Source organism: Prionailurus viverrinus, chromosome C1 (assembly GCF_022837055.1).
Source record: "Prionailurus viverrinus isolate Anna chromosome C1, UM_Priviv_1.0, whole genome shotgun sequence".
NCBI lineage: Eukaryota > Metazoa > Chordata > Mammalia > Carnivora > Felidae > Prionailurus > Prionailurus viverrinus.
Window position 1 is genome coordinate 120149804 of NC_062568.1, and position 141398 is coordinate 120291201.

A 141398-nucleotide genomic window follows, 5' to 3' on the forward strand; every position below is an offset into this window, starting at 1 on the left:
TCCCTGGGAGTTTCCAACCCCAAAATGGCTCAGGCTTGCGCAGTGGTGCCAAATATGGCACACAGATTATTCTGAGCAACTCACAGCCTGGTCTTACACAAATAGTGAAGTAGAAGTGGAGAAGTGGATAATTCTGGTGTTCTCTTTCTTCGTGCCTGTCCTCCCTACCGTCATTGATTGAGTGAGTCACTCATTGATTCATTGATTCAAACTGTTACAGAGCGCGGGACACTGGTAGGTTCAGGCTATACACAGGGACCATGTGAGCTGTGGCCTGGGGAGTTTGCGGCCTGGAGGGAATTTGTCTGTCAGCCAGGAACACAAAGTGCAGGGGGTCTAGTTGATGGAAGGAAGGCCAGGGAAGCTAGGAGGAGGGGGAGGAGGCCGGGAAAAAAGGAGTTTGGTCTGGGAAACATCTGCAAGACAGTGTTTCATCTGATCTGAGCAAGGGGGATCCTTCTGCCGGATTCCTGCTAAGGTGTCGGTTGTTAATTAAAGAAAGTGCTAGCCGCCGACAGCGTTAAAGTGTGGCCCTTCCTTTTGACAACCGTATTTGTTTTCGTTGCCTGCTGCCCGGGAAGCGTGTGGCATTGGCATCAAGTCGACCTGGGTTCAAAACCTGACTGCCCATCGCTGTCTCTAACTTGGAGCAAGTCATTTGGTTTCTGGAATCTTCACTTGGTATAAACCGGAGAGTATCTTCTTTACCCCAAAGGGTTGTTGTATGGATTAAATGGGATGGCACATAGAAAGGGCTTAGCTCAGAGCTGGAACTGCACAGGTGCTCAGTAATGTGGTTTTGACCTCAGAAAATTAAACAAGCATTAATATGATCCAATTCTATCTCCGGGTGTGTTCAGAGGAAATGAAAGGAGACTCTCAAAGAAATGTTTGTACACCCGTTATTCACAATAGCCCCAAACCGGAAGCAACCCAGGTTGGATGAATGGATAAACAAAATGTGATACACACACACACACACACACACACACACACACACTGGACATTAGGCTTAGCCAATCACAAAGGGACAAATACTGCATGATTCCACTTATATGAGGCACCTAGAGTAGTTACATTCATAGAGCCAGACAGCAGAATGGTGGCTCCCAGGGGCTGGGAGGAGAGGAGAATGGGGAGTTGGTGTTTCGTGGGCCGAGTTTCATTTTGGGGTAATGGGAAAGTTCTGGAGATGGACGGTGGTGACAGTTGTACAATAATGTGAATGTACTTTGGTGGGGGGAAGGGCAGAGGGACAGAGGGAGAGAGAGAGTCCCAAGTAGGCTCTATGCTCAGCACGGAGCCGACTCGGGGCTCAATCCCACCACCCTGGAATCATGACCTGAGCTGAAATCAAGAGTCAGGTGCTTGGCCGACTGAGCCACCCAGGGGCGCCAACAATGTAGATGTACTTAATGCCATCAAACTCTACAGTTAAAAATAGAAAATGTTGTTATGTATATTCTATCACAATAAAAAATGTTGCTTTTACTCTCTTTCTCCAGCAGTGGAGCCTCTACAGACTTCTCTCTTCTTCATAAGGGACGTGGACAACCGCAAGCTTGGTGTGACACTTCTAAAAGGTCACCCCCCCTGAGCTTGTTGCCTCATTATCAACGGATCCTGCCCAGACTCCCAGAGAGGGCGATTGATTAATCAATGTTCTGTCGAGGCCAAAGAGTCTGTACATCAGGCTGTTTGGAAGGAAGCTGGCTGTAGACTGGAGTCAGGCAGAGGGAGGAGAGGCCGAGGAACATTCACCGAGTGTCCACCGTGGGCTGGGAAAAGTGCTCAGCAGTTGCCAGGCATACGAATGACAAGCTTCTGCCCTCAAGGAATTCACAAGGAACTTCTCCCCTTATGGCCAGCCGGCCATCCCCCACTGTGGAGATGGCAAGGAGGGGAAAGGGGAAATGATACACTTTTGCAATTGTCTCTCTGGACTCAGGACCCAGAGAGTTTTCTAGGGCCCCCAGAAGACCTGGCTCCTGAGGCTAGCCCTGCTTACTGACCTTCAACACAAAAGTGCCTCTGTGTCCAGACCTGGAGGAACAGTCAGGGTTGTCTGGTGGGATCGTCACAGTGCTGAGGTTGGTAAGAGCCCAGGTCATGGGCAGAAAGGAAGGGAAACCTATCTGGGTTTCCTGCTTCCTGCAGCCCCTGGGCGGGGGTGGGGGTGCAGGAGGGCCAGGATTTGCTTCTGCTAGCATTCTCTGGGGATCACATGGCCCAAAAGTTAGGGAATCTTTATGGGGACCCCCCCAAATAGTTTAGGGTCCTGAAAAGAAGCTCTCATATTTCCAACATCCCCCCACTAGCCTCAGGCATATGGCAGATAGGGATCCCACTGCAGAGGGTGCTTGGCAGTTCAAACATGAGGTCCCAAGTCCAAGGAAGTGTTTTAACTCATTCAACAAACACCTATCAAGCCCCTACTTACTACCAGGCATGTTAATAATTCAGGCTATGCTCTTAAACTGGACAGGAGATAGAGGTCTAAGTGTAATTTCTAAAAAGTTGAAAGTATAAGTCTCCTACAGATACAGAATAAACGTGTCAAAGATTTTCTTTAACTCATCCATTAATGAGGTGACCAATAAAATACGCTGGTTCAAAGAGCCTTTAAGGAACTGGATTTAAAGGGAAGACACACCGGTGCACCTGGGTGGCTCAGTTGGCTGAGCGTCTGACTTCGGCCCAGGTTATGATCTCAAAGTCTGTGACTTTGAGCCCCGCGTCGGGCTCTGTGCTGACAGCTCAGAGCCTGGAGCTGCTTCGGATTCTGTGTCTCCCTCTCTCTCTGCCCCGCCCCGCTCACGTTCTGTCTCTCTGTCTTTCAAAAATAAATGGATGTTAAAAAAAAAAATTCAAAGGGAAGACACATCAAAATAAATTTCTTTGTAAGTTGGAGACAAATCTGGTAAGTGTCCTGGAGAGCAATTAAACGGGTTATCTCTCCTACCAGCCAGAAATCATTTGACTCTCTACCGGACGGTGAACTGGTCTTCTAGAGCATGCCATCCAATAGATATACACTGGGAACCATGCGTGTGATTCAAATTTTTTTAGTAGTCACGTTAAAAAGTAAAAATGAACAGGTGAAATCAATGTTAATAATACATTTTATTGGGGTGCCTGGGTGGCTCGGTCAGTTGAGCATCCGACTCTTGATTTCAGCTCAGGTCAGGATCTCAAGGTTGTGGGATTGAGCCCCGTGTGGGGCTCTGTGCTGAGCATGAAACCTACTTAAGATTCTCCCTCTCTCTCTCTGTCTCTCTCTCTCCTTCTGATCCTCTCCCTTGCTCACACACGCTCGCTCTCTCTCTCTCTAAAATAAAAAAAAAATTAATTAATAATATACTTTATTTAACCCAACAGGTCCAAAATACTGTCATTTTAACATGTGGCATTAGCACTTAACACGTTAAGTGCTCAAAAGCTCTATGTTGATAGCACAGTTTTAGAGAATTAAATAAGCTTTGTGTTGGTCTGTTAAACAAAGCTTCACTATGACAGGGCAGGAGTATGCAGTCATCCTTTTGACCTTATCTAAATTTTGGATAATTTAAATTTTCCCTAATATAGTTAATATCCTAACATCTACATAGGTTCCTTGGCCCAATTAGCAGAAGTACAGGAAAGGTGAGTCCAAACTAGGACTCTTAACACAGTTTGTGCAGGGGTGTGTGGGTGGCTCAGTCAGTTAAGCGTGGGACTCTTGATTTCGGCTCGGGTCACCATCTTGCGTTTCGAGAGATCGAGCCGCGGGTGGGGCCTGTACCGTCAGCGTGGAGCCTGCTTGGGATTCTCTCTCTCTCCCTCTTTGCCCTTCCCCAGATCATGCTCTCTCTGAAAATACATAAACTTAAAAAAAAAAAGTTTTGTGCAAGGCATTCAGGTAAATACCGAGTGCAAACAAACGCTCTTGTAAAGGTGTATCGGGGGCTGTGCGGGGAGAAAATTCTGCTGGTGGGATGGGTGGATCAGGAAAGACTTCCCAAGAGATGAGTAGTTTTCACAAGGTAGACCAAGTGGGGGCTGCTTCGAGCAACCTGCTAAAGCAGGACAGTGCAGAAGTTCAAAGAACACTCCTCCTTGAATGTGTGGGGAGGGAGGGACAGGAAATGAGGGTTGATGGGCCAGACGGTCAAGGGTCTTGGGCATCTCACCTCTACCCAACAGGGAGCCATAGAAGGGTTTTCAGAAAGGGAAGGACATGGTCAGACTTGTCTATTAGGAAGACCCTTCAAACAGCTGTTAGCCGTGTGGCTGGTGGAATTTTCCAATTCTTTCCCCTCTCGTTACCCCAGTGGTGAATGGGGATGAAGTCTGCGTCAAGGTTGGTAGCTAAAAATATTTCCTAGGCATCAAATTACAGATGTGATGCCCAAATCCAGAGTGAAGAAGGCACTGGCCAAGTGGGCAAGGTGGCTTCTGAGGTCAGAACAGAGTAAAGATTCCTTCTGGGACCTGTGGAGGGGCTGCAGGTGGCTTTTGTGGATTAGTGACTTAGTAGCCAGTACCCTGGCAGCCTTTGGGGCCAAGTGAGTACAAAGTAAGAGAAATCTCAGCTTGGCATTCACTCAGCCACTGGCCAAGCGAGGCAGGCCAGGACACAGCTTTGGGCTGTGTTTATCCCCATCATCTGGATAGAGATAAGGGCTGCCTTTGATTTCTCTTGCCCTTTACATCTGAGAAGCTCAGAGTACTTCATGGGCATTCTTGAAGATGCTGGTCTCTCACTCTGGCAAGAGGAGGGTCAGACAAGGGCACGGAGAGCTGGAACGGGCACAAATGGTGCCAAGAACCAGGAAGAACTCCTGAATTTTCTTGAGACACCCTCTTTGGTCCCCCAGCTCATCAATGTCAGGGAAGAGGAAGCTAACCTGTGTTACTTCTAGTTCTATCTGAAGTGCACAGAACAAGCCACTTTGGGCCAAGAGCCTGTGGCCCCAAGGAAGGTGAGAGGTAGCGTAGGGAAGGAGAGATTTCAGGATGGCTTGGTAATCAGTGTCTGTGTTGGTGGTGTGTGCAGTGAGGGTGGGCGCCGAGGGGTCCTCGGTCAGCTTCCTTACAACTGATGTGTCTCTAAGTGGCCCATCCGCCAGCTGGCTGTGTTCCGAATATCCCACATGGGTGCGGTTGCCTTCCCGCCACGGTTGAGACCTTCTGCTGACGAAGACCTCCTCTCTTCCGTCCTCCACCAGAGCTAACCCTCCTGCCCCGGCACCTCCTGGAAAGGCTGTAGGATGACCTGGGCTCTTTCTCTCCGGTTTAGGTCTCCCCAATAATCCTCTAGTAGAGTCTACCTGCTCAATTTGGGAAGGTTCCTTAGTGTTCATCCAGGAAAGAAGGGGGAGAGGGAGGAAGTTAAGCTTTACGAATGAAATGTCAGGTACTATGCTAAAGCAGTAAGAATGCAGGATCTTAATCGAGCCTTTGGGGGAACCTGCTAAGATGGGCAGTATTATCCCCAATTTTGTAAGCGCTGTAGCTCAGCAGGCAAGTTGTCAAAGATAGCACAGCCAGCGGTAGATGCAAGGCTAGAGCTCCGGTTCTCCAGAGCTGTCCACGGTCAGTCCCAAGTAGAGCTGATCTAACTCTAGAGAGATCTGTGATGGAGCAAAAACCCCAGAGTGACGGCTGGCTAAAAGGAGCCACCAGGGGCCACCTGGCTCCACCTGTTTTCACAGTCTGTGCTGGCCCAGCCTCTAACTTTCAGACTAATCGTTCTTCACATTGGCGGGAAGTGGGCACAGCAAGTCTGATGAAAGATTCGAATCCTGCCTGTAGAATATAACATACAAACAACATTGGCTGCAACTTCGGGGGGCGCACGCACCCTGAGAGTCCAGAAATGGTCTTTGAGACTCAGGAAGTCTGCATAGGAGCCTAGGTGGGGAAGAGAGCCAGGGTTTGGAAGGGTGGAGGAAGACAGAAACAGTGCTATGGGGGCAGGGCGGAAGCAGAGAGGTGGCCACTGACGGCCAGGGAAGGGGTCCCTGGGCTGAGCATCAGGTGCACGGGGCACCTCCCAGGGTGAAGTGTGTTGGCATCAAGTGAGGTCACCAGAAGGCATCATGGAGCCCTGGGGGTGCTGAGGGGGGCAGGGTCCCCCAGGCCAGTCCTGGCCCATTCCAGAACTGGGTTTTGTTCTACAAACGGATTCAGGAACACAACTCAGAGTTCTAAACCTCCATTTGGCAAGCGGATTAAGATTTCTCCCCCTGGGGCGCCTGGATGGCTTAGTTGGTTGAGCGTCCGACTTCAGCCTAGGTCATGATCTCACGGTTCAGGAGTTGGAGCCCTGCATCGGGCTCTGTGCTGACAGCTCAGAGCCTGGAGCTGCTTCGGATTCTGTGTCTCCCTCTCTCTCTGCTCGTCCCCCGCTCACACTCTGTCTCTCTCTCAAAAGTAAGTAATAAACATAAAAAAAGATTAAAAAAAAAAAAAGATTTCTTCCCCTGAAGCCAGAAGTGTCCACAATGACAATAAAAACCCAGAGTGGTCTTGGTCTCAGAGTAACCCAAACCTTCCATCCGCCAAGCAAGGGTGGGGTGGCGTCAGGCTAACCCAGCCGCCAAGGCAGCCTGTTAAAAATAATGCTTACGTAAAGAAAACACCCCCAGAAAAAGAATCCCGAGTAATCTGGGCGGGCTGGAATAAACGCCTCCTGTTCGGACCTACCTCTGAGATGAAATGATCTATTTCTTCCTTGAACTGCTCCCCCAGTTCTGTTCATTCACGTGCTTGCTCAGCAGACACCCAAACAGTGTTTTGGGTTTGCCCAGCTGTTCTATTTCCAGCCTGTTGAGTTCATTTTAGGTTCCACGGTCGGGATTGGTCCCTCCTCCTTCTCCCTCCTCCCTTTCCCGGTCCTCCTCTTCCCGCATTTTCTCACTCCTCCCGCCCCACTTCCCTTCCGACTCCTCCGTCTCCCACCCGTCCTCCCTGCCTCTCTCCCCCACCCCCCTCCAGGATCCCTGCTCTCTGTCTCTCCTCTAGTGCTTTCTCCCACGTCCCTACTCTTCAGCTCCTATGCCCCAGAGCTCACGGGTGTGTGTAGACAAGCCCTGGGAGAGAGGAGGACTGCAAGGTGGGGTGCAGGTGGTAGCCCTGGCAGCAGGCAGCTTGGCGGGCTTTTCACGGTCAAGTACACAGGTATCACACAGGTGCTTCACGGCCACCAGGAGGGAAATGGCCTCACCAGCCGGTCACCTCGAGAGCATCCATGCCCCGGGGCCCTGCATCATGCTTGGACACTGCCTCCGTCCTGTCATCCCCCTAGTGAATGGCCCTAGCAAAGATTTCGGGAAAAGGGTTTCTAGTGCTTTCTGTTGTGGAAGTCACACCTGCCAAGCCCTATTCCCCTGACTGTGTCTCTACAACACGGCGGATGTGCACAGAGCACCATTCGCCTGCCTGAGCCTGGCTAGCTGTTTCACCTATTTCACCTCTCTTTGCTCCTCCTGGCAAAAAAAAAAAAAAAAAAAAAGGCACAAGCAGCAAAGCCAGTGGCAGCTAAAATTCTGGGTGTGGGCAGTTAATCGATGACAGGAGAGGGGCCAGTGCCACGGGGCCAGCTGCAGCCTGTAGAGCCATGGGTCAGGGGCATGGGGGTGGGGCAGACTCAGGCTGCATGGGTTCAGCTCAAAATCGGGATGTGAAATCTGTCTGTGAGATTGCTGTCGGGCTGATCTCCGTGCCTTGGTTCCTTATCTGTCACATGGAAGTGATTAAAAGAGCTCTTACCTCCTAGGTTTGTTCTGAAGATGAATCCGCACAGAAGGCTTAGGACAATGCTTGGCCTGTCAGGCGCTCAATGTGAGCTATTACTATTTCCAGAAGCACCAGCTCTCCTCTTCTGGAGGAACACCCCAGCCCCTGAGGAAAGGTCAGAGGAATGATAACCTTTCACCTCAGGTAGTGCTCCAGGGGTTCCAGAAGACCCGTCTACCCACTTCCTCATTTAACCTTCATACCTCCTGTGGATGAAGGCAGGGGAGGTTTAATTCCCATTTCACAGACGTGGAAACTGAGGCCAAGCAATGTCATGGGACTGGGCCAGGCTCCTATGGAAACGACCCTCTCCAGCTTCTGTCTCTATGGCCCACTCGGGCAGCGGGGATTTTACCCACATTGGTGCCCAGAGAGTTGGAGAGGGCAGGAGGCTCATAAAAGAACACTGGTGAAGACTGAGAACGTGGAATATGGAGAAGGGAAGAACCTGGGACACGAGCCCTTGGCTGGTCCACGGAGACTCCAGGGACGGTCTGAAGCCATTAGCACCAGGAGAGAAAGGCCCGCTGGCCGGCCAGAGCCTGGGAAGCTGAGGGGAGTGGGGGGCTGTGGATGGGGGCACTGCTGGCAATGGGGGGGCGCTGGGCTGGCACACAGTGGTGGGTGGTAGAGGGAGGGGCCCAGCATCCCAGGGAACTGTTCTGGACAGATTCTGAGACCAGACATGGGCTAGAATGACAAGTGTGAATGGCAGAAGTCAGGAGTGAGCGGCTAGCTCATTCCCTGTCTACTCATTCATTCCTCCATTCATTCATTCATCATTGAGCTCCTGAGCACCGAGCAGGAGCTGGAGATAAAAGTGTTAATAAGTGAGTAAATAGTAAGTCCCCATAAACAAGTAAATAAGCAACAGGCTATCCCTGTGCTAAGTACTACACTAGAGAGGCGTACCAGGTACCGTGAGGGTATAAAGGAAGAGTCCAGGGAAGGTTCTCACCGGAGGTGACAGGTGAGCGGGCCTTGAGGGACGTATAAGTCCCTTGAGGGATGTATTAGTGTTTGCCAGGCAGGGGACTCAATACTGGAATATGGAAGGGGGTCCAAAATATGGAAGGGGGTCTTCGAGACAGAGGCAACTCCTATCACATATCACTTTTGATTTCCCTTTCGCGCTCCATTTTCTTTTAGTAATCAAAGCAAAGCCAAAATTCCTTGTAGAACTCTGGCCTCTACCTTGACTCACACAAGGAGCTCCTGCTTTCTCTCTCCTCTGGTCAAAACAAACAAACAAAATACCTACCCTCCCTAGAGTTCTCTGGTGTGAGGACTTCCAATAATAGAGAACAAGCTCTTACTCCATAAGCTGAGAGGAGGTCTAGTAATCCTATGTCCTGGGAAATGAAATATACATGGACCCTGATTTATACTACCGTGTGGATGACTGGCACAAGATACTTTTCTCTGCATATATTAGAACATGAAGAGAGGGTGGAGAGACTAGAAGGACCTGGGAAATGTGCGGGTGTTTGAGGTGCAGTAAGGGTGCAGCGTATTTAGTGAGGATAGACACAAACTCAAGAAGAGACATGGAGGGTTCTAGAAACCAATTTTCCAGTTCCGTCCAGGGAAATGCAGCTGGTCACAGTGCAGCACACTATGTCCAGAGGGAGAGTGCTGCCATTGGAGCCTTCTCACACACCCCCTACCCTCACCATCCCACCCCCCCCCCAGGCTCTCTGGGAGCTGGTTGCCACCTGGGGGGGGGGGGGGAAGGAAGGTCCTGAGAGAAATGAGGTCCCTAATGGATCTGCCAGGAGTACAAACAGTATCGTTCCCTCAGGGGGAGGAGGCAGTCCTGAGGCATGAGGCTAGACGCAGCTGGGGTGCTGGGAAGGAAACTGGTTCTGACTCCTATTCCTATAGTGCCCCCCTGGTCCACTGAGACGACAGCACAAGCTGGCCACCAGGCTGACCATGTATTGGCCTGGGAAGGGGGAGGGTCCTGGGGGAGCTTCTCGGTGCCGGTAGTGGAAGCCGTGGCAAAACTCCGCTCTCCATAGCAACTTGGCAGCCGCCACCGCAGGGAGGGCCACCATGGCAACAGCCGGGCCAGGAGCCGCTCTTCTGGGGGCACTGGGCCTCCTGGGATCACCCCTGGTCTTCCCGAGGGCCAGGTGCCTGGGCCTGGGCCAGGCGGGACACTGAGGGTATGGGGAAAAGTCTGTTTTTGTTTGTTGCCCCCCTCCTTTTTTTTTTTTTTTTTTTTTTGGTTTATTTATTTTTGAGAGACAGAGAGAGAGAGAATATGAGTGGGGAGGCGCAGAGAGAGAGAATCCCAAGCAGACTCCACGCTGTGTGCAGAGCCTGACTTGGGACTTGAACTCACAAACCATGAGATCATGACCGGAGCCCAAGTCAGGAGTCAGACACTTAACCGACTGAGCCACCCAGGCTCCCCTCCCTTGTTTGTTTGATTTGAACATTTGATCACGGATATTGAATTTTAAGTGACTGTCCTTGGACCTGGCGCCTAAAGGTGAGAAACCGTGGGGGGAGGTGGTGAGTGGCTCTCTAGGGAGATAAAGAACAGAGTTGCCCATGGTTAAGGAATCCCAGGCTTTGGTCCCTACAGAGGTCCCCTCAGGGGTAGTGACACCCCAGTGGCCCCAGGCTCTGTCAGCTGAGGGCTCAGGATGACCCGGGAGGAGCCCCGCTGTCCCACCCAGAGGCCTGAGCTGGGCCAGGAGGCTCCGAGTTCCAGAAAAAGTGCATATGGGTGAGGGGGACTGGCTTGAGGGCCATGCTGGGCCAGGCAACTTGTTTTTTGTCCCTCTTTCCCACCCCCCAACCCCCCAGCCTTGTCTTTTGCCTCCTCCCATCTGCCTTTTCCCCAGAGCACTTACCCCACAGGGCTCAGCCCTGAGGGGAGCCAGGGTGAATGAGCTCCCTCAGGTGGCTCACCGGTTGGGGAGGGGGTTTGACAAGTTCCTGAAGTTCCGAAGTTCTGGAAGGAAGAGCAGGAAGAGCTAGGAGAACTCCCCTCTCCGCCTCCCTCTCTCTCAGTCCTCATTATTCTGACAGTTTCTCAGGCAGGAAATGCATAATGTAAAGAGAAGAGCTTTCACGTTACTCCCCAAGGACTCCCAGGAATGCCCTAGAAGTGAGGTGCAGAAGCCAGCTGGAGACAGCTTGGAGGAAAAACATAGGACGCAGTTCAGCGGCTGCTTATGGCACGGCCATGTCTGCCCATTCATTCATTCATAAACTATTTACTGAGCCCCTAGCACTGTGCGAGGCCCCAGGTACTTACAGGGAGGCAGGCAAGGGGCAAATACATGGTCACGAAGCATGCTAAGCACCCCGAAGAAAATGAGCCCGCTGCAGTGATAGAAAACAACACGGGGCACTGGAGGGGGCCACCAGGGAAGTGACATTTAAAGCCACACCAGAGGGGTGAGGCAAAGGGGTCAGGTGAGGTGGGCACAGTGTTCCATTAAAGGTGGAAGAGACGCCGTGTGTAACAAAGGTTCGGGGGCTGAGGGAAGAGGGGTGTGGGGGGGCACGGACAGAGGCAGGGAGGGGTCTGAGGAGGCACAGGGCCGTGAGGGCCCCCCTTTACCTTGACAGAGTTTAGATTTTACTCAAAGTACAGTGGGAATCCAGCCGCTGTGGGTTGAAGATGGGTTAACGTGATCTAGTGTCCATTTTCAGAAGGCCTGTCTGGCTGCTGGGAGGACACTGGGGTGTAGACAGGCAGCTGGGGCCCAGTGAGGAAGGGGTGAGAGATGGAAGGCTTGCGAGGCATATTTCAGAACTAGGAATGACAGCATTGAGGTGGGCTGGAATGAGGGTGGGAGAGGTTATTATGTGTGTATTTAGTCTACCGGTCTTTTGGCCTAGCTCCCCCATTAGAATGTCAGCTCCATGAGGGCAGGGGTCCCACTGATTGGGTCACTGTTGGTTCCCCAGGATGCAGTATGGGCATTTGATAAAGATTTAACGTGAGTGAGTGAGTGAGTGAGTTAAGGTATGAGAGGGAGGGGTTAACGATGACACCCTGGTTTTTGCTCAGTCTCAGTGTGGATGGTGGTAGCACATGGACGGGGAGAGGAGGACAGGGAGGGAGAACCGTGAAATCAGAGTCCAATGTCAGGGGAGCGTGGGGGTGCTTTTGAGGGGCTGAGCAGGCAGGGTGAGTGGGTGTGGAGAGCAGGGAGGGGAGGGGGTCGTGCTCTCTGGTCACTGATGTACATGCAACATGGAAAGCAGTGCCTGGAATAGAGAAAAAGTTTAATATATGTTTGTTGGATGAATGAATGAATGAACAAATGAATGAAGTTGAGAGGAGAGTTCTGGGGCTGGACCTACAAACATGGCTGTCACCAGCTTCTGGAAGGCGTTTATGACTATAGGAGTGGGTGAGATCACCTAGCAAAGTGGGTGTAGAGAGAGAAAGGAAGGGACCTCCTCAGGCCAACCCTAGTCCCCACACCGGAAATTGCTGATTTACGAAGCAGGGAGCCTAGCTTAGCAAAAGCAGAGCCTGGCCGTTCTGGGAGACTCTTATGGAATAGCCCTAAAGACAGGTAAATATGGTGACTTGGGGGTGGGGGTGCAGGCTGGCCCCTCAGCCCTGTGAGAAACGGAGAAGCTTCCAGCACCAACAGCAGAAGGCCTCTGACCCCTCTGACCTGGAGCCACAGCTCTCCTGGCTCCCTCTCCTCAGCCCGTGATGCTATGGCCAGGCCCAGGTGAGGTTCCCCGGGAGAAAGCAGCTCCGAGCATCCCTGGCAGCCCTTGTGGCCCCTAGAGCAAACCATGCTGTCCGGGGCTGAGGTGTGGTGACCACGGCCCCAGGTGACTGGGCCAGCTCACGTGCCACCTGTCGTGTTGATCCCACAAAGGCCTGGAGCCGGGCAATGAGGGCAGGTGCTCACGGTGATAATGCTGTCAGGGCCCGGGAGGCTGCAGGGGCGGGTACTGGCCACACATCGCAGGGTATCAACCCAAGTGAGGGTATCAACCGAGTCATTGAACCAGATGCACCACAGATGCCAGTCTCAGCCCTGGCATACACCCAGGATTGGCTGGAAAGAGGCAGACAGGGAGTCTAGCAGGGAGTTCCCCTCCAGAGCGAAGGACTTTGAGGAAAATCATGCCAGGAAAAGAGCTTATCTGGGTCCTGTTAGGAAGACCCGGGCTCCAGACCAGCCTCCACCGCTGAGTAGCTGCGTGGCCCCCTGTCAGTCAGAACGTGTGAGAACCGGAAGAGGTCTTCTAATTCAACCTTCCATGCCGGGCGGAAGTTCTTCCCACAAACCCTGGCACGTGACCACCCAATGTCTCTCCGGACATTTCCAGGGACAGGAACCTCGTACCCACAAGGCGGTCATTCCTATTCGGCAGTTCTGTCAGAAAGGTCTTTTACCAAAGGCCTAGAAGGACCCAACGCTAGATGTTAATAGTGTGGCCTCCAGGGAGGAGCGTAGGACTGAGGGAGGATGACAGGGCCTTCCTTCCCTGTTGATTTGGTATGGGATGCTTTCAACACCATGTGGGGAATTTGTAATAGCAGGAAAACAAAAAGCCAGGTTCTTCTTTATTTGACCCCGATCTGTCCTCCTAACATTTCCACCTACTGGTCCCAGGTCTGCTCTCCGGGATCAGAAGATAAGCTAAACCCACTTCCCCTCAGATGCCTTCAAATACTGAAGATGGGGGTCCCTTTTCTTCTGCAGGCTGAGCTGCTCCTGCTATAACTTGGTCTCCAGACCCGTCCCAATCCCAGTCACTCCCTTCAGACAATAAAACTCAGTGGGTTGCAGAGGAAAGAATCAAGAATTCCATGAGTTGGGGGTTATGCTAATTAACAACGGCCCCTTTTCTGTGGGGGGTGGGGTCAGGCACTACCAGGGCACCCACTTGCCCAATTCCAATTGAGGTGAATGAAATGAAAACCATTAAAAGCAAAAATCCCTGCCCTGGGGCTGATGACTTAGAAGCCCCATTCCATTTACAAGGCAGGAAAGCACTGGACTCTTGGAGTCAGACTAGTTGGGTTCAAATCCCAGCTTGGCCCCTTTTTGGCTGGGTGACCCAACATGGCTGTCCTGCAGTTTTCTCTGTGAAACAAGAATAATGATGACACCAGTCTCGAAATGGGTTTTTAAGAGCATTAGATGTATTGCCCGGCACTCAATAAATGTTAGCTGTTTGGCATTATGACCCCCCACTCTCTCTGCCTGCTTCACAAGAAGATGAGGGCTTTACCGAAATGACGCTAATTCATAGCACTTATTTGAAAGGTGAAGCCAGAAACCAAACTGGGGTGGGTTACTGGAGGGAAGTTGCTCCACAACGCTCCTCCTCCCTCCCCCCCCAATATTTGTAAGCAATGATCATGTGCCCAGGGTTTTACAGGCACTGCTCACTGGGTTCTCCCAACAGCTCCATGAGGTAGGTGCCATCAATACTCCCATTCAACGGGTGAGGAAATAAAGATTCACACGGGTTAAGTAGGTTAAGTGACTTGCCCCAGGTCCCACAACTAGGAAGTCATGGAGCCAGGACTCCAAGCTGAGTGTGAGTGTGTCTGACTCCCAAAGTTGGTCTTGGACACCGGTGTCCTGTTCTTTGAACCAGCCCCCTCGTTTGGGCTCAGCCCCTGCTTTTTTGAGGAAGCCACGGCTTTCCTTTCCTGACAGCCCTGCCCGCTGTTCCTGTGAGGTGAAGCGGACGGGTAGTCTGTTCTCGCTGAACTCTACGCCCCTCTCCCCTCCAGAAGTCTGCACCAGCGTGTCACCGGGGACCCTGCATCTCCTTGGGTCCCCTGAGGGCCACCCTGGCCTCTGGTACCCCGGGGCTGTTTGCTGGTTCTTGGCCCCTGACCGTGAAACGGTTCCACACTCATCTACAAAAAACAAAACAAAACAAAAACCCCCAGCCATCTTGGACGTGGGCTCCGATGCGTAATATCGTTATGGAGCCAGAAGTACATCCCATCCCATTATGGCCTGGCCAAGCTTCTCTGAGGCCAGCCTGGCTGCAAATGGCTTTCTCCGGCCTGGAAAGGGGGGGCAGGGGCGCAGGCCCTGCTTGCCCTCCGCGGCCGGGCGAGATCTTATCTTTAATTGACAACTGGCAGCCTGCCATTGCTTTGCCTCGGCCGGCTCAGGCTCCAAGCCCGATTTTCTCTTGTGCCTCAAGAGCAGGCTTCCTCTCACTTCTTCTGTCCCCTCTGCCTTCCTCACCCCCTGCCCCCTGTTATGCGCTTGTCCTTTCTTGGCGTGACTGAACACGGCGAACTCAGAAGTCTGTGGGGAAAAGCCTGAGAGCTCCGGAAAGGGGTGAGGAGGGAACGAACACTTGCTGTGGGCATCTTCTCTACGTCATAGGCACACCGAGGGCACTGGGCCCGGTCCTTACACGCGCGGTCTTTGAAACCCAAACTGGGCTGTTGTGATCCCCTTTCTACAGAATGGCAAACTGAGGTTGGCTGAGCTGTTCCCAAGTCACCCAGCTAGTAAGTGGCTTTGAACTGAGGCCCTACGACCCTAGTTTATGCCTAGAGTAAGAGGGTGAGGCGAACAAACATGTGCCCAGAGCTGGCTGCGTGATTTACGGAGCCCGGTGCAAAAATGAACACGCAGGGCCCCTTCTTCCATCATTTCAAGACGGTGGCGGCTGAGCATGAAGGTGTGGGGCCATTTGGAATGAGCGCACAAGGCAGCACAGCTGGGAGCCAGCCCTGCGTGTGCCTCCATGTGACCGAGCAGGGAAACAACAGTGAGGGGCACGTGTCCCCATCCCTTACCCAGGATTCATTTATTCCCCATCGCTAAGTGGTCCCGGATGTGCCACCTGTCCCTTGCCGGCCTCAGTTCGTCAGCCATCCAGTCATCGCAATGACTCTGGCATCCCCAGGGCCTTGGCCCACATAGCACTGGTGCAATTCCAGGGAAGGTGGCGGTGGGGGGGGGGGGGGGGTCCTGCACAAGCAAGCAGGAATACAGGGGTACGCCTTCCAAACACATCTCTTCCGCGTCACGGAGGGGGTCAGATGGCGGTGGTGGGGACCAGAACACTGCCTGGGAGCCGGGGGTCCCCGGTCAGCCCTCTTTCACGACCCCGGGCAAGACTGTCCTTCTCTGGGCATTCGTGCCTAGCTCTAAACGCAGGGGTTGGCAGGCATCGGTGATTCCGGGTGGGGAAAGGGCTAGGATCGGAGTGTGTTGCATGTCTCAGGTGTTGGGGTGGAAGCCCGGGGAGGTCCCCACAGACACAGAGCCAGAAAGGAGAGGCGGACGCAGTCACTAGAGGCGGGAGCAGCAGGACGCTCCAGATGTCTTTATTGGGGCTCGAGCACAGCACGACAGTGGAAGGCGCGCAGACAGGGCGGCAGGGCCCAGCCTAGGCATGCCTCAGACACACACACACACACACACACACACACACACACACACACACACGAGGGGACAGCTTTACAAAAGGACTGACCAACGCCAGGGAGGGGCAGGGCGGGTGGGACTGCGGTGAGAGGGCCGCGGGAGGGGCAGAGGCCAAGGTTGAAGGGGTCACCTGGCCTCTGCTATTGCACGCGTCCTCTGGCCACCGGCCAGGAAGTACAGTATTGCAACTGGTCTCCGCTTGCCCGAGGCTTCCCCTTCTCAGACCCCTGAGCCAGAGGGGCAGACAGACCCCTTCCCTGCCCGTCTGCCCAGCAGCATCTTTGAAAACAAATGGACGGAGGAGACAGAACAAAAACCCCAAAATAAAAAAAGACAAAACGCCCCCTCGGTCCAGGACACAGGTAAGGTGGAGGAGGAGTCGAAGAAGCTCCAGAGGAAGTCCCCTGGAAGTCCCCCAAAACTGGGGCGTGGGGTGGGAGGTAGAACCCCAATCTGGGGTGGGGTGGGGCCAGTGGAGCAGTGACCCCGGGGGGCAACCGGGCCTTCCCCACAGACCACCGGCCACAGGGGAAGGAAACAACCCCGAGGGGCCAAGTCTGGCCTGCCTGCCCCCCCCCCCCCCCCCCCCCCCGCCCTTGGGACTGGCAGAGCCCAGACGCTCTTTCTTGGGACATTCCACACACGTGTTCAGCAGAAACAAGGAGTCAGTGAAGAAGAGGGGGGCCTGGGGGCGGGGCCTGGGCCTGGGGAGACACAGCCTAACAGAGAAGACAGACCACCAGTAGCACGTGCACCACACACGAGTATAGTACGTACGAATATAGATACTATATGTGCATATATATCTCTTCGGTGTACAACAGAACAGAACATCAGACCCAGATGGCTCTGGGCCTGGAGGGTCACATGGGAGGTTTTCCATCAGTCCTGTGCAAACAAGGGTCTCTGAGTCTTTCCCAGCGAAAGATTCTTGCCAGGGTTCCAGAGTTTCCCTAAGCCTTTGGCTTTCTGTCTGTCTGCCTGCCTCTCTCATGTTGGTGCCGCTTAAGAGAGGGTGAGGACTTCAGCCTGGGCATAGCTGGGCGAGAGGGCGTCTTGGCAGGTCTCTGTGTTTAAAGAGCACAGGTGTGAGACACTGGGACGCACGCTTTCGGCTCAACATTGCCGTCTGGGGGGGCAAGGAGTTCAGCAAAAGAAAGGGAGAAACAAAGAATGAGATGTTAGAAGGAAGCCAGCTGCTGACCCACAGCCTGTGGGCTAAGGACTAGGCCAGGAGCAGAGCTGGAAGGCATGGGGACCCCGGGCTAAGAGGCCAGGAAGAGCAAGGATGGGTCAGCGAATGGGGTGAGCCCCTTCATCACCCCTCTGCCTACCCAGCACTAGGCCAAGGTGACTCGTAGGCCATGTTACAGCTTATCTCCATACCTGCTCACGTAACGAGCTCCAGGAATCACAAGCCCTCAGGTCTTCAAAACCCCAGTGCTGTGGGCAGAGGGATCACAGCCCTACATGCTGGCACGGAGGGAGTGGGGGACGTTCCTGGTGTGGCCTGGAGTCCAACCTGGGCGGCCCACCCCCGCATAGCTCCACCTGCCACCTACCACCTGGGCCCACTCCATTGTCCCCGGGGTGGAGGGACGGGGGTGGCTGGTGAAGAAGGTGCCTGAGTGTGCTGCCCTGTCGTGCCCGGCCACAGTTCCTCAATCTGGCAGGAACAGAGTTCTAGCAGTTGGAGGGTGGATGCCGAAGGGGAGGGTCAGGGAGGATGTACGTGTCCATCTCAGAAGAGAAGGCCAGAAAGGAGCATCTTATTGAGAAACCCAACCCTTCTCAGTGAGCCCTTCTCGGCAGCTCAGCCTCAGCCTGGAATGTCAGTGGCCTGGGTCTTCCCTTCCCCTACCCTCCCAGCAGGGGCACAGGCAGGGCGGGCAAGGAGGCTGCTGTGGGGGCAGGGATTTGGGGGTGATACTCTCTGACCAGGGCAGGGGAGGCCCTCCTCTCCCAGGAAGCTCTGTGACAGGGTAGTCTGGGCCCAAGGGGGTGACTCCTGGAGCCCCAGCCCTCGGGCTGGTACTCAGTCTCCCCTCTGACTCCTGGCCTACACTGAACAGACATCTTCCACCTCTGGTTCCAGCTCACAGCTCTTCCCAGAAGCCCTGGGGGCTGACAAATGCCTCTAAGTTTGTCAGCAGGCCTGGTACAAACTCGTAAGGTGAACAACTCCTACCCCGGCTGCTTCCCTGCTCTGTGGGGGAGGGGGTGGGCCCCAGCTGTGAGGGAAAGGCTTCTAGAAGACAAAGTAATGGGTACAGGTCCAAGTCTACACCCAACGTGAAGCCAACTGTGCTCTCAGATTACAGGTGGAAGGGAGAGCCTTCCCCTAAGGAAGGAGGCCCAAGGTCTGGACAGGCTGAGGCCCACGTAGGCAGCTGCGTTCCTAGGCAGGGCCCCGTGTACAGTGGGTCTCTGCAAACTCCAGGACTCACTTTGCCCCTTCCCAGGGCCCTGGGAGGTCCAGAGGTCCTGAGAGGTAGCAGCCTACTCAGCCGTCCTGTTAGCTAGGTCCTCTGTTTCCCCTACGGAAGCCAGAGAACCAGGGGGGACAGGTGGGAGCCCATCTCCCAAGGCGCCAGGGGCTCCAGCTTGGCACTCCTGCATCATGTCGCCCAGGGACATCTGTGCCCACCGGAGGGGTGCCATGAGCATGCCCATCCCTGTGGGAGGGAGGAGAGGGAAGGAGGAGGTGGGTACCGTGGAAACTTGGGCTCCTGACAACTTGAGGGCTGCCACAGAAATAGCCAACTCAGTTCCCCAAACCAGAAAGGCAAGTCAGAGGAGAAAATAGCTGTGGCGTCCAGGCTAAACTGGACACCTAGCTCACCACATCCCCATCAGACTCAGGACCCCCGGGCAAGGAGCCCTGCGGGGCCGGGACCGAATCCGTCCTCACGAAGGAAAAGCAGCTGGGCTCTCAGATTCAGCGACGAGACGGTGCCTAATGTCTCCATCCTGCTCCACGGGGCTTCCCAGCCCCAGTCACTGAAAGGGGCCTGTCCAGGCCACATGGATGCCGCTGTATTTTCTCATCTCTTAGCGGGACATTTCATTCTGAGAACAAGCGGGAGACAGGCCCCACAGGCCACAGCAGGGCTGGGGTATGCCAGTACCCATCGTGAACACACTTTTCCGGAAGGGACATTCGTGTGTCTGCCCAAGGCTGAAGACAGACGGCATGGAAATGGGGGTGCTCCGGGCACAGGTTTTTCACAACAGCCAACCTCATGAAATGGTCTGACCTTTCTGCCCAGTGCACCTTCCGGGGTGGCCTCCCAATCCCCCAGCCTCCTGCCGAGTCCCTGAATTCTGTCCTTCCATTCCTATCTTTGCCCACCCTGGAAGGAGCAGATACGGACCTTAGTCATTCCCTCTACAAAGTTGCATAATCTGACTCTAAAAATTGCCAGGCGCACGGCTCCACTGTCAGGTCTAATTCCCATCAGGTGAAAAAGGAAATGGCTTGGCCGAGGCCTTCTGCGTTCCTGAAGCTGAGGGGGCCCAGAGAGCCTCCCTGGCAAGCTGCTGGGGAGGGGCCGCCTGCATCCGGCCCTGCCTGGCCTGGGAGTGGCCACGTGCGAGGGGCAGGATGGCTTCTGTCCCCACACTTCCCCTCAGCTGCCCCTGCCCAGGGGGCACCCCTGCTCACTCAATGACTCACAAACCTGTTGTGCTCCTGGGCTCGTTAGGTAAATGAATACACTTAATTATAGAAATTAGATGAGTCTCCGGTTCTGGCAGCAATACAGAGCGCAGAGGCTGGGTGGGAGCGGCAGGTGACTCAGAGGCAGGGCTGGGAGTTTGGGGGAGCGGAGAAGGAGGGAGGAGAAACTGTCGTGGAAGCAGAGAAAGCAGCGCGGGAGAGGCGCCACTGCTGGGGCGCAGATGGGGTGCGGGGCTCTGCTGCCGGGTGTCACTCCGGAGAGGAGGGCATTCCCACGCCTAGGCAGCCAATTGTGGGGCCCCAGGGACCCCCACCTGCGTGCCAGGCCAGGGCTGGGGAACATCAGGCCTCCTCTCCCAGGGCGGCACTGCTCCCCTCACGGGCCTAGCTCCCTGCACACCAGCAGAGACGCCCCACGAGACAGCCTTATTCTTGGCTGGTCTGGGTGTGGGACGGACAGACAGACAGACAGAGATATTCAGTGGCAGGCTGGTTGCTGACTGAAGGCCACGAGGAATGAAAATGCATTTGCTGTGATTACGATGGGGCCCTGAGGGCAGGCAAGGCCCAGAGGCACAGGTCCTGGGTGGGGGGCTGGCACGTCCGGCTCAGGATGGGGACCGGGGAGGTGCGAGCCCTGGGCGTAATCTCCCCCTTGTTCTCAGGCTCCAGAGCTGAACATTCTGGGGAGCTGGGTGCTGTGGAGGAGAGGCTCAGGGGCCTGGATTCTCCTGCATCCCGCCCGGCTCCCTCAGGCCCCAGGAGGTATGAGGGCTGGAGGGCATGTGAGCGTGTGTGCCCGGGGGTGGGGAGAGCCGAGGGTGCCGCTAAGGGGCCGGATGTCCAGGTGGAGGGCTGGTGAGAGGGTGGAAGGGGTGGGAGAGCGGGAGCTTTCTTGGAGGGTAGGGTGAGCTGTATCTTGATGCCAGTGGAGACAGCCCCAGACTGGTTCCAGCTGCTCCAGCTATGTTGTTTAGACTCCGGGACTTTGCGCAGCCTTGGTGAAGAAAAGGCACATGGGTCAGAGGGGCCTGGTTCCTCATCTGAGCAGCTCCGTGGGATTCATGCTCCAGGGGACCCCGCGGGGCAGTCAGCCCTGGGCTGGTTGAGGGGTCTGGCCCGCCTGGGAAAGGCTCCCTGACGTTCTTGGGCTTCCAGGTCACCTGGGCTCCAGAGGACAGATGCCAGGGCCACACAGCTGATCTCTGCCCTGTCATTGTCCCCAAGTAAGTTCCCTTCCAGCTACACATACACCCCCCAGCCTCCAGCACCTTTCTACACCATCTTCGGAAGCCCTGATCAGCACCGGTCACCTCCCCGCCCCCCCCCCCCCCCCCAGGGAGTTCACACTCTGACACTTGGGCAGCTATAGGCTCACAAGGGAGTCTCTGCCCGTGGCTGAAGGAGCCCTGGGCCCCCTACGCCAGGTCCCACACGTAGCCCCAGTGCAGAGAAGGGAGGCACAGTCTGGCATGGGGAAAGTTGCTGAGTGCTTGCTGGGAGTTTGGCGATGCTAACTGCCACGCTCGCTTAGCAGGGCCTGTTTCCCAGCAACCCACCTGTTCCCTCTCGAAGGTCACTCTAATTGGCTGAGCTGCATGCTTGTTGCCAAGAAGCAGTGTGGAGGCATCTTGAAAATAGAGCAGCCGGGCCACACGAGCTCCCAGAGAGATCTGGCGGTGCGGTACACGCTCCCCAGCCCAGGCACGTGCCCCTCCTGCCCCGGGTGTGACCCGCTCCCCACCTCCTCACGGTCCCGCCTGACTTGTACCCTCACAGCCTCTTCCACACTGCTACTTCCGCCAAGCCCCTCACAATACTGGAGTGCAAACAGGGCTGTCGGGCAGTCAGCTCGAGGCCTACATGGGAGGCAGGGTCCCCTCTGCCCCACATTCCGGGTCATCACTCAGCATGCTCCAGCCACAGCAAGTCTCTGGGTCTGAACCAGGACGCAGCAGAAGCCGCTGCGTATTTGTGATGGGGGGCAGGAGAGACAGGCACATTCAGAGCCCAAGGACTGGGACACGCAGAGGACAGGGAGACCAGAGAGACGCAGGAGAGAGTGTAAATGGTCTGAATACCTTCAACCTGCAGCCCCGTAGCTGGGGCCTCTGGGCCATCTCCTTCCAGCTGCCAGATGGCAGCTCCTGCTGGTGACACCCAACAGTACATATGCCCAGCACAGCTGGACACACACCTCTCAGCGCCTCATTAGGGTCAGGGTGCCCTGGGGATCCCGTGGGGGCAGAGGCTGGGAAGGTGCCCGTGCAGGCTGCATGAGATGAGCAGGCCAGGAGACATGCTTGGGGGGACAGAGGCATCACAGACACTGCCCCGACTCACTCAACCCAGACCTGGACTGGAGTTTGGGACAGTGAGAAGTGGCAGGGGTGGGGGGGTGTGGATTTGGTTAAAAGAGGGCTGGTTAAGAAGTGGCCTGAGAACCCAGGGACAAGCTTTGTTTCAGGAGGAGTCAGGGTTTGTTCTGGAACTAGGTAGGGCATTTAGGCAGGTTAAGTCACAGGGACAGGGCAAGAATGACAAAAAAGTGATCAGGAACCGGGCAGGAGCACCTGCTCTTGAGACTCCTGTTCTCAGCCACTACCGACCCTCAACCATCCTCCATCATTGCTGACCCCCTTTTTGCAAGTAAGGAAGCCCTAAGTCCACGGCCCAGCTTCTGCCCTGCTCCTGCCACAGCTAGGGGCCTGCCGATGAATTTCAGCCTTTCCTTACTGGAGAGGACGGGCTACTCTCCTGAATCCTCCAAATCCTTCAGAGCACACCTCAGAGGGGACACAGAGTCCCTACCCATCCCTACCCCCTTCCCCACCCCTTGGTCACCTGCTGGCTCTGCCTCAAGAGGCGTGCAGAGCTGGGTTGGCCCCTCCCAGGCTCCTGGACCCCCAGGGCAGGATGAGGAGGTCAGGCCTGTGCTAGGCTCTCCAAAGACATCACACCAGCAGCTCATTCTTATCCTGACTCCCGAAGGCTCTTGGTATCTCTCGGGACTTACTTGGGAAACCTTAGCTGTGTTTAAGGGAGGTCTAGGGAAAGTCTGGCAGTGACCCTGTGGAGCCAGGCCTCAAGGTCGTGGCAGGAACCAGAGGAAGAGGTGGTGATCAAATGGAAGGGAAAGGCAGGGGCCGCTGATTTGGCCTGCCCTTAGCCTCTAGCACTTAGTCTTTCTTCCCTGTGGCCATGGTGGGGGGCTGGGAGGGGTGTGGGTGCTAGGCTCTGTGAACCTCTGGGGGATGCCGGAGGCCTTTCTAGTCCAGGGAGTGGGAGATCAGGGTACTCATCTTAAAAGCGGGGGCACATCCAAGGCAGAGGAGATGGTGGCCAAGGCCTCAGGGGAGGAGGGGACCTCAAGGTTTGCAGGGGACACTGGGGAGACTCAGCTCCCTGGGGGCTCTCCACCTGCCCGGCCTGGGGAGCCATACCTTTCCGGACACTACCATCGGCACAGGCATAGTCCCCGGCGCTGAGCAGGAAGCAGGCGGCTGCCTTCTTGTTTTTGTCTCGGGGGCCAGAGCGTCGCAGGGCCCGGCGCTCCTCAGGGGTGGGGGCAGAGGCCAGGGGCTGGGTGAGGCCAGCTCCCTCCTCATCGGACAGCACCGCATTGGCATCGCCGTTCTGCTTGGAGTCTAAAGGGAGCAGACAGAAAGGAGGCTGTGTGAGGGGCTGCTCCGGCCTTCCTCATGGGCTCACCTGGGGGCTCTCCAATCCCAGCCCTAGAGCGTGACTTCCCTCACCTGAGGGGGCCTGGCATCTCCCTGGGAGGGCCAGCGAGTGGGCCTGGCCCTGGGGGCAGGGGGCGGAATGCCCTCCTTCCCTCTCAGCCTTGGCCTAGGGTCGTTCCCGGGACAAGGAGCCACAGATACCCCAAGCCGGGGCTCCTGAATTCTGTCTGCCGCAGGCTGTCCCAGGAGATTAGCCTGAGGCAGGCGGCCGACTCTGCTTCCTCCTTGGGGCTGGCTCAGGCTGACACTTGGATGAGTTTGCATTCCCTCAGAGAACACCCGGCTTGCTGGGATGAGGGCTGGCACCGCCAGGGTTAAACCAATAAATAGGCCTCCACGGCCATCTCTCTGGACCCCCTGTAGGTGGTTAATCTTGCTCATCAGGCACCTCAGGCAGAGTCAAGTACCTAAAGGATTTGGAGCCCTCCGCTTGGGGCTCGCCTGTCTGGGGAAGACCCTGCACAGAGGAGGCTCCAGTTCAGCTCCCACTGCTGTGGGCTCTTAGCCCCAAGCCCCTGCCTCCGTCAGGCAGCACAGTGGGCCCTTGGCTGGCTCGCTCTGAAGGCAGCGGCCTCAGCATGGGCCAGGAATGCCCTGACCACGGCCAAGTAGTTAGGGTCAGGCTGAGGTGCAGCTGACAGCAGCCGCGGGTAAGTGTGCATCCAGGAGCTGGTGCAGGGACTTGCGCATTTTGATATTAGGTTTCCCTCCGAGCTCTGAACGGGCCTCGGGGTACAGCTGAAATTCCCCGAGGCCCTGGCTGGGAGATTTCCACCCAGGGATGGGGGAAGGGGCACCACTTTGGTGAAGTGGGGAGCCTGAGGGGGGTTGTTCCATCAAGGCCCCCAAATGACCCCAGGGAGTGAGTAGCCCCAGCATGTACTACCGCCACCCCCCAACAGGCCATAGGTGAGTGTTATGAGTCAGGCACCCCTCTGGAGAGTGAGTCCCACTTTGCCCCCAGAGCTTGGCCAAAAGCTGCTACCTTTGTCTCCTGGCCCACCCCCAGCCTCCCGGTGGTCTGGCGTCCAAGGGCTGCCCAGGCGAGGAATCCCAGACCTCCCTCCGGAGCCCCTCCCACCACACTTAGGCTCCGACTCTCCAGCCTAACTCCAAGTTTCTGTGGGTTAAGCCGACTTCCTTTCCCCTCTCTTGACGCAGGTGGAAGCCAGCTTTCCAGGGGTGGCCTTTCCCATCCTTGAAGAACAGGATCCAGACCCAGAGGCCCTCCTCCTCCAGGGTGCAGAAGCCATTTCTTCTACCCTTCCTTTTCCCCTGCCCGACACTGTCTGGGCTACTCCCTCTCGGTTCCCTCCCATCCCATGTTAAACCCTGAGCCGAGGACTCAGTCTAGCTTGTGCTGAACAGAAGGCAGCCTCCCACTGCTGTTACGTTATCACATTTATTAGGCCAAGAGACATCAGACTCCAACGTTTGGAAAGAAATGATTCACGTGTTGATGCACCTTGGCAGAACAGCTGCCCTGCTCTCTAGCTAACAACGACAGCGCCTGATGCTTGTAGAGTGGTTTTCACTTCTCCCAATACTCTCAGATCTGTTATTCATTTGGGTCTCCTCAAAGTCTTGGGGAGTAGGAGATGACTCCCATTTTACAGGTGAAGAACCCATGATCAGAGATGGTTAGTGACTGGCCTCAGGTCACACAGCACCGTGGCCAAGATGGTACTTGAATTCACAGCCCCGTGCACCGCCCGCCGCAGCCTAAATTGGGTGGTAAACTCACTCCACAGACCCTAATTTCAGAAAGCTATTGAAAAACCAGAAGAGAGAGAGATTTGGCCTCGACACTTTCTGCTTTTAAAGACACATCTTACACACTTAGGGCAGCCCGGGACAATAAAGGACAATCCCAAGTCCCAAGGGCTGAGGTTCACTTGGGGACTCCCTCCACCACTGGAGGGGAGGTGGTTTTCCTTCCCAACCCCCAATCTCACCTGCCCGTTTCCTCTCAACCATACCCTCTTCTGGGGCAGGGGGGCTGGTATCACTGTAGGTGCTGTCCCGGGGTGAGGTCTCCTCAGACTTGCAGTAAATGGGTGACTCAAGCTGGGGTGGCCGGGGCACGTGCTTCTTTCTTTTTTTAGGCAGCTTCTGCTTGGCCATGGCCAGGGAGTAGTACATGCCGAAGTTGTTGACGATGACCGGCACAGGCATGGCGATGGTGAGCACGCCAGCCAGTGCACACAGCGCCCCCACCAGCATGCCCGACCACGTCTTGGGGTACATGTCCCCATAGCCCAGCGTCGTCATGGTGACCACCGCCCACCAGAAGCCAATGGGGATGTTCTTGAAGTCGGTGTGGTCGTTGCCCCGTGGGTCGGAGGGCCTGGCGCCAATGCGCTCGGCATAGTAGATCATGGTGGCGAAGATAAGCACGCCCAGGGCCAGGAAGATGATGAGCAGGAGGAACTCATTGGTGCTGGCACGCAGGGTGTGGCCCAGCACGCGCAGCCCCACGAAGTGGCGTGTGAGCTTGAAGATGCGCAGGATGCGCACGAAGCGCACGACGCGCAGGAAGCCCAGCACGTCTCGGGCTGCCTTGGAGGACAGGCCGCTCAGCCCCACCTCCAGGTAGAAGGGCAGGATGGCCACGAAGTCGATGATGTTGAGCAGGTTCTTGACGAAGTCTAGCGTGTCAGGGCAGCACACGATGCGCACCAGGAACTCCAGTGTAAACCACAGCACACACACGCCCTCGATGTAGGTCAGGATGGGCTCTGTCTCCACCTCCCGCCGGAAGTGCACGCTGGTCGTGTTCCCCACTCGGTGGATCTCTGTCACGTTGCGGTCAATGTTGAAGGCCTCGTGGGTCTCCAGACAGAAGGTGGTGATGGAGACCAGGATGAAGAAGAGAGAGGCGAAGGCCACCACCTGCGGGCGAGGAGGAGAGTGGGGCGGTTGTCAGGGATGGACGGGCGCCGTCCTGTTTGTGGAGAGTGAGGGCATGGGTCACCGGAAGGAAGGACGTTAGATGGTGAGAGGCGGGATGAAGGTGGTCGTGGGCTGGAACTCCCTCCTCGGAGGGTCTTTACCCATCTGCTCGGGTATTTTAAGGTAATTCTTCCCAATCTTTGTCACGGCACACAGAAGAGACAGGCTGCTCCTGGCTGGAGGCAACTGGACAGGAAACTATACTATTGCCTATGATGCGCCCCCCCCCCCCCCCCCCCCGCCCTTAACGCTCTGGCTCCGCCCACTGCCGACTCTGGCCCCACCTCCTGCCTAGCTCCGCGCCCCTTCGCGCCCCCGTAGAAGGGTCGTGCCTTAAAGCTTCTCAAACTGTAATGGGTATACAAATCATCTAGGAATCTTGTTAAAATCTGATTCTGATTCTGATTCAGGGCCAGGGTAGGGCCTGTGATTCTACATTTCTAACACACTCTCAGGAGAGGCTGCTGGTCCACAGACTACACTTGGAGTAATTAGGCTTTAGGGGCAGTGGTCCTCAAAGTGAGGTCCCGACCAGCTGCAGGAGCAGCAGCACTTGGGAACTAGTTAGAAATGCAAATTCTTGACGCCGTAAACTCACTGAATGAGAAATACTGCCGGTAGGGCCCAGCTATCTGCTTTAACAAACCTTCCAGGTAATTCTGATGCAGGCTAAGTTTTGAGGTCCACTGTGTTAGGGATATGCCCAGAGAGAGGGCCTGGAGGGAATGAGTCCGGGCCTCTTTCTGCCAGCTGAGTCTTAGAACTCCATCCACGACCCCCCACCTCAAGTCCCAAGTCCCAGCCCCTCTCTACTACCTTGCAGCTTAGAATGTCCCAGCCAAATGCCCAGACAGTGAGAAGTGTCTGAAGGAAGGTAGCACGTTCCATAACAGGAGACAAGGGGGGTCTGCCCAGAATAACCACCCCTCCCCTTCCCGACACCTGGCATTTCCTGGGACACTGAGCTCCAACAAAAAATAAACTGCACCCACTGGGATTGGAGTGTGGCAGGGGCTGATCCAGACGGCTCGGATCTCGGGTAGAATGATGACAGTGGCACCCGGCAGAGGAACAGTTAGGTTTAAGTGTCCAATCATTATGAATGGAGATGAAATGCATGTGTAATAACACCAATTACGGAACCCTCATCTGTTATTCATGCAATGCCATTCACCACTGTCGGGGCACCTGTTGCTGGGGTCTCCGCCCCCTGCTGCTGCCTGTCCTGCTCCGTGCATGGGGATGAGCTTCCTCCCTTGGCCGAGGGCCGAGCTTAAATAGGTGGACGGGGAAGGACTGTGGCCCCATGGCCACTTGGCAATCCCCACACACTGACTTCCACCTGGCCATGGCTAATGGTGCCCCTCAGGGATGCTTTCCTCCCAGAGAGTCTGCATGAGAGAGGGGGAGAAGGCACACCTTGTTCTTAGTATTGCAAAACACCAATGGAGAATACAAGGGGAGCTGGGAAAATGAAACAGCAGCACCTCCGGGGCTTCTGGAGCAGAAGCAAGTCTGAGAGAACTTTGGGAATGAACATCCATTAGCTGTCTGTTTTGTCCTGGCACAGCTGGGCACTTGGTACGTGTTACCACCTTCGGTCCTCCCTGTGACGCTGTGAGGGAAGTCTCATCATCTCCTTTTAAGGAGGAGGAACTAAGCATCAGAGAGGTTTAAACGCTTGCCTAAGGTCACATAGCCTAGAAGGGTTGGAAACCAGACTTGAACTCAGAACTGTTTACCTTTGGAGGCCGTACCTTCTCTTCACACCGCACTGCCTTCTTCACCACCTCCCAGGCACGATCAATTCACAGACCCAGGAAAGTCCTCTCTGAACTGTCAATGGTGTTCCTAGCCAACTCCTTGATGACTACTATTTTACCCTTAGGGTTGTGTACCTTGGACTTAAGACAGACACTCGTTGCACAGTAACACATCTTATTTATACTTGACCATGGACAGGTTGATCAAATGCAGCAAGGAAGGAGAATGGAGGTAGCAGACCACTTTCCCCACTTGAGCTGCCTGGAGCTTCTCCTGTTTGTGTCTCTCCTATGAAGGTAAATTTCAAGTTCCTTTTCTGATCTCTCTCTCTCTTTTAAGTTTATTTATTTATTTGAAGAGAAAGAGAGAGACTCCAAGCAGGCTCCACGCTATCAGCACACAGCCCGATGTGGGGCTCGATCTCACGAACCATGAGATCATGACCTGAGCCGAAATCAAGAGTCACGTGCTTAACCGACTGAGCCACCCAGGTGCCCCTGATGTCATCTTTCTTCCCCGAGAAAGGTGCTATCAAGGCAATACAGACCGATGTGGGTATGAGGCAAACGGCTCCAGCCTGGGGGCTCTCCGTGGCCATCCAGAGATGAGCTGGTGGTGGCACCTGTTGAGTGGCCACCGTGATGCTGGGAACCAACTCTGGGCGCTGCTCCCATCCCCAGCAGCAAAAGGGGTGGGGTAAGGCGTGGAGACGGCATACCCTAGCTCTGCCAGGAAGCATGGGAAGCAGGAGCCTGCTCTCTCCGAGGAAAAATTAGCCAGGAGAGTTGGCCCACCTGGGAGCCGAGCGTGAGGTTAATTAGTGATTTGGAAAAACAAGTTCAGGAAGAGCTGCCAAGGGGCTGAGCAGAGGGCACAGAGAGGGGAGAAGGGGAGGGAGGGCAGTGTGCCGGCCACCCTCTTACCCACAGGGCCAAGGAGCCGGCCTTGGTGCCTTCCTCACTGGCGCCCGGGCTCCTTCTGCAGCCGCCCAGTAAGTACAAACCACCCCTCCTGCCTTAGGGAACAGCCCCCTGAATTCCTGCAGTGTCCACTCCTGCTGTTTTTCCTTAGAGCTGTTGCAACTGTTTTCTCGTACCACTCACCTTGGCCCTCCCAGGAGATGGGGCTGATAAAGGGTAGCCACATGTGCCCATTTCCCAGGCACGAGAAAGGGCAAATGACTCGCTCAGGATCAGGCAGAGGCCAGGTCCCCTGACTCTCAGCTCAGAGTTCTTTCCACTTGGTCCTCTAACCAAACAGTCCACTCCTCTTTGGTGACATCTTCACGGGGTCTCAGTCTCCCCTGTGACCTCTCGAGGGCTGGCAGCAGGTGCAAGGCAGGCCCCAGAAAGCCCCCCCTTCCCCAAGGAGACAGGCACACCACCTGAGGCTGAGCTGGGACAGATGCAGGCACCTGGGCTCTGGTGTGTTGCCCCAGGTGGGTCCTGAGGTTACAGGTTCCCCTGTCGGGCCCCAATGATTCCTTTCTCCCTAGGTTATTCCCGAACTGAATTATTTTGTAAGCAGTGGTCCTAAGCAAGTGCAATCAAGGCCCTTCACCTCCAGCAGCAGGGACACTGCTTTTTTTTTCTCCCACTCTCTTTATTGGGGGCTTCCGGGGACAAAAAAGGACTGAGGAAGGAGGCAGTGGCTGCAACAGCACCCAACTTAGACATCAAGGCCTTGAGCCTTCTGAGCGGCCCTTGCTGGGCCATCGCATACAGCTAGTGGGGTACACTTGTACCTCCTTCCCATGGTACCTGCTGGGCAGAGACTGAGGACAAAGAGCTAAGGAGCCCTGGGGTCAGACTGCCTGGGTCCCTCATCCTGGCCCAGCCACTCACTAGGTAAATGCTGAGCTTTGTACGGGTCTCTCACTACAAAATGGGGCCAGCACTAGCTCCCAGCCAGGGGTGTGGGCATGGTCTCCAAGGACCCTTACATGCAGCTTCTGAGAGGCTGAGTTGGACCTGGAGCCAGAAACATCACAAAAATCTTTGCCTTTTAGAAGCAAATGGACCCCAGGAGCTCACCCAGTTCAATTCCCTTTCTGCTGGTTTTGCAACCAAAGAAACCGAGGCCTGGGGAGAAAGGACTTGCCCCGGTTCCCATGGTGGAAGATGTCAGTTCTTTCCATGCTACCTGAGGACACGGGACATAGATTCTGCTGGAAGTCAAAACTGCCCAAGCGGAAAATTGCTTATGTGATCTGGTTTGGCCAGCAGCTACGCTCCTCCCCGCTGGCAGGATGCGGGAGGGTCTCACCACCCTGGACAGGAGGTTCCGAGCCTCTGTGCTGGAAAGCACCGCCCCTTCCAGCTTCCTGCTCCATGGGCTCCCCACACACAGGCTGGTTGTAGCCTGTAGGGGACCCACCTGTCCGGAGACCCAGGTGTTTTGGCTGGTGAGTCAGCCCTGTTATCAGCCTCCTTCACCAAGCTCATCCTAAAACTGCCGATGGTAGGAATCTCAAGTCACGTGCTTCTGGGTACAAGCTGGTCTCTGCTACTCACTGCCTGAGAGACCTTAGGCAAATTTCTTAACCTCTCTAAGCCTTAGGGTCTTTGCCCATAAAATGGCTTACTATGTGCCAGGCACTGTTCTGGGCGCTGGGGAACAGCAGGAAACAAAACGAACACCCCTGCCCCTTAGGCCTTACATTCTAGGAGAAGGAAACCATCAACAAATAAGCAAATACATAGTATGCCAGATGGTGTAAGTGTCAGGAAGAAAAATAAAGAGGAAAGGAGGTAGAGTATGAGGAGGAGAGAACTATTTCATTTTCTTTTTAAACTATTTTTTTCAATTTGTTTTGAGAGAGAGAAAGAGCACGTGCACGCGCAAGTCGGGGAGGGGCAGAGAGCGTGAGAGAATCCCAAGCAGGTTCCGTACTGTCAGCGCAGAGCCCTATGCAGGGCTCGAACCCACGAACCATGAGATCATGACCTGAGCCGAGATCAAGAGTTGGACGCTTAACTGACTAAGCCACCCAGGTGAGCGGAGGGACCTATTTCAAATAGGGTGATTAGGCAAGACCTCAATGCCAAGGTGACACATCTAAGCAGAGACCTGAAGGAGTGAGGAAGTGAGTTATATGAAGATCCAGGACACCTGGAGAGGCAGAGGGAACAGGCACTGCAAAGGACCTGAGGCTACAGAGTGCTTGATGTGTTGAGGGGGATGAGAACAGTACCCACTTTATAGGGCTGTTTTGAGGATTAAAAGAAATGATATTTGTAAAACTCAGCACAGAGCCTAGAGTGTCTCAAGAATCTGGCACAGGCTGGGTCGGGGGGGTAGGGGGGAGGTGACAGACACCAGTCATTGGGAACTGAATACAATCAGCGGGGGCAGGGGAGGGGGGCCCAAGGAGAAAGGGCCAAGGAGACAGATGGACCGATAAACATAAGAAGACTCATGCCCAAAACCTATATTAAGGATGAAGTGTAGGAGAAGAGAAATCTGAGAACACAGCCAAAGACACTTGCAGAGAAGATCGGTGGGGATGGGATGAGGCGCTGAGGCTTCCGGGGAAGTGAGGTCCTAGAGCCCAGGCAGCGCTGTAAAAGAAGCGAGCAGCCCTGCGGGCTCAGAGGCAGGAAAAGAGAGACAACGCGTCAGGCAAAGCATCTCTGAGCTGTCCCTAGGCTCCTGAGTGAGGGCCTCAAAGTGCGGGTATCAGCCTAGCGACCCCTGTTCCTCTCCTTTCATGGGCTCCCCTGGGAGCAGACCCTGGCCCTGGGACCTCCTATCCTGGTTCCAGGGGCCACAGCCCGCCGCCACCTATGCCCCCCTTCGGCCAAGCCAGCACGTGGGGCTCCTCAGGGCCTCTGGGCTGCCGGGAGCTGATGAGTCCGGCCCCAGAAGGAATTCAGTCCAGCCCAGATCGCCGGCCAGGAACGTGCCCAGCCAAATGCGATTCCTGGCTGTTGCCTATCTGTGTTCCGTGCTGTCCTATCTCTGCCGGGGCCGGTCGCCTGGCCAGAAAATTCGCCCCTTCCCTAACTCCGCATGGTTAAAACACTACTCACGGTGAACGTTTATTTATTTATTTATATATTTATTTATAGCCTGCCTCCTTCTAAAAATTATTTAAGACAGCTAAGTCATTATCCTGCAGGGCCTATCCAGCTTAACTTCTATTTCCTCCTTGAGGCTTCCCTGCCGGCCAACCATCCCCCCACCTCGCTTCACTTCACACAGAGGTGGGATTTATGGCTTTTTCTTCTCACCTCCTGTGGGGCTTTATTCTTTAAGAGTACTGTGGCACCTCTCATGATCCATCTTGTGTTATTACTATTTCTTGTCACCCAATTTCCTTCAACTGCCACCGACTCCACCTGACCTAGCTCCCTTCAGGAACAGGGACCATGTCTGACTCGTCTCTGTATTTACAGGGCCCAGCCTGGTGTCCGGCATGTGATAAGTTCCCAATAAATGTTTTCTGAATGACTGGAGCCAAGGGGACTGCCTACTTCCTCTCCAGGTCCTGGGGAACCTGTCACGAGGAGGAGACGTGGCCAGCCCCACTAACTCGGGCTAGGGGTGACCGAAATGCCCAGGAATACCTCCAGGCACATGGGCTCTCAGACTCTGTGGCTTTCCAGGGTGGGCCAAGGCCACTGCCTGATGGGGCCCCCTGCCAGAGGCTGGGTAAACATCACCCAGCCTGAGAAAAACCCAAAAAACCCTAGCAGGGAGCTGGGCCAGAGGCTGTGGTAGGCTGGGTGCCCAGGAACAAGGATGGCCTGAACGTCCTGGTGCCCAGCACACCGGGTTCGGAGTGAGGGCAGGACAATGTCCACGGGGGGAGGCAAGGAGCCTGGGGGCTCCCCGTTCCCAAGGCCCAAATGCCTGGCTCTGTTCCTGCCCATTCTTCCCTCATCTCCCCAAAATAGCCCAAGTTTATTTCAGCCCCTCCCCCACTTTACACCCCACCCCAAATGGTGACAAACAGAAACACCTCATTATCCAGAGACAAGATGTTCAGAGGCAAATGTTGGTCTGTTCAGAACAAAAAAGAAAAACACAAAACAGACCCAGGAAGAGACTGGGAGGCTGCTTCGGGACAGGGTTGGGGGACAGGCCAGGGCACCGAGCCTCCCAGGCTTGGCTTCTTGGCTCTCCCTAGCCCAGCCGGCTTGGGACCAGGGGGTCCTGCCCACCACCCAGCTAGTCCCAGTCAATGCCCATGTCAGAGAAGCTGGGGGGCCTTCAGAAAGGATAAGTAGGAACAGAGCTCTGCATTTTCTTCCAAGAAGGCCTCCATTTCACTCCTCTGCGGGGCCAGGGGACACCTCGTCACCTCTTGTAACTAAGTCCCCTTTCTTTTTGTTCTATGCGAGTCCCACAGTGAGAAAAAACAGACAGCAAGCTCAGATGTGAGCAATTCTAGGGAGTGAGGGGATGGGAGCTTCAGTTCGGAGGAGGAAGTGAAGGGAGGGATGGCAGGAGAGCAGAAGGCCCCCTCTGGGGCCCCCTAAAGTCAGAGGCCTTTTCCAGGCAAGAAGGCACAGGAGGCAGCTGAAGCTGTGGCCCAAGCACAGACGTGGGTTCACAAGATCTGGGTTTGGAGCCTAGTTCAACCACCAGCTGTGTGAGCAAGCCCCTCTGGGCCTCAGTTTCCCTCAGTGTAGACTGAGGTTAATGATCCCTGCCTCACAGAGGCCAGATGAGATACTAGAACAAAGCAAGAGTGACCTGATACGCAGTGGGTGCTCAGTGAAAACCCAGCTCCAGCTGCCTTCCTGGGACAGTAGGGATCCTTGGGCCACATCCTCTACTCGGAAGGGGAACATTATGGGAAAACGAATCCAGGTACTGATTTAGCCAAAGGAGAACGACCATCCTCCTTTTTTTTTTTTTTTTCAGTTTTATTTATTTTCAGGAAGGGAGAGAGAGCATGAGCAGGGGAGAGGGCAGAGAGAGGCAACCAGGCTTCGTGCTGCCAGCGTGGAGCTCAATGGGGGCTTGAACTCACAAACCGTAAGATCATGACCTGAGCCGAAACCGAGTTGCACGCTTAACCAACTGAGCCACCCAGGCGCTCCAAACCACTATCGTTCCTAACAGGACTGATAACAGCTGAAGTCAGTCTAACCCCTGGGTCCTCAAGAGGTTGGGAGTGAAGGGAGGGGAGTGTCCTAGGGTCCCGTTCCTCGGGCCTCCTGTGTGCCCTCAGCAAATAAAGAAGGTCTTATTCTACCAACCTCCTTGCTGCCAAAACCCTGCTGGTCCCCCTCAGTCTGGCAAGCCACCCTGGCTGTGGCTGAGGCTGGGACTGTGGGCGCTGGGCAGGTGGGGACAGGACCAGCCTGCCCCATGCCTGCTTTCCCACACCAGGCCACAGAAAGAGAGCCACCAAAGCGCCGCCACGGGCCTGGCCACCGTGAGGGGAGCAGGGGTGAGCACCCTGACCGACCTAGAGCCTGCCTGAATGGGAACAGCTCTGCGGGCCAGGCCAGTAGCTACGCAACAGGCTCCACAATCAGTTGAGTTCACTTTCCGTTTGTATCTGTTTTGCTCCTGTCATAACACACTACTCAACTGGCCAGCTGGGTGCAAACCGACGCCTGGGGCGGGCCCTGCCCCTCTGCCCTACTGGCCTTCAGTGGGCACCCCACGCCCACGGCTGATGCTGCGGGCCCCGAGTAGGGAGGGTATGCACAGACCCAGTGGACAATACTTGCTGGAAGGGCAGTGTTATTGGCTGCGGGTAAACAGAGTGAGGAGGGCACGGCCCCAGATCGCCTACGCCCCAGGCCCTTAGACCTTGAGGGGTGGCAGAGTAAATGTCCCTGCTGATGTCCCCATCTGCCCCTGGGTTTTCTGATGTCATCCACAGGAAGTACAGAACCTCAGAACACCTTCCAGGCCAGAATAAGAAACAAACCACCCCTTCACCTCCAAAACAGCCTCGTTCAGTGGAAAGAACATGTTGCAATCGGAGGAGCAGGGGCTTTGACTCACAGCACGCCACTATCTGGCTGTGTCATCTCAGGCAAGATGTTTACCCTCTCACAGGCCCAATCTACTGAATGGGGAGGAGATCTCCACCGTTAAGTTTATCGGGAAGACTAGAGATTAATGCAAGTACCTGCATGGCATACTCAAACCAAAAGCCATTAGCAATTTTTTAACAATTATGTATTCTCACTTGTCTGTCCCAGGAACAGCTGAATTGAAGGCTTGCTTCTGCCTGGTGCTCCTCAGCAGGAAGCAAGTCCACTTTTGGCATGAGTGCCATTAAGCTCCACATAGCTGTTCACATCAGTGTTACTGACCAGAAAGTTGGAATCTAAGGGAGGTTCCTGCTCTGCCCTTAAGTGTCTTTGATGGCATCGAACACCTCTGGATCGTGGTTTCTTCATTGCTTCAGTATTAGAATTAACCCTGCCCGGCCCCGAACTCCTGGCCTCGGCTTGAATGCCCTGGCGGATGTATTCCACATCAAACGGGCAAAAGTATCTCGGGCTCCTGGAGAAACTCAAGAGGTCAACTAGGCTCTGCATTTATTCAACGAACCCCCAGGCCGGCCGACCCTGGGGTTTGTTGAGCAGAAGGTAAACTCATAGATGGCACAGCCCCTTGGAATCCAAGAGAGAAGAAGCAGAGATGAAAAGTTCCCCAGAGGCCCCAGAATGCTCAGGAACAGGACCTAGCTCCCCTAACCACATCGTTTCATTTCTGCCTCCCTGCCTTGTCCCCTTTCCCCATTTCTAGGAAGCCAAATCTACTGCCTCCCCCCAGCCCCAACTTAAAAAGAGCCTGGATTAGCCTGTACCTGTTGCTCTCCCCTAGTACCCACAGCCAACAGCAGACACTGGCAGGGTTAATGAACTGCATGAGAAGCCCCCAGAACTCACAGCAGACCCAGGCCAGGGCATCATCTGGGCTGATCTAAGGGCTGTAGGGAAGAAACAAAGGCAGCTCCTGGCCCCAACTTCCCTTTCAGTCCTGACAAAGGGGTCTGCCTTCCGGGGGCTGCCCTGGGATGCCTTGGCCACCAAGACCTCTGTTCCTCCCAGGCCAGAGATGTGTCTGCCCTGGTCTAGCGTTAACACCAGCCTGGCCCGCCCTGCAGCCCCCCTTCCCAGCCTCCTGCCCTCCCCTTCGTGGGGAAGTGGAACTTTCCCTTCCATGACCTGGTTGAGGCCCAGCATAGGAGGGGCCAGGGAGGGTGGCAAGGGCTCTGAGACTCATTAATAGGATGACTTGGGATGCCAGAGGTGAGGAACAGCCAGGCTTTAGGCTGCCAGCCATGAAGCCAGGCACCAGCCTCCGGGGTTCTCTCTCTCTCTCTCTCTCTCTCTCTCTCTCTCTCAAGAATCTGAAGCCATCCTTCATGGTTGTGTTTTTTTTTTTTTTTTAAGCCGTCCAAGTATATCCCCATCCCTCCAATCCCTTTCACCTAAGGGGGGGTGGGAGAAACTGGACTGACCTGGGGAGGAGGTGGTGGGATAGGACTAGATCTATGCCACCCTCTTCTCCCCCCACATACCCATTTCAGGCAGTAACCCGAACCAGGGCTTTCTGGGAAGCCAATCTGTGCCGCAGCAGGAAGAAAAGAAGTGGCAACAAATTTGGGATCATCACAGGCAGCCTGTGGCTGGCCACTGACCGCGGGAGCCTGCATCACCCAGAACATTAGGCCCTTCCTGTCTAACTGAAGCCAAGACATCCCAGGTGACCAGGAAGCCTTAGGGGCATGGCAAGGGGCAGACATCTTGACTTATCTCCCTGAAAAAAGGGCTCACCAGAAACCTGGATGAGAGGCCTGCATTCCGGTCCCAGCCCTGCCTGGGCTGGAGCTGGTGTCCCTCTACAGAACTCATACTTCACAGCGTACCCGGCTGCCCAGAGCATTTAAAGGAGGTGGCACCCGTGGAAGAAGCTAACACATGGGCCTGCCACAGAGTAGGCGCTTAGCACACCCAGTTTTCTTCCCCCAAACCCTGACTCAGGCAGGAGGCCTAATTCCAGCTCTCCAGGCCGCTGGCCCTGTGGAGGAGTGGGGGGTAAATGAAGAGAGGCAGCCTGTGCAGAGAAGGGGGAGGAAGAGCTCAGCTAAGGGCAACCCACTCCCTCGGAGGGGATGCGGCAAAGCAGGCAGCTGGGATTAGGTCCAAGTAGTAAGTCAAGTGCGTGCAATCTCCTGATGAGGCGTGCAGGAGAGAGGGTATGTGTGTCGGGGGGGGGGGGGGGGGGGGGGAGGGGGCAGGCGGGGGGAGTCCCCTGGGGTTCCATGGAAGACAGAGGGAATTGGGAGGGAGGCAGTGGTAAAGGTAAGTCAGTCTCGGCCCAGCCCGCTCCTCCCGGCCCCCATCCCCACCACCACGGGTACTTACACACCCGAGAGGAGGCTCAGGCTCCTGTCACTCACCCTGGCCGCCCGGGAGGAGTAGGGATCTTCGAAGAGCGCCCACATGCGGGGCTGCCAGCCACGGCAGCCCCCCGACCCCGCGCCGGAGCCTGCACCTCCCTCATGGGGCCCCAGGCGTTGCAGGGCCAGCTCCCGCTCATCATCGCCGGCCTCGTCGCCGGTCCCTGCGCCACCGCCGCCTCCGTCCGGGCTCTCGAAGATATCGAGCGCCTCTTCGGCATCGCGGTGCTGCCGGTAGGTCATCCAGCAGCAGGGCTCCACGTCGGTCTCGTCGATGCCCCAGAAAGTGAGCTCCTCCTCGAAGAGCGGCCCACACACGTCGGCGGGGCAGTGCAGCTTGCCGGTGCGGTAGTAGTTGAGCACGTAAGCAAAGACGCCCGGGTGCCGGTCGAAGAAGAACTCGCAGCTCCCGCCGCCGCTGCTGCCGCTGCTGCCTGCACCGCCGCCATCGGACTCGGGCCGGCCCCCGCCGTCGGGATCCGCCAGCCAGGCGAGGCGGGTGCCCGGTAGGGTGCGCAGGGTGCTGCGGTAGGTCTCATGTCGCGTGCCGCCCACGTTGATGATGATCTTCTCCGACGCCTCGCCCTTGGCCATCTCCTCCTTCAGACATGTTTTGGACGGAGGCTTGTTCCCCGACTTGCGCCCACGGTAGGAGGAGACACACACCGAGCTGATCATAAGAAGCGCTGCGGGGCTTCGGCTTGGGGCGGCCGCTGCCCTCCAAACACCCTTCCCAAGGAGGCAGCGTCAGACGGGGGAGGGGGAGGAGACGAGGAGGAGGCAGGAGGCGGCGGCGGCCCCCTCTGCGGCTTGGCCCTGCCCCTGCCTCCCCCCGGAGCGCGGAGCAGGAGGAGTTGGGTTTCTCCGGTGCACAGGTGGTTGGGGTTTGGGCAGGCAGCTCCGGCGAGGGAGGCAGGAGGGAAAAGGCGAGCCGAGGACCCAAGCGAGGGGCCCGGGGAGGCAGGAACAAGCCCTCACGCTCCCCGGCTAGGACTGGACACTCAGATGCTCGGGCCCCCGGACACGCCCCCCCTTTCACCCTCAAAAGGCGAGTTAGCGCACAGTCCAGGCTCACTGCGAAGGTCTGGGGCGCGCGCGCGCTCACACTCACACTCACAGGGGCCACCCTCCGGCTCCCGAGTCCCGGGAGCGGCCGGCTTCCCCGCGGCGGCGGCAGCGCAGCAGCAACAAGTCCTCGGAGCGGCTGCCGGGGCCGGGCCGACGCTCTTACGGCAGCCGGCGGAGCTCCGCGGGCCCGGGCTGCTTGCGGTCAACACGAGGCGGCGGCGGCGGCATGTGGCCTCTTCCCCCCATTCATAAATCCAGCTCAGGGCTCAGATGGCGGGCGGGGCTGAGCGGAGCGCGGCGTTCAGGCGGGCGGGGGCTGCGCAGGGCGAGGCGGCCGCAGAAAAACAAGCGCGCCCGCAGGAGCGAGCCTCCCGTCCTGCGTCCGCGGCTCGGCAGCGGCTAGGAGCGGCGCGGGGCTGGCGCTGCGCAGCGGGGGCCGTGCTGGGGCGGGGGGGCCTCAGACGGGGCGTCCTGCGCAGCGCCGAGCCCGGGGGGCGGAGCCGCTCTGGGGCGCGGGGCTCTGGGCTCCGGCGGCCGAGCGGCCAAGGACACCTGCAGGCTTCCCAGGCAGCGCGGATCGAGAGCTTCAGCGCAGCGCCCCGGCGCCGGGCTCCAGCGATCTGGCGGCACTGGGAGCCACGCCATCCGCGCGTCTGCCCATCTCCGGGCGGGGCGCCGGCCTTGGCTCGCGGCAGGAGGCGGGCGAAAGGTGGCCTAAGGGCGGGGGAGCCTGGGCGCCGGTGGGCTGGGGCCCAGGGGGTTCTCGATCTCCCTCCGGCGTTGGTAGCGGATGCCACTCTCTGGTGGCGCCTTTTCTTCTCGGCCCCGCCTCGCCCGGGCGCGCCCTCCGTTGGGTGGGGTGGGCGGGGCGCGGCGCGGGGCCGACCGGACTCGCTGCAGGGCCCGGGCGGCGGGGCTCAGCCTTCCTCCGCTGAGCCGAGCCGAGCCGAGGCGCGTAACCCCCTCACCGCCAGCGCCCAGCCCAGCGCGCCGCCCCTGCGCGCGTCCGCCACCGTCCCCTCCGCCCCTTCGGCCCGGCTCCCCGCCTTCCCCGAGCCCGCAGCTCCTCCCACTGCAGCCCCTGGGACACCGAAGGGCTCGCGACCCCTGACCTCTAACCTCCCCCCGCCCCTTCTGGCCGCTCTAGTCAACTCCCCCTCCTTGTTGCGGTTTCATTGCGGCGGACTGGAGGACGGGGAATAAAGGGGGTGGAGAGACAGTGTCGAGTGGAGGAGGCTGCCCCCTCCTGTCCCAGACACCGTGTTGGGGCTTCCTGACCACCCCGCCCCCATCTTGCGCCTGTGAGGCCCAACTAGGCCCAAGATGACTGTGATCTCGATACCAGCCTCTATCACAGTCAACAAAGACCCTGCCTGCGGTGGAACGGGGGACCTGGCGGCCTTGCGCAGAATTGGCTCCTGGTCTGGGTGGAAGAAAACCAGAGTTCTGGCACTATTGTGGGTGTGGAGTGGGTGGTCCTGAAAGATCATTAGGTTAAAGCCATGGCTCCTTGTTGCCCTGAAAGCACATAGAAAGTGGCCGCAGCCTGCCGTCCTGCCGTGTGACTCCTTCCTGGTTCAGTGTTGTTTCACTCATTGCAATTTGTCTCCTCTCCCCTCTCTGACCCTGAGGTCTTTCCAGCCTGCACTGCTTTTTCATCTTGATACCTCCCACACGGCCTGCCTGGAGAACCTGTTTGCTAAGTGATTGAGAAGCTGCCATACCCAAAACATTAGGCACCAGCCCGATCTTACTGGCCTCATCCCAAGAGCAATTTCCAGATTCGTTTGTTTTTATTTGTTTTTAAGTCCAGAGCCTCTTCTACATCTTTAAGTTAATTCTCATTTTTTGCAGCTTCAGGCTGTCTCCATGTCCATCGGGACGATATACGGAGGGTTTTAAGGCAGAAATACAAGGGGATTGACACCTTCTTCGGATACCCATGTACCATCCAACTTCCAGATCAGGTAGTACCTGGCTACGGTGGGAAAACAAGACAAGGTCCTGGTGTGCTCCAAAGAAAGGTTAAAAGCTCAGTGCAAATGCAAGGGATTGTCAGCAAAAGTCTCATTAATGAGGGCAGAAAAACAAAGGGACTGTGGTCTTTGATGATTGGTACTAATATGCAGAGGAGGTGGGTACCATCCTGGACTGTAGCCAGAAACACACATTTGCTGGTACCTCTTTTGTGTCCAGTCCTTAATATCTGCATTTCAGAGTTTGGCTGGCTTTGGGTTTGCTGCAGCAAAGAAGAAATATCCCAAATGTGACTGGGAAGAGAAGACCTGGGACTGTCCAGAAGCTGGAGAGCCATAGCAAGGATGTTAAAGAATTGACTGATGAATAGCTTTCAAGTGCTATCTGGTTGTGTCCTGGCAGACTCCCTTGGGGTCTCCCCCACTTTGCATTTTTCAGCCTGGCTGAACTCAGTCATTCCAGAAAGAGTGAGAAATTGGTGGGAGTGGGGTGGGGGGGAATGAAAAACAAACAAACGAACATCCTAGCATCCCACAGCTGAGTCATTTGTTTATCCAGTAAATATTTCTTGAGTACCTACTGTGTGCCATTCAGGCAATGGAAATCAATGAATAAAACAGAGCCCTACCTGCCCCTGCCCCCAACCTCATCCCAGCAAATCTCTGCCCTCTTGGGGCTTCTGCAATGTTTGTGGACAGTAATAAGCATGTGGGGAGACGGGTGGAGGGAGAAAGCTGCCAGGGAAATAAAAGGCCTGGAGGGGAAGTCAAGAAGCTGGCGTGGGGGTAGGGAAACCCAGGAAGAGCCAGGTAAGACAGAGGGCCCAGCCTGGGAGAGGCAGTGAGTAAATGTGCACTGGGGGTAGCGTCCCTGACTCAGCGCGCTGACCAGCTCCTGAAGATGGGAACTAAGCCTCAGGCCGGAGGCCCCCAAGAGCAGTCCTCACCACTTTGCTGAAGGTTTTATCCCAGAGCTCTGGGCTAACCTGTTACCTAGCCTTTCTGGAATTTTCTGGGGGATTCAGTACGTTGCAGCTGGCTTGTCCACGTTGGTTCTGTGTGCATGAGCTCATGCTGTTTCCCCAAAGTACAGAGCCCAGGATAGATGAGAGCCCCCACCCCAGCCCGCCCTGTGACGGCCTACTCTGGATGGGTGGGTGCTGCCCCCTGGTGGTACTAGGAGTCCCTGCTCCTGATTGCACCTCTGGCCTGTGGGGATGAGGAGAAAAGGGGTTTAAAGGCTTGGGGTGAGGACAGATTCTGGGCATCCCGTCAATTCCAGTTTCCCATCGGGGACCCTGCATTCTCTTGCCTTTTCCCATTCCTCCAAGACCTCTATAACCAGCAGGTTGAAGCAAGATTGAAATAGCTTGGAAATTCCTAATTCTACAAGCCTAGTTCCCTCTAGTGTCACCTTTTCTCCACCTTCCTTCCCTGGGCCCTGTGGTTTCTTCTAGCAGTCAGAAAAGAGCACCCATCTGGGTGCTAGTTCACACGAAAGTGGCAGCCACAGTGGGCTTCCCTCACCAGCAATAAAAGGTGTGGCAAAAGTGTAGGAAAACAGGGCAATGTCTGCTTCCAGGGTGACACTGATGAGGGCTGGCAAGCCTTTCTATAGCCCTTCAAATAAGGCCCTTGGTCTCTGAGAGCTGAGGCTGACCCCGCCAACCCAAAGCTGGAGAGCCTGACATCAAAGCCCTTTGCCCTTCCCCTTTCCCTACTGCGGCTTGGAGTGGGGCTCAGTCACCTTGGGGTGACAGGAGCCATCCAATATCCTCTCTGTCTTCTTGCTTTGGACTCCACTTGTGTTGAAGGGTTCCAGGCCTAGGAGCAAGTCCCACTGCTGTCAAGCAAGGATCTCTCCAATGATACTCACATGACCCCCTTTTGGCATTCCAGCTCTGGCCAGGGACTGACCCTTCCTCCCTGAGGCCCAGGTCAAGGAGCCAGCATCCTTTCCCAGCCTGCTCTGCTCCCCAGCCCAATTAATTGAATTGTCTTATCAGCCATCATCTCATCACTGCGGGGAGGGTGACAGAGCCTTTCCCTCGCTCTCATGGAGGGACTAGGGAAGAGAGCCAGAGGAGGCTGGAAGTCTCTTGTTTGCTTATCAGTTCATTTAACCCTGCCTCCCACCCCCATCGCAGGCAGCCTGCAGAGACTAACAGGCTCCAGGTGAAATGCTGAGAGCCTTCCCAAGTGGGATCCAGGGAGAGCCAAGCATAGAGGACAGCCCTCGGGGCCCTGTGGAGGTCAGCTGTAATGGTTCTTCCGCACAGGGGCAGGAGGCAGGGTTGGGTGGCTGTGATAATCCCAGCGAAGGTGTGTTTAGGGCCCTAGGGAACTCAGAAGATGGACTTTAATGTCCCAGCTCTTAAAGTGCCAACAGGGTGCAGGCCACAAGCTCAGGCCTGGCCAAGACTCAGAGCCTCATAAATCATGGACCCCGAGTCATAGGGCTGGCAGGGACCTGAGTGCTACCTCACACGTACATTCTCCTTGAGAGATTTCTGGCCTAAGGAGCAGCAATGAGCTCTGGGAGACTGAGCTGGGCCTGTGGTTGGGCCAGGCGTACAGAATGATATGGGGTCACACGTGGCCTCTGCCCGTAGAACAGTATTCATGGGAGTCACAGTACCAGGACCAGCTCAGTATACCCCCAGAGCTCTCTTTGCTCAAAGTTGCTGGGATAGACACTCCGCCTGTGTCCAGAGACAGAGTGCACAAGTGCACATGCACACACACACACACACACACACACCCTAAATCAGGGCCCACCTGGCAGGACTCCTTGGCACTCAGCATCTCTCCATCTAGAAAAGTACAGTTTCCTCCCACCTGGGCTAAATTCCAGCAAAATTGGTTCATTCCATTAGAGTGGTTAATTAGTTCTTATGGGCCCAGCCCCCTCCAGCAGTGTCCTGGGGAAAGACGACGCAGTCGTCTGGAGAGGCAGACCAAACACTGGCTCCTCTTGGATGCTCATGAAGCCCAGGGATCCTTCCCCATTTGGGTCAGTCTTGGGAAGAACAGAGAGACCCAGAAGCCAGCCAGCTCTGCCCCAGGGAGCCACAGGGGGGATCTCCACCAAGTCTCTCTGTTCTGCAGCTGGCTCTGTGGCTGGCACGGAGTAATCGTAATAATGGTTGGTTTGTTGTTGAGTGACAGACGTCATCTTCTCCCCATTTCCTGGGTTTCCTCCCACATAAGACAGTGTTGTGAAGAATGCATCCGTGTGCCTGGAACCAGCCAGCGGGCATGACAGTGGCAGGACATTCCAAGTCACATGATGACTACCCTGCATGAGGCAGGTGCCCCCGCCTGACCCTTATTTGTATTTTCTCAGCGCTTGGCACACCCCTAGGACTCAGACGCTCAGGTCATGCTTGAGGCAGGGAATTAATGTTGGTGGGATGAGGGTGGGCAAGGGGGGAAGCTTTCCTTGTAAGTACTTGCAGTACCTAGATTGGGAGTCTAGGCTTTGGCCCTGGTTTTCCCCCTGTCTGCTTGTGGGAAGTCTGGGTAGATCTCTTCCCCTCTCTGGGCTCGAGTTTCTCCAATCGTCCTATGAGGAGCTTGGGCCACATAATCAGTAGGGTTCATGTTCTGGTTGCTATCACTCTGAAGCAAATTACCCCCCAAATTTAGCGGTGTAAATACAAAGAACATCCTATTTTGCTTCGGATACTACTGGTCCGGCAGATCCGAAGGGCCCAGTGGGACCGTTCTCGTTTAGGGTCCCTCATGCAGCTACAGTCCAATGTCCACTGGAGCCTCAGACCTCTCCAGCTCAGCTCGACTGAGTGCTCGCTGTGGTATGTTCATGTGGCTGGCAGGTGATAGTGGCTGTCAGCTGGGAATTGAGCTGAAACTTCATGGGACCACCTACAAACACACAGTTTCTCTAGCACTGGCAGTCTCAGGGCAGATAGACCTCTTATACGGCAGCTGGGATCCCCCAGGACCACCATCCCTAGAATGCATCCCTAGACATGGCATGACTTTTCCTGAGCTAGCCTCACAAGCCATCTAGTGTCACTTCTACCATACTCTGTTGGTCGAAGGAGACGTTTACTCACCCTGATTCCAGGGGAGGAGCATGGACTCCACTTGAAGCATTAAAGAACTTGGGGGCTTTTTTTTTTTTGAACCACCACATCCCTGTGGTTTGTAGAATCCTTCAACCCTGGCCCAAGCCCTTATGGTTGGCTGAGACTCTGTGGCTTGTTGAGGCTGGTGTTTTTTTTTTGGGGGGGGGGGGAGCAGTGTATAGGATCTGTGATACTCCCTTCTTTGGAAACAACGCCTTCTCTCCCCTCCTTTCTTAGTTTCTTTGGGTTTTAGGCTGAATCCGTCTTTTCTGAATAGCTCTGCAAGAATGGCTCATTGCATGGGTAATGGGGCCCTCGGAATGAAACAGGCCCCATGGACCTACTCCAGCTGCAAAAAGGAAGGGAGCTACTATTTAATGAGCACCTATTATATTTCAGTACGGAAAGAGTTCTGTACTGTGTTCTAGGAGGGGTTCCAGAAGCGTCAGTTTTTCCTCACAGCAATCTCCGCAAGGAAGAGATTTGATCGTCATCCTCCTTTTACAGATTAGGAAATGAAGTTTCACAGGTTTGTGACTTGCCCAAGGTCAAACGATCGGTGACAAAGCCGTGACTCACAAGAAGCTGTTCTCGGGGCGCCTGGGTGGTTCAGCTGGTGAGGCATCCGACTCTTGGCTTCAGCTCAGGTCATGATCTCACAGTTTGTGAGTTTGAGCCCCGCATCGGGCTCCTGCTGACAGTGCAGAGCCTGCCGGGGATTCTCTCTCTCTCCCTCTCTCTGCCCCTCCCCCGCTCACTCTCTATCTCTCTCTCAAAAATAAATAAATAAATAGGGGCACCTGGGTGGCTCAGTTGGTTGAGCAGCTGACTTTGGCTCAGGTCATGGTCTCGCAGCTCGTGGGTTTGAGCCCCACGTTGGACTCTGTGCTGACAGATCGGAGCCTGGAGTCTGCTTCGGATTCTGTGTTTCCCCCTCTATCTGCCCCTCCCCAACTTGTGCTCTGTCTCTCTCTCTGTCTCTGTCTCTGTCTCTCTCTCAAAAATAAATAAAAAACATTAAAAAAGAAAAGAAAAGGGGTGCCTGGGTGGCGCAGTCGGTTAAGCGTCCGACTTCAGCCAGGTCACGATCTCGCGGTCCGTGAGTTCGAGCCCCGCATCGGGCTCTGGGCTGATGGCTCAGAGCCTGGAGCCTGTTTCCGATTCTGTGTCTCCCTCTCTCTCAGCCCCTCCCCCATTCATGCTCTGTCTCTCTCTGTCCCAAAAATAAATAAACATTGAAAAAAAAAAATTTAAAAAAAAAAAAAAAAAGAAAAGAAAAGAAAAAGAAGTCTGGCCACCCGGAGATGAACCATGCTGGAGAGGCCAGGTGTAGACACTCTTCTGGTGACAGTCCCAGCTGAGCCCAGCCTTCCAGCCATTCTTACTGAGGTGTCAGCCACTCGGATGAATGTGAGTGAGGCTGTCTTGGACCCTCCAGACCAGCTCTTCTGCCAATTTAACACCACTAAGTGACCTCAGTTGCCACCAGAACGGTCCCTCAGACATGCCCTGCCTGAATTCCTTACCCCCAAAATCATGAGCTATAAGAGAGATAAAATAACTTGCTCTAGGTCTCCTAGGAACCGGGGGGGGGGGGGGGGGTAGCTGACATTTGAACTTGGACTTGGAAAGTCTGACTCCATAGCTCCTTCAAACCCACTGCTTCTTAGTGGGTTTATGCGTGCCTCGTGGCAGGGAAATTGACATTTCAATCCAAAACACTACCTTCAACCAAAGGATTGAATGAATTTACAAGGAGGGACATTTTCAGCACAGGGACTTTCTCAATTAAGAGGTACATGGGGTGATATAGAGTCTGGGGACATAGAGGGTGGTTTCCCTCTGGAAAACTCAGGACAGCAGGGGTTGATTTACCTATGTTTGCGTGTCCATAGCTGGCACAGAACCTGTCACCGTGGACGCTTAATTGTTCACTAACAACCCACAAGGCGGAAGTGCTGGAGTCGGAGAGGAGGGTAGGGGACCAAAGATCTGGAGAGAAAGGTTTTCCTGCCATCTAGTGGCTGTTTCTGGAATGACACCTTTTACTTCTAAGGAGAAGGAAATAGAGGGTGGCTGGGGGCCTGGGCTGCGTGTGCAGATCAGGCAGCAGTTCAGACTGGATTAGGGTGCGGTAGGGGGGCCTTTACCTTCCACTAAAGTTTGCAAAAGATCAGAATTTAGAGCGTGCTATTCACATGAGATTAGACGTGTGGAGTACTCGGACCCCAATAAGGCCTCCTAGAAGCGTGTGTGTTCAACACCCAGGGCAACGCTTAGGCAAAGAAACACGCATCCCTCCTCAGCCTTCCCCCAAACTCCTCAGCCAGCCAGCACCCACAACCCACGGCAACCCTCTCTGCCCCGTCCTGTCCAAGCTTCTCCCCCGGAGCTGCTGCTGGCCTCTAAGGCTTCCCCCATCCCCTCTCCCTGAGCCTGAGGCGGGTCAGAAAGGCAAGAGGGGTTTGGTAAGAACACTTTATTGTACACCGTGGGTGGGGGGAGTAGAAAGGAAGGAGGGGGTCGGGGGATGATGATGCCTCGGCCCCTCCCCTGGGCTGAGCGGTCTGGACCCAGGGCCCTGGCCAGTCACGGGGCACACGGACTTCATGTCTCTGCTCTCTCCCACCGTGGGAGTACTCTGGGGGGACAGGCGGGTATAGCTGTGAGGAAGGGCAGAGGGGGAGCCCCCTGCCTATAATACTACAGGCCTGCTGAGGGCCTGGCACCACGCAGCTTGTGGCCCCCAGCCTCACCACCTATGGCAGGCTGACTCAGGAAGGCTTCTCCTGGCACTAGGAAAGATGTCCCCTCAGATTTATTGCTGGAGGGGAAAAGCCAACCCCTCGCCAGTATGCCCCACCTGTCCACCCCCATCTGGAGCCCAGGCTTCGCATCGCCTCAGCAGAGTAGGGCTCCCCGAGGAAGAAGCTGGTGACCGGGGCTGGAGGACAGGCAGGAGCAGGGACCGGGGGACACTTTCAGGCACCCCCCCCCCGCCCTGCCTGCCCTGAGTCCGCTGTCTCCTGTGGGCACTGCATGGACAGCACCAAAGCCAGTAAGGGACGCGGACCCGGCACAGGGATGTGGGGGCCTGCCCCTCCCACTCCTCCAGGGAATCTGGGGCTGGAGCTCACCTTGTCAGATGCCTCACCTCTTCTGGCCTCGACCAACCGCTCCCAGCCCCCCTGAGGAGTGAGGAGTATGTGTCAAAAGCGCAGGGAAAGGGAAGCTGTTCCTTTCTGAGCCCTCTCAGGACTGTCTCAAGGACGAACACGGGACAGAGGCGCTGGGAGAGGCTCTCCTGGGGTCTCCCCATCTCAAGAAACCCAGCACTTTTCCTCAGGATGAAAACCTTGTGGCTCCAGAGGGAACAGCAAGAAGTTGGCTAGAAAATAAATTTGGGGGCTGTCCCCCCCCCACCCCAAAGCCCCTCCTTCCCTGTTTCTGGCAAGCCCAGGGGTAGGAAGGTAATGGGCCACCAGCAAGAAACACCTGCCTTTCCCCACAGCACCCTGCCCCGAGGCCTTGCCTGACAGAGCCCAGGGGGGAGGCAGGGAGAGGGCCAGTGTGGTCTGCAGGGATGTGGTGAACACGGGCCGGCACGAATCACCTACACGCACCCACACCCAGGTAGGGGCACGCACCACACACACACACACACACGCACGCACACGCACGCACCAAGCTCCAGGCCTTACGTCTAACACAGCAGAGCCACAGCCAGGACGGGGCCCGGCCTGCAGCCAAAGGCTACAAGCACTACCCAGCCCGTAAGAACCAAGCAGACGGCCCGCTCAACCGCCCTGGTGCAGGCTGGCAGGCTGGGGCCTGGCCCAGCCACACGCTACAAAATTAAAAATATATCAAATATACAATGAAAATAGATCTGTACAGCACTGAGGATGAAAATAGTCCACCAGCCACAGTATAATATTGGGTTTGTCATTTAACAGCATTTACACCCACATGTACAGATTGAATATACAATAGAAATAGAATATATAGAGGAGTATATATAGTAGAGTGTCTCTCCTGGGGCCTTGCTTTTCCTGTTGCTAAGTCTGCTGGGATTGGGCATGGGGCCAGGTAGGAGGTGTTGGTGAGGTGCCTGAGGCGGGATGCTGTGCCCCAAAAGCTCATGTCTTCGGGGACATGTGGGTCTCCTTCCCCCCCTCACACTGAGAAAGGACAGGTGTGGCCAGAGGGCTGGAAATGGGAGCAGATGCGGGGGGAGGGACCCCTTGGCAAGTTGGTGGGGGGGACCATGGTGCTAGGTGATGAAGGAGGGAACCCTGGGCGTGGCCTGTCCCTCCCAGCGCTGAGAACACGGGAGTGACTCGGGACGTTGCGTGAAGGTGCCCGGGCCTAGCACTGTGGCCCGCTGCTGCCCCGTGTACCTCAGCTCTCACAATTGGAGTTCTGCCATCCCCGCCAGGCTGCCTGCCTTCCATCCATCCATGCCTGTGCATCCACGCGACCATCCTTCCGCGAGCCCATCCAGCGCTCTGCAGACATTATTCTCCAGCCAGACTCCAGTCCTCCCAGCCTGCACTCCGAGGGCAGCCCTCTTCTGGGGGAGGCCTCAGGTAGGGGTGGGTGGGGATGCGGCGGGGGCTGGGCCCCAGGACAGAGACCCGGCCCTTCTCCTGGGCAACCCCGGTGCCCACAGCACTGCCCGTGCCCTCCCTGTCACGGGCCGGGCGGCTTGGGGAAGGTTCCCGAGATATTCACACATGACATGCACACGGCGCTGGTTGTGCTCGAACAAGGAGAGTGAGTGGCAGCCCAAAGGGGCAGTGAAGTTATCCGTCTTTCCCTAGGGATGAGGTTTGCTGGGTACGAGCCCCTGAACTCCAGGGACCCCCATTCCAGGGGAGAAGCTGCCGCTAGTGAGAAAGTTGGGCCCCCGGGTGAGAGAGGGAGTGTGCTTCGCAATTGTGCTCCAAACCATCTGAATTGTGCTGTGAACCATCAAGTGTGCTCTGGAAACCTCTCTGTGTACTGTCCCCTCCTCTCTAGAGGAAAGAGGCACAGGCCAGGACTGTGGGCTCCAGGGTGGGGACGGAGAGGGCCGGCTAAGCCCTCATGGAGGCGGGCAAGGGTTCCGGACAGTTGTCACCCTCCCAGGCAGGACGCAGGACACACGCTGCCCCAGGCAGGGTCAGGAACATGGAGATTCCACCTAGAGCCCAGGCCAAGGGCCCCCGTGCCCAGCCCACAAGACAGAACCTGGGGACTTCCACAAGATTCCGTCCCAGGTCTGAGCCCTGAGTCCTGACACAATCGTCCTGTCCCCAACCTTGAATTCATCAGCCTCTGGGCTGCCCCACACCCCGTCCTACCCGACGCCGAGCCTCTCACCACCACCTGGTGGCACGGAGGGATGCCCAGGACCTAAGAACAACAGGTGCCAGGTTACAGGGAGCGGGTAGGGAGAGTGACCCCTACAGTGGCCACTTGCAGTCTCCACTGTGCTGGGAATCCGGACTTCTGGATTGTTCTCGTTAATCAGCTGCAATTTGGTGAGCGGATCTCAGGAGGTGAGATGGGCTGGGAGCCTGCACTGGGGACAGAGTTTCTCCTGGCCCCTGCTCAGGTCTAGGGAGGAGCTGGCCGGGACTGGGGTGGGGGATGAGGGAGGGCACCCCCCCTCTCCGTGGGCAGAGGGCCTAGCCTAGGAAGCGAGGCCAGGCCGGGACGAGCAGGCTGGATGGGTGTCGGGGGAGAGGTGGGCAGGGCAGGGTGGGGCGGTGGTCACAGCTCCGACTCGGGGGTGCTGGCCAGGAGGTAGCTGCTCCCATAGCGTCCATTGGGGTTGCCACTGGTCTCCAGGGGCGACGTGCTGCCGGGCCCCAGGTAGGAGCGGTGAGTGGGCATGGGGGAGGGCGCCTCGCTGGGCACCTTGCTGAGGATGAAGCGGGTCTCATCGTTCTCCTCCAGGTTGGAGATGTCCTTCATCATGCGGCCCTTCTTGTAGGACACGGAGAGGGTGTTGGAGCCATCAGAGAGCAGGTGGAAGTGCCGGAGGATGAACACCACGGGGATGGGCAAGGTCGCCACGACGATGAGGGTGATCAGGAGCGCCATGGCCCAGTTAGGGAAGTACAGGTAGCGTTCCGCAGCCTAGGGGTGGACGGGGGCGAGGGCTGCTGTCCGACGCTGTGACCACCTCACCCTCCCGGGACCTCCAGGCCTGACTCCTCCTGCCCTCTCCCATCCCCACGCGCCATCCTGGCCAGGTGCCAGCAGAGATGGAAGGAATCGGGGTGGCTACTCGAGTTGGCTGGTCGCCTTGGTTAAGGGCCCGAGCTCCCCTGGGTCTCGGTTTCTACATCTGGAAAGTGGATGGGTAATTCTGCTCTACAGACACGGACAGAGAACACGGGTTGGGAAGACTGGACAGGTGCACCAAACTTTCCGACCCTCAGTCTCCCCCTTTGTGCTCTAGGGGTAATGCCACCTCTCTCTCTGGGCCATTGTAAAGATTACAGATCAGGTGTGCAAAGGCCCTGGAGGGGCCTGGCACACAGCAGCTCCCCTAGAAGGGTTTATCTCTATTGCCTGGGGAGATGCCAGTGACCCTGGGGTTTCAGGTCCCCCCTCACCTCCTCCTTGATCCAGGCGCTGTACCCGGGGGGTGTGACCCCCAGCTGGATGATGCTCGCCGTGGTGAGCACAGCCATGCACAGTGGAGACACGAACTTCCACATGTAGAAATAGAAGCGATAGGGCCGGAAGCCCAGCATCTCTGTCAGCTCCTGCATGAACCTGCCAGGTGCACAGAAAGCCCAGCTTCGACACCCCCACCGCGCCTGCGTATTCCCCCACAACTGCCTCCTCCAGGAAGCCTTCACTGACCAGTCCCTCCCTCCCAGGCTCTTCCATTCTTCACATCCAGCGCTCCCAGTTTATTATTCAGTGGCCCAGCTGGCCTCTGCGCAGGCTCTGGTGCCCTCTGCTGACCTCCCCTGAATACCTAACAGCTCACCCCATCCAGGGATTTGCTGCTGTTCACGGGACATGCCTGGGCAGCTGGACAGGCGCCGCAGGACTTCTGTGTGCGCCTTGCACCCCACCCCACTCACACTGGTCTGGCTCCACACGCCCCCTGCTGGAAGAGAGGTGAAGGGCGCTTCTCTAGCGTCCAGGGGCCCTGACTTGAGGGGTTCTAACGCCTGGGTCTGTGGGTAGAATTACAATAGCCGTCAGGCTGTGTACATGAATGTCATGAAAAAAACATCATTTCTACTTCAATAACACCTAAGTGCAATCTTGCATTTCTTACTGTCGTAAATGCAAGCCACCACAGCGGAATTGGCAGTACCTGAGACTTTGTCACCAAATCATTACATCACAGACACCTTCCCATCACGTTACAATCGAAGCCGCCTACAAATGCCATTTATGTCCACCGCTATCTCACGATGATTGCCATAGCTAGGTCGTGTAACTTCATGCAGTAAAAATAAGGTACCTGTGCGTCACTGTATCCGATTTTCAACAGCACTTTCCTAGTTTTCAACTTCATTCATTTCCTGTATCTTACATATTTTATCTTATCCACTTGAGAATAATATTCTGGGGCTTCACCTGACTGCAGAAGCCTCTTCTGCAGGAGCAGCCTCTTCCAGCCCCGGCTCCCACGGCTGTTCCTGTCTTACCCCACGTCCCTGCCTGCGCTCTTGTAGGAAGAAGATGGCTGTAGCAGGACCGTGACAGAGCCTGATTCCAAGACCAGGTCCAGACATGAGCGGAGGCTCTGGCCTTGTGGACAGAGTGGGAGGGGCCCGGTCCTGGGGCTCCCCAGGCCCACAGATTTGTTAAACAAGGAATGAGGCTGGGGGGCTGACGGTGGATGTGGCTCTGCCGTGGGCTCGGGCCACGAGCCCCACTGCTTCCTTACTGCTGAATTCCCTTACCTCACCCCCCAGACAGGTCCCCAACCGCACCTCATCTCGCACCCCCAGATTGCTCACCCCAACACTGAGTCGGGCTGCTGAAGTCCTACAGTTCTCTCTGAGGGCAGGGGGGGGCTCTTGTACAGCTGCTAAGTGCTTAACAAGCTTAACAGAAGTCTGAAGAGCTGGTACTCAGGTAAGGGGCTACAGTAATTTAAGGCAGTTTAGGGTGATGCCAGGACCTGAACCCAGGAGACTCACGCCCTCAGCCCGGCTCTGCCTCTTACCAGCCAAGTGGCCTTGGGGAGTCACGTCCTCCCTCTGAGTCCCAGATCTCTAAGGGCACTTTGAGTGTTAACATTCTGACTCTGTGATCTCCTAGCCCACTCAGAAGCAGCCCTGGGGACATGGCACTCTCCAGGAGGTCATAATAGGACAGACCCCTCCTCCTGTCCCACACCTTCCCCATGTCCCTCCCCCCCCCCTTACTTCTTGGTTCCATAGATCCAGGCCACAGCAATGTTCTCAAGGATGACGATGACGGTGAGCGGCAGGGTGGCAGAGTAGTCGTCAAACATGGTGACAAAGTAGTTTCCGGAGCGCTGGACGAACAACAGCCCCACGAAGAATGCAAAGACACAGCAGCCCACTACAGAGAGCCGGGAGGCCGGTGTGGGGGCACAGGTGCAGGGTGGGCGGGGCCCAGGGGTCTTGGGGGGCACCCAGGCCCCTCCCTTCCCACCCCTCCTCCCTGAAGGCCTTCAAGGGAGGGATCCAGATGCTGAGCTTCTGAGCTCCCACTCTACCAGGAGAGGAGTGGCCCAGGGCTGGGAGTGGCGGAGGCAGAGCAGGGCGCAAGGCCAACGTGGAGGGAGGGCACCCCCCAAGGGGGGTTCAGCAGGCCCTCAGAGAGAGGGCCACGTGACCCAAGAAAGAGGCCATCCTCCAGCTCGGGTTTGGCACAGATTCCCCAACAGCCCTCTCCTGGCTCTTGAGTGCTCTCCTCTGGGTGGTAAGCCAGGCCCCAACTGCATCCTGGGGGGCAGCAGGGAGCCTTCTCAGTATGGAGTCTTCCTAAAGTCAGAGGCACAATGGTCGCCCCTGAGGGCAGCCCACAGGGCCGGGGCCGGGGCGCTGCCGGGAAGAGTTACCTGTGAACATCTCCTTGGGCACCTTGAAGGTGTCGATGATGGGCGTGGTGATGCCGGCCATGGTCCCAATCATGCTGCCCAGACCCAGGTTGATGAGCATCAGGAAGAACATGACAGACCAGAACGGGGAGGCCGGGAAGTGCGTCATGGCCTCAGTGAAGGCGATGAAGGCCAGCCCTGTGCCCTGTACGGACTGAGGACGGGGTGGAGGGCGAGGGCTCAGCGAAGCCCACACCACTCCTGGGAGCCCCTTGCTTCCTCATCTCTGCCCCTGCAGCTTTAAGAATAACGATTCCCTCCTTCACAGGAATCCCTGCCCCCACCTAAATCTCGTCTTTGGCCAGCGGGTCTCAAACTTGAGTGAGCATCAGCAGCCCCCCCTCCCCCAGGGAGCAAGGTACCGTTTCAAGAAGTTCACCTGTGGGATCTGGGAGCTATGAGCTGTCTAGGGATCCCAGGTGATCTAGATGAAGATGCTCATATTTAGCCCAGCCTGAGACCCTCCTCCTCTAAGAAGTCTTCCCTGATGGCTCTAGCCACAACTTTGGGAGCGCCCCGTTCTGAGCTCCAGACTTTAAGGTAGTGGGCCCAGCCTCCAGTGCCTAATGGAACTACACCGGAGCCTTTAAAACACCAACGCCTGAGTACTCCCCGCCCCCCACCCCCTCCCCCCCCCCCCGGAAATGATCATTTGATTGGTCTGGCGCTAAAAGCTGGGTATGTGGGTTTTATTAAGCCCCCAGGGGACTCCAATGGGTAGCCAAGGTGGAGAGCCACTGCACCCATGCCTGGGCCCCTGCTCATGGGGCAAGTGACCACACACTGCCCACGGACATCACTTCTACGCTGTCCCGTAGGGACCCGTGATCGTGGGGAAACACCTCCCCCAACTGCGTGAGTGTATAATTCTTGTCACTTGGATGTTATCGACGACGGATCGTATAAGGAAAAAAACCTGGCTCCAATCCTAGTTTTATTCAGAGGACCGGGCCATGCCCAGGAAAATGGGGCGGGATCTCACGGAAGGGAGGGGCCCTTTGTGCTGCCAGTCACCTGGGGGCAGAAACCAGACTGGATCGTTTGCTCTCGATCACATGGAAAGAGGCAGAGGGTACAGGACACGGCTCCCTTGGCATTAGTATAGTGCCAGCAGCATGCAGAGGACTTCACATCGAGCTCAGGCATCAGGACAAGGAAAGCTCATCTTCCCTAGCTTCATAAAGAGGGCAGAGTTGGCCTGGGCTGAAGGGAGCTGGCTCTGCCCCATGGAAATCTTGGCACCAGCTGGGTCCCAAGACCCTGTGGGCATGTCTCTATCCTGTTACCCCTACTAACAGAACAGTCCCTTTGAAAGTTTCCAGCTGTGCAAGTGGGAATAGAAGCAAGGCGACCAAACTTGGGCCTGAGCATTAAGGAGGGAGGGGTAGTCACCTGCTCTGTCCCAGGGACTAAGGGTCATTGCGGCAGTGGGAGCTGCAGTGAGTGGGGACAGCCGGGGGAGGGAACCGAAGCATCAAGGGGCGACTCAGAACATGGGGACTTGAACCCTGGCTCCCCTTACTAGCTGTGAGACCTGGAGCAAGCTCCCAATTTACAGGCTACACAGCTGCAAAATAGGAGGCCGTATTAATACTCCACTCACAGCACTGTCGTGAGGGCCAGAGGGGACAGACAGCAGAGCGCACTCAGTAATGGAAGCGCTTCTTTTCTGTGAGCCGTGTACAAAGCCCTGTTGCAAGTACATCATGTATGACCGTGACCCACGTGCAGGAAGCCTGTGCAACGCATCTGAAAGTCATTCCGCACGATTCCTGTGATCTCTGGGACGTGTGTGTGTGCCTCGTGCCAAAGGTTTGGCTGAAAGCTTTCCTCTCTCCCTCCCTGGACACATCGTGGGTCCTGGTTTATCAAGCAAGCAAATGAGTCCCTGGCGGCCTTCTGAGGCCTGCATCCAGGCTCCAGCCACCCCTGGCCTGTCTCTGGGTCCCACACTCCCACGTATGCCTTCCTGCCCACCCCAGGAAGGGCAGCCTGCCTCACACCTTGTCCAGCTCGTCCTCCAGGAGGCAGGGGTCGAGGCCCAGAGCTGAGAAGTGGTCCTCCTTCACGGCCATGATGACTTTGTACATCTCCGTGTAGTCCTTGGCAGTCAGGTGCGAGAAGTTGACGTGTGGAGGGATGAGGTCCCGGCTCAGGACATTGGTGTGGAGGTACCCCAGGATTTTCTCGGCATTCCTGCAGCACAAAAAGGGGAGGGCCAGGTAAAGAGGCAGGAGTGGGCACGGTCCCTGAGGCCCCTCCCAGACACCCAGGCAGGAGCCCACACGGGCCATTGACAGAGACATCTCTGAACCCATCCCTGGGATCCAGGGCCGGGGCCGGAGAGAGGTCCTCTGATGTCCAGCCATCAGCCCGGGGCGGATGGGGACTCTGCCTCCGTAACCCACCTGCCCCGCCTGGGTAAGGTGGACAGGGAGAAGAAGGGACAGCAGCCAAGATGCCACCTACTCGACCACACACTTCTCGTTCATGATGTTGGCCTTGAAGCCCAGCACGGCAAACACCACGAGGGTGGCCAGCACCGAGGTGAAGAAGTTAATGAAGGACACCAGTGCAGCATCGAAGTGACAGTTGTTATCTTGCTTGTTGTAGCTGGAGAAGGCGATGACACCCCCGAAGCCCAGCCCCAGGGCGAAGAAGACCTGTGTGGCTGCCTCCCGCCACACCTGGGGGTCCAGCATCTTGTCCAGCTGTCGGGGGAGGACGAGAGACACACAGATGATGGTTTTATTCACGCACAGTGGCGCTCCCACCTCGGCCCCTTCCTCACCCTCACCAGAGTTCAGAGGCCGCATGGCATGGTGGGAAAGCTGTGGTTGGGTGACCTTGGGTTTTCCCCTGACCCCTCTGAACTTCAGATGCCCACGTGTATAACACAGATAACAAGAGCATTAACTTCAGAGGATTGTTGTGAGGCTTAAGTGAGATAAAATAAATGCTGTGTGCTTACTTAGTAACTTCTCAGTTCATTTGAACTGCCACCTTTGCTAACCATGGGGCTATTATGCTGAGGAATATCTTCAGGGCCATTAGGTATGATGTGTGGTGCACAGCTCGAGGGAGGGCCATTCACTTGGACTATAGTGTGAATGGTGCCTCTTTGAGTTGTGCAGTGTACAACCTGCACAACAGCACTAGAGAACTGAGAACACGAGTATTTCCCCGATACCTTCTCCACTTCAAACCATGAAAAAGGACACCAGCTCCTCCCTCCTGCCCACCTGATCTTCTTTTCCCAGGAAAAAAATAAGGGCCCCATGTTCATTCTTGCACTTCTACATGTTCTAGGTCACAGAAAGACCCTTCCCCCCTCCCACCCAACCAACTTGAAGCACAGACACTTCCTAGAGAGGGGAAACCCCCTTCCTGACCTTCCATCTGCCTTCAGACCTGATGGAACCCTGCACCACAACAGCCTGTAGAGGGTATGGGGCAATTCCCAAAGTGCTTTTCGTAGCCATTTTCCTTTTACTGTTTGTCCCTCACGACAGGGACCGTGGCTTGGACCCAGCACGGGGCTGTAGAGTTAGATGGACCCAGGCCTAAACCTGACGCCCATCCTTAAATAGCTTAGAAGGGTTAGAAAAATGACAGTGCCTGTTTTATGAGCCTCAGTTTTCTCATCTGAACAATGGGAACAATAATAGAGTATCCCTCCCACGGCAGTTGTGAGGATCAGATGTGCAGCAACAAGTAATGCCTGGCACATAAATAACAAGTTAATCCTGACAAAGTGCCTCTGACTTGGTCAGGACAGGTTTTTTGTTTTTTTGTGGTTTTTTTGGTGGAGGGAAGGAATTACTGTTCACATTTTGAAAGAGTGAACAGACACCCCAAGGTGAAAATTACTCGCTCCGAGTGACTCGAGTACAGATGCTCTGATGCTGGCCCCTGACACCCTCCTAGCACCCCCCCTTCCCAGACCATATCCTCCTGCGCCTGTGCTGCTGAGGTCGACCCAAGTGACCGAGGAGGCAAGGAGGTTCTAGAGAGTTTGCTCTCCCTGCAGGCACAAGCCCGAACTGGTCCTGTCCTGGCCGCCCCTCGCTGTGTGCCTGTGGCCAAGTCCACTCCCCGTGTGTATACTGAGGCCTTGGACTTGAGGCTCCGCCCAGTGCTACCTTACAGCCCTAACGCCCAGGATGGAGGCCCATCTTCCCGCCACCTCAGCAGCTCCCTAGGCATAGCTGAGCGCCTGGAGTCACCCCACTGGCTGAGAAGATGCTGGCAAGCTTGGAGGGCTGGGAGAGGCGCCTCCAGGCTCACCCCAGCCTCGCCCCAGGCTGGGGAGGAAGAGGAGGACCACGGTGGTAGAGTCTTCAGGGTCAGTGCACAAAGGGAGGCCTGGCTGGCGAGTATGTGTGTTCTGGGGGAGATTAAGGTCCCCTCTCCTTGCACAAAATAAAGTCATCTTTGGTCCACCAAGAAAACCCAGAACCCAGGCTTTAAGGAGCTAACAGTACCCGACTTCCATGAGAAGGGGACACCTTCCCCATCCCCTCCCTGTCTCCGCACACTCAATAGTAACGTGTTGTAGCCTCCCTGTGAATATGACACGCAGCCACTCATCCATCAAACACGGAACACCTACTGGGGGTCAGGCCGGGGCTAGGTGTGGGGACCCACAGAGAGTAAGAGCAGGCAAGGTCCCAGCTCCTGTGGAGCTGATATTCTAATTGTCAAATGACCCCACAAACAGATGTTAAGTTGCAAAGGTGACAAGGGCTGTGAAGGCCAGGACCCAATACTGGGTGGGGGGAAGCGGGGGGTTGAGCCAGTCAGGAGGCCAGGGATAGCTTCCCCTGAGGAAGGGATCCTCGAACTGACATCTGAGAGGTAGAAAGCGAAGTTAAGAGGGCAGGGAAGAGCATTCGGACAGAGGGAACAGCGTCGGCCGAGGCCCCGAGGCAAGGCAGGACAGAGGAGGGCGTGTAAACAGAAAGAGGCCAGGCTGCCTGAAGCAGCAAGGATGAGGCGCGAGAGGTACAGGTGAGGCTGGGGGGCAGAGGAGTCAGATCAAAGGTCTTACAGGGCTCCCAAGAATGCACTTAATCCGGGGGGAAAAAAGTGATCAGATGTGCATTTCTAACAGAAACCAGAGCCAATGAGGCAGCCCTGTTAGGAAGCACCTCTGGGGTCCAGGCAGGGTAATGATGGCCTTGCCTAGGGTCAGGGTGGAGAGATTTCAGCAGGAAAAACCAAGTCGACCTTCGCTCTGGACTGGAGGTGGGGGGATGCTGGAGAGTCAGATGCCAAGGTGACAGCCATGCTTCTGGCCTGCGTGCCTGAGAGGGTAGAGATGGACACCGAGGAGAAGGGGCAGGTCTTGATGGGGTTGGAACGGTGCCGATCGAGATGTCAGCTGTAGAAATGCTGAGTTTAATGTGTCTTTACGATAGGCGAGAGGAGATGTCAAGTGGGCGGGCAGACAAGTGAGCCTGGAGCCCAGAGAAGAGAGCCTGAGCCAGAGATGTAACTCGTGAGGTGTAGGTGTGCAGGAAGGAACTGAAGGGCTCACCGGGGTGGGGAGAAGAGGCAAGCCAGGGGCCGGGGCAACATCTCCAAGTTCAATGCAGCAGAGAGGGAGGTGCAGCAGCCCAGACAGGAGGAAGCACAAGAGAGGGCTGGCTCCAGAGGTCACAGGACACAAGCCTGGCTGGAGGGGGACTGAGGCATGATATGCTACGGTGAGCAGGTCATGGGTGGGCTCCGTCAGAGCTGTTCGGGAAGCGATGTGGCCAGAGTCACGTAGATGCCAGGAAAAGTGAGAAGCAGAGGGGAAGAAACGAAGGCAAAGCAGATAATCTACTCCTTGGAGAAGCTAGCCCTGGAACGGGAGGAGAAACGTGGCAGGTTCGGGCCATCAAGGAAGTGTGGCTTTTTTATTTGGTATCTTGTTTTTGCTTTTTTAATTTTAATTTTAATTTTTGAGAGAGAGAGAGAGAGAGAGAGAGAGAGACAGACTGCGAGTGGGGGAGGGGCAGACAGAGAGGGAGACAAAGAATCCGAAGCAGGCTCCAGGCTCTGAGCTGTCAGCCCAGAGCCCAACACGGGGCTCAAAGCCATGAACCATGAGATCATGACCTGAGCCGAAGTTGGACACTCAACTGACTGAGCCACCCAGGCGTCCCATGTGTTTGTCTTTAATGCAGTGACTTGATATGTAAAGGCCGATGGAGGACAGGGGATCTAGAGGGGAGGGGGGCTGTCTTCCACAGGGAACCCTGGAGCTACTCACGGAGGGAGCAGGACAAGAGAACAGGACAGGGCAGCTGCAGGGTGGGTTTGTATGTTCCGCGTCTGTCTCTGAGGGGGTTTCTGTCTTGGTGGCTCTGTTCACCCCGTAACGCAGAAGGCTGACTCACCTGTTAGGGGTGAAGCCGGCACGTTCAGACAGGTGGAAGAGGTTTAAATCGGTCACAGTGGAGCACGGAGAAATGGAGCCGGGTTATCCCACATTGTCGAGGGTTCACTGTGTTTGCAATGTCGTCTTTACAAAAAGTAGGACAGGCCCACGTTTCCCTACCTAAAAGCCCCAAGGCCAGACTGGTTTTGGAACTCGGGCTCTTCTTCCTAACTTTATTTTAGAAAGGTAATATGGTGCATATGCCACATAATTACATAATCCCCCAGCAGGGTCTGGGGCAGCACCCTGTAATCAAACGCATTGGTATTTCTGTAGCAGAATATGAAAATTCACACCAAGTGAATCAATAATGACTATAAATAGCTTCACATCTGTTCAGGTCATTTTGCCGCCAACTGAGTTCCGGGAGAAAGAAAAAACAACTTTTGTTTTTCAGGGCTATTTGGATTTTGGCATTGTGAGTAAGGAGACAGAGGCCTGCATGGAAATTTGAAGATTATTTTAAACAGGAGAACAAAACAATCGTTGTCCCGACGGGGCAAGGACCTTTGTACCTCCCCTCTCCTGGGTGGGTTTTTAAAAGATCCTCCCAGAAAGTTCTAGAAATGGGTGGGGGATTACTTATGCCTGGGAGGTATGCTGGCATTCACTGACGCTCGCCAATGATCATTCATGACAGTTCTACCAATCAGCTGGAAACTGGGCACTTCCCTCAGGCTAGGAACCTAGACACAATGGCAGGGCTCTGGGCGGTCTGGTGAGTTCCCGCCAGGAAGAAGCACCAGATTTTGTGACAGAGGGTAGGTTGAGATGGACACCGCCCTGGCCGTCCCCCTTGCATGCTGAAAAATCTTTGATGGTTCCCCACTGTGTGCTGAAAAACCTTTTTCCACTCTTTTCCACTCCGAATGCAGCGAACTAACTCTTCCAAAGCCCCGCAGTCTCATACCTCTGGCCTTTGCCCAGGCTGTTCCCTCTGCCTGGAATTCCGCTCCTCTTACTCACACACCGGTGAAACTCCTACTTCTTTCTTAAAGGCCAGCATAAATATCACCTCCTCTTTGAAGCTTTTCCTGATGCCTCTGGCAGAGCTAGCCACAGCCCTCGGGCTCTTGTAGCTCCAGTCAATACCTGCATTCCAGGTTTAGATATCTGCCTTCTGTTCAACACTCTGTGTTTCTTAGGGGTGGAGCCCATCTCCTGTCCACTGTGTAAGCAGTGTCTGACACACAGGAGAGAAGGAAAGCGTTGGGAGCAAGAGAGAGAGAGACGGACAAGGCTGCTTCCTCAAGGTGAACTGCGCGGGAGGGACCACACCAGGCGCTGTGAAATTGTACCGGCCTTTCTGTGCTAGGATCAGGCTTCTAGGACAAGAAGATCCTTAGGGCTTTAAACCTCTGCTTTCTCAAACGTGGCTATTTTAATGCTGGCTTCCTTTCCTTTTCTTCTCTCTTGCTTTTTTCCTCCCCCTCCCCCATCCCCACCCTCCTTCTTCCTTCTCTCCCTCCTCCCTCCTCCCTCCTCCTCCTCCTCCTCCTCTTCTGGTGATTCTTTCAGTTTTCATCTACATCAGTTATTACCAAAGTTTTTACAAAAGGGTCTGGACCATCTGTGAGGTCCAAACACATGTCATTGTCAGGATTTTCATCACTCTCTAAGCCTCAAAATGGGTAAATTCCTAGGCCCAGCCACTTTCAGGGCCAAGTTCCATAAATGGAGGCAGCCACACCCTAGGGAGACCACCATAATCCCAAACTGCACCATCAGAGCTGACCCTGTAACTTGGGGGACAGACTCTCCAAGGACAGGGTAGGCAAGTCTTATATGCAACGATCTGGGATGGGAACAAGAATTTTGTTTATGTTTTTAAGACTGTATCTATTTGCTGTTCTTTTCTAATTTTTAAAAATTATGGCACATTGATTGTAAAAGGTACAAAAGGTGGAGAGGAAAATATAATGAGCCCCCAGGTACCCATCACTCAGTTTCAACAATTTACCAACATATGGCCAATCTCACCTCCTCTTGCCCCATTCCCCATCCCTAGATTATCTTGAAGAAAATTGGTGGCTCCAAATCTGATATTAATGAGGTCCCAGGAAATAGTCTGTGCCAAAGCTTGACCTTTGAGGACACACGTGCCCTGTGTGAGCAGCCCCTGGACACCCCTCCAGCCTGCAGCTTGGAGGGGCTCTCTTGCTGATGGAGATGACCAGATGCCCAATGTTCACCTGGCAGTAAAGTGAGGCAGGCACCTTCAGGACTGTTCAGAACAACAGGAAAGCCTGTTGTTCCTTGAATTTAAAGGGGCTCTATCAGGATTCCTGGGGTGCTGGTGCATAATTCCAACAAGGCCCCGATCATGGGGTCTACAGAGGATGAACCCGCGGCCAGACCTCAGGAAGCCCAATGTCCTTGCCAAACATCAGGATGTGACCGCAAGAGGAGAGGTGGGGAATGGGCTCTCCCTACGAAAAGACAAGGCTCGCGCCGTCCTTGGGGTGCCTGCCCTAAAATACGGCAAGAGCTTCCTGCCATTTCCTTGGCACGAGGGCTGAGTCACTTCCTCACGCGGAGAGCGAGGTGTTTCACGCATTTGACTCAGCGGCACCAAGATGCTTTTGGAATCCACAAGCAGCCCCTGAGTGCCTGGCCTGACCTGGTGCGTGACTGGAGCACACACACCTTTGCTCCTCAGCCCTGCTGGGCACCTGCCGGTGCAACAGCCAGCTGGGGCCACGAGACACCAGATGGCACTGGAGCGCCGGGTTCCCAGCGCCCAAGAACAGTGTCACCTTCACGAGGGAGAGAATAATCGCTAAGGCTTACCATGCGCTCTCTGCGCACCGGAAGCAGGTCCCCCGTGCTCTCCCGACAAGGCTGTGGGGAAGCCACCATGGTTTGCCCCATCTCGCAGCCGAGTAAACGGAGTAAGTTCCCACAGGGATCTTGCCCTCCGACCATTGAGTGACGAGCCGGGAACCAGACTGTCTGGCTCCGGAGCCCGCCCAAGGCTGGCTTGCCCTGGTCATCCTGCCCAGAAGCCCTCCTCTGCTTGTGGAGGTCAAGGAGCTCTACCACTGATCTCTGCCCCTGGGCCCTGAGTGCCTCCCAGGACCCCACTTCTCTAAGGGTTAACACGTACCCTTGACCCTGGGCCAGTCTGGCTCACTGGTGAAGACTGCTCATGTGTCTAGACCCCAGACGCGGTGAAGCGAGAGGCAGATGCCCAAAGCTGCACGTAGCTGAGGCTGTGCCGGGCCCCTGTCCCGGAAGACCGTGTGCTCTCATCTCAACCGATGACACATGGTTTAAAACTCAAAAGGCACAAAAGGGCACTGTAAGGGCTCCTTTACCCCACCCCGTATCCAGACAGTTCGTATTCTTGCGTGCTCTTCCAGTGACATTTTATGTGTATATCAGTAACACACACACACACACACACACCCCAACATATATATCTGCGTGTGTGTGTATTCCTGCCCCCAGTCTGACACTTCCTCGTCGTGCTGAGTTAGGAACCCACAGAGTTCTGGGGCTTCTGGCAAGCTGCCCCCCTCAGCCCCTGCCCACTCTCAGCCTTGTTCCCACAGTGTGCCTAAGGGACCACTGGGCCTGGTCCCTCGGTCCCAGGGCCCCGTTTACCTCGGCTGCTGCAAGGTTCCCACGACTCCTGGGTTGTCCTTCATCCGGACTTCATCTCAGGATGGCTGGGTCTGTCCCCTGCTCTGACTCACGCCCTGCCCCTCCCTAACTGCCTGCACCCTGCCGCCGGCCCCTGGAACTCACAGTCTGTCACTCCCACTCCCCCATCTCCACAAGCCTTCCCTGGATGCCCCCCTCCCCCATGCCTTCTTGCTCCGACTCGGTGGTTCTCCAGCCTGGCCACACATCAGAATCACTGGGAGCTTTCAAGAGCTCCTACTGCCTGGATACCACACCTGGGGATCCTGATTTTTCAGTCTGTTGGCTGGAGTCTGATTGGTCGAGGGTGGGCCCGATCCGGAGGCCTCCCCTGCAGCCCTCTCGAGTAGAGGCTGTCCTCTTACACGCCCAGGCTGCCATCGGGCCTGGAGGCGGAGAGCGGGCTCCCTGTTCCTCCAGGTCGTTGTCGCTATTCCAAGTACACTGTCTCTGTCCAGCTCTACAGCTATCATATTTCTGGGTCCCTTCAGCTCCTCCCTTCCACTGAGATCGTCCTTCACCCCACTCCTAGGATTGTGCCATAGCCCCTGTCATATCTAAGAGCGGTGCGCCACCTCGGACCTCAAAGTCAAGGACCCTGAACCCCAGAGCACTGTCTTCCCAGCTCACTCCTTCTAGTATCTTGACTCCTAAAATTCTTCACCCATACTGGGACTATCTGCCCTTCACCACCCCCATCCTGTTTGTAGCATAACTTCCCTTCTTCATTGGCTTGGTTGATGGTCCATCATTTGGTTGCTCCCTTGCTACCCTCTTAACTCCCCTGCCGCCTCTCCCCATGGTCATCCCTTGTTATCACCTCCTGACCCTGGTGAAGTCCAACCAACCTTCCACCGACTCTGGGCCTGCCCCCAAGCCGCTAGGCATAGCTGGAGAAATCACGCAAGGCGCACCTTGGGACCTTTGATGAGTTATGTAACCTCTCTGTGCATCAGTACCTCCCCCGCCCCCTGCAAACTGGCTAAAATAACACCTGCCCTGAGGGTTATTATGAGCTTCAATGAGTGACTGTACGTCAGGTGCACGTAACGGTGCCTGGCACACGTAAGCATCGTCCACTGTAAAACACATGATTGTTCTCAGTATCCCTCCAACTGTGGGAAATAGCGTGCTTTCAGAGGTGTTAAACTAGGGGGAACTGTCCAGCTTGGGACTGGAGAAGCGTTAGCCACGCCATGCTGGCTGGCTTCACCGCACACTCGTGTGCCCCCTGACCGCCAGCCTGTGCTCCGTGCTGCCCACACTCCCTGTCTCCTGCACGGTCACCTCACACTCGCTCCTCCTTAGGCGTCCACCACGCTCCGCCATTCGGACTCTCAACTGAGGCCCTTGCTTCCTCCTTCACAGAAGAAAATGACACGATGGGAAGAGAGAGCTCTCACAATGAGGAGCTCCTCACCACAGCTTCTCAGCTGCCAGCCCCTGTGCCCGCCGGCTGGCCCTTGCCTCCTGTTCCTCCCCGATAAGACCAACTCCTCCACGTGGGCGCTGGGCCCCACCTCCCTGCTCACTCAAGGACTCTGGTCCCCCTCCACCCAAAAGCATTGATTTCCCACTCTTGGTTGTTTTTTTTTTTAAGTGTACCATTTGGGGCACCTAGGCGGCTCAGCAGGTTAAGTGTATGACTTCCGCTCAGGCCATGATCTCGTGGTTCATGAGTCTTGAGTTCGAGCCCTGCATGGGCCTCTCTGCTGTCAGCACAGAGCCCACTTCAGACCCTCTGTCTCTCTCTCTCTGCCCCTCCCACATGCCCACTCTCTCTCTCTCAAAAATAAACATTTTAAAAGCATAAAGTTTAATGGTATTTAGCACATCACAGAGTTGTGCCCCCATTGCCACAATTTTCGAACTTCTTCATCACCCCGAAAAGAAAGCCCATCCTCATTAACAGTCACTCCCCTTTTCTCCCCAGCCTCCTCACAAACCCAGCCCTAAGGAACCACTAATCTGCTTTCTGTCTCTACAGATTTGCCTATTCTGGCCATTTCACGTAAACGGAATCACACAACATGTGGTCTTTGGTGACCAAAGACCAAAGACCAAAGACCAAAGAGGTTCGTGCAATGTCGTGGCACCTGTTAGTACTTCATTCCCCTTTATGGCCTAAGAAGTCACCCTCGTACAAACACACGACTCTCGATTCTTCCATTCGTCAGTTGACAGACATCTGAGCTGTTTCTACCTTTTGGCTCTTGTGAAGGATGCTGCGATGAACATTTGTGTACAAGTTTTTGTGTGAACATGTTTTTAGCTCTCTTGGAAACGCGCCTGGGAGTGGAATTGCTGGCTCATACGCTAACTCTGTCTAACCTTTGGAGATGCTGCCAGGCTGTTTGCCAAAGCGGCTGCTCCATTCCACATTCCCACCAGCGGCGTATGATGGAGTTCTGTCATCATAGTACCGAGTTCTGAAATAACACCCTCGATCCCATGGATATCTCCAGTTTCCACCCATTTCTCATTTCTCTGCTTTTTTTTTTTTTTATAGTAAAACGCCTGGGTTTGCACCTGGGTGGCTCAGTCGGTGGAGCGTTCGACTCTTGGTTTCGGCTCAGGTCATGATCTCACGGTTTATGAGGTTGAGCCCCGCATCGGGCTCTGCGCGGACAGCGAGGACCCTGCTGGGGACTCTCTCTCCCTCTCTCTCTGCCCCTCCCCCACTGGCTCATGTGTGTGTGTGTGTGTGTGTGTGTGCACGCGCGCGCACTCTCTTTCTCTCCAGGGACCCCCCTGATGCCAGGTGCACTGCTCATTTCCCAGTCCTCACCGCCTGCCTGACCTCAGCAACTTTGGACATGGCAGATCATTCCCTCCTTAAAGACGTTTCTCTGCTTTGCCTCTGGGATTGATGTATCCATGTCTCCCTCCCCTCCTCCTCCTCCTCTTTCTCCTCCCACATTGGCTACCCTTCCCCCAACCTCTAAATGCTGGGCCCTGGTGCTCACTGCTCAGTCCTCTTCTCAGTGTTCACTCTCCAGGCGACCGTCACTAGTCCACAGCTTTGAAGTCTCTGATTCCCAAGTTTATATCTCTGCTTGGCCTGCAGACTCAGCTGTCCGACTGCCTACTCAGTATCTCCGCTTGGATATCTACTAGACATTTTAGACCTGCTGTGTCCAAAACAGTAGTCTTGATGTTCCCCACCAGTCTGCTCTCCTCACCGTCTGCCCTCATCTCCATGAATTCAACTCCGTGCTTCTAGTCGCTCAGGCCAAAGACCGTGGAGTCATCCCCCAATTGACCACTGTCCCTCTCTCAGCCCTCACATCCAATTCCACAACAAATCGTGTGACCCTGCTTCCCGAATATGTCCTGAATCTGACCACTTCTCATCACTCCTATTGCCATCACCTGGGCTGAAATCACAGTCTCCTCTCACCTGGAGGAATTCTAGAACTTGGATTCACCTGGATGGAGCCCTCTGGCAGGTCGTTCTGTTCCACCCTTGCTCCCTCAGATTGTCTACGGCAGCCAGAGGGGTCTTTCGAAGATGGAAGTCAGATCACGTTGCTACTTTGCTCGGCACCTCCAGTGGCTCCCATTTCACCAAGAGTAGACACCAAAGGCCTACTTGGCTCATAACACACTCGTGCTCTGGCTCCCCACTGCCCCCTTGACCGCATGTCCTACTTCTCTCCCCTCCCATTCCGGACTCATTTAGCCTCCTTGAATTGGATGCCAAACACTTCCAAACCTCGAGGCCTTTTCATTTATTGTTCTCTCCGGAATGGAATGCGCTACGTTCAGATATCCACACAGCCTGCTTCCCACCTCCCCTCTTCACTCAAAGACCGCTTTCTCAGGAAGGCCTTCCTTGAACACTACCTGAAGCAACCCCTCTCCCCGGCGTCCCTACTCCTCCTTTCTCTGCTTTATTTTTCTCCTTAGCAACACCACCCAGCACGTCCTTAATCTTCTATTATCTTATTATTCCCATGAGGGCTAGGAAGTTCGTCTGCTTGGTTCACCACTGGATCCCAGGACCCACCACAGAGTCCAGAACCTAACAGGCACTCAGCGAACCTTTGAGGACTGAAGGGATAAATTAATGACAGTCATTTGGATTGTTTTCCACCTTTGGCCACTAAAACACGTACTACAATGGCCAGTATGGTTCACAGGTCATTTTTGTTTTGAGGGAATATATCTTCAGGGCAAATAACTGGAAGTGGAATTGCTGGGTCAAAGGACACGAATAGTTATGATTTTGAGAAACACTTTCCGCAAGTTTTGGTGGTAAGTCTACCACAATCTACCACTTTGTGTTGAGCAAGTCACATGGTGAACTGTGTGGCACGCCACGCTGACTTGGGTTTTTCACTGAATGGAAAGAAAGTAATCAGGAGAGATGTTGCCCAAGGAATCCAAGAAGTTAACTAGCCGTCAACATGAATGACTGTCCCATCAAAAATGCTAGAGGGTCATCACGGTATCCTGGCCACACTGCATTTGCCATACGTCCAGTGACTGCTTGGGGGCATGGACTGAAAGTCCAGATCCTATGGCTTGGATCCTTTCTGGTATTGGAAGACTTCAGAAGAGGACTTTCAGCATATCCACAGACAGCCTGTGCTCTTTTCGAGTGGATTCTGAGATGCCCTGGCCAAAACTCTTCTTGGACTCTGCCATGGCTACGAAATGGCATGACCCCTGGAGATGTCATTCGCACGGTGGTCGGTCTAAATGGAGCAGCGCACAGCCTGGGAAGCTGTGTGCAAGGACCCCAGCATTCTATAACACTGCTCTAGGTCAAGGACTTGAAATGGTTTCAGGGTTCCCCATCTCACCGATCCTGTCCTGGAACAGTCACAGCTCTGCAACAGTGGTCTGCCACATATGGACAGTCGAACAACTGTCCACCCTCACCCAGCCGTCGTTGCTGGCCTTACCTGCAGCACAGGCTGTGAAGGGCATCCTTGATGGAAGAGTTTGGCCTTTGAGGCCCTTAGGTCTCCCCTTCCCCATTCAACACATCCGTCCAAGGTCAAGAGTGGGAGCTGCCCCAAAGAACTGCTCAGTGAGCAAGATCTCAAGATGAACTTGCAGGCTCTTTCCAGACTGAAAGTCACAAGAGCTAGATGGGCCAGGCACCACACCTGCTGGGTCTTGGTAACCTGGCTCCTCCAGGTTACTTTAAACTGCACTTCACGGAGACTCTGGCCCATATACATGCTAACATGACATCACGCCATTTCCTGAACATCCAGCAAAAGGTTTTGGAGAGGAATGTCCTCTGTTATGCAAAGTACACATCAACCATCTCGCATCCATCTGATTGGCAAAAATTGAGGTCTAACAAACGTGGAGCAACAAGGACTCTTGTCTACAACTGGTGGGAGTGTCGACCGTTGCCACCACTTTGCTGCTGTTTTTGTAATGTTTATTCATTTTTGAGAGGCAGAGAGAGAGAGAGAGAGAGAGAGAGCATGAGCAGGAGAAGGACAGAGAGAGAGGGAGAGGGAGAGGGAGACACAGAATCTGAAGCAGGCTCTAAGCTCTGAGCTGTCAGCACAGAGCCCAATACGGGGCTCGAACCCATGAACTGTGAGACCATGACCTGAGCTGAAAGTGGATGCTTAACTGACTTGAGCCACCCAGGTGCCCTGTTGCCACCACTTTGGAGAGCAATTTGGCCACCATCTAGTAAAACTGAAGGTATGCATATCCTTTGGGATGGCAATTTTACTCCTGAATTTTTTCTAGACACCCTAGAAAAAAACTGTGCACATGAAGACCTGTGTGATAATGTTTACTGTAGTGTTACTAGCAATAGTGAAAGCTGGAAACAACAGAAGTGATCATCAACTAGAGAATGAACAAATAAAGTTCCGTGCTATGGTGGAATACTGTCCACCAGGGGAGATGGAGACACCAAAACTACAAACAGCACTATAAATAAACCTCAAATAACAGTATGGGACAAAAATAAAAGCTGAGGCAAGTCACAGGAAGTTGCATAAAATACGATGCCACTTACGTAAAGTTTAAAAGTACGCACAAATGCTATACGTTGTTTATGCACACACGAATATGTATTACGAGTTTTAAAAAATGTACTAGGGGGATGAAGCCTAAATTCCGGATAGTGGTTTTCTTTAGGGGAGGAAAGAAATGGGATCAGGTCAAGCTATACGGGCATTTTTTATGGCCTCTGTAATTTTGATCTCTTAAAAATGTTTATTATATTATATATGTGTGGTTACATGCCTGAGATATTTCATAATTAAAAAGGTGTTTTAGGGGCGCCTCAGTGGCTCGGTTGGTTAAGCATCCGACTCTTGATTTTGGCTCAAGTCATGATCTCGCGGTGCGTGAGTTCGAGCCCCCCATCAGCCCAGGGCCTGCCTGGGATCCTGTCTCCCTCTCTCTCTGCCCCTCCCCCACTTGCTCTCTCTATCTCTCTCAAAATAAATAAAAAGGATGTTTTAAAAAGCATCTGAATCAAATGGAGAGCGGTACTGTGTATGCTGGGACCAGAAGCCCATCTCATGAATCTGTTCCATACTGGGCTCTCTCAACATGGGTCCCACCCAGGGGCCCATCGGACACCTGTGTGAATCTCCCCATTTATGAACATCTCCAGAGTATACAGTTTCCTCATAAGGTTCAATAAAGTATAACTAAAAGATTCAAGTGAAAACGTTGGACAGATCATCATTCTAAAATACAGTTGAAGTAATTCATAGAAACTGTTGGCTTTCTTCTCACGGCCATTTCCCTCCCAAAGAAACCAGATTCACATTATTGTCTTCTTTGTCAGACATCCCATGTTCACAACAACCTTATGCCAGCCACGTGGCTCGGGAGGCACACTCCTGCCTCAGGAGGTTTGCTAAGCTCTTCCTAAAGAGGACCTCTGTGGTTGTTCACATAGAAACCTCAGATGTTACCGCTAAGAATGCTGGGGGCCAATTTAGTCCCTCTCTGATGAATATAGAGCCGTGTGTATCCTGCCCATTGCCACCCTCCAAACATCAGGGGCTGTTCCCAGCTGCAGGGCAGAGCTGGGAGGGAATGGGGATCTCAATCCCCACCAGATCTGGGTTCTTCTCCCAGTCTCATCTGTATGAACTGTGTGAGCCCTGGTGTGTGTGGGCACGTGTGTGCCATGGCAGTGTTAGGGGCTCAACACGGTGGAGTTCTGACCCATGCCTACAGACTGGAGTCTCACCCACGAGCTGGGTGCTCACTGATCAGCTGGCATTTGGAGGTGGACCTCCCCAGCCTTGCCAGCTGGAGTTACTAACGTACATTGCTTGGGCACCTTGAAGGACATCCCAATCTGCATTTGAAATCCCCTTATTCCTCAGGGGACTGGCTCTGCCAGCTGTGGCCAGTGGTCTGAAGGGGAACAGAGAGGCAAGGCCACATGGTGGGCAAAGACCACCATTAAGAAACCCGTGTGTACACATTCGGGATGTCTACTGCCCTGCTAGTGCCCTGTGACATGTGCACAGTGGTCCCCCACTGGGCTATGGGGAGGATTAAAGGAGAGAAGATATGGATGGATTTGGTCAGGGTAAAATCGCTACCCACACGGCCTATTATCTTGAGTTAAACAGTGACACCGTTCCCCTGATTTGGGTACAAGCTGTGATTCCCGGTGGGGGAGATCTCTTTTCTTAGGCATCTTCTTGGCTCCTGCTGTCACAGATGCGCTGACCTGACGGAGCCTGCCACTGCTCCCTGCCCCCCTGCCCCAGTCCCACCTGACGTCCCACCTTTGCCTCAAGCATGCCCAGTGCTTTCCTTCAATTGCTCATGCGGTTCCCTTCACTGCAATGTCCTACTGCCACTCGCTGAAATCGGATCTGCTTCCGGGTCATCCGTTCCCTGAAGCTTCTCCTGATTTCACCCAAATTGACGTGATGTCCCTCTTGTTGGAACCGGGGCCCGTGACTATGCCTGACACGTAACAGGTCCTCAGTGAGTGCCAAACTGCACGAAGCCGGCAGGGCTCAGTGGCATGGTCAGTGTCTCCCAGACCCTTACCTTGGGGGTGAACATGTGTAGGATGCCATCGACAGCCCCTCGCAGCAGCAGCCCCCGGACCAGGAAGCAGGCCAGCACCACATAGGGGAAGAGGGAGCTGAAATACATCACCTGCAGAGAAGACAGGGACCCGCTGTGGGGCAGAATGCCTCCCGCAGCTGGCACCCCCCTCCCTGCTCACAGCTGGGGCACAGGAGCCCTCCTCTGATGGCAGAAGAAAGTGCAGCCCTGGGACCCCTGGGCACAGGGCCAAACCCACCCCACATCTGGCCTCGAGCCAAGGCAGGAGCACAGACAAGCTGGAGTCGGCGCGGCTGTGCCTGGGGCCAGTTTCCTCCTTTCAAGAGCTGGTAGGGCTGGGTCTGTGGCCTCCCCACCCCCAAGGGCCACCACGGGGGTGAGGAACCGTCTCCTCTCCCCTCCTCCTGTTTTCATGTCTCCTGCCTGCTTTTCTATCCTTGACTCCAGGGGACCCCCTAAGGATCTCCTGTGTCCTTGGAACTCCTTTGACAGAAGCCTTCCCGGAGGTTACAGACATGGCTCCCAAGCAAAAAATCAGAAAAGGTCCTGCCTCTTATGACCATAAATTGTGTGCTGTTTTCTAGCATGTGCATTTTTTGCACACTTCTAGATTCCCCACGTGCCTGGCAGAGAGCCTCACACAAAGGAGATGCTCACGGAATGATTGCTGCGCTGAAACAAATCAAGAGGGTCGTTTGGGCAGGATGGTGTTGGAGGTAAAGAGCGGGTGTGTCCAGAGCCAGACCACCTGAGTCCTGATCCTGGCTCTACCATTGTCAACCATGTGACCTCGAGCGATTCACTTAACCTCTGTGTGCCTCCATTTCCTCATCTATAAAATGGGTGTAATGCTTCCTAACTCATAAGAGTGTTGTGGACCCAAAGCAGTCAGACATGTGGCAGTGCCTGATAAGTGCCACGAAGTCTCAGCTACTTTTGTGGCCTTTGGAGAGGGAAGAGGTGGAGAACACTCTACTTTTCCAAGGCTCAACTTCCTTACTCTTGAGTCCATTATAACACCTGGAGCCTCAGACAGATGGCCAAGGCTCTAGTTCCAGCTCTGGGATGCACTGGCCGCCTGATCGCAGCTGAGGTGCCTTCCCCGCTCTGGACCTCAGTTCACTCATCTGTAGAATGAATGGATTAGGCCACGGGGTCCCTAATGTCCTTTGCGGCCCCGACAGTCCATGAATACCGTACATGCCAAAGAAGAAAGGGCCCTTACTTGAAAGGGGTCTGAGCTCCTGGGAGAAGGTGTGTGGGGCTGGCTGGACTGCACCTCGAGAGAGCCACGGAGAGCCGTCCTCGAGGCCCCAAGGTGCCTGTACTCACATCATGCACCTGCTCAAAGAGCCCTTTCGTTTCCACAGGGCGAGCTGCTGAGTTTTACCAAAAAGTGCTCAGAGCAGATGCTTCTAGGGCTTTTGCTTGGGAACCTTAAGGGTTAGGATGTAGACGAATGTCCCTGGGTCAGCACTCCCAGCTTTTTTTTCCTTTCAAGTCTGCAGAGCAGGCCTGAGTTATCTGAGCACAGAGGCGGCTAGCGTTCAAAGCAACGATTTTCCACAAGCCCACTCCAACCCCCTCCTGGTGGGCAATAATCCAGCAGTGACACTCCCGTCGCCTCCATGGCAGGGGGGGGAGCTGTGTCATCATCCTGAGCCACTCAGAGGCCAAGCCCACCCAACAGACCCTGCATAGCATATCCCAGTGTCCTCAGACCCCTGCCTTCCATGCTCTTCTACCCCCCGCCCCGAGTCCCTTCCTGACTCACCTTCCCGGAGGACTGGATGCCCTTGACCACAGCCATGCCCACGATGCTCCAGGCCACCAGGAGGCACAGGGTCATCTTCCAGTTGAGGCCCCCGCTCTCCGAGATGGAATTGGAGATGTCCAAGGCCTCTCGGTACCAGAAGTAGGTGGTGGCTGAGCTCTTTTCACACTCTGCCTCCACCACTGAAACAGCAGCAAAGGCCACAGTGCCTCAGTCGGGGCTCTGGGTCCCCCTCCTCTGCCTGACCCCCAACGAGGGCAGCAGTGGGCGAGGGGCCAGCTGAGTGTGGGGAGCAGGGAGGGACTGTGCTCGTTCTGGGCTAGCCAGGATCTGGCAGACCCTGAAGCCTCCAGATGGGGCTCCAGATGGGGCCCAGGAGGCTTTGGGACACACTGACCTGGCTGCATTCTCACACATGCCACTCCCTGCCCGCCTCCATCGGTGGAGGACAGCAAGGGTTAGGCAGAACTGGCCTCAAGTTCCCTGGGAAAGGTTCTGAGCTAGGAGCCAGACATCTGGATTCTCATCCAAGATCCTTGGTTAAATCAGTAGTGCAACCACAGGAAAGTTGCTTCTGGACCTCAGTTTACCCCTCTGTGAGGTGGGGTACATCATTTGGCCTTTTATATGACTGGCATGCAAACTAAGGCTGTTTCCAGACAGGATGGTGTTAGAGTTACACAGGATTGTAACAACTAAACACAAGTCACAATTTCTAGAGTTTTCTCTACACTCACTTCATTCAGTCCCCATAAGAACTCTACGGGATAGGCTGGCAAGGATCACCAGAACAGGAAACGTGGGTCAGGTAGGTGTCTTATTCAAGGCGACACAGCAAGTCAATGAAGTCTCAAATCTCTGCCTGAGCCTCTGAGGCTCCTTCCACCCCTTCCTGAGACAGGCTGGCTGGAGAACCCAGTTGGTCATACTCAGGAGGTCCTATACTTGCCTGCCACAGTCCCATTCCTGGTGACAGGACATTCGCTCCAGGGCAGTGGGTACTGGAAGGACTTGAAGAAGTAGAAAATGCTCCAGCCGATGATCACATTATAATATAGCCCAACAAACAGGCAGACCTGGGGACAATGGTCGATGGTCGGGGGAGGGGTCATGAAGGCTGCAGGCAACTCCACCCCACCCCCACTCCCCATCCTAGGCCCAGGCTCCGGCTGACTGCACACAACACTGCTCACAGTCTTGGAGGAAGAGGAGGAGGAAGAGGAGGAGGAGGAGGGGGAGGAGGGATGAGACACAGGCACTGAGGGCCTCTTCCTAATCCTCCCTTCATCTGGTATTCAGGGAATCCACAAAAGAATGTTTCAGATATTAAAGATCTCTCCTTTAAGAAATGAACTCTTAAAATGGTAATCCTTTCCAGTTTGAAATTCTTCTAAAAATGCTTAAAGCACTTCCCCATCATTTCCTGATGACTCAGGATTACAATCCCAGAGCTGCCCTCCGGGACCCTGGAGGCCTGCTCACTTTTTGCCTCTACAGACAATGGCCCCAGACTGCAGTGTTCCTTGAGCTTTCGTGGATGCTTCTTCCTGGTTTCCTACGTCCTCCCTCGTCTCAGGACCCCACTCTTCGGTACTGTCAGCAGCCCGCCTCCAGAAAGATGTCACTTTCCATGTCTCGGAAACATGATCGCTACCCTTGGCAGAATTGCATTTGAGATAGGAGTACACGGATTCTGACCGAGGGTCCGAGTGGTTTCTCAGAAAGCAATGCTTTCACGCACGGGGGTTGGCCGTATCCGCTCTGGATGCCGAGAGGCCCCTTCCGCCTCCAGCGGCCTGCTCGGTAATGCTGATCGGCGTGAGCACCGAGGGCCCTTTACCGCATCAATGTCATAAGCCCTGGCGTGCAAGAGCAGATGCTCGGACGGCACACCTTAACCGCAATATCGAGGGAGAGGGACCCCCACTTCTTTCACTTGGGTGCTTTCAGGCCAAGGGGAGACCCATTCACACTCACATGCGTACACATGGCCAGCCCCGGCAGGGTATGCTGTACTTGGCTGTGTCTCCCTGGGCAGAGGTAATGCCCGCCATGACTGTGGGAGCCACACAGACCCTCCCCAGTCTCTGCCTGAGACAGGTTTGGGCTGGCCATGCTACCAGGCCTAACGGAATGCTCAGTTCCTTCCAGAGGCAGGTGTGAACACGTGCACCCATGGGCTCTGCCCATAAGGGAAGCTCAGTTTCCTCACCTCGAGAGCTAAGCGGAACCTCACCTCCAGGCCCGTAAATGAGCCTCACGGAGTTCCCCATCCAGGCCCGTGGGGTGTCCCCGGCTCCTGCTGTTCCAAAGCCAGGTCAGCCACAGGCTCTCATCAGAGACCTTCTCCAACGCTGCTCATGTGCACAGCAAAGTGGCAAGGAACCCCCATGCCCCAGGACTGCCTTTTCCCGCCACACACCTGCCCAACTGAAATACTCCCCAGTCAAGGAGAGAGGAAGGGCCTCTCTCACGGGGAGCTGATGGGCTGGGAAGCACAGGCATCTGGGACTGGTCCACGTGTCCACGGAGAACTTCGGCTGAGATGTCCCAGGCACCCCCTCGAGACGATGTCCCAGCCTCTCCTCCTTGGCAACAATTCCCAATATTATATCCTGCCTCAGGCAGTAATTTAGGCACTGTGTGGCCCTGAGACACCGGCTGGAAACAATTCTCACGCTGAGGGTCTCCCTCCTGCCCTCGCCCTGGCCCAAGACTCCCGTCTACAAGCCCCGTACCCCAGAGAGGCCCCTCTGCCTGCCGGTTAAGTGCCCAGTGTCTGCCTCTGACTCACTATGCAGCTGGAGAAGCCGATGCCCCCCAAGCGGGGGCACACGTAGTGCCACACACCAATGCTGCCACGGCGGATCCTCTGGCCCACAGCCAGCTCCAGGAAGAAGAGTGGGATCCCGATGATGATCAGTAGCACGAGGTAGGGCACCAGGTAGGCACCTGGGGAGGAGAGAGGAGCATCACGGGGTGTCCAGAGCACAGCACCAGGGTAAAGGAGGACGGCCATGTCCTGCAGACCTGCCCACATCTCTGATCACCCCCAAAGTGCCAGCGGTCCTGTGCTCCTCCAGGAATGGTCTGGCTCATACGTGTGGCCCACCACACACTGGCCGCCCAGGCCCTCCTTCTCCCCCCTTGACTCCTCTGCCCTGAAATGCTAAGGGGGGATCTAGATGTAGGTCCGTGCCTCTCGCTCACAAGGTTGGATTCAGAGATGGACAGACAGACAGACAGATGCCGCACTCTCAGGAATCCACACGTCAAATCACAAATAGACACACTCTCCCCTCCCGACGTACTCTGTGGACACCTGTTCACACCCCCTCCCGCCCACAGAGAAGCAGCCCCAGATGGAGTGGACCCTGCTCCCTCGTCCCCCAGAGGCACAGCCCCGGGGCACAGCCCTCCCCGCATCTGAAGCAGATGCTGACACAGCAGACCGGTTAGCTCCAGGGAAGCGGAGCTTTTGGAAGCTCTCCAGGGAGAGAGAGTCTGACCAGCATCACCATTAATCTACAGCTAATTGGGAGGAACGAGGGAGAAATTAGCAGTTCAGAAAAGCACGGCCGAGAGGATCATAACGGATAGACAGGATGGATCTTGATAAAGATTCCAGATGAGAAATTAAACTCACTGTTCCTGGCCTCACTGCAGACACAATCTCAATTCCAAGTGACAGGGCAGTTAGCAGGAGAATTAAAATCGTGTCTGGACACAGATGAGCGATCCCTGCTGAGAGATGTGCCAGCAACCCAGTCCTGTTAGCAATGCTGTCACACAGCCCCCGTCACCAGTGCCATGAGGGCCACCCAGCACCCCCAGACCGAGCCTTGCCAGCTTGGAGCATCCAGAAGACCCCCAGCCACATGGCTCTGGCCCCCATAACATGACATCCGTATGTGTCCCATCTGCCAAAGAACCCGGGGGATCAGGCGTCTCTTGGGCACAAGACCCAGCGCTCGGCAACAGTCAGCTGTTGACTGTAGGCCTACCATGCGCTTGGCATGTGCGGGGTGCAGGGGGTGGGTACTTGGGTGAAAGAAGGCACAGCCGCTATCCCAGGAGAGCTCACAGTCTGGAAGGCAAGACCCTCAGGTTCACACGAGCAACGTCAGCACATGAACACACACACACACACACGGACCAGTCACACACAGCCAACCGAGCACACGCATGCTGAGGGAGGGGTCAGACAGAACTCATCAGGAAAGTCCTCCAGGGGAGGACTTACCCACCAAACCTTACACAACAGCATCTGATTCATTAAACATCCACACGCATACAGTCACACGTACACGTAAATTCCACGTGTCGCTAACAAGCAGCCTGAAAAGAGGGTGGGCCCGAAGGACTCGCGGTTCTGTCTCCTGGTCCGGGGTTCGGGGAAATGAGAGAGGAGAGAAGTGACATGCAGAAAAGCACAGGGACACAGCCTCCCTAGTTTCGTATTTCACCCACACACCCTTGGGTGGCGCAAGATGTGCAGAAAGATGGGTTTCGGGGTAGCAGAAGAGTAGGCTGGCATCCTCTGGGGATGCTTCTCTCCTCTGCCCCAAAGAACCAGGGAAAGCTTCCACATCCGTGCTGTCCAAAGAGCGGCCCCACAGCAGAGACCGGTCCCTGGCAACCCGCCACCTGCCCCTCGGGCCGGTCGCCTGCGCCAGGCCCAGGGCACTGACTTGGCTGCAATTCTGACCGGGCCACGGCCTAGCCACGCGCAGCGCTCGGGGGCTGGGGGCTGGGTGAGAATTGCTGGTTAGGCAGAGGTACTGTTCTTACCAACCTATGCTGAGATCATTTGGAAACGCACCCTCTACCACCTTAGAAAATACAACCTGGAGGCACTAGATTGATCTCCTTTGACGTTTCAGGGACGTTCGGGAGCTTCAGGTCGTCAGCCTGAACAGCCAGGAGTGCTGTGCACGGTGTTAGAAGTTCCAAAGAACATGGCTCTAGGAAGGTAAGATTGTGTGATCTCTGAGGCCTCCTGGATCTCTCCAGTCTCTGTCCTGGTCTATATTCTAGGTCTTGCTTCCGGCACACCCTGAGGTTATTTCTGGGCTTTGAAGCACCACCTTGGTCTCAGCCTGTTGAGATGCGTACTAAGTAGGGGCTGAGATCTGGGGGGGGCCAGACCCCCTGGGCTTGAATCCTGGCTCTGCCACTTACTAGCTGTGTGACTCTGGACCAATTACCTGATCTCTCTACACCACTGTTTTGTCCTCTGCCTAAAAAAGGATAATAACATTAGGTAGAACCACATGAAACTGCTGATCTCTGACCATTTTTGACTTACAAAAATGGTCATTTCACATGCTTCAACTCTACCCCTATGGCACAGGGCTGTTTCAAGGATTCACTGACTTCCTTACCCCTTAGTAAGCACTTGATGAACATTTGCCTCTTTTCATAAAGATAAACAGGAAAAAAAAAAAAAGCAAACTAAGAGGACACAGAATAAAGAAACGGTCAGCATCTAGTCGCGCTAAGCAGAGTTCCAGAGTTCCCACCCAGATTTAAGCAAAGTCGAACTGGATCCTTCACGGCTCGGAACCACAGAGCTTCCACTCTTGGACCGAATAGTTGTCTCTTTCCTGTATGTGAAACATGATAATTTATCTCCTTCCAAAAAATATTTAAGATGACTTATCATAAACCCCATAGAATACTGGAGTCAAAGGCAGAGATAGAAAGGGACTCTAGGAATCAGAGAGGGGGGAAGGATGGGGGCAGGAATGAGTCATGGGGAGCTCAAAATCCTGAGAGTTATATCAACTCAGTGACCTGAGTCTGGCCATGCCATATAGGCGAAAAGCTCTAATTGGTAGCTATTTATTGATTTATTAGAGGTGGGGGGAAGACCTTGCAAAGCACGGAGAGCATACAGTGAATAAATGGTGCCATAGTGGCAAGATAAAAGCCTCTGGCCTCAGTTACACCGGCTCGAGGGGGCATGCTCACTTCCCACCCTTCAACAGAAATTGGAAAGAAGGGAAGTCTCCAGCCAGGCTCGGCCTCTGGACGAGAGAGTGTTCTGCAGAGGAGGGAGCATCCCTGAATGGGGCTGCACCTCTGGGAGAGGCTACATGGCCAGAGTCCCACAGAGCAGAGAGAAAAGGAGTCAGGTGAGAATGCCTACAAAGCCGTGGCCACCCATCAGGCTGGAGTGTGGCAGTCCCAGGCCACAGGGACTAGGAGGCACAAGGGCTCTCTGCTGGCTCCAATCACTTTCCCAGGACCAGATGTCTGAGCTTGTAAATGTCCTTGTTTTCAGCCTGCTAGGTTTTTCTGTGTTTATTTTCTGTTAGTTTTCCCCTGGTTTCAAACCAAATTACCTTTGAAACATTCCAGCCTGCCTCAGATGGGCCGGAGGATAAGGGCCCGGGGGGCTGCTACCCACCTGGGTGGCTAGAAGTGGTTAGTAGAAGGGGTTTGATTCCAGGGGCAAGATCCTGTAGGCGGATTAAAACTCGGGGGGCAGTGCGAGGCCCCCTCCTACCTGGGAGGCAGCAGGTATGCTCAGACTCTGGGGGCCAAGCTGTTCTGGTTAGAATCCTTACTTTATCACTACCTGTGTGACCTTGAGCGAGATACCTAACCTCTCTGTGCCTCCATGTTGCAGTCTCTACCATGACAGTAACTCCTTCCTCACACAGGGACTAGGGGGATTCGATGGCTGAACTGTATGAAATGGGTGCTTTGGTTGGTCCCAGACACTTAAATATCAGCAGTTTCATGCATTTCGGCCTAATATCCGGTAAGTGCTAAGCAGTGCCTGGCACCCGCTAAGCCTTTAAGTGTCATGGCCAACAGTTGCTCTTTACTATGCGTCAGATAACGGTGTTAGGCATTCCACACAGAAGGCTCACCGAATCCTCCCAACCGTGCTGTAAGGCAGGATCTACTATTATTCCCATTTTACAGATGGTGACAGAGAGGCACAGAGAGATCAAGCAACTTGCACAGGGCTGCAATGCCGGCTGGCTGCACTGGGGTTTGTGCCCAGGCAGTCCCGGGCCAGAGCCCACGTTCTTAGCATCATCGTGCCTGACAGCCTCTTGGTAGCTATGAACCATTAGCTCTTTCTGGGGAGCCTTCCTCTGGACTCCCGAGCTCCACCCTATGAGGGCTCCAATTCTGCATCAGCAAAGGGGCGTCCCTTTCCACCCCTCAGCCCGGCCCCTTTGCAAGGCCCCCCTGAGGTAGGCAGGGCTGCCTCTTACCGCCTCCATTTTTCTGGCACAGGTAGGGGAACCTCCAGATGTTGCCCAGGCCCACGGAGAAGCCGATCTGGGCCAGGATGTACTGCAGCTTGCTGTTCCAGGCCGGCCGGTCCTCCGCGTCCAGCTCCTCCTCTGCCGCCTTCTGCTTGCCGCCGGCCTCACCTGCCACGTTCAGGATGCTCTGCTTGTAGTCCACGGGCTCCTCGAGGGCCAGCAGGTCGGCCACCGACTCCGTGACATGCTCACTGCTGTGCTCACGCTGGGTCACCTTGCTGTTCTTAGGCATTGGTGCCGCCTGGGCCACGCAGCCCCGCTCCCCGGCACTCAGAGAAGGTGGGGCTCAGCTGCTGTCAGCTCCTTCTCATCCAGGGACCTGTGAGACCAGGTGAGCAGGGGAGGATCAGCTGACCACCCCACAGAGGTGGGGAGCCCGAGCGGACCCAGATCCGCCATCACTCCGGGCACATACTCGGAGGCTGGGCTGTGAGTGGCCTGGAATGTTGCGTTTGTCTTTCTCCCTGTCAGGGGGTACCCACCGAGGGGCTCAAAGTCTGCAGACTCAGTTTTCTCACAGGCCGTGCCTGAGCATACCTGAAAGGTAAACCTAATGGGGTAGGAGGGGCCAACCCACCCACCAAACCCAAATAAAGGGGCATCCATGATGCCACTGCCCCCTTTCGTAACCGCATATCCTGAAGTGTTCCAGGCCCTTCGGAGGCCCCCACAGCCCTCTCCTCCCAGGTGGTGCAGGTTTGTGGCCAAGTCCTAGCCCTCCTGAGCTCTAGCTATGTAGCTGAACCATCTGGTGGGACCCTGGGAAACCAGTGTCTGCCTTCTCTGGGGTCTTTCTGTTCCAAAATACAGCGCATGGGCCAGCAGCATCACAGGGAGCTTGTTAGAAATGCAGAGGGCACCCGGGTGGCTCAGCTGATTAAGCGTCCGACTCTGGGTTTCTGCCCGGGTTGTGACCTCATGGTTCGTGGGTTCTAGCCCGGCGCTGGACTCTGTGCTGATGGTGTGGAACCTGCTTGGGATTCTCTCTCTCACCCTCCTTCGCTGCCTGTCTCCCTTGCTCTCTCTCTCTCTCTCTCAAAAATGAATAAAAGAAAACTTAAAAAAAAGAAAAGAAAAGAAATGCAGAATGCCAGGCCCACCCCAGACCTACCGAACCATTCTCTGTATGTTTACAGAACCCTTAGTGATTAAAAGGGACATTAATGCTTGCAAAACAAAAACAGAAAACAAACAACAACAAGAAAACAATAAAACATAAACAAAACAAAAAAACCCAAAAGGTTAGAGCTCTCACCATGGGGACCCTGAACACCAGCCCCACATCTGAACCTTCATTCCCCAGGCAGGAGCGCTGACCAGGTTCTGCTAAGGATTCTGGCACTAAAGCCCTAGAGGTGTTTGCTTAGTGCCAACAAATGCTGGGTCATCGCTCAGCACTGACATTATCTGAGGGCCACTGCAGCCAAGAGCCAGTTCTCCATCCTCCGGTGACAGTTTTACAGCAGATAATGTCTGCACGATGCGAGCGGGGGAGGCAAACCCTCCCCTGCTCCTGCCATTCCCCATCCGTCTCTCAGGCTTTCCCTTAAAGAAATAAAGCACCAAGGAAATGAGCCCTTTGAAGGATATCAACATGCTGCTGTGTTTCAAAGCACCTCCTCGTTAAGGGGAGGTTGGAGGATTTAAAATTAAACACACGTACACCCCGGCCTGCAGTTGCCCTGTGTCTTTCTAGGGATGTAAATTACCCGGCTCGGTAATCGCTTTACTAGGGGAAGGAGCCGCCTCTGGAAGTCTGTCCTCCTGGTCTGCAGCATCGGAACAGCGCGGGCAACGGCACCGTGCAGCAGAAGCTTGACCCGGACCTCCTGGCTGACTCCAGTAAAGCCCCAAACTTCAAGGGAACCTGGCCAGCCGGATCCTGTTACACGTGTAGTGAAGCTAGGACACCCGACAGACGGGGACTGTCCACGCTGGTCTGTGTGGTTAGCCAGTCCTCCCTGGGCCAGGCCATGGACCACAGCAGCAGGTGACAACTCCCCGAAGGGAAACCGTGAGTCTTTGGTGACTCCCCCTTCCACTCCAGGAACGGTCGAGGTGTTGGGCTTTGCAGTGACCCAGACAGAACCAGCCTGCCAAAAAGAACTCAGAATTCCCTATAAGAAACACAGCTCTCGGGGCGCCTGGGTGGCGCAGTCGGTTAAGCGGCCGACTTCAGCCAGGTCACGATCTCGCGGTCTGTGAGTTCGAGCCCCGAGTCAGGCTCTGGGCTGATGGCTCGGAGCCTGGAGCCTGCTTCCGATTCTGTGTCTCCCTCTCTCTCTGCCCCTCCCCCGTTCATGCTCTGTCTCTCTCTGTCCCAAAAATAAATAAACGTTGAAAAAAAAATTAAAAAAAAAAAAAAGAAACACAGCTCTCTGTTGGGACTCCACTTCACATTGGGCCAGCCAAACATTCCACTGCGTCCTGGAGGGAGTGTGTGTCTGGGGACCTTTCAGCCCTCCTCCTCCTGCCCACACGACCTAAGGGAATGGTGCCCCTAGGAGTTATGCAATGGGGAGGCTTTTGTTCTTGTCTGGACTGTCAGGATGAGCCCTTTCCCCTTCCCCGGTCAGCAGATCCCTGTCCCCAGGGCACTCAAATGGAGAAAACCTAAGCACAGGCAATGGCAGTTTGAGAGAGAGAGAGAGAGAGAGAGCTAGAGAGGGGCAGAAAGAGAAAGAATCCCAAGCAGCCTCCACACTGCCAGCATAGAGCCCGATGCGGGGCTTGAACTCACAAACTGTGAGATCATGACCTGAGCCAAAATCCAGAGTCAGACACTTAACCCACGGAGCTATCCAGGTGCCGCTTAAACAAGAGTTGTTATTAAAAACTAGAACTGGAGGGCGGGTGGGGGGCACCTGGGTGGCTCAGTGGGTTAAGCGTCCAACTCTGGATTTCAGCTCAGGTTATAATCTCATGGTTTAGGAGTCTGAGCCCACATCGGGCTCTCTGCTGTCAGCACGGAGCCTGCTTCAGATCCTCTGTCCCCACCTCTCTCTCTCAACTTGCTGTCTCTCTCTCAAAAATAAATAAACACTTAAAAAAATTAAAAAGCAAAAACTAGAACTGGGGAGAAGGGTTGGGGTCCGTCTGGAGACTGCAGTTACCAGGGTGCCAGCTCAGAGCCTGTCTCCAGGTACTCTGCCTGCCGTGGAATTTGATGAGAACAGTCCGCGATGCATTAAGTACGATTTACTGCTCATCATCCCACAACTGGAGGAAACCAAAGGGGATTCCCGCAAGCATGCAGAATTTATCCTGACGCTGACCAACTGGAGAACATGCTTTCCCAAAAATAGCCTAGAGAGTGGCAGCTCTCGTCACCAACAGGAGAAAGTTCTGCAGGAGGGAAGAGCGTCATTCAGACGAGGAGGACTCAAGGACAAAACCGGCACATTCCGGTAAAGCCACAGCAGCATCACAGAAACCACAGGCACGATGGGAGCTTCTTCCTTCTTCCCAAGATGCGTGCCAGAAGGCCCCCTGTGCCGTCAGGTTTGCAGGACGAAAAGCACAAATTTACAAGCGGAGGCACTGGCCTGGGCTGCAATCATGACTAGAACCTTCTGTGCCCAGGAACATGCTCAGGTGACAAAAGTGTCTGACACTTAGAATATTAAAGCTTGAGGGGCCCTAGCAATATTCCCATTCCATGTATGAGGACACTGAGGCCCAGAGAGGAAGCCAATTGCCCAAAGCCACTGGGTCACACTCAGCAGGGAGGTGGGAAACAGGACGAAGACAGTGGTGGTGAGGGCAGGGGCTTCGCAATCAGATGGACCTGGGTCTGAGATCTCCCATTTCTTTCATTCATTCGTTCATTCCCTCACTCACTTGACATCCATTTACCGAGTGCCTTCTCTGTGCCAGGCTCTGTTCTAGGTTTCAGGGATAGAGCAGTGAACAAAATAAGCAAAATGTTTCCCCTTGTGGAGTTTATATTTCCTGTGGAAGGGCCAGATACTAAAGAAAGAAACAAACATAGGGGCGCCTGGGTGGCGCAGTCGGTTAAGCGTCCGACTTCAGCCAGGTCACGATCTCACGGCCCGTGAGTTCGAGCCCCGCGTCAGGCTCTGGGCTGATGGCTCAGAGCCTGGAGCCTGTTTCCGATTCTGTGTCTCCCTCTCTCTCTGCCCCTCTCCCGTTCATGCGCTGTCTCTCTCTGTCCCAAAAATAAACGTTGGAAAAAAAGAAAAAAAAAATTAAAAAAAAAAAAGAAAGAAACAAACAAACATATAAAGGCCAGTGGTGATACGTGACATAAAGACAAATAACATGGGGTGGGGGGAGGGGGTGTTGCAAACTGAAGGGCTGTTATTTTATGGTCCAGAAAGGCATCCCTGAGGAGGGGACATTCAAGCAGAGGCACTCAGGAAACAGATGTCGAGTGAGTGAGTGAATGAATAAATGGAAACGCTCAACCCCTGGCCTGCCTGTCTTCAAAGCCCCTGTCCTCCACCACCACAACCGACCGTAAGGACTCTGGCTGGTGCTCTGAGAGAGGTGGGCAGCCACTTCGCTTTAATTATGCAGGCGTCAGGCCTCTGGGGGGGGGGGGGGGAGTGCAGAGGGTCTACATAATGACAGCTGTCCCCTCCAAGGGAGGGCTGCCCTGGGGACTCAATGAGCAGACACATCCAAAGTGCCCAGCACAGGGCCTGGCACCAGGAAGGACCCTGCTCCTGGGAAGCCCTGCATTGTTTGCTTTTTTGTTTTTTGTTTTTCATTTAAAAAATGTAAAAAAAACCCCTCCATTTATGTTTGGTCACATAAATGCCAAAAGCCAGAGTCAGTTTGTGGCAGAAGTGGGGTGGAGATGGAGAGAAGCGTTTTCCAACACCACCACCTCAGAAATGTCGGGTTTTGTTACCAAGAGCTGGCACCACCCTGAGGCTGCTGGGACAGCACCCCACAAAGCCCAGCCCACCCACCTCACCTGGTGTCAAAGAGAAGCAGGTAAAGGCCTGGTCTTGGGTCTAAAGATCAGCAACATTATTACTAATAAAAAAAACATGGCCTCGCAGTAAAGTCTAGCAATATTATTAGTCACGCTGTAGCTCATATGTGTTATGGTTTGAAATCACTTGCAAACATTTTGTACTCCGTCTCCTGGCACGGGATGGGGTGGTGACACTGCTCAGAAGCCAGACTGCACGGGTTCGAATCCCAGCTCCCTGCTTACCCGCTGCCTGGCTTCGCAGGTTTCGTAAGGCCACAGAGCTGCATCTCCTCAGCCGTCAAAGGAGGACAGCAGTTCCCACCTCACAACGTTGTGGACAGAACAGGTTGCACAGGTCTCAGAACCACGCAGGAGCCCAGCAAGTGCTCACAAATGTTGCCTCTCCTTGTCATCTCACTGGATTCACAGCCAGCCCGGGAAGCGGGTGAGGCAGCTGCGCCCCAGGGCAGGACAGCACCTGACTCACATCACATGGCTGGCAGTCCCAAGTCTCCTCTCGCCTCCGCTGCCTCCATGGTTTAAAGAGGACACAGCACCAGTGGTATGGATCATCCTTTCCCGCAACCCCCAGTTCCCTTGGAGCCTCTGGGCTGGTGAAAGGTAAGCTTGCAGACCAAGGGCGTGGGAACCCAGCGTGTACCCAGCCAACAACCCTGACGCATTACCTGGGACGAGCAGCAGGGTCAGAGAAGGATCCAGGAGGGGCGGATTCCTCTCTACCCCTAACTTTATGGGGCTTGGAGCCGGCCGTGATCCAGGTATCAGGAGGCCGGCCAGGTGCTGGTCCCGACCACCCACCAACCAACCATGCAAGCTGGCACCATTGCCCTGACCTCTCTAGGCCTCAGTTTCCCCGTGTGTAAAATGGGTTGGTCTTCATGATCTCCGAGGCCCTACCACCTCTGCCAGTTGAGAGCTCACTGGGGTGTCGTGGGGACGCTGTGACAGCCAGCCAGCCGTACTCCAATTTTGCCCCTGCTCAGGAGCTGGGGTAGGCTGTGAAGCTGATTCCAGGAGCAGCGCGTCAGATGATGGAGCTCTGAGGCACTGAAGGGCCGCCTCAATTACTCAAAGCACAATGCAGGGGGGGCTCGAGAGTTGAGAGAGCCCTTGGGGCCAGACCTGTCACTTAGCAACAGATGCAGCCTGCAGCTCAGAAGCTCGCGTGAGAAAAGCAGCACCAGGGAGTAAAGCTCCTTAAAAAGAAAAAAAAAATTGTGCGACTAGGAGGCAGACAGGTAAAAATATCCCCTGCCGGAGGGCTGACGGCTCCACCACAAGTTTCAAAGCGTGGCACTCGGCCATCACCTCAGGGGTGAGGGGAGGCCGCTCACCCTGTGACTGGGGCCAGGCCCCGCCCCGCCGCTCCAAGCATCCCGAGGTGGGGGCCTTCTGGAACGCGGTGTCCAGTCGGCCCCCTGAGCACCTGCCTCTTGGGGTCACAGTCTCTCTCGTTCGGGAGGGTTGTACCAGTAACCCTGGGGACGAACCCCAGGGAATCATTTCTTTTCCAAGCCAGACCCCCCGGGGGGGACTGGGTGGTGAGGCCACCATCTTTGGGAAAGCAGGCGGCAGAGATGACGACAGACCCCCCCCACCCCAGGGCCCTGCTTCCCTCAGCCCCACGGGGAGCGCCGTATCTTGCCACTGTTGGGTCTCGCGGCTCTGGGGACAGTACTGCACATTCTTAAATGCAAACCTCTACAACGGAGAGCTGGGAAGAGCCCCCAGGAGCGGGCAGCAGTGGGAGGACACCCAGTGGCCCCAGCCATAAAGCCAGGGTCCAACTAACTCTAGGCTGATCAGAGGTAAGAAGGAAGCAAGGTCGGGGTCTCTCTGTCTCTCACACAACTACACAGCTTCCTGATTTCCATGCGACAAGCCGTGGTGGCCCAAACAATTCTCCTAATTACCTCGGAGCCCCTGGGCTTCAGCTGAGCCTAAAGCAGGTCGACTGTTATCAGAGATACAAATTGTCCTACAAATTATTTTTAATTGTTTTATTGAAACCTCTTGGCAGTCACCTGGGGCAAACTGCTCCTGACCAGCCTTGGTGATGGCTGCTCTCCTGGTTTTTCTTGGCCAGCACCATTTGGACCCCTCCCTCCCTCCCCCTCCATGCCGAGGGCACAGAGCCCCGTCAGTACGTTTGAGCCCGTCCTCTCCCCCCCCCCCCCCCCTGCCCTGTGCTCTGGTTCAGCCCTTCTCTCAGTTCGATGCCTGGAGCAGGCTCACTGTCCTCTGGGCCTTCAAAGGCGGCTTCCTGAAATACCACATCACCCCACTCCCACGGGAGAGAGCCCACGGCCCTTGCCAGAGACATTTGCCACTTCTCCATTCCCCAGCCTCAGCTGCCACTTCTCCGCCGGGCCCCTGTGCAGAAAACCCTCCCCGGGTGTCTGCCTCCTGAAGCTTCCCTTGAAGGGAACCACACTTACTCCCATTTTACAGATGAAGAACCAAAGGCTCAGAGGGGTTAGCTATACTTTCACTGACTGACCTTGAAGGTGCAGCTCAAGATCCACCTCGCCTCTGTCGCACGTTCTGTGATGCTGTAAGTGAGAAGTAATGCTCCTTTCTTTTCCCCTCTCGGCACGCAACCTGTAATACTCTTCCACACTTTGACTGTTTGGCTTTCTAGTATAACTCCTTGTGCACACCCCCGATTCATCCTCTAAACAGGGAGCTCCCCGAAGGCAGGAACCAAAGCATATCCAGCTTTGCGTCCACCCGCAACTGCCCCCAGCCCAGCCGGTGCCTGGCACACACAGGGCGGAATAGGACGCCTGCAGATGTTCCAGGGCTCCTGCCACCCCACCCTCTAAGAGCAACCTGCTTCCTAGGTTGAAATCCTAACCACTGCCTTCACCTTTGAAACAGCAGCAAGGACAAAAAGCTAACACACTTGACTGAGTCACATTTAAACCTACTAGATGCCTGCGTGCCCCAGCCATGGGAGCGGGGGGTGGGGGGGACGTGGGTGGGGGAGGGTATGAATGAAGTGCAGCCCAGAAGCCCATGTGGGGAGGACCCTGGGACTTGGAATCCAGCTTTCTGTTCTGTCATCATCTGTACAACAGGGAACAGTGCTTACCTACCAACTGCATCTGGTTACCACATGGATAGCAAGAGAAAGAGAAGATTCTTGGGAAGTCAAATAAACAGAACAGGAATTTCTGACTCCATTTCACAGATTTGTTGTAGACCAAATCCTCATGTATTACTATTGTTCGTGCTCAGTGAATGCGATATGAAGGAAGTGAATGAGTGCATGAATGACAGGTGCATTCTGAATTCCCCCAGTTTTCTAGAACCTGACATAATTCCCCAGCTTCAAAACTTTCCTATTTTCTGGTGCAATATTCCCATCCCCAAAACACACAGTGTCCCAAAGACGCCCCACGTGGCAGTGTAAAGCAAAGGTAAGCTAAGAAGTCTGGCCGTCATTCGCTGACTTTCTGCCTCTTCTAAAGGATCCACTATTTGTGCCTCACTCTCTCCACTTTGTAGACAGGGTCTGCCTTCACCTTAGACAGGTACACACCGGATGGGCACCGTCTCGGCACGGAGTGTTCCACGAGGCTGGTGGGACCATTGCAAACAGCAGCTCAGGCAGAGGAGCCAGTAGAACCTTCTGCGGCCCGTCTCACCTTCCTGTTACATTTGCCGAGCGTGCTCTCTGCAGTTGGTATTTTGTTTTCTTAGTCAAGGAGGAAGGGAAGCAGGAAAAGGGGCAGATGGTCCAGAGGGGGAGGAACTGGCACTGGAATATGTGGGTGGGGCCAGTGCAAACAAAATCTTTTGGTTCAGTTTTACCATTTCATGGGAGGGGGAAAGGCATGCCTAGTCGCTGTGGAAGCAAGAGCAGTGCCATGACCACCCCACAGATGCATTAACCTTGTGCCAGAACTTAGGCGCTAAGGGAACTTCTGAAGGCGGTGGGGGGGTGTCATCATTAACAGCAGCAGCAGCAGCAACAGCAGCAACAACAACAAACAACAACACAGGGATCCTTCTTGAGGGCTGGCTCTGTAGCAGCCACTGTGTGGAGCACCCATTATCTCCTTAAACCCTGCCCATAACCGTATGAGTTTGGCACCACACTTACTGCTATCTTACAGATGAAGAAGGAGAGGCTCAGCGGGACTGGTTGCTGATTTCATTGAACCGCTGGCCCTGCGATGCTGGTGCTTTCTTGAACTTACCGGAGAGGCTCAATGGAAGGTTTTCACCCAACCAGGTCACCACTGCCACCTGATCAACAGCCATTTTGAGATGCCACTGACTGTACATTGTGTCCTGAATTGAAGATGTGACGGTGTGCCAAAAAAAAAGCATCTTGGAACTGGTGAAACAAAGCGACAGGTCCACGGGCACAAGTCAAAAACTGGAGGCCCTGGGTCCACACCAGCACAGTCTGACTCTGGGATCTGACTCTAAACCACAACACTATCACAGAAAGATGGGTTTTGGAGGCAGGGAGGTCTGGTTTGAGTCCTGCTGCCACTTACTAGCTGTGAGTCTTCAGGAAAGAACACAGAATCTCAGGGTCTTGGCTTCTGGACCTGAAAAGATGGAGAAGTCCCCAAAGGTGAGGGCCTCTTGGTCATGAGGACAAGATGAGATGATGCAGTCGGCATACCGTGAGCTGGCACCAGCTGCCCCTTCACGTGAGCACATGGGGAAAGTGGGTGTGGCCAAGCCTAGGGGCATAGCTGCCCACTGTCCTGCGGTGCCCTGGCACCAGAGTGTGACAAGCATGTGGGTGCCCGAGGACGCGGGGGGCTGGAGGGGGTGCTGGTGCTCCAACTGACTTCCCGCTTCCTTTACTTCCTTCAACCAATATTTATTGAACACTAACTATGTGTCAGACCCTGTTCTAGCACAGCAGAGAACAGAGCAAGCAGTGCCCCTCCCCTGTGGGATTTATATTCTAGGGTAAAGTGACAAAAATCAGACAGATATGGGGCACCTGAGTGGCTCAGTTGGTTAAGCATCCAACTCCTGGTTTCGGCTCAGGTCATGATCTCATGGTTTCGTGGGTTCGAGCCCTGTGTTGGGCTCTGCGCTGGTGACATGGAGCCTGCTTGAAAGTCAGTCTCTCTCTCTGTCTCTCTCTCTCTGTCTCTCTCTGCCTCTTCCCCACTCACACTCTCTCTGTCTCTCCCAGGATAGATAAATAAATTTAAAAACAGACAAATATATAATTACTGCCATATGTATAGACATATATCTCCAGTATACATAAACATATCACATAAATATGTAATATTGAATGTGAGGGGACGGAGTGAGACAGGGGTGCTACAATATGTAGAGGGACTAGGAGGGCACACTCTGATAAAGACCTGATGGAGGGTGAGAATGGGCCATGTGAATATCCTGAGAAAGCATTCAGGGCAGAGCGAACAGGAAGTGCAAAGGCCCTGAGGCCTCCTGCTTGGTGAGTAGGAGGACTAGAAAGAAGGACCTGGGCCTAGGGCATCCTAAACAAGGGAAGAATGGGAAGTGCCTTCAGGAGGATAGCTAGACTCCAGAGTAGGCAGGGCTTGCAGAGCATGGAAAGGACTGGGTTTCCTTTCAAGGCTCATAGGGAGCCATTTCAAGTTTTCAAGCAGGAGAGTGATGTGACTCAACTGTTTTTAAAAAGATGACTGAAGGACAAGTGAAGACACAGGGAGGGTAGGTAAGAGGGGATGGTGACCTGAGCCGGGGCGGTGGGTGAGGTTTAGGTTTTAGAGAGAGAGGGAAACATAGAGCCCCAGAGTGCTGGAGAACATACCAGGTCCCCGACAGGTAGACAACCTATGGGACTGTCCCAATTTGGAAAAAGACAAAAGTTTTTTAAAATCACGTGTTAAAATAAAATTCCAGGAGCAAGGAGTGAAAGCCTCACTACCTTCTTTCCTCATTCATGAGAGGCCCATGGTGGTAACAGATGGGTCCTCACAGTATCTGTCCAAATTCTCTGACCTGGATTTTCTTTTCTGTTTTTTTTTTTTTTTAACATTTATTTATTTTTGAGACAGAGAGAGACAGAGCATGAAGGGGGGAGGGGCAGAGAGAGAAGGAGACACAGAATCGGAAGCAGGCTCCAGGCTCTGAGCCATCAGCCCAGAGCCCAACACGGGACTCGAACTCACGGACTGCGAGATCGTGACCTGAGCTGAAGTCGGACGCTTAACCGACTGCGCCACCCAGGCGCCCCTTTTTCTGTTTTTTTTTTTTAATTAAAAAACTTTTTTTATTAAAAAAAATTTTTTTAGCATTTATTTATTTTTGAGAGACAGAGATAGGCAGAGCATGTGCGGGGGAGGGGGAGAGAGAGAGAAAGAAATACAGAATCTGAAGCAGGCTCCAGGCTCTGAGCTATTTGTTAGCACAGAGCCTGATGCGGGGCTTGAACTCACGAACTTCGAGACCATGACCTGAAGTCGGACGCTCAACCGACTGAGCCAGCTAGGCGCCCCGGACCTGGATTTTCTTAAAGCCACTACTTTGTCTTGCCTCAGAGAGAGAGACAGAAGGAACCAAGGGTGTCCAATTACCTGTGTTACCCACCAGACTGCTGAAGGGCACTTGAAGGAATAGTGATCAGAAACCCTTAATTACAGTCCCAACATGATGTCTCTTTCCTGGGAATGAGAAGGGTTTGTGGCTCTTTCCTCATCAACCCTCAGTGTAGCTTTGTGGAGAGGTGGGCAGAAAAGTGCCCCTACTGGGAACAGGTCACAGGACAGCCGATCGCAGTGAAGGGAGCAAGTATTTTTGAAAACCTGCTATGCTTACATATGTTATTTATACCCCCAACAACTTGGGATAAAAATGTAATTCTCATTTTACAAAGAAACCCAGGCTGAGGGAAGAAAACTATCAGGTACAAAATTACCCTGCCATGAAGTGAAAGAGTGGAGATTCACACTGTGGGCCCCTGAGCTCCGTAACCCATTTTCTTTCTGATATTCTAGTGCTTTCCAATCTTTTGTACATCATGACACATGGAGAAGAGAACACTGATATGGCACACTGGGGTAAGCGGTCCCAGCACCCTAGGCCATTCCAGGCAACTCCAAGGAATAGAGGCATCGTTATTTCTGGGCCCCATGCTACCCATCTGCGGCACTGGTTAGGAAGTTTTCCAATGTACCATGACACGGTGCAAAGTGATATACCCGAATCTCATTCAGCAAGTCGACAGTGAGGTGAGTCCATCTACCACCATTTCTCCCTGAGGTTAGGAGCTTCTTCATCTGGCCAGGTCCTTTCCCAAAGCCAATGTCACAATGCAAGTTGGGGGACTGGTCAAGGAGGTTCCTTCCAGCTGCTCTAGAGGAGTCCCCAAATTACTAGCAGGCAGGTCGTCTCGGTGGTGTGCCAGGACCGTGGACAGCGCCCACCAGGCCATTCAGGACGCTGGTGCTGGGTTGCACCTGCTCTCCTTCCCTTCCAACCCCCCAGGGAAGAGGAGGTCCGCATCCCCACTGGATACTCACCTGGCAGCACCTGATGGAGCCGCTCCAGCAGGTGACTGTTCACTTCCCTTGACAGGTAGCTTTATCAAACAGCACTCCTGACCTGGAGTGGGATTTAAAACCACAGGAGCCCAGGAGTCTTATAATTAAAGAGAAAATGCAACCAGCAGGAATCTGGGGGTGTGGACCAATGAATTCTATTTGTAAGTGAAAGAATAGGTGGCAAATTAGTGGTGCACAGAATCCAGTGGAAATTCTCATGAAACCAGTAATTAGAAATGACAGAGTACACGGAGAGGCAACTTGTTATCTTCAAATGAACTGTGAGTAGCCTTGGCAGGCACAGAGGCAGCTCGGGGGCACAAATGCAGCTGATGAGATGACCCCAAGGCCCAGGAGCTGGGGCGTTATTTCCTCCCATTCGTGCCTGCCCCACCCTCACTCCACAAGAGGTCCCAGAGCAAATAGGGCTTTAAGTCTCAACTCCCAAGTTAGACACTCAGGCTGCCCAGGACTCCCCTGACCCAGAATTATGCTCCAACAAAATGTACCTGGTTGTGAACATGAGAACAATAGGGTACAGCAATCCATCTTGCACCTGAGCCGATGTGCTCACCTGTAAGTTTTCTGTGCACGGTGAATATCTATTTCTTTTAACAACTGGATGTATCCATAGTTGAACAGTGTTTTAACTTGAATAATAACTCATGGGGGTGGGGGATGGGGGGACTTTTCAAAGGACTCTGTCTCCACAAAATGGCTGCCTGTGGAGCCAGGGCTTCTGGGAAAACCGTTTTTGTCCTCTGGGGGTGGGGGAACATCAATGCTTACATTCCAGTTATCCACCCTCACTTACAAGAACTTCCCCACCAAGATCAAGGGTTGTTTGGACGTACCACGCAGGCTAGGACAATACGGGCCTGTCCTGCCAGGGATGGTGGTTTCTCAGAGAGGAAATAGATGAAGAAGCAGGAAGAATCTGATGCCAACTTTCCCAGCACAGCCCCAGACTCCAGTGGCAGAACCCCAAGGGTGAGGAGAGTGGGCTCTCCACGGGACAAGATGAAGAAGCGAGCAGCGTCCTTCTGAGCAGCCCACGCCAGCCAGCAGCTGCCATGCATAATCTTGGAGTGTTCGCAGTTTTGCTCTGGAGTCTGGGGCCTCACCAGAAACTGCTGCCCGTCCCTGGCACACACTCTCCAGCAGAGAAATCTGACACACCAGAGCTCCCAACAGCAACTGACCGTCCTTGATTCTGCAGATGCGGAAATCCTCAGGGCGACATCCACTGTGCTCTGACTCTTCCCTCACTGCTTCCAGCACCAACCCTTGACTTGGACAAACTTTAAGGAAGAGGTCAGGAGTGGTAGAGTCGGGGTAGGGGTGGGGATGGGGCAAGACAAGATAGGACAATGCAGCAGCATGATGGAGCCTAGGATCTCCCGCTGGATCCCAGCTCCCCTGGCACCACAGACCTTGGAAGTTTAGGTATGTTCATTCTCCACCAAATTCCCATTGTTGGAGGCCCATTTCTCCCTTCCTCAGGGTGCTAGCTTAAAGAACTAGACCCACAGGTTTAGACAGCCTCATTTGGGTATAAATGCCTAGGTGGTCTGCAAACATTTATTAAGAACTTACTGTGAAGTGGTTAAGAATCTGCCAGACCTGAGTTCAAATTCTCAGACTGCCACTCACTGCTGGTGTGACCTTCAGCAAATGATTTAACCTCTCTGAACCTCAAGGCCCACATCTGTAAACTGCAGAGAGCAATGTCCATCTCCTGGGATTGTAGCAAAGATTAAACGAGGTGGTATACGAATAAAGCACTTAGTGCAACACAGAAGCCTCAGTAAAAACCTGGATATTCTCACTGTTTGCCAAGCACGGCATGAGCTCCTGGAATCCAGAACTGCACCAGCCCCTCATAAAAGCACACAAAGTAGGCGCTTCCCCACAGGCCACTGACCTGCCTGATTCTAGGGTAGCACACTAACACAGACCCGCAGACCCACACTAACACAGTCTGGGACGCTAGGTGGGGGAGGGTGATGCACAAGGGCTTTGTAGGGGCTGAGTGACAGAGTCTTTTCCCTGCCTGGTGCTCCAGATGTTTGGCTGTGAGAACTTCTTGCAGCCCAGCCTAGGAGTGAGTGATAACTCACATCTGCTTCCAGGAAAAAAAGCCCAAATCCACCTTCCCTTTAAACTATGTGGCTGCTTATCTTAACAGCCTTAAAGGGATTCATGATGAATTGTCCTGCCGCAGCAAACTTAGATCGGAAAGGAGCTCGAGAGAAGGGGGGACACGCCGGCAGTAGGAGCCTGCTTCTCAAGAACCCTCTCATCTCTGTCTCGATCATCTTTCAAATTTGTTTCCAGGTCCAGTGGGGAGAGCATCAATCCAGGGTGCATGTACCACACACACACACACACACACACACACACACACACACACACACTGCCAGTAGTAGACTGGAGTCCCCTAGGTCAGCACGGCCTCTCTGGCTGCACCATTATTGCCTTTCACTCTTGAGGCACACACATCTTAGCTCAGCACCAAGCCTAGACATCTTACAGAAAGAGACAGCAAGGGGCCAGGATCCCTCAGGGAAGGCAAGCGACACACTCCTTTCTTCTCCAGGAAAGGCCAGCCTCACCTCCCCAGGATGGTTGTCATGCAGCTTCCAACTCCATGATGGATAGGACAAGAGGGAGGAGGATGGCAAGATCTGGCCATATGGCAGGGGCCCCCAAAGTCCACCGGGCAAGTGCCACAACTTGAGACCAGGCCATGGTCATGAACAATTCTAAGGAGTCAGGGCCTGTGCTGGAGTCTCCCCCTGGAGCTGTTGCAGAGACAGCTGAGGGCACCCATCAGACCCAGCACAGCAATGTCCACCACCTCCACCCCACCCTTCATAACTCTGTTCTTTTTTTTTTTACATATAATTTATTGTCAAGTTGGCTAACATACATCGTATACAGTGTGCTCTTGGTTTCAGGAGTAGATTCTGGTGATTCTTCTGATTCTTCGCTCACATACAACACCCAGTGCTCATCCCAACAAGCGCCCTCCTCGATGCCCATCTCCCATTTTCCCCTCTCCCCACACCCCCCGCCATCAACCCTCAGTTTGTTCTCTGTATTTAAGAGTCTTTCATGGTCCATGACCCTGCTCTTACTCAGCGTGTCCTGGGGAGACCTGAAGGTTGGGAAGAGGTCAATGTGAAGCTGAATTAGGGGTCCTTCGCAAGCACATGTGAAGCCCTGACACTTTCACTTGTCTCCATACCCCCTCTCACACCAAGGCACAAGGGCAGGGAGAGAAAGAACCACCTCTGGTTAAGGCCCATAAAGAAAGGGGTGGGGAATTAACATTTTAGAGCATCTGCCACGTGTCCAGCACTGGGCTCAAAATAAGCTTGAGGAAAAGGCACCACAGGCATCCATCCCTCTTCTATGACCGAGGAAACCAAGGCCCCGGACGTAAAGTGACTTGCCCAAGGTCACCCCGCCCTGGCACCTGGCAGAGCCCTGGGCCCACTTCCGACCACAAGCACACAGCCTCCCCCTGGGCCCCTGCTCCAATCCCCCAACCCCAACCTGGCTCTGCGTGCCTTCCCTGTGGGGTCAGAGCTCTAGGACACCTGCCCAGTGCCTGAGTTTTGCTTGCCTCACTCTGAGGACCTGCCTACCTCTAGTCAGTGGCCCCCAAACTCCGGGAGCCCTGGCCATCGCTGCTTACAAGCCCTGGTAAAGAACTCCATTCAGCTCACAAACAGCTGACACACAACTCTGTGTGACTCAGGCCAAACGAACTCACTCCAATCAGAGCTGGTGGGCACGATTTGCCTCCTGCACTGAGTCACTCTCCAGGCTGAGCTGCAGGGATTTGCTGAGACTCACCACCTACTTAGCCACAGCTGCTTGGTTGGAGAAAAAGCCAGCATGGGAGCTAAGACCTCTGACGGCCCCAATGGATGAGCCACAGCCAAGGACAATCGGGTGTGACCTCGAAGCCCTTCCTCCTGCCTGGGTGATGGGTCCACCTGGCTGGACCATGGGGTAATGTAAGCACAGCATGAAATACAAGAATTCTTTACCATTAACCTCAACACACTCTGACCTTGTTCTCCAGACATCAATCAGTATGTGCAAGACAGCCTTACAGTTAGGCTCGAACTAAAGTTTTGGTTGATTTTTTTTTTTTTTTTGAGCCGTTACAGGATTTGCTTAGTTCCTGGAAGTTCCTGTTAACAAGGGCAGTGCCCTCAGAAAAATCTTCCTTCTCTATACCACGACCCTGTCTTCCCAGCCCGACCCACCTGCCTCCCTTTCACAGCTGAATTGCCCCAAAGGTAGTTCTGGTTAGAAATTCCCTAATCCGAAGGATCCGTTACAAATTTCTCAAAGAAGGAAAGAGGAATGAAATTTTAAAAAATAAATAAAAACAAAACTTTTTTTTTTTTTAACGCCACTTGACAGCCACTGGGCCCCCTCAAGTGACTGGCCTCAGGATTTCCGAAGGGCTGTTTGGCCTTTAAAAAGATAACACCAGTCTTCCTTCCACGGCAGCCGCGCCCCTGGGGGAGCGACCCTCCCCCGACTACCGTGAGCATAGCTTGGGAGGACGTTGGTTGCACAGGTATAAATGTGGCTGAGGCCTCTCCCGAGACGGCGCCCTCTCCAGACCTGCACCCCGCGCACGTCCCCCATCTCAGCCATTCGCTTCCCAGATGCGCTTCCCTCGAGGGAAGGTGGGTTCCCCGCTAGCTCCGAATTCAGCGAGGTCCAGCTCGCGGACTCGGAATTAAATATTCATCTCGGGCGTGAGCGCTCCGCTACTCCTGCCAATGTTACTGTCAAGGTCATGGGCCTGAAGCCGAGCGGCTGAGGCTGGGGTCTCCGGCCGCGCAAGAGCCTCCCCGCGGGAACTGCGCCCTGGGCGCGCAGCTCCGGGCGGCCAAACCGGCCGGGCCTCCCGCCCGGTGCTCCGCGGGCGTTTGCCTCTGCAGCTCTGCCGGATTACCTCCGGAGTTCTTGGGCCCTCCTGAGCCCTGGAAGCTGGAGCCCGTTGGGTGAACCCATGAGCGCGGAGCTGGGCACCCCCGATGCGCCGGAGGAGCGCGGGCCCCGGGGCCTCGTCGCCAGGCAACGGCGGCTGGAGCGGCGGGAGGAGCCCGGGGCCCGCGCAGGGCCGGGCGGGCACCGGGCAGCGCCGCCTCGCACCTCTGTCCTTAGGCCTTCCAGGCTGGGGCGGGGCCAGAACAGCTAAAGTTGCGGTGGCTGGCCGGGTACAGGCAGGCAGGGCGCGGCCCGAGACTCACCTGTCCCGCGTGAGCCGTCGCGCGGACTCGACCCCCTGCACTCCGGCCGAGCAGCTGCGGTCCCCGACGGGTCGCCGGCTCACAGCCCCTCCCGCGGGCAGCCGGAGTCTGGCGGCGGCGGGCACCGGCCGGGGCTGGGAGGGGACCCGGAGCCGCGCGTCCGCGCACGAGACTCTGCTCGCTCCTCGCTCCCTCCCTCGCCGCCGGTTCCGACTCAGATCCCGCCCGCGGCGCGCTCGAGCCTCTCTGGGGAGCAGCCCTGGGACCCAGGTTCCGTGGCGGAGGGAGCGCGTGGGGGCTGCAGGCGCCAGCGCCGAGTGTCGCCCTCCCCGCGCCCCGGCCGCGCCGGCTCTGCGGAGCGGAACGGAGCTGGGCGGAGCGCAGCGCGCACTGTTCCCTCGCTTTCCGAAAGGCCACCCTGGCGGCGGGGCGCCGTGACGCAGGCTTGACTCACGCTCGGGCCCGCGTCAGTGCGAGGCTCTGGGGCCGCAAGCGAGGCTGTGATGGCCGACGACGCAGGCGGAGGGGGTGGGCAGGGAGAGGGAGAGGGGCTAACCCAGGAGCGGCCTCTTGAGGCCCCTCCCCAGGACACCCAGACCCTGGGGCTTCATCACGGTGGCTTCCATTATCAGAAGAATGGGGCCCCAATGGCCAAGGGTCTCTGGGATCCTGGGCCCCATTTCGTCACCCTATCAGGTGCAGCTCTTTGACCCTCCTTCATGAATTGGGCTTCACCCAAAGTGCTTACTCCCCTGCTGTAGCCACCTCCACCCCCGTGCCTTTGCTCACTCTTCCCCTACTTGCAATTCCTTTTCCACTCCACCGTCCTTCCATCCTACCATCTTGCAAGACCATTCCCTGTGCATTTCAACTTCACCACAGTACTCCTCTGTTGAGCTCCTACGGTATGCTGTGGGCAGCAGGGGTTGAGAAGATCGCCGAACTGCGGGCCGCGCCTCTGGAACCGGCAGAGTGGGGTTTTACCTTGATAGCCACAATACCAGCCCAAAGGACTGAGGAACTCTACAAGATGGGGAAAGTGGGGGGCTATGAAGGGAGAGGAAAATTCTGACTGGGTTCTGGGCAGGCCTTAAGGATGTGAGCTGGGATCCTGGCCTCAGAGGGTGGATAGGACTTCAACAGATGCAAGGGGAGAAGGTTGGCCCTTGTGGACGGGAGAGCATGACAAGAGCAAAGCTAGCAGAGAGTGGAGAAGTGTGCAGGCGGTGACTGCTTGAGCTGGAGGGGTGGAGCAACAGGGGTGAGGTTAGGGAGGTGGGAGCTATCCTCCTGGGCCTTGGAGGGCTGTGTGGGGAGTCTGGGATGAATTCTCTCTGCTCTAGGGGATCTTAGCATTAGAGGCAGTGTTTGGGAGGGGGTGGCGGAGGTGGGGGCTGTTTCTCAGTTGCCCTATTGACAGGCGATAGCACCGTGCCATGAACTGTGAAGACTCTGAGATTTTACCCTTGCAGAGCAAGGAGGGTTTCATGGTTTCATGGTGCCATGGTTTCATGGATGCTGGCAGAAGACATGAGACTCCTGGGCCAGAGACAAAGGATTTTATCACCCATAGCGCAGTAGGCAGTGCGAGCTGCACTTTCAAATCAGTTTCCCTTGACCCCCAAGTCCCATGGGAAGGACGTGGGGCTGATTCTGGGTGCTCCTGCACACTCTGAAGAATTCTAAGTTTAGGAACCCCAATCCTTTATAATGGACCGCATGCAAATTTGCCAACCTTTGCCCTGGAGAGAGACATTATTATCTTAGACAGCAAACAAACTTGTCCTCCACTGAGGGAAACTGTCTTCCAAAGCTGTTCACTATGCAAATATCCTCAAAAAGATAGTCTGGAACAAAAAGCCATCAGTGCCTCTGCCCACAAGACTTGCAGAAATGTGAGACACCCATGGAGATTTATCTCCCAATGGGCATCTATCTTTTCACTCAACAGCTACTGAGTGTTAGATAGTGTTTACCTGGCACTGTTCTAGGCCCTGAGGACGCCACAGAAAACAGGACAGATAATGATCCTTATCCTCATGGAGCTTACGTTGAGGTGGACCCATCCAGCAACATGGAGTGGGGTGAAGGGGCGTGGCAGGAAGTAGCAAATGATACGGGAGACATGCCAGAGGTGAACAAACAGAATGTGATGGCTGACCTGGTGGGGGATGTGGGAGAAGGATGGGGTCAGAGATGGGTGGTTTTAGGGCAGGGGAGCTCGCCGGTGGTGTGCTCATGGGAAAGGGTAGGACTTTGGAGCCTTATAGACCTGTTTTCTTTCATTCTGATTGCCGTTTACTAGAGACCTTGAGCAAGTGACGTAATGTCTCTGAGCCTCAGTTTCCACATCTGTAAAATGAATAATACATATCCCATAAGGTTGTTATGCTGACCAGGTGAGAGGATTTTTTAAAATATCTGGTATTATATCTGATACGTGTGCTTTATAAATGATTGCTATTAGTGGTATTATTAGATAATTGTATTATTATTAACCAGGATGGGGATCTCAAAAGAGGGACAGATCTGGGGAGCAGTAGGAAGAAGGTAACGAGATCATGGATTTGGGATATATGAAAATAAAGTGTCTGCGGGATATCAAGACAATAACCAGGAGATGCCCTTGCTCCTCTGCCCTTGTATCACATTTACCCAGTAAAACCCCAACCTTGAATGAACGCAATACTTGGTTTCTCTGTACAAAGTTCTCTAGAGAAAAACACCATGGGGCACATGAGTGTCCCTCTGCTTTCATGGTCACCAACCTCAAATGGGCTCTCAAGTACATCAAGCTTCCTATGATTCTCCGGTCAACTTACTTCTCCAGTCTGATGGACGCCACTCCCACCTTCTGCGCTCTCCTAAACACCCACCCTGCTGCCCCCCCCCCCCCGCCCCCAGCCAGTTGGAAGCCCTCTGGGTTTTCCACTGAGGATAAGTAGACCTGCCCCCATCTGCACCTACATTTGCACCTGCTCTCTCCTCCTCCTTTCTGACATAGCAGGGGAGAGTCTCTCCTGTTCCCTGCGATCAGTCCCCAGTCCACTGGGTCCCCTGGCCCCAGCCTCCTTGAGAACCTCAATCACTGTGGGTTATTCCTTCTCTCCTGTCTTATCAACCATTTCCTTTCTACTGGATCCTTCTTAGCAGGCATTTTCCTTTCACAAAGTCACTAAAGCTCTCATCCTCACCTTCTCGTTTTCTTCCACACACCCTGCTTCCATTCCTTCACTCCCCACTCGCTCCTCAACCCACCTCTGTTCATCATGCTGCCAAGGGGGCTCTCTCTCACTAGGGTCACAAGTGACCTCTATGTCACTAAATCCACGGAGCAGTCTCCAATCCTCATCTCCCTGACCTCTCTGTGATACGTGTCTTGGTTGCCCTCTCAAGACTTCTTTCTAGAACTCTCTTCACAGGTGCCACACTCCCTGGTTTTCCTCTTACCCTTCTGGTCACCGCTTGGTTTTCCCTGCTGACCTTTAAATGCTGGACCTCCCAGAGCTCTAGCCTTTTCACTCTCTGTACGTCTCTCTGAGACCATCTCCCACACCACTGGCTCCCACCTTTACATCTCCTTTCCGGACACCCTTCTGAGCTCCATATATGCAACCTCCTACTCTATCTTTCTACTTGACTCCCTTGGAGTCACTTCCAGCACAGATTGCAAGAAATAAATTCAACATTCGAAGTTCTACCTTGTAAACATTCCATAATTTGCTTCTTGCTCCTCCTGCAGTGCTCCCTGGCTCCATGAATAGTTGAGCCAGCCAGAAACCCAACAATCACCCTTGAGACCTCCTCTTTATCACTGTTTCGTGAAATCTGTCATTAAATCCTGGAGATTTCATCTCCTAAGTACCTCTAGAATCTGGCCACTTCTCTTTCATTCTGCTGCCATCATGCTTATCCACACCAGAATCATCACTCGCCTGGACCCTCACCGTCAACTCCTGATTCCAACTGCAGTCTTGCTGCCTTTCTCCGTACAAGAGCAGCAGCACCGTGACCTTTTAGAAGTCCAGATATGATCACAGCCTTCTCAAGCTTGCAGCGTTTGGCCCACACCTTCAACACATCCTTTCAGGCCCTTCCTCAGCCCTAGCCTTGTTTCACACCCTCCCCCATGGCCTTCCCTGCAACCCACTGCCTGCTCTGACCTTCTCTTGGCCCTCCTATGCGCGCCCACTCCTTCCAAACTTGGACTTCAGCCATATGCCCTCTCTGCCAGAGAGCCTCTCAGTCCCTCCTCCTCTTCCTTCGCTCCCTGCTTGCCCACCCAATTCACCTCAAACCCTAATTCTTCATGGCTCTCCTGACCATGAAGAATTTAGTCAACCTCCCAGGTAGACATTTCTTCTCCTTTGTAGCCCTGTCATGATTTGTAATTAGATGCTCAATGGTGTGACTGGATGCCGGAGAATGGTCTCCCTGGATGATGGGAGAGCTCCACGAGGGGAGAGACCACGTCCATCTTTACCACAGAACGGACTGTCCATAAAGATTGGCTGAAAGAATAAAGTGTGGTTAGAAATACGGGTATAAAGTCCGAGAGAGAGAGAGAGCTGGAGACACAGACCTGGAAGTCATGAGCAGAAGAGGATGCTAAGCAGAGGGGAAGGATGCCCCCCCCAGAAGAAGTGTGTAGAAGACAGTCGGGAGAGCAGAACTTGGGGTGCCGGGCCTGCTTCCGTGGGGCAGGAAGAGCAGGAATGGTCAGGAGAGAAGACAGAGAGGAAGACTCAAGAGGTGAGAGGACTGTGTGTGTCACAGAAGAAAGCGTTTCTAGAAGGAAAAGGCAGTCCACAATGTCAACATCTGCCTTGCGGTGAAAGAAGATGAAGCCTGGAAGCTGTCCCTGACTGAAGGCCCCAACATGGAGAGGGGAAGGAAGGCTTCCACCAGGAAGTCTTCCTGACCCCTCCAGCGCTCAGTGACCATCTCCCTTCTGAACATCTAGAAAACTGATTCTTCCTTGCCAGGCCTATAGAAAGATATTTCAAGTACCTAGTATTATATTACTAGGTGAGACTATTAGTATCCCTGGCTTACTCACAGACAAACTCAACCTTGGCGTCCAAGTCAAATGGTGAGGTCCATCCTCCCTCTCAATCTTGACATTCAGGGCCATATAATGTAGGTTTCCCTTCACGTATCTATGCCTGGCCTCTCAAATTGGAGTGTGGCTACATAAAAGGCAGGGACCTCTTCCTCTTCAACTCTCCATGCCTCACTTCCCCCACCGCCCCCTCACACACCGGACTTACACACAATAAGTGCCCAGTCAAAGCTTACAGGCTGGGCATTCCTGTCAAATCTGGCAGGGACCAACACAAGACCTAATCCACTCTTCTCAATACTGGTCCTGCTCAGAAAAGGAGATACTTTTCCTGGCGAAGCTCCCCTCCCCAGATTTTCCTCTTCCACCCAAGCGCGTCTTCCTGAAAAGAAAGACACTGAAGTAATGCCCTTAATTTTTATTTCTCACTACATGAATCCAAGGAACGCTACCCCCAGGATCGTAAAGTAGTAAGACGTAGGAGGAAGTGTTGGCCGTGGCCTTTTCCAGGACCCAGAGAAACAGCCCAAATTGTAATTCACTTCAATTGTTTGTGTTTCTGAGTATCTTAAACACACACAGATGCTAAACTATGATCTCTCTTTTGTTCCGAACGGCACAGTTCTTAGAGTTTTTTCCAGGGTGGATGTTTTAAAAAATGGTCCCAGCATTCTTTGAATGCTCTTTTCAAGAAGTGATACCCGTATCTCCTCCCTTGGAATCTGATCTGTGATGCCTGAACAAGAGAAGGAAGTCATGTGTATCTCGACCCAGGCCATAAGGAAATGGTAGCTTCCATTCTCTCTTGGGATGCCTGCTCTCAGAACCTACCATTCTGTGAGAAAGCCCAAGCAGCCCACAGAGAGGCCCATGTGGGGAGGAGGCCACCAACCCCCAGCCCTGGCTGAGTTCCTGAACTACAGCAGGCGCCAGCCACGTGAGTGGATCATCTTGGAAGCAATCCCTCCCAGCCCACTCAAGCCCCCAGCAGATGTTGCACGGGGCAGAGACAAACTGTCCCACCGAGTCCTTCCCAAGTGCCTGACCCACAGAAACTATGAGATAGAGAAAAATAATTATTGCTCCAAGCCGCTACATGTTAGGGTGCTTTGTTACACAGCAATAAATAACCAGAAGAGCCATGTATTTATTGGATAAGTAGGGAAGTCGCAGGATGGTCAGTGACCATGTGCTACTTTCACACCTTGGAGAACTCCCTCACCCCTGACTTAGAGGCAGTAGATGGGCCTCCTTCCACAGCCATCATCGGAACCCCATCCTCCCAGATTAACTGAGTTAGATCAGCAAAGGAGAGGAGCAATTGGGGTTCACCCAATTAGGGTTCAGAATCTAAAATACAGCTGATATAAAAGTCCCCAGGTGCCACTGTTACTGTGTAAGTGTGTCTTTATTTTTTTTAATGTTTATTTATTTTTCACACACACACACACACACACACACACACACAGCATAAGCAGGGGAGGGGCAGAGAGAGAGGGAGACACAGAATCCGAAGCAGGCTCCAGGCTCTGAGCTGTCAGCACAGAGCCGGACGTGGGGCTCAAACTCACGAACTGAGAGATCATGACCCGAGCTGAAGTCGGATGCTTAACCGACTGAGCCACCCAGGCCCCCCTGTGTGTCTTTAGAATAAATGCGAGGACTATCGCAGTTCCTTGAAGATGGTTATCCTGTTATGGCTTCTGAGGATCAAGCCAATCCCCGTGGGAGGTGGAGTTTCACCCGAATGAAGAGGCAAATGCCACCTTAACCAGCCGGGGGAAATGGAAGCTGGACCCTGGAACAGGAGCTCCGATTTCCTCCAGGGCTGCCCTCATTCGTGGCATTTCTGCTTCCTTCCTTTTCCTGGCCAATGGCTGCCATCCCTGACACACCGTAGTTTGCCTTGCCACGGAGACCCCACGGGCTTCATCAGCTCACCAATCAGCTGGAGCGAGCAGGAGGAACGACACACATACACGGCGTCTTGAGTTAGTAAGTGAGTGAGAAAGTGAGTGTCAGCTCTCAGACGCAGGGACGCAGGGACACAGGGACGCAGGGACACGGGAGCAGAGCGGTGCAGGAGCACAGCGAGCCAGCGGCCGGAGGCTCATTCGGCCCCTGCAGGCCAGTGCCAGGACTCATGGTCTCACCTTGTGACCTCTCAGGACCTAGTGTTCTCACCTGTGAAATGGGGATAAGGAGAGTGCCCTCCTCACAGGATGCTGAGCATTCAAAGGAACGTATGTATAACAGTGGCCTGGCCCAGAGCGAGGACTCGACGCATGTAAATGGCTGCTATGATGATGATGACAATGACAACTGTGATGATGACAGTGACATAGTAAAGAGCTGGGCCAGAAGCATGGGAGCAGGTGCTTCAGGCCAGAGCCCTGTGCCCCGGGGTCCTGTGTAGATGGAACAGGACTGAGCCCAGGGAGGAAGGCCTGCCAGCAATCCCAGCTGTCGAAAAGTCACCTGTCCAAACTCGAGCCGGGTGTCGAGGGGGGAGCGGTGGGAACCTGAGCGGGACAGGACTTCCTGGGGTCAGTACACAGCAGGCAGCCACCCCCTCACCCGGCCCATCTGGTGCAGCCGTGGGCGCAGCAGCCCTTCCTACGGCTCCGGGTCCACCTGCTCCCGTCTGTGTGCGGCGAGTCTCTTTGCAAATCTAACCAAATACTAGTTCGGGAAAGCACGGGGGGCTCACGGCCCACTTCAGAGGCAGGGTTTACACCATCAGCCAAAGACAGACAGCATGGAAGGTGTTGAAGAGCTAAGCAATTTCCCCGGCCTTGGCCAGGGCCTAATAAAAGTCCCAAGGCAGCCCTCGCGGTGAGAAGACAACGACAGACTTCATCCCCATTAAGAGAAAGTAAGTTTTCCTAAAGCAGTGACAAAGAACTTTGTTAGCACCCGGGCGTGTGCGTTCAGTTCAGTTTCTGCTCTGAGCATTATGTGGCCCGGAGGAAAGAGCAGGATTCTCTGGCGTGTACGTAGCATGTATGTACGTGTATATAATATATATAGTAATCCAAGTAAGGATCTTTGAAGACACAACACAGATGAGTTCGTCGCCTTTTACATGTTTGTTTCCTGTTCCTCCAAATCCATCATTCCTGGTTCCATCAGAGTTTATGTGAAAAATAACTGGAGTTATTAGTAAATTTCAAGCTGTAAATATGAAGCAACAATGTGAAATGGCTGCTAACTTAAGCTTGAGCTTCACGAATGGAATTCTCGTTTTCCAACAAAGGGGTGGATGTCACAAGTCCATCTAGCTTCCCCTCTGGAGCTTGAGGACCCCTGTAAAGAAATAGAGGGCAAGCATTTGGGAGGAGCTTGTGAATTCACCGTATGTCCAACCCCAAGGCGTAGGTCTGGGTCCAGCCGGGCCATTCAGAGGCTGCGGCTTTGGGGACAAATGAGAGGCAAAGCCAGAAGGTGAGTGGGATTCTCTAATGTGGAAGCCTGATGTGTTAGGCTGGAAACCTCTACTTAGATTGAAAGGTAAGAGGGAGCCATGGAAAGTTTTAGAGCACGACAGTCACATTATGGGGGTGGCTTCCCAGCTACTTTAATGGGATGTGACAACACCAGGGCCCTTCAGAAGCATCCCTGCCCCCTGAGAGGAGACCCCAATTTCAATTCCCAGTTCTAACTCATAGCAGCTTCAAGAGTCTCTTCATGGGGCACCTGGGTGGTTCAGTCCATTAAGCATCTGACTCTTGATTTCCCCATTTGTGTTCTCCCTCTCTCTCTCAAAACAAATGAATAAACCTTTTTTTGTTGTTGTTGTTTAAGAGTCTCTTCATTCCTGACCTCAACTCCCCGGTCTGTAAAGTGGAAGCCTCACTTCAGGGTCTGAGAGAACCCCAGTGGTTAGCAATTCGATGGAGGTGGGGCAGAACTGGAGAGGAATGTGAGGAAAGAGAGAGGCAGCGAGAGATCAGCTGCCCTAGAGGACCAAGGAAGGCACCAAATTCTTTCCTGCACCCACCACCTCCCCGTCCTCCACTGTGACTCAGGCAAGCCCTTGAACCCCTTGGCTCCTCATCTCCCAATCGATGTGAGATAGTCAAGCACGGCAATGGAGGAGAGGAATGGACAGCTCTTCACAGGAATAGGAAGCACCCGGTAAATTCAAGCTGAGCCCCACTGCCCAGCCCCAAGGCAACTCTGATCTTCTGCTTTTTGGAACTCAGTGGCCTGGAAAATTGTCCCAGAGAATCTGACTCTGCAGAGTCCTTATGGAACAGGATAAGGTGCCCCAACTGAACACACCCCTGCAGGAGCATACAGAGCACAAATCAAAGCAGACCTTTGGGATGAGTGTGTGTGAGTTCAAGGGACTCTTCACTTTACACAAGGACTCGCCTAGCTCTCCTTTTCTGAGACAGCTTGATGGACATAGATAAACCCAGGTTCTGATCCAGCCTTGCCAGCCAACTTTTGACAATCACTTAATATCTTTGAACTTCATATCCTTTTTTTTAATGTTTATTTATTCTTGAAAGAGAAAGACAGAGAGCTAGTGGGGGAGGGGCAGAGAGAGAGATACACAGAATCTGAAACAGGCTCCAGGCTCTGAGCCATCAGCACAGAGCCCGATGCAGGGCTGGAACTCAGGAACTGCGAGTTCATGACCTGAGCCGAAATCGGACCCTCAACCAACTGAGCCACCAAGGTGCCCTAAACTTCATATTATCTGGAAAATGAAAATAATATTTAGTTCTCTAATCTCATGAGGTCCTTGTGAGGATTAAAAAGATAAATCAAGGCAGTATTATCGCTGTTGCTATTAGCAGTAGCTCATAAGGCACTACTGTAAGCATCTTACACTTATTAATTCACTGAATCATTAAATAGCCACTTACCCTGAGAACTTTAAAATTAATGTGCATTATCCCCTTAAAAGCTAAAAGTTTCATTTAGAAAAACAATTCACAAGAGAAAAAGTTAAACAACAGTATAATTCAGTAATATGATTGGATGAAAAATAAACATGCAAAATATCTAGAACATTTAGGTACCCCACAGCCAGTGAGAAGATAAAAGAAACGCCTCCTTTACAATAGTAAGAAAAGAAAAGTACTTAGGAATAAACTTTAAAAAAGGTATAGAAAATCCACATAGAGAGAGCAGCTCCCAAATGCTACTGAGAGATCTGCCACCCTGCAAAACAAACAAATAAACAAACAAAACACAAATAAACAAACAAAAAACATTTAAGCAGAAGCAAAGGAATACAAAATAGCCAGGGGAATTATGAAAAGAGAGCACAATAGGTGTGGTGTAGGTCATTAGCCCACGAGGTGAGGAAGCATATTATAAAGTTGCAAGTTTAAATTCATGCGGTCCTAGTATGAGAAATACATGAGGCAGAACACAGAGTCCAGAAATAAACTCGGACTTAGTCATTTAGATTATGATAAAGATTATGTTTCAAGTGACTAGGGGAAAGATGGATTTTTTAATAAATAAAATTGGTTTAGCCACCAGAAAAGAAGTAAATGTGAATGCCTTCCTTACTCCTTACACCAAATTGTACTCGTATCGGGGATAATAAATGTTAAAAAAAAATAAAAAGCCATAGGAATGCATCCAAAGCAGTACTTAGAGGGATATTTTTGGACTTACATAGATATATTAGAAGAGAGATTAAAAATCAATGAGCCAAGCAAACATCTCAAGAACTTAGGAAAATAGACTCAAAGGGAACAGAAGGAAGAAAACGATAAAGACAATGTAGAAATTAATGAAATAGGAAAGTAAACATACAGTAGAGAGGATCATCAAAATCAGAAGTTTTTCCTTTGAAAAGGAAATGAAATGAAATTAAAATGGAAATGAAAATGAAATTATAAAAATACGAAAAGAAGGCATGGAAAATTATTCTAATATTGGGAGGGGAAGACCTTTCTAAGGTCTTCACTGATGTCCTTTTACCTCTCCCTCCTTTATTGTTCCCCAAATCACTTATCACCATCTGGCATTTGACTCACTTTCTTCTTCATTTGCTTGTTGTCTGCTCCCCAACTAGACTAACACTATATCCCCAGCACTTAGAACAGTCCTGCCATATAGTAGGTGTTTAGAGATATCTATTAAGTGACTGTCTTAAAAGTGGGGGAGATATTTCTCTAATATATAGAGTTCCTAAAAATGAGTAAGAGGGTGCCTGAGTGGCTCAGTCAGTTAGAGTGGCTCCGACCTCAGCTCAGGTCATGATCTTGCGGTTCGTGAGTTCGAGCCCCACATCAGGCTCTCTGCTGTTGGCACAGAGCCCGCTTCAGATCCTCTGTCCTCCTCTCTCTGCCCCTCCCCTGCTCATTCTCAAAATAAATAAACTTTTTAAGAAATGAGTGAGAGGGCTATGAATAGAAAGTTTATGGAAAATAAAATACAAGTGGCTTTTACACGTATAAAGAGATGTTCCATTTCATTCATATTAGAAGAAATGGCAAACTGAAAATTAATGGGATATGATCTTTTACCTATTATGTCGGTAAATAAATTTTCTTTAAAAGGCTGATAACACACTAGTTGCTAACTGGAGAAGACTTCAATTATACAATCTCTGCAGAGGATAACGAGACCATATTTATCAAAACGACAAAGGCACATACCCATTGCCCATTAAACCACATTTATGAAAATTCTGAAGGCACATACTCATTCTGAACATGTGTTTGTTTAAAGACATTTGTTGCAAAATAGTTCTTGCAGCCATGTTTGTAAAAAAAAAAAAAGAAAGAAAGAAAAGAAAGCAATTTAGATGTCTCTCAACAAGAAACTGCTTAAATAATTTACGGTACCTCCACGCATTGAAATTCTTTGCAGCCATTAAAACGAACAAATCTGCTCTGTATGTTCTGATTTGGAAATGTCTTCAAAATGTATTGTTAAATGAAAAAAGATGCAGAATAGTGTGGAGAGGGCGGGACCATTTGTGTATGTCTCACGTACTTGTCGGGGCATAAAATATTTCTGGAATGAGACATAAGAACTGATAATGGTGCTTGCCTGTAGGGTGAGGAACTGTATGGCTGTGGGCAAGCAAGAAGGAAAGAGTTATTTTCCACATACCTTTTGAATTTTAGGCCTTGTATCTGTACCACGAATATCTGGTATATCTATATCTGCTTCTATACGCAAAGGCAATCTCTAGAAAGAGGATACCCGAAAATGGCCACGGTCACTTCCTCTGTGGAGGGGGGCCTGGGGGCTGGAGGACCTTGGAAGGGAAACTTGGTATTGGACTTACTTTGGTTTAATTTTTCTTTGACTATGTGCATATATTATCTGTTCATTAAAATAACAAAAATGCGTTTCTCCTTGCTCCTTCCACTGCTGTCTCCTGGCCCCCCACTTTCGCTCCTGTCCCTGCCATTCAGGGGGACATGGCTGCTCTGCAGAGAGCACGGGACACAGTAAGAGAGCATGGACTGCGGATCACATCCAGGTTTTCATTCTGACTAGGAGCTCCTCATCCGGAAGATGGGGATAACAGCAGTTATGTGTATCATAGGGCGTATGAGGATTAAATGAGATAACATACGCCCAGGGAGTGCGCAATAAACAATAGTTCCCATTAGCATAAGGGAACTTTGCTTTTCTGGAACATGGCTATAACACCCATGGAGGGCCGGGTGGCTGAACCTTTGAAGTCTTGTCCTTGGAAGTGTATTGCCTCCCTTTTATCAGCTACCTCCGAACTTTGAGGAAGAAAGAAGCTGTAAAGACTTGGAGGAGTCACAGTACCTTCTGATATTTAAGGGGTGGGGGGATGGTGAAGGAAGATATCCCAAATTGCCTACACGCCTGCATCCTGGGACCCCAAACTCCCAGCCCAGAAGGAAGCACTGTTTGTGCACAGAAAGGGGTTGGGGGGGGGGTGTCTGCTGGAATAGGAGCAGCAGCCTCTAGGAGTGGGATGAGGAGGGGAACGTGGCAGGAGACCTAGGAAAGGAGGGGGGCGTGTGCCCCACAGGCAGGGAAGGAGAATCAGGTGCAAACCCGCCTGGCCCCAGGGCCAGCATGCAGCTTTTAGTACCAGAGTCAAATATAGACCCATTTCCATAAAAGCACCAGCCTGCTTCTATAAATACCCCAGCCAGTTTTCCGGGGTTCTCATGTGACTTTGATGCCTACCGGCTGCGGGGGATCCGTCACCATGGTTACCAGGCCATGTGACCAGCCACTCTTCATTCATGGCAGGTTGCCGCATCCTGGATTGGGGGCGGGGTGGTGAAGGGGGCTGGAGAATGGGGATGAGCCACGAATAAAGTGTCCGGTCTTGCCTCTAGGCTCTAGCCTTCCTGCAAGGATGCTCTGACAGAATTATTGATCTCCCAGGCTGGCTGTCAGGGAAGAAACATTTATATTCGAGAAGCCATCGACATCCTTGCCTTTGAGTCTGAGAAGCAAAGGTTCAGAGCCTGCAGTCACCTGAACAGCCCTCTCGGCCACTACCCTTGTTGTCAGAGGAAGAAAACCGGGCCCAGAAAGGTGGGGTCCAAGGTCAGGCAGCAAGTCAGTTGCCAAACTGGGGCAAGAACAGGGTGTGTGTCATTAACAGGCTCATCTCCACTTAAGCAGTGCTCAGCTCTGGGCGGGGAGGAAGCTGCGGTGAGAAATACAAGTGTGACTCTGGTGAGTGGGACTTTAGGTAGGTATCTTTGCTCCCAGGTTCTCCACCTGGCTAGAGTCATAGGTCTGAAACAGAGCTCTGAAAACAGAGCTCATTTAATTGGTGCCAAGACCCAGGCCCCTGGCTCCTAAACATAGAGAGAATGGCTAATAAATCATGAAAAGTCCTGTAGCGTTGAACAAAGCCAGATGTCACCCTCAGTAATCTATGGAAATCTTTTTTTGATGAGACTGTCCCAGATCTGCCCCTATCCGGCTGAATCCCTCAGACATCACCATGTCCCGCGCCCCTCCTCGCTCAGTGCTGGGGATGAGATAAAGAGGCAGGAAAGGAACCTCCTTGCCCCTGCAGAGCGACCACGCTGAGGAACACATGGATAAGCAAACAGAAGAGAATCTTGTTAACAGCTGTATTCGGGGACATTCTCGCGTCAGAAGCAGGGTGGGCCACAGAAATTAGGGAAGGCTTCCAGGAGGAGGTGGGGAGGAGGACGTAGCCTGGCAGGTGGATGGGAGGAGATGGGAGGATCTTTCTCAGAGGCTGGGTCAGAGACAGGGCTCTGCCTGAGATGGGCCGAGGGGGAAATGCTGGCCAGGTCTTGGGATAGGACACTGGCGACCACAGAGCTGATTCACATGACTCAGTCACATGGGCTTACCAGCCAACGGTGGAGGAGCTCGGAGGAAATGGACTCAGAAAAGACAAATTCTTGCATTGAAATATTGCTGAAGGAGACAGAGAACGAAAGCAGACATCAGCCGTGCGCTCTGTCACCATGTGGTCTTGGGACAGATGTCCAGCCGGCCCCAAAGAGGTTAAAATCCACCGTGCTGGATGGGGGCCGGGAGCGGCCAAATGGCCTCTGGCCGGCTGGCTCTCCCTTATTCTTCACCAACACGACCCACCTGCCCCCCCCCCCCCCCACGGACTGTTAGCTAGCCTGAGAGTGGGCTGACCACAGCAGCCTGTCCCCAGCCTCAGAGGCTAGGAGCAGGGACTCTGATGAGGAGGCCATGCTGCCTGAGTACAAGCCACGTTTCCTCTGGGCTTCCCAACCCGCCGAGCACCCTCACTGTGAGCGTTTCCTTCACTGGGCCCCCCAGCTGCTGGAGTCCAGGGACTCCGGTCACGGTCACGCCCAGCCTATATCTATAAACCCTCCCCTGGTGCACAGCAGGGGCGCCGAATGGAGACACACGCTCACTCGTGCTGGGTGGTGCAGACAGGACACTCTGCGCACAGACCCAAGTGGGAGTCCTTCCTGGCCATGTCACTCACTCGTGCGCCTTCGTGGGGGCTTGTTCAGACTCTCTGGGCCTCAGCTCCTTATCTGTGAAAGGGGTTAACGACCCCTACTTTGAAGAACAGTGGTGGAAACTTGAGATGAAGGATACACAGTGCCCGGCGCGCAGAAAGTGGTTGTAAAAGGCAGTCGCCGGGTGCACCGGGGGGCGGGGGGCGGGGGGAGCATTTCCTCATGGGTTCCCGGTGCCATGCTGTCTCGCCCTAGGATTCTCCTGAGTCTTCTAGCACCTTCCTAGGCACCAACCCTTTTTCCTAGAAAGGCCTCTCATTTGGCTCCACTCATCAGAAGCCTCTCGGTCCTTCAAAGCCCCATTTCAATGTCATGCCTCCCTGCTGGCTTGCCTGGTCACCTCCAGCAGACCAGATGCTTCCTTTGGGCAGGGGAGGGGGGTTGCCAGCACCACCACTGGCCACAGTCCCACCGTATTGTCCCTCAGCACACAGCACACCCTGCCTTCGGCAGCAGTCACAAGAGGTATCGTGTAGAACACCACTTACTGCGCTAGGAACCTACCATACTGAGACAGAGAGGGTAAGTGACTTGGCCATGGTCACACAGCTACGAGGTGGCAAAGACAGAAGGTAAACTCAAGTCAGCCTGGTTCCAAAGCTTCTGCGGCCTTGCTGCTAATTATACTCTTCACTGACCATCTTCACACTCTCCAACTATAATATAAGCCATCGTGGTGTGGCAGAAAAACACACAGATCCTGGAGGCAGCTAGAAATGGGCGCAAAGCTCACTTTTGTCACGGACAAGTTGAGGGGCCCTACACAAGGCCTTGACCTCTGCATGTGTTTCCTCACCTAGAGTTGTGAGATGATGTGACATGTAGCGGTGGGTCTGCTCCCAACAGGGAGTGTTACCACTCACGCGCCCTGCCTTCCCGGGAGGCCGGGTTTGCCTCAAGAGCGTGGAGCATGGGACTCGAGGGCATAAGCCTGCACCGCACCGTTCTCCGGGCTCCTGTGCACCTTTTCTTTTTCCTCCTGACACCACCGCAACCACAAAGACGATACTCTCAGCACCTCCATTGTACAAAACCACAGCCTAAAGAGGGTGAGAAACTTGCCCGGCGTGACATAACCAAGCAGCAGAGCTGGGATGTGACCCAGATCCATCTGACCTCAAAGCCTGGGCTCTGAACCGTGATTCCATGGAGCCTCTCTGCAAGGTAGGGGATCGGTGATTCCTCTTCCATCTCTGCTGTGAGACAGTTCAAGCAGGAATCACAAATTCCATATTGCAGACAGAGAAGTAAAAGCCTGGATACTAAGTGACTTGCCCAGGTACGAAGCCAGTTGATGGCAGAGCCAGTTCTAGAACGCAGGGCTCCTAAACCCAGTGCTCCACTCTCTTATTTGCACTCTGATGCCTGTGGCTTAGATTCTTGGGATGGAGACACCAGGGCCCTGGGACCTTGGCCAGGAAGTTGGCCACAGGCCTCAGCCTGGGCCCAAGAAGCCTCCAACCATGGAGGAATTTGCTTTGAAGACAAAGGATGACTCCTGGCAGGGAGAGTCGCTCTCATTTCTGTTCCAGACAAATGGGAAGCTGCTGCAGATTCCATGATAAATCTTTTTGCTAAAGATGATGCATCACTTTGGGCTGGTTATATGCACAGTCTTTGGACATTATACAAGTCAATTATCGAGACCAAGTTCTCAGCACTGAGCGGAGATATTTTCATCGCGTGGCTGTCACGGAGCCAGAGCCTCCCAGGGATCTGGCCGGGAAGCTGGTCCATGTCGAGGCTGGTGCCGGAGTCACTGCAGAGTGGTGGCACCTGCCCCCCCCCCCAGGTGACAGGGGAAGTGTCCCTACTGCCATCATGATGGCCTTCATGCTGGGCTAGCCCCTGAGGTCACCCCAAGGCTGCTGGGCTGGCCATGATTACTCTGTCCGGGATGCTGACATGCCCTCCCTGTCAGCTGCCTGGAGTTGGGAAAATAAAACCATTCTGGGCCAAACCCCAAGTACAGAGCTGCAAACAGGGCCTTGCTTCCCCCGCCCCAGAAGCACTGCCTCCACACCCCAAGGAGCTCCTTACCTGAGCCCAGAACACTTCCAGGTCATCCTACAGTCCCCCAAGAACTTCTCTGGGCCAGCAGGTCTAGCTTTCCCTCACCCCCTAAACCTAAGAGAGCACACAGCTGGTTCTCCAAGGTCAGGATTTTTACTTTCTTATTTTGATCTTTTTAAAGGAAGCCATTCTTTTTTTTAATGTATGTTTATTTATTTTTGGAGACACACACACACACACACACACACAGAGAGAGAGAGAGAGAGAGAGAGAGTTAGGCAGACAGAGAGGGAGAGAAAATGCCAAGCAGCCTCTGCACTGTCAGTACAGAGCCTGATGTGGGGCTCGAACTCACAAACCGTGAGATCATGGAGGTCAGGAATTTTAAACCTAGTATGTTTGTCGCTCCAAACATTTGAGCTCAGTGTTTCAGAGCTAAAGTTTGAGGTTCTGGCAAGAACACTGGCCTGGGAAGTGTGTGGGTTTCACTAACTGCTGTGTGGCTTTGGGCAAGTCTTCAACCTCTCTGAGCCCCAATCCTCTCCTCTAAAAATGTGGCCAATGGTTCTTCCAAGCTCCAAAATGCTAAGCTGCATTTTCCAGGATTCCAAGAAGGCAGTCGGAGACGACGGGAGCATAGGAGGGGGCTGAGGGTGGTGACCGATTAAACGGATGGAGCAGGGGACTGAGTCACACTAAATGTCATGCTAAAAATTTAGGTTTTATTTTAAAGGTAGTGGAGAGCCAGGAGAAATGTTTAAGCATGGGAGTAGAAGTGCCAGATTTAGCAAATAAAAATACCAGACATCTATTTAAATTTGAACTGGGCATCCTGTATTTTATTTGGCAACCTTGCATGGGAGTGACAGAGAACGCTCTTTGGCCACTGGGTGAAGAATGCACTAGAGGGGACGAAACCTGAAGCAGGGAGACCATTTCGGAGGCTATTATATTCCAGGCAATAATCACAAAAGTTTTGTTCAGCATTTATTCCTTGCTGGCACTGTTCTAAGTATTTTGTGTGTATGGAAGCATCTAATTCTCACAACAAGGTGTAGTATCTAGCATCATTCCCATTTGACAGGCGAGGAGACTGCAGCACAGAGACATTAGTTAACTTGCCCAGGTCACACAGCTTGGTGGCAGAGCTGGGGTTGGAGCCCAAAAAAGCCCACATTCTTAACTGATGCAACGTACCGCCACCCGTGGGAGCCAGGAGAGCCTGAACCCAGGCCATGCAGTGGGAACTGGGTGACAGCTCCTGGGTGGGAGTTGGGACACTGTGACTGGCAGGGAAAGGAGAGGGAGCTTGGGAACCGCAGTGTATCCCAGCGGCATTCGTGTTTTCAGACCCCTCGATGTTTTTCAGAGCAGAAGGAGGAGCTCATAAGCAAAAAACTTGCACTTCTTCAGAATCTACCGAACACTAGGCAGGGCGTCAGGGGTCCTCAAAGTGTTTAGGAGGCCTAATGAGGAGGGCATGGTGGCTGACTGGACGTGGAGGGCTCTGGTTTGGGATGGCTGAGGGTGACATTAGCCAGAGAAAACATTTGGGATGATGAGCAGCGGGGGGGGGGAGGGGGGTTGGGTCCCAGGTGCAGGCTGTGGGAGGGAAGATGTGTTTCAGTCTAGGACGTGCTAAACTTATCAGGTACAAAGCAATGAGGCAATCAAGGCCCAGAGAGGTTTAGTGACTATCCTGGAGTCACACAGCCTATAGGTGTGAGGGCACAAACTGGAACTGAAGTCTGTTAACTGTATCTGGGGTGCCTGCCACAGACAGGGCCTTAGCCTAGGTTCAAAAATGGGATGAAAATGGGGCACCTGGGTGGCTCAGTCGGTCAAGCGTCCGACTTGGCCTCGGGTCATGATCTCACAGTTGGTGGGTTCGAGCCCCATGTCAGGCTCTGTGCTGACAGCTCAGAGCCTGGAGCCTGCTTCGGATTCTGTGTCTCCTTCTCTCTCTTCCCTTCCCCCCACTTGTGCTCGCTCTCTCTCTCTCTCCTTCAAAAGTAAATAAACATTAAAAAAATTTTCTAAGGGGATGTACAGGGAGACACCCCCAAATACAAGTCGTGGTCTGTGTCTAGGGGCCACTGTTTGAAGCAGGTTCTGGCAGGTCTATGAGCTCAGCTCTGAGTGCAGTCGTGCCCCCTCAAACTCTGAAATCAAAGCGGAGGGCGGAGCTGGGCTGAGTTTTGGGCACCATGAACCAAGAGCAGTCTCTCTGCAAAATGGGTTTTCTCCCCCTGTACACAGAGAACAATCCCCACGGCAGAGCTGCGGAGGACTCAGGTAAAGAAATGGGAAAGCATGTGCTGTGCACATGTGATCTGTCATTGTGCCGGTAGTCCGTTCTCCTGCCTCTGCCACCGCCCCCTCCCCCTGGCGTCCTCCTCATCTTCCTCCTCCCCCCCCCCCCATTTCCTCATCTTCCCTCCCCTCCTTTCAGGCCTTGGGACCTAGCCTGTTACAGGGAAGCAGGGATGTCTGCAGATAAGCCGCTTAGGGACAAACGTGCCGCCTCAGCCAGCCTGGCTCGCTCCTCCCGGTCTCCGGCTCTCCACTCCTCCCCCTGCAACACACACACACTCACACACCACACAGGACCTCCCAGCGCAGCTCCACCAGCTCGTCTAGCCATCTCTCCGGCAGACCCCCTCTACCCCTCTCCCCGCATCCACCGGTCTCCCCGGGAGCCCGGCACGCACGCACGCACGCACGAACATGCTAGCTGTTGCCCGGGAGCACCGCCGAGGCGGCAGGAGGGACCCACGAGAGGCCCTAGGGCATGGGGAGGCTCCGGCTTGGTCGGCCTGGAAATGTACAAAGCAGATCCCCGGGGACAGAGCGAGAGACTGACGTCAAACCAAGGCTGAAAATATAGTCTGGAAAGTCATGAGGCACCGTGAAAAATGAGCCGTCCTCCCCAGCCAGAGACATAAATCCCACCTCTTTCGAGTCTCGAAGCAGCAGGGCTGGCTGCTGCTAGCCTCTAGAATGCCTGCTGAGAGGCCTCGGGGTCCCCAATGCCCCATACAGGGGCCAGGGCACCCCCTCCCCACTCCTAAGAACGGCCGGTGCCCTGGGAACTGAAGGACACCAAGCAGGAGATGAGGGGCTCCAGTGCCCACCCTCACCTGTGGCGTCTGGCTAAGCACAGTGTGGCAGGGACGTGACCTCCCAAACCACACCCAGAGGGCCCAGAGGGCCCAGAGGGCCCAGAGAGCCAGGCCCATGCCTTGTGTGGGGCTCAAGGTCCCGGCCAGCATTAAGCTCCAACACCCTTTGCTGTCCTTGGGCAGTCTGCCTTCCCATCTTTTTCTCCACCTACCCACCCCACAAGTACTTATTAACTAATAAGTACAGGAGAAACAGAGGACCAGAGCTGTCAGATGGCCTAGTCCCAGACCACAGATAGTCCATGTCAGAGAGGGCCCGGCATCCTTTGGAGCATGGGGTTTTCAGGGACCAGAAGTCTTCCTGCTCTCAGACGCCCAAGCCTCCCCAGACCCGTATGAAAGGAGCAGAGGAACCTCAGGCCGCAAGGGCAGCCGTGGGATTGTGGCTCTCTGCACCAACCAGCAGGGCCTTCAGGGCCAGCAACGTCAGTGGCAAATGTCCCTGCCCCCACCCCTTACGCCACCCCCCTCTTGGCTGTCCATAAGCCCCCAAGAATTAAAGCGGTCCGAGGGAAAGTGACGGAGGCCCCCCGCAGAGTGACCAAGGTTAAATTTTCACCACTCGGTGGCAATAGACTTATAAGAGATTTTAAACTATGTTAGAAAATGAAGAAAGTTTGACTAATCTCACCTGAGTTGGAGATGGAGGTTCTATCTTCTACACACTTCTATGTGACTGTGGCCTATTCCTGCTGATTCCCCTTTTCTGGTCTGCCCCCACCAGCTTCTCTGTTTAACACTCCAGCTCTGGTGTTGTCCATTCTCTGGATCCTCTCGCCTCGTCCTTCATCCCCAGCACCATGACCCCTCCAGAATAAACTGCTCCGTCCTCTGAGCTGCTTTCTCCCCAACAGGGTCAGTTCAACCCGGCCAGGAGGGCTGGGCTCACCTTCACAGAATCTAACCAAGCAAGCTTCAATCGTACCGTACGGTTAACTTCTCAAAGGCACTAGAAAGACAGGCAAGGGCTGGAGCCCTGGGCTGGGAGGACAGTCACCAGACTCCCCTTCTCTGGGCACCTGCCCGCAAAGCTCAGGACCTCAGCGCCCTGACAATCCTGGGGTGGGACTGGAAGGGAAGCAGGGGCAGCTAAAGACAAGCCTTATCGAGACGGTCACGTGCAGGGTCAAGCTTCAGGGCAACAGAGGCATTTGTATGAAAACCCAAGTCAGAGCATGTCACTCAAAGTCCTTTCTCAGCTCCTCATCTCACTTGGGGTAAAAACCAAAGTCCCTAGCATGACCCCAAAGCCCTGTGTGATCCGGCCCAAGTTCTCTCTCTGCCTATCTCATGCTGTGCTCTGCCTCCTCCTTCCTGTTCCTGCCACAGCAGGCTTCCTTGAACACTCCACCTCAGGACCTTTACACCTGCCCTCTCCCATTGCTCAAGTGACACCTCTAGGGAGGCCTTTGCTGACTGCTCTGTTCAAAATTACACACACACACACACACACACACACACACGCTCCCTGTACCTCTTCCTTGCTTTATTTTCCTTCTTATCATTTATCACCAACTGATATCTATATATTTTATTTATTATTTCTCTCCCTCACTGGAATGTAAGCTCAGTCAGGGTAGGAACTTTTATCTGTTTGATGTTCATTCTTCTCATTGATTCACATGCCTCCTTTTAAAATCCTGTAACTTGAATCCTGAGATATAAAGTTAACTACCGTTAAAACGTCTTATGTTAGATGTTAAGGAAATGAAAGAGGGAAAGAGACAAAAATATCTGCCTAATGGAAATATATATGTATAAACATATTCATAAGGAAACACGGACCTTGTTTGCACAACTGGCCAGAGCAGTATCTATAATTACTTTCCTCCCTTGGCCAGTCCATGTTCCCTTTGCCCCCAGCGAGCACCCCAGTTGGTTGTGGGTCCTTGCCAGGGTGAGAGTGGCGTGCTGGGGCCAGAAGAGATAAATAATTGACTTTAAACACTTTTACTCCCAAGATGACTGTTGTGTGCTCAGATCAAAGAACATTCTCCTGTCAGTTGTGCATTCCCCAAGGTGCTATGACACGCAGTAGGAGAGCTGTCCCCTGGCTGATGCTGAGGGCTTACCTGCCTCAGTGTCCCCACATCTGTGGAGGGCGGGGGGGGGGGTGCACAGATGGCTTGCTCAGGGCTGGATGCGTGAGAGGACGTAAACACTGGGGGACAGCGCGCAGAGGAGGGCGGAAGACAGTCCTTCGTGCCCTTGCTCACCTCCCTCCTCAACGTCTCCCTCTGGATGGCATTTTCGGTACCTTTACCAGTGCCTCTAGCAAGGCCCAGGGGACCCTGGGGCACTACCACCGGGGTCCCTGCTGGTGCCCTGAGAGCCCTTCACTCTTCCTGCTGGCCCGAGCACCCACCTCTGCAGCAACTTCTCCTGAAGGCTGTAAGCCTGAGTATTGCTCAAGGCAATTGGGTCCAGCAGGGAACGCCAACTCCAGACCCCAGCTCTCTGAAGGTCCAGCATTAGCCCTCGTCCAGCCGAACACCCCACAGAGGCACCCTCCACCGGGAGCTCCATGAGGGCAGGGAAGGATCTCTTTGCTCACCATCAAATTCCCATCCATGGCACTGGCCATGTAAGTGCTGCAGTTACAAAGGCAGCTGACAAGACAGGGCAGCCGGGGGCTGGGAGGGCCCTTGGGGGTCAGCCCCGTCTCGCTCCTGCTACTCACTGAGTGGGTGATCAGTCACTCGGGCTGTCTGCTTTTCTGCTCATCCTACCCACCGTTAAAATGTCAATGTGTGACCCTCTGTCTATTGCTGAAGCAGCGGATGGCGGGAGCTTCACAAACGCTGCGGCAGTGCAGACGGAAGCAGAGCTCGCCCTGCCGCGCCTGCGCGACCCTCCGGTGCCACTGCAGGGGCTTCCGCGGGGGCCTCTTGCACCAAACACATGTCCCCTCTTGTTCACCGGTGCCTCCCGCCACGCTGCGCGCCAGCAGAAAGAAGCACCCTGTAGCAGGCGGAGTTCCACCAAGGAAGCAGGGCCAGGAGGAGATCTACACGCACAAGTACGGGGAACTGGCTACGTGGGTGTGGGGCTAGCTAAGCAGGTCTGAGGCCCATGGGGCAGGCAAGCAGGAAGGGAAGATCGCGGGCAGCCCGAAACCGTTAGGCTCCTGTAGAAGCTGTTGGCCCTGCCCGAGTTCCTCCCAGGGAAGGCCTAAGCCTTCTCTTAAAGGGCTTCCAACTGACTGAGCCAGGCCCACCCAGGAATCTCCGTAACTTCAAGTCAGCTGATCTGGGAGGACTTTAATCACAAGTGCAAGTTCCCTTTGCAGCAGTCCCCCTGGATTCATGTTTGAATAACTGGGAGAAGGACAGTGTATTCGACAAAAGAGCCGCTGCCCCCTTCTGTGCTCCATCTTTCCAGAGAGAGAGAGAAAGGGGGGGGGGGCTCATTTGCGGCTCCCCATCTGGAAGTGCGGTAGAAAGGGAATTCTGGGGAAAGTAATTTAGCCAGCCAAGCCAGGAGGCCACAAAGCCGGCAGGCTCCCCAGTGGCTTAAATCTGCATAAAGACCAAATGTCCCACCTCATGTTGACACATCAGTCACCATCTACAAAGCATATTTGAATTCCATTGTCTTGCATAATCCTCTTGACAGCTTTCTGAAGGGAATTTAATTTATTTCAATTCACAGGTGACTCACCCGACCTCCCACACAGGCCGGTAAGTGCCAGAGCTGGACCTTGAACCTGCCTTGATCTGACTCATTCATGTCCTCACCAGACAGTGAGTTTGATAAGGAGAGAAGATCTTCAGTTTCCGGATGCACTTCAGGAGAGATGAAAGGAATAGGGACCCCGTCTTTAAGACAATCTGCCTAAACTTTGGTTTTGCCGGTATTTTAGTCTCCCACACATGGTGCTAAAAAGGTCACATTTCTTTCTTAGGTTACATAATCTTTCTTCTAAAGATTAAATTTAATCTTCTCCAGGCTTCCACCCAGCCCTGTCTGCACAGATGTACTCACTGACCAGATCTCATGAATGGCGGTGGGTCCTCTCTTTTTGGGCCAATTTGGGGCAAGGGTCTCTGCTGAGAGTCAACCTTCTCAGGGCACCCTGCAACCCTTATCCTCACTCAGGCCCTGCCACTCCCTGGAGCACCACAGGGAATCACGTACGGGTCCCAACCTTGGGACCGCCCTACCCTTCCCTTCTAGCCTGCTTTCGTCCAAATTTTCCTCCACTGCCTCCTCCCACAAAGACGATCCCCTCAGTGAGCCTAAAATTTTACAAAAGAAAAGCCAGGAAAAGGTGACCGTGGTCTTCCAGGTGCCTGACAACCGATGTTTTGGGCCCTCCCCTACCCCAAATATGACCAGTGATTATACTGAACGATGATCAAACTTATTGAGCACTGTATTCTAAGCACTTGGCTAGTGGCAATTCATTTAATCCTGCTAAAGGCCTCTAATGGTAGATGCTATTGCTTTGGCCATTCTCTCATGTGAGAAACAGGCTGAAGTAAGAGTTTTGACTACAGGGATTGTGCCCGTTATACCCACAGCCCTCTGTGCCACATCCCACCAAAATCTGGTGTCAGGCCAGCTTGCACCAAGGCTTGTCTGTGGTCTTGGGAGGGAGGAAGGACAGTTAGCTACACAAAGAAAATCAAGTCACAAGCTAAAGTTGCAATAAATTATCCCACCCTGGTGGAGAAGCGGGGGGGAGTAGGGGAGAGGAGGAAAGGATTCGGGTACCTGGTTCCACTCTATACCAGCTCCGTGGTTCAGGGGAGTTTCGATCTCCTGAAATACAAAACCTTTCAAGTAATCTCAAACTTTCATGTTTGTTGAGAGGACCAAAGGAGGAAAAAGTATGTGAGGGCTCTTTGTAAACTCTAAACTCGATGGATGTTTGCATTAAGGGCAGGAACATCTGCTTCGTCAATGCCTGGGTTTAATAACTTCAACTTTGGTAGGCAACGAACAAGACAACCCAGGGCTATGGTCAGGTCACTGTGCTGGGAGCTAGGGGACCAAGCAAGACGCTCTCCTGGACACAAAAACAGAGACAGAGACAGAGAGAGAGAGAGAACTTGCTTTCCCAGACTCCTTTGCAGCTAGACCCGCATGTGACAGTTCCACCAGGAAAAATCCCTGTCTAACATTGGGAGGGAGAGCAGAGTTAGAAAGAAATGAGAGGCAGCAGCTGGACTGATTAGTCTGAGTCAGTCTGAAAACAGGAATTCGAGAAGATACACGCACCCCTTATGTTTGTTGCAGCGCAATTTACAATAGTCAAAATATGGAAGCAGCCCACGTATCCGTCAATAGATGATGGATAAGGAAAACGCGGTACATATGCGATGGAATATTATGCAGCCATAATCCAAGATGAGCTCGTGCCATTTGAGACCACAAATGTGTGGATGGAGCTGGAGGGTATTACGCTAAGCGAAATACATCAGACCGAGAAAGACAAATACCAGATGATTCCACTCATAAAATGCAATCTAAAACAAACAAACAAATGAATTAATAACACCACAAGCAGAATCAGACCTCTAAATACAGGGAACAAACTAATGGCTGCCAGAGGCAACGGGGGTAGGGAGTGCACAAAAGGGGTGAAGGGGAGACAGAGATACAGGCTTCCAGTGACAGAATGAATAAGTCACGGAATAAAAGGAACAACACAAGGGATACAGTCAATGATAGCACACTAGCGACACAACAGGACAGGTGGTAGCTACACTCGCGGTGAACAAAGTAGAATCTATAAACCACGAAGAGACTAAATCGCTAAGTTGTACGCCTGAAACTAATGTAACATTGGCTGACACCTGTCCTCGGCTGAGGTAGGTTTCTAGCCTCCTTCCTGGGCAGTGGGCAGCAGAGGGCTGTGTTTCTTCCAGATCAGTCCTGTGGGATGCTCGGGTGTTCCTCCTGGCTTGGTAATGTCTTGGATCTCTCCAAGGTTCTCTGAACCACCTAATATCCTCGAATAAATTCCTTTCTGCTTACATCATCCAGAGTGGGATCTGTTGCCCCAGCTTGGTATCGGAAGAGATTCCAAGCAAGAAACCTTCAAGGAAATGAGAATCTGGGACTCGTTTTCTGAATGAGTTGCATTTCCAGACAATGGAGTACTGGTTAGCATCAGAGGAGGGAATTTTGGGGTGGGTGGCACAGTCAGGAAACAGCTCCTGCCATCAGCTGTGGCCTCCACAAGAAGGTGCCCGTGGTAGGCAAGGCTTTGGCAGTTGAGCGGCTGCTGAAGTGAACCTTGCTCTGGCTAGTTCACTGGATTGTTCTGAAGCAAATGTCATAAAAACATTTCAGAAGTATTTCAGCACGCTTCTAGAAAAGGTGACTTTGTGGGGTACCTGGGTTGCTCAGTCGGTTAAGCGTGCGACTTCAGCTCAGACCATGATCTCATAGCTCGTGAGTTCGGGCTCTGTGCTGACAGCTCAGAGCCTGGAGCCTGCGTCGGATTCTGTCTCCCTCTCTCTCTCTGCCCCTCCCCTGCTCACCCTCTGTCTCTCCGTCTCTCTGTTTCTCTCTGTCTCAAAAATAAAATAAACACTAAAAAATTTTTAAAAAGAGAGAAAAGGTGACTTTTTAAAACATAAGCACAATACTATTATCACACACGTAAAAACTATATAACATTGGGCGCCTGGGTGGCTCAGTCGGTTGAGCGGCCGACTTTGGCTCAGGTCATGATCTTGCGGTCCGTGAGTTCGAGCCCCGAGTTGAGCTCTGTGCTGACATCTCAGAGCCTGGAGCCTGCTTCACATTCTGTCTCCCTCTCTCTCTCTACGCCTCCCCCTCTTGCATTTTTGTCTCTCTCTCTCAAAAATAAAATGAAAACATAAAAAAAATTTTTTTAATATATAACATTAATTTTTTAACAATCAAATATCCAGCCAAGGTTCAAATTTCCCCATTGTCTTGCCCTTTTTTTTTTTTTAAACACTTTGCTCAAATCAAGATCCAAATAACTCCGGCCTTTGCAGTTAGTTAATACATCTTAACTTTCTTTCAACCTATGGATTACTCTCCCTCATTGTCTCTCTTTTTTTCCTCCTTGCTGTTTGTTCCATAGACCTCCCACAGGCCAACCCCCTTTCGCCTGTTGGAAAGTTAAAACCTACATTTCCAAGAGTCTTTCCGCGAAGGTGTCATCACAACCTGCGGTCTCCCAAGCAGGTGCCCCCGCATGCGTCTTTCAGGCGGCAATGAGCCAGGTGAGAGGCCACCTTCAGGGTGGTGCTGGAGGTGTCTGAGTCCCCCCGGACACTTGTGGTGGGGGCTCCGGGCTCTTGTCCCTGGAAGCTCAGGAGCCAAGCAGCAGGGGGGGTGGCAATGTGGGTGTTCCTCCCGCTGCAGCTCCTGGTCTTCCCGGGAGTCCTGTAAGCCATCCCCCCACCTGCCATAAATCCCTTTACGCACAAACTGGCTAGAGAACGTTCTGTTGACTGAGGCGGTGGGTGGGGGTCACATGAGAATAAGCCTTAATTCTGCACAGTATTTTAGAGTGTATAAAACACTTCCACCTATATCATGGCATGGGTGCCCTTAGCTACCCCACAAGGGGGGCATTCTTATCCCCATTGAAAGGATGAGCCCAGAGCGGGTCAGACCGAGCAACCAACCCGAACTCTTACAGTTAGGGAGTGTCTCAAGACTCAGTCCCAAGGCTTCAGATTCCAGGTCCTCTATTGTCTCTCGCTGTTCCGCCTCCCTCTCCTCACAGGCTGCCACGGTCACAGCAGAGATGACGGAGGCTCTAGGGCTAAGATGGCTGCAGGAAATACGGCAGCCCAGGGAGATAGTCTGGAAAGACTCCTCACTTTGCCTAAGATCAGTATATATCCTCCCCACATGTCTCTGCCCAGTGATGTCTCTACGGGGCTGCTTCGTCCAAGTCCTGGGGTCTGAGTGCCCCCTGCTTTCCTCCTTCTGCCAGGCCTGTGCTGGAGAGGGGGCGGCAGGGGGTCAGGAAAGGCAGCCTCCCAGGCTACTGCCCTGACTGTCACCCCAGCTCTGTCACCAAAGCCCCTCCAGAGTCCCTGTTCCAGACTGTGCGTGGAAGGAGGTGCACTTGGTGTTCGAGGGGAGATAGTGGAAGGGGCTTGAGGGGCCCTGAGAGCACTGAGTCCTTCTCCAATGCATTATCGTCCAAGTTTAAGTAGCAGCAATGGCCTGAGGGGGTCTGGATGAGAGGAGGAACCAGTGGCGGGCTCCGAGGGCCTTTCCTCTGCCCTCTCTGATGGACAGCAGCTTTGATCCCAGGGTCTGAGCTCATAACTAATGTCCCAGGCACGGGTGCCCGGGGGCTTCTCCAAGGACGTCTGGCTGACAAGGCCGACTCGGCCGGGCCTCAGCGGGCAGGCCTGGCCCCATTGCTATGGGCCGTGACAGGTTTACAGCCAGCCGGCCGACAGTAGTTACCTCAGATTTATCACCCTTCTACAAGGGCAGAGGGGGCCCTTAAATCACTGTGATGGGAAATGCTGTCGGAGGGAGAGGAGGGCAAGTAAGTAAGGAGCCATCCTGGGGGCTTGGGCTTCCTGTTGGCTCCTTGGGTTAGAGTCCTTTCCAGAAGGGGACTGACAGTGCTGGAGCCCAGGGGAACCAAGCAGCCACCTGGGGAAGAGCCGGGAAGGACTGCAGGAAGTGACCCAGAAGAACAAGGGAGCCCAGCTCCCGCTGGGCTGGCCAGGCCGGAGCCATGCACGTGCGGGGACCCGGCACCGAAACTGCTGGCCGCCGTGACTTGGAGAAGCAGCTCCTTGCTGTGGCCGGTGCCGCACGTGTGCCTGCCTAAGCAGTCCCACCTCCCTAGCAGCATGTCCCTCTGCAAGCAAGGCTGTTTGTGGCAACGCCATGTGTGCGGACATCTGTGCCCTTTCTCTGGATGTGTGTCTGCTTGGGGGTCTACGTCAGCAAGCAGGGGCATGCGTGCAATGAGGCCATTTCCCATTGCACTTGAGCACGGGGCTGGCTAGATGCACCTGTGAATTGGTATTGCACGTGTGGGCAGGTGGGGTGCAGGGTCAGGACCTATTCAAAGGTAGTAGCTTCTGGGTCCCTGTCCATGCCCGTGCACTGGGTGAGTCTAAGGACATACAGGAGAAAGAAGACGCCGGGAAGACAAGGAGAGAAGCTGGTGGTGGCATTCAGTAGGACCACGAGGGCTGACTGAGCAGAAAGGGAAGGAAGGCAGGCAGTGGATGAGCACTGAGACATACGGAGCAGAGAGAAAGAGCGCTCAAGGGAGGTGCCCAGATGTCCACACAATGCAGTCAGCTCAGCCCCACATGTGGTCAGAGAAAACAGGAGGGAAAGGGTAGAGGGTAGAGGAGAAGTGTAGGAAGAAACCCAGAAAGGACAAGGAGAGGAGAAAGGTGAGCCAAGAAGGGAAGAGTGGGGCGAGCCAGCCGGCGGGAACACCATCTGCTCCAGAGGACCCCAGCGCCCAGGCTTTGCAGCTGGTCTCACCTCAGCTAGCTCCTTGAGCAGCAGCTGGCCCCGAAGCAGGACCCTCCCCCAAGGCAGCCTGGCCCCTGGCCAACCCCCTGCCATAGGCTGGCAGCCACTCAAGCCCGGCTCAGAGCACCGGGAGAGCGATCCGGGCTGGGGCAGGGAGCTGAAGCAAGCAAGCCACGCCGGAGTGTTCACACAGAGAAGAGGGTCTCTGTTCTCCGACGTACATGGGCCGATGTGCACCTGCAGGTACCCCTGCAAAGCCCAACTGCCACCCGGTACACAAACGTGTGCACCCACGTGTCCAGCTTCATGTCCCCACGTGTCCTGACCACACGAGGCATCACCTGGACCCACCAAAGTTGGGCCATGCCACCTCTTCCCGCAGCCCCGGCCGTTCCTGGGCTGGGCTCTACAAAGCCTTCCTTTTCTGTCCTTGAATTTGCTGTGTGGGATCTTCCGGCTGGACTGCCTGGGCCGGGCCGGGCTGGGCCAGCTGGGCTCCAGCATCCTGAGCCCCAAAAGGCAAGATGTGGACCCCAACCCTGCAAGTGGCAGCCGGCCTCCCGCTCACTCTGCAAACCCGGCTCTGCCACCATACACCCCACCCTATGGGTTTGTGTTTACAGGACAGGTGTGCGCCTTGGGTGTGTCCGTGTGGCTGTGGATGTCATGGGGCATCCGGCGAGGTCAGAAGCTGGGCGTGCTAAGCCAAGTGGCGGTTCTCCAGGTGTGACACGTGGAGCCTAGGTGTCAGGAAAAGTCCCTCGCGTGTCCTTCGACTGCCCTCCTTTCCCATCCTTCACTGGCTCAAATGCTGCCTCCCCCTTGAAGCCTCCCTGAGGCTCAGCTAGAGCAACTGCCCACCTGTGCTCCCACACAGCTGAACCTAACCCTTTCGTTGATTTTTTCGTCAATGATCTCATTCACATATACAAAACTGTATACCACAACCCTCGCTGTGGTGGACAGGCTGCAAGATAACCCGCCCTCCCCCCCCCCCCCATAATCTCCTTCTGTTGGTGTCTGTGCCTTTGTGAGATCTCTTCCTCAAAAATGTGGGCAGGACCCGTGACTCGCTTTTAGTAAAACCCGGCAGTGGGGGTCTCTGTAGCCCCTGGAACGCTGTTAAGTGCCTGCCTTCTCCATCATCTACAAGGGTTTCCATCCGGAAAGACCATCCCCTGCCCCATCACTCAGGACTAGGCGCAACAGTGGTGTTCTGCTAGCTACCCTCACAGCACAACTCAAGCAGGGGCTGTGGCGGGACATTGGGGCTCCCCCGAGTCCCCTCTGCTGTTCCACGCAGCAAGGGACGGCAGGGGGCACACTCCTTTCTGCCTTGTCAGAAAGACAGAGCTCCTCATCTACCAGCCTAAATCACTGGCACAAAGCCTGGCGCATAGTAGGACCGCCACCAGTGTTTCTTGAAGGAAGAGCAAAGGGCTGATAAAATAACGCATGAACGATGTGAACGAGGAAAGGCCATTTTGCCAGGAGCCAGGGGACTGAGGGCATTGGCCTGCAGGTGATGCGTGCAGGAACAAGGAGAAGCCAGATTCCTCTGTGGATAGACACACAAAGCTGGCTGTCCTGAGATGCTTCCTACTTGAGCAAAGTTGCTACCCTGGGGAGCGGGGAGGAGGGGACCTGTGTGTCCTTCCATGGCAGGAGAGAGGTGCTGTGGGGAATCAAGCGGCAGAGCTATATGCCCAAGGCTGCCGTTTAGAAAGAGCACCTTCACCTTCCCCATTCCCAACATCCCTCCGCTGGTGAAAGCCGAGAAGGGAACAGGGAGCCTTCAGCGGGTTCACTGGTACAGGTTTAAATTTGAAATCAGGCGAAACTGGCCACAGGGAAGGATCTCCATGGCAGGCAGCCCAGGGGCTAGGGTTCTCCATGCAGAATAGGGTTCTCACCTATTTCTGGAGTTTCTGCCCGCCCCCCCCCACCCCTGCCCAATGCACTACCTGCTGCCCCCTGCTACCTGTAAATCCTCCCGCTAGGGGACAAAGCCTGTCAGCGCACATTGAGGAACTTGGCATTGAATAAAACATCCCAGGGAGAGGTTAGCAGGGGAAGCACATTCTCACGGAGTGCCAAGTGATATGGCACTCTGCTATGCTCAGCTCCTGTGGGCAGGGGCAGGGGGTCCTTGGGAAGGGCGGTGTCCGCAGCAGGAGGCATCCGTGGTGTGGAAGAGCTGAACACCTTTCCTTCCGCTCCTTGGGGACTGGAGTCGCCCTCCCCTGCAGCGCTAGGGACAGAAGCATCGGAGGTGGCTGCTCTCCGTTGGCCCTGACACTCCCACTAACTAGAGAGAAAACAAAGGCTTCCCCGTCCTTCATGCCAGCTTCTCTCCGCAAGAGGAATAAAATGGCTCACTTATTTTGATCGCTCACAGATTTCTTGGGAAATGGGCTATTAGTTCCCCTAATGTAAAGATAATAGGCTCGTCCCCCTTGGCAAATGGCACAGCCCCAGCACAAACACGCTCACAGAACCTTCGGAAGGCCTTTCCGTGGAGGACAGAGGACGTGCCAGGAGCAGGAGCCGAGAGGAAGCAAGGAGCAGGGGGGACCCCCCCCCCCGGTCCCAGGCCCGTGGGTGCTGGCGGCAGCCACCGCAGGCCGAGTCCTCAGGGACCCGGGGAGAGGTCACACCTGATGGAGCTCGCTCCCTCCGAGGCCCCACTTCCCTGTCCTCTTGGCTGGTGGGGGCAGAGGCCGGGGCACTGCTGGACGAGATGGGCATTGGCTGAACGAGGGTCGCTCTGCCACTAAGCAGGCTCACAGAGCCACAGACCTGCTTTCCAGGGTCTCTCCCAGCCATGCCACGGCCCCCTCTGCCGGAAGACGTCACTCTGGATTGCACTGTCTTCATAACCAACCCTCACAAACATCTGTGGGGTAAGTAGACACTATTCCTATTGCCTGACCGGTAATAACAGGCTGATGAAAAGGGCAATACAACGTGAAAACCCTGATCGAATCACACACACCCTCCCACCCTCATTGGAGATGGGAAATTCTCTCTCTCCTGCCCTCACAGGGGCCGAGACAGCATCTAGCATCATAAGGCAATTGACCTTTAAACAACACAGGGTTTGGGGGCACCCACCCCCTCCCCACCCCACCCAGTCAAAAGTCCACGTATAACTTTTAACTTGCCCCAAACTTATCTACTAATAGGCTACTGTTGACTGGAAGCTTTACCGATACATAAACAGTCCATTAATACATATTTTGTATGTTATACATATGATATATCATGTTCTTACAATAAAGTAAGTAAGAGAAAAGAAAATGTTATTAAGGAAATCATAAGGGGGGGGTGCACCTGGGTGGCTCAGTCCGTTGAGCGTCCGACTTCAGCTCAGGTCATGATCTCATGGTTCATGAGTTCGAGCCTCACGTTGGGCTCACTGCTGTCGGCACAGAGCCTGCTTTGGATCCTCTGTCTCCCTCTCTCGGCCCCTCCCCCCTCTCAAAATAAAATAAACATTTAAAAAATACTTAAAAATGGGTAAAATTGGAAAAAGAAAAATCATAAGGAAAATATAGTTACAGTACTGCACTGTATTTATCCAAAAATACCCACCTAGAAGTGGATCTGCACAATTCAGACCCGTGTTGTTCAAGGCTCAGCTATATAACAATCCCCATCTAACAGGTGCAAAACCTTGCATGAGACAGGGAACGTAAGTTAACCAAAGTCACACAGCGAGACCACGGCGGAGCTAGGACTGGAATTGGTCGCAGGGGCCCTAGGCCAAGGACAGAAGGTTTCCAGGGAAGTGACCCTGCGTGTTCCTTTCAGGACACTGTCCTTCATCGCCTTCCCTCCACCTCCATCACAGGACAGAACCACAGGAACGGCACCTTAGGGACTTGGGAGGACAGGCTCTCAGGGAGCTCCGTGGCCCCTCACACCCAGGGTGGGGGCTCCTCAGCCCTTGGCAAGCACCACCCACTCACACCAGAAGGGAGGAGGAAGCCCGGCTTTCCTGTAGCCTGTGAGACTGGCCCCTCCAAGCTGAGCCCAGGGCCCTGCGAGGTGGCGGCTTCACCTGGATATTCAGTCACACGGGCTATACTCTATGGTCATGTCGCGGCTTTATTTGTCACATTTCTGCCCTCTCTGTCCAGGCTGCATGCTCTGTGGGGGCAAGGATGTCGACTGATACCATTCTTGCTCCCGGGGAGTGCTGGGCAGGTAAGGGGGGCTCAGGGACACCCACTGTTGGGTGAGACTTGGGGCAGGGGGTGAGGCAGGGGTCTGTCACGCTGACCACAGTGAGTGACTGTGCAAACCACCTTTTCTGCCCAAGCCTCAGTTTCCTGCTGTTCTTGGTCTGTGTATCTCCCGAAGCATCCAGGCCTGACACCCAGTAGGTGCTCCCCCCGCCCCCCCTACCTCTGCTAGCCCTGCCCCTTGAGCTGTGGAAGCACAAGCGACAGCAGGATCGCTTCACTCAGAGGACAGGGGGTGACATTCCTCATCTCTTGGCTGTCAGACACCCTGAGGGCAGGTGCCATGGCCTGGGGACACACAAAAATGAACTCACGTTATCTGTCTTTCTGCCCCAAAGGAGAAGCCATGGAGACTCTGGGCAGGAGGTTTTCTGCAGCCTGGCAGGTTGCCTAGGGGGTGTCCAGCCCAGGAGGGGGAGGCGGCCTTTGACCACCCCTTTAGGGCCACCCATGGGGTGATCAGAACCCTGTCAGGGATGGTAATGGGGGTGGAATCATACTGTGTCTCAGAGCGGGTACCACAGACCCAAGAGAGGACAGAGGGGTGCAGCTGCTCTGAAGTTTCACAAAGGGGTGCGGACGCATCTCCCTCAGCAGGAACTAGTGGGGAGTCACCAGGGAACACAGAAGGATGAGAGCAGGTGGATTTGAACATGCAAATGAGTAGGATGGGCCAGTTTGCTGATCAGCCTTCCCCTCCTCCTCTTCCTCTGCTTCCTCCTCCTCCTCCTTGTCTTGGGGCACCGAGGTCTCGGCCTCAGGCTCCTTCTCCCCCGGGGGCTCCACTACCGGCTCCTCTAGCAGGAGGCACTGCGCCAGCCGCTCCAGGTCACCCAGGCTTATGCTCTGCAGATGCTCCTGGTGCTCCCGCTTCAGCAGCCGCAGCACCGCCTTGGTGTCCTGGGGCTCAAAGTGTTTGGCTAAGACCAGGCCCAGATGGTGCCACAGGGGCTGGGGCTGGTGGGCCTCCCCGGGAGCGGACTTTGCCAAGGGCCACATGATGACATTGATGGAGGCGTTGGGCCCGATGCGGTAGTCGGAGAGACGCTTGTCATCGGTCAGAAGCTGGCCTCGGAAGAGCAGGTGCTGCTGCTCCTCGGGCACCTGCAGTCGCTCCGACACCAGCTTCTTCAGCATGGCCACACTCTCTTGCCCTGACACCTTTAGGCTGCATCGCTGGCCCAGAAGCAGCTTGACTGTGAGGAACATTGGGCCAAGAATGGAATCAGGAGGGATCCATGCTCCACTCTGCAGCTGCCCTGAGGGTTAAGGGCCAGTGCCGGAGCAGGTGACTTCTCCTATCAATGGGGGGCGGTGGCCCTCGGAGGCCAGGGGGGCCAGCCCAAATGGACAGCCTTTGGCTAATGCACAGTGATGTCACAATGCTACAGGAGGGCTCATTCTGAGAGTGGGACTTTGGCAAAATTAGAGGGACATGTCTCCCTTCGTTTCTCCATGAAGAGAGAAAGGAGGAGAGAAGAGGGGAAAAGGAGGGCCAGGAAAGAAAGCACACGACCCGGAGAAAGGAGAGCGGGAGAGGGAACGGGAGGGTCCCAAAGCAGAGAGGGCAAAAGGAAACACGTCCTTGTGGATTCATTCGACACATATGGACGGGGTGCCTTCTTCGCCAGGACCTGTCCCTGGATGGGGGAGATCCTGTCGCAATGGATACATCCTGCCCTCACGAAGCTTTCAGTCTAGCGAGCCGGCTAACATTTACCAAGTGCCTTCTTCCTGTCGAGCACTTTACACGCTCCCTTGGATTGGGTTTCCTAGAAGAAGATCCTGAGACAGGGATTCGAGGGCGCGAATTTAGCTGGGAGGAGGCCCCGGGAAGCGCCAGCAGGGAGGTGAGGAGGTGAGACTAGGAAGGGAGGGAAGACAGAGCTGAAGGAAGAAGCAGGTTGCCCTTGTGAGCAACCAGGAGGCTTCAATCCTGCTGGGTGCTCCGGAAGGCTGCGTGGAGTCCACCTGAGTGGTACCATCCGAATGTGTGTGCTTGGGCCCCTGCCTTTGGTTGGTGGCGGTGCTAACCCCTTGGCTGCGTGCCCTGCACGAGTGCCATTGCTCCTGTGACCAGAGGAAAACCCTTGGGCAGAGATCTGCAGGCGCCGGCAGGGGGAGGCCTCAGACGTTCAGGAAGGTGAGCGTGGAGAGGACAGAACGGTTCACCACCCGTGTCTCCATCGGGGGGCCTCGCCGCGTCGAATCCTCACAACCTCGGAGGCACCATTTGCCAGAGGAGACCACGGAGCTCAGCTTGATCACACGCAGGCAGCATAGCTTGGGTCTTCGCCGTTAGTGCCTGTTGCCTCCAGGAACATCTGCTCGGGGCCTTTGGTGTTCCGGGCACTCGGCAGACACCCAGGGCTCCGAGGTGAATACGGAACACGCACGGGGCCTCTGCCATGTCAGCTACTTCTGTGCTGGCAGTTTTCTGTCTGCTTGTCTAAGGTCTCCTGGGTCAAGCCCTTTATATACGCTGGCACATTTAAGCCCAGGAGGAAGGTATCATCGTAACCGAATTTTGGAAACAGGTGCAGCGGGAAACGGGTGCACCTCTGGTGGGGTGGTTTTTGCCAGGGAGCCCCTCCCGGCTCCCTCACTCTCCACGCTCCACTCTTCTCTGCGAGCTCTCCTCTTCCTCTTCCTCCTCCTCTCCTTTCCTTCCATTCAGCCTGGGCTACACTTGAACGCTGGTTAAAAACCACCTTCTCCAGGGGCGGCTGGATGGCTCAGTCAGTAGAACATCCCACAGGCTCAGATCATGATCTCACGGCTCGTGGGTTCGAGCCCCACCGTTGTGCCTTGTACTGACAGCCTGAAATCTGCTCTGGAGTCTCTGTCTTCCTCTCTCTCTGCCCTCTCCCGCTTGTGCTCTCTCCCTCAAAAACAAATAAACGTTAAAAAAAAAAATCTCCTCCAAGCTGCCAACACCTTGGACTTTCCAGACCTTTCCCTTCCACAGCACCTAGCCCTGATCCCAGGGTTGCTCCGAAACACCATCCTTCTTCAGGTCCTGGCAGCTTCGGGCCACGTTCTCACTCTCGGCAGTGACCCAAATTCTAGTCCATAGGGAAACCAAGCCCGCCAGGCAAGAAATCCCTGACATCTTGCCCTTTCCCACCAACCAGAGTGCTGCCACGGGCCCCCTGCTGCTTCCGCACCTCCCTCCTCCTCTTCTCCCTTAAATGAGCCCTCTTGTTATTTCCTTTCTCCTTCGGAAAGGTCTCCAAAACCCACGTCTTGTCTCGTCCGCATCTGCACTGACCCCAAGCTAATTCAGGTTCTCCCCTTCCTCCATTTTCTGTGGCTCAGAATTCATAGTTCATCTCCTCTGTCCAGTCCCACCCCCTTGGGTCCATTCGTGCAGCAGCCAAGTCCCTGCTGTGCGTAACACCATCCAGTTTAATCCTTTTAGCCTTTGGAATCAAAATTAGCCTCCTCAGCCCCACATCCGTGGGCACCATGGCTCCGCCCTGCTTGCCACCCAAACCTCACTGCTTCCCCCCACTGCACCCTCCACTGCAGCCAACCACCTGCCATTTCCTCTACTTGCTTGTCCCCTGTGAAGTCTGTAATGCTAGTTGAAAACCACCTCCTCCATGAAGCCTTCCCTGCTGTCCCAGTCCTGGGTGCAGGCAGTCCCACGTCCCTGCATCTATCACCCCCCCCCCCGCCTTGAGCACACCTGTGTGGATGCCCCTGGCACGCGTCTGTGTCTCCCTCACTATCAGGAGGGAGGGAGTCGCACCAGTCTTTGTATCCCCTACCGCCGGCGCAGAGCCAGGTACAGAGAAGGTTTCAAATCACGTCTTCTGAATGAAGATAAAATTTAAACATGCTGAGCTATGCAGGATCCAGTATGACAGGCTGTGGAAAGATATAAACCTGCCTGCAGCCTCTCCTTTGCCCCTCCCCCTCCCCCTCGAGACATGAAAATCCAAATTCACACGAAAATTAAATCAGCAAGTGATTCTAATCTTTACCAAAGGATCTGCTATAGTATTCTTTAAATAGTCAACTCCCTTGGTGCATCTGAAATAAGACAGAATTTGCAAATGTGCATATAGTGTGTGCCCTGCCCCCCCCCCCCCCCCCCGTGGATTCCATGATGTCAGGGCATCTGCGCAGAGGGAGTAACGCAGGGATGAGGCTTCTCCCTGGCCAACTGGGAGCTCCCAGCCTCTGGAGGGGAGGATCCTGTGGTAGACAACGCATGGGATGGGCAGGATTGAGGACATACCATGTGAGATGCCCAGAGCAGAGTTAATCCAAGAAGGCTTCCTGGAGGGGGCCAAAGTTTGAGATGTGTTCTGCAGGACACAAAAGAAGGTGAGATGGGGAAGAGGGTGGCTTGCAATCTCTCTCACTGGCTGTGGGACTTCCGAGGAAAGTGGCGGGAGTCAGAGTTCTGAGCACGGAGGAAGGGAAAACAAGCCGCCTGCCTCGCCTCTCTGCCTCAGACCATCTACCCAGGGGGTGCTGCCCAGGACACTGGCAATACTGGGGAAGGGCCTGGCTTCTAGAAGCATGTGAGAGCCCCATCTCAGGCTCCATCTCTCCAAGGCTACTTGGTGCCCCTGTGACAGGTGAGGGCCACAGCTGCTGATTTATGCTTTTCAAATCAGGCTCCCTGGTCTAGAGAGTCCCATGGTCCTAAAGGGCCATGAGGAGAGAAGCGGCAGAATTAGCGCTGTCCCAGGAAACTGAGAGAGAAGATCACCACCTGCCCCCTGGAGCAGTGCCTAGAGCTCCCATTGCCTTCCCCAAGGGGGACAATAGGGGGCACCTTGCTGGGCCCTCAAGTCATAGTTGGAACCTGGAAATTTCATAATTTTTCCCATGTAATTGCTTGTCTTAATTATGCAATTAGCATGAGCAAATGCAATTGTCTAATCAGAACATGCAATCAGAAATGATTGCCATAATTGGGGGGAAGGTTGGCGGGAATGGCTGGGTTTGCGACTTGGGGGAAAGGAATGAGCGCGTGCAAGGGAGAACCGGGGCAGTAGGGTAGGCTCAGAGCCTCTCGCAAACAACAACAGACACGACTGTGTCGCTGGGAAACAAGCACCATGTCTGCGTTGGGGGAGGGCTCTGGGGACACATCTGTGAATGCCAAGGTGCCTGGAGGCCCCGGCCATACTCCTGAACAGACTGGATGTTGGTACGAGTAGGCCGTGAACTCCATAAAAGCCATGTGTCCATCTGCCATCCTGGGGCCTGCCTTAAGCAAGCCTGCTATTGAGGCCTTCTGGATTCTCATGGGGGTGTGGTCACTGCTCAGCCCCCCGCACAGGGTGGCTGTGACGGCCAGGAGAGGCAGGCCATGCACAGTGTCTGGTCCCTGATGGCATTCAGTACGTATTTATATAAACTTGTAAATGTGGGCTCTGTCACCCCCAGCTGTCAGGGAAGACCCCGTGACACCCAGAAGCATGCCCAAAGCATGACTCCCCAGGGGGCCGGAGTCAGCTCTCATTGCCTGCACAGGTAGCCGGACCATCCAGGATCTGCAGACCTGGCCAGTCAAGGGGGAAGAAGGCCCAAGGTGCTCGATGACAGCTGGTGGCGGGGAGGTGGGGGGGGGAAGCGGGGGGGGGGGGGCGGTGGTGCTCTGGGCTCTGGGGAGAGCACAACCACTCCCTGGGGCTGCACAAGAGGCTCATCAAAAAGATAAGTGATGATCTCTGCCCCCCTCCCTCCCTGGGCACGTCATCAAGTTATTGCGCTTGAGCAACATCAGGCTGGCCTTCCAGGGAGGCGGGGGAGAGACCAAGAGGCATAGGGAAGAGAGAACACAGAGAAGCTTGGGGGAGAAACAGTCACGGAGACAAAGCCAGCAAAAGACGGAGGGACAGAAAGAGGAGGGGAGGGGGTGGGGAGCAGGAGGGCTGAGCACAGGAGGGGCAGAAAGGGGGAGTACAGAGAGAAGCAAGGAAGGGACAGGAGAGGACGTACAGGGCCCAGGAGCAGCACAGAGACGCCTGTACTAGGAAAGCAAAGAGTGGAGAAGGAGGAGCAGGAAGGAACTGTTAATGCAAAAAAAGCACAGTAGAATTTCTGTAGCTTCCTTCTGAGAGCAGAGTCCCTCTACTCTCCCCTTACAGCCTGCAAACTGTGGCAGCGAGAATGGAGCTTGGGCAGCTGTTCACTGACAGAGGGGCTGAGAGCCAGCAGTCAGGACTAGGGCCCCTGCAGCCTCCACCCCTACACCAACCCCATCTTTCATCAGCATCTCCTGGGCACCAGCGAGGGCCACACAGTGCAGGACACTCTTGGACACCCTGGTAGTGACAGTGCTAACAGGCAGGATGAGGGTGGACACGTGGCTGCCCCCAGGCCCACCTCCGTGCTGCCCGAGACCCCACTCAGCCGGTGCCACCTCCTGTAGCTGTCACCAGGGACCCCTACCCCTTCGAGGACGGGTCTCTCAGGCTCCTCTGTGCTCAGGCAGGCCCAGCCCGGAACAGACGGGCAGCTCTTTAGGCGGCCCCACCCCCCCAGTTGCCCTCTGTGGTGCCTGGCACATAGTAGGTGCTTGGTAGGTAAATGAGGTCCATTGCCCGGCCCTCATCCATTGGCTGCCACTGGTCTCAGCAGCTGCACAAAAGTGGGTCTGTGGCTGCTCCAAGGGGTGCCCCAAGGTCCCCCTGCCAGGTCTTAGGGAGCTGAGGCTGAGGCGTGCGGTCCCGGCCGGGCAGGGCCAAGGGAGCCAAAGTGGAAGAAGGGTGGCAGATGGCCCTGGGCCGCAGGAACCATCCTGGCCCTGCCCTCGCTGACTTGTAGGCGGCCCAGACTCTCTCCGAGCCCTGGTCCTTGCACCAGACAACCCCGGTCCTGCCCTGCGCTACTGTCCTGGGGCCCTAGAGAGAAGTCAGACGCTGGCTGGGAGCAGCTCAGAAGCCTAGCCCTGTCCCTCATGGGACTCAGACCCACACCTGGAAAACCCCGTGGGGCTGCGGCCTGCTGTGACCACTAGATGTCACTGTGACCTCCCAGGCTGGCTCCAGCAGCCAGCCCCACAAGCGGAGGGAACAGGGGCCAGAGCCCGTCCTCCCTCCCGCAGACTGCCAGTGAACCCCCCCGGCCGCATCCGCAGGCACACCCGTCAGTGCCCACCCTGAGGCAGGAAGAGAGGATAGTCGGACAGGCCCCTCCGTGGGATCCATGCACATCAAACCACCATTTTGGCACTGTGCATAGACTTTACCACAGAGGGAAGGAACTCTGGACCCCAACCAGCCCAGACTGAGAGGCTTTGCCAGGGAGGGACTTTGAATGGGGCCAGAGGAGGGGGAGGAGCTGCCCACCCCCCCCCCCCCCCCCCGAGCCGAGAAGAAGGCAAGAAGGGCGTCCTGGCTGAGGGCCCAGCACACGTCCGTCCGCGGGGAGGAGTGTGGGACTTAGCATAGCTGGAGTGCGGTGGCAGGCGGGATGGCAGGAGCAAAACGGGACAACAGGCAGGGGCCAGTCACCTTCACAGAACTCCTCTTTACAGGGGCCCAGACTTCTCTGGGTCAAACATAACACACGCTAAATCCCTGCAGCGCACATGGGAGTCTCAAAGGAGTGAGAGCTCACACTCTCTCATTCACACACACACACACACACACACACACACACACACACACATGCTCTGCCCGCCTAAGCTGAGATCAGTGAAGGGGCTTCTGCCCACAGTGTCTCTGAGCTCTGCCAGGGCTGCAGAAACGCCAGGACCCCAGCCAGTGCTTCACTGCCAAGAGTGAGATTCCTCCTCCCTCAGCACCATCTCTGTGAGCCCCGGATGCTGCCCGTGGTGTGCCTGGTGGCCCATCAGCTCATATGGGGGCGCCTCAACGGTGATCCACACAGGGCATCCCCTCCATCTACACCCTGGGCTGTGTGACAAAGATAGTTTGTGTCAGCCTGTAGCCATGGTACTGTGATGTTCATTTAAACATGCTAAATGCACTCTGGACTTCAGTGTAAAATCCTCAAACCCCTCAGCCAGATGACCCCTCAGACAAGGGACCGTCAGCGAGCACTGAGAACTAGGGGAAGGCTCAGACCCGCGGGGCCCAGGGCTTGTTGTCCACGCACACACCCGGTCTTCCACTTCATACACTAAGTACGGGCCGGGTATGTTATGTGCACCAGACCATGGGGAGTGATCTCTGCAAATTTACCAGGAACAAAAGGTGGCACTCAGGCTGGACCTGGCAGGTGGGGCACCAGAGGGCATGTGCGTCCAACTTCGGCTCAGGTCATGATCTCGCAGTTCACGAGTTCAAGCCTCGCATCAGGCTCTGTGCTGACAGCTCAGAGCCTGGAGCCTTCTTTGGATTCTGTGTCTCCCTCTCTCTCTGCCCCCCTCCCTCCACCTCACTCACGCTGTCTCTCTCAAAAATAAATAAACATTAAAAAAAAAAAAGTCCTCCAGGAGGCTATGGGTGGCACCTGCACAGAGAGTGTCAGATGGCTGGGGAAGGATCTGTGGGGCCAAGGAGGAAACCTCCTTCCTCACCTGGGGCCCGGGAGTGGGGAGAGTCCAAGGGACCCGGTGGCTGGGGCAGGGGTTGATGCGCCAGGCCAGGAGGAGCATCCTGGGGCAGATT

The 141398-nt window shown here is 54.4% G+C and overlaps 3 protein-coding genes across 3 annotated transcripts; all 3 read right to left on the reverse strand.

Moving 5' to 3' along the window:
- Positions 1-20617: 20617 nt before the first annotated feature.
- On the reverse strand, positions 20618-39642 carry KCNC4 (potassium voltage-gated channel subfamily C member 4). Its single transcript, XM_047872048.1, is given in 5 exon segments — positions 20618-20755; positions 20757-20863; positions 23310-23513; positions 25565-26501; positions 37708-39642. Coding segments are annotated over 5 exon segments (2064 nt in total). The 5' UTR covers positions 38386-39642.
- Positions 39643-48742: 9100 nt separating this feature from the next.
- On the reverse strand, positions 48743-99200 carry SLC6A17 (solute carrier family 6 member 17). Its single transcript, XM_047872049.1, has 12 exons — positions 98868-99200; positions 81049-81421; positions 76608-76765; positions 74763-74889; positions 73814-73995; positions 72019-72129; positions 56403-56644; positions 55937-56129; positions 53895-54087; positions 53233-53392; positions 51451-51613; positions 48743-50968 (listed from the first exon to the last, which is right to left on the reverse strand). Exons 2-12 carry the CDS (start codon positions 81332-81334, stop codon positions 50600-50602), a joined length of 2184 nt encoding a protein of 727 aa, XP_047728005.1. The 5' UTR covers positions 81335-81421; positions 98868-99200; the 3' UTR covers positions 48743-50599.
- Positions 99201-132657: 33457 nt separating this feature from the next.
- On the reverse strand, positions 132658-134104 carry UBL4B (ubiquitin like 4B). Its single transcript, XM_047872211.1, has one exon. It carries the CDS (start codon positions 134002-134004, stop codon positions 133396-133398), a length of 609 nt encoding a protein of 202 aa, XP_047728167.1. The 5' UTR covers positions 134005-134104; the 3' UTR covers positions 132658-133395.
- Positions 134105-141398: the final 7294 nt, after the last annotated feature.

Coding starts and splice junctions, on each gene's coding strand:
- SLC6A17 (XM_047872049.1), bottom strand. CDS start 81,334: ATGCCTAAGAACAGCAAGGTGACCCAGCGTGAGCACAGCAGTGAGCAT. Junction 74,890..76,607: donor TCGGCTTCTCCAGCTGCATA/GTGAGTCAGAGG, acceptor CATTGTCCCCAG/GTCTGCCTGTTTGTTGGGCT. Junction 56,645..72,018: donor TACACATGTTCACCCCCAAG/GTAAGGGTCTGG, acceptor CTCCCCCGACAG/CTGGACAAGATGCTGGACCC.
- UBL4B (XM_047872211.1), bottom strand. CDS start 134,004: ATGTTCCTCACAGTCAAGCTGCTTCTGGGCCAGCGATGCAGCCTAAAG.